Source organism: Sceloporus occidentalis, unplaced genomic scaffold, assembly GCF_023333645.1.
Source record: "Sceloporus occidentalis isolate IW3139 unplaced genomic scaffold, rSceOcc1.0.p SCAF_123, whole genome shotgun sequence".
Classification (NCBI taxonomy): Eukaryota; Metazoa; Chordata; class Lepidosauria; order Squamata; family Phrynosomatidae; genus Sceloporus; species Sceloporus occidentalis.
The window spans coordinates 2,563,530-2,707,708 of record NW_028317103.1 but is presented as its reverse complement, the minus strand read 5'-3'; the positions used below and the strand labels follow the sequence as shown (position 1 = coordinate 2,707,708).

Sequence of the window (144,179 nt, the reverse complement as noted above, 5' to 3'; positions counted from 1 at the left end):
CGGTAGTTCCTCATCTTTTAAATGCTGCAAAAGCTTTAATACCCCTTCATTGGAAGGACCCCTTGCCTCCCTCCTTCAAGTAGTGGATTGCGAAAGTGGAAAGCATTCGTACACTGGAGGAACTAGCTATGTCCTCTGATGATCAGAGTGAGAAATATAATAGAATGTGGTACTACTGATGCTCGGTCCGTGCTGGGGCTCTAGGTGAGGGCATGGTGTTTGGGGTGTTTGAAGAGGCTCTCCCTATTCATCCTCCCCCCCCTTTTTTTTTTTTTTTATTCTCTCTCTTTCCCCTACCGTTGCTCCTCACTATCCAGTTTCTTTGTTTCCTTTACTCTTCCTGTAGCCCCTTGCAGTGGCGTCTCCAGCTTTCATATAGACGCACCGGGACGTCCAAAAAGCGCCTATTAAGAAACCCCTATGGACGTCCCGGTACCTCGTTTGACAGCCTGGACTCCCCACTGACAGCAGAAGCCGGCATTGCCATGTCTCTCAGTCCCCCTCCCGTCCTGAAAGAGAAAAGCTGAAAAAAACCCGGTTAGTCATTTAAAAAATAATATTAAATAAATCATTAAAATAATAATATAAATAATACTAAAAAATGATAATGTGAGCTGTGATGTCATTGTGACATCACTGGCATGTTCAGGAGGTCCCTAGGAGGACCTCTAACCATTTATGTGTAAAAAAATATATATAAAAAATAATAAAAAAAATGGGAAAATGTTAAAAAAAATTAGTTTATTTTTCAAATTTTCGCTAGTTTTTACTAAATTTCTCATTCTAAATTTTCAGCTAATCATCCAACTATGGTATCAAACGAAAGCTCTATCTCTCCTTGAAAAAATAATATATAGTTTACATGGGTACACTATTCACAGGAAAGGAGAATAATCGCTAAACCGACATACCGCAAAAATGGCAAAATTGCTCCGGGCTTTGAGGTACCAAAAACCCCTGGGATTGAAGGGGTTAATATTAGCCCCTGCTGACAATATATATAAATATTAGACCTTGCTTCCGATATATATTAATATTAAACCCCTGCTGCGGATATATATTGATATTAGCCCCTGCTGTGGATATATACTTATATTATACCCTGCTGCCGATATACATAAAAATTATACCCTGCTGCCAATATATATTAATATTAGCCCCTAGTGCCGATATATATTATTAGTCCCTGCAGCCAATATATATATATAAATATTAGCCCCTGCAGCCAATATTTATTGATAATAGGCCCTGCAGCCAATATATATTAATATTAGCCCCTACTGCCGATTTATATAAATATTAGACCCTGCTGCCAATATGAATATAAATACTAGACTCTGCTGCCAATAAATATTAATATTAGCCCATGCTGCCAATATATGTTATTAGCTCCTGCTGCCAATATATATATATATATATATATATATATATATATGTAAATATTAGCCCCTGCTTCCGATATATATTAATATTAGACCCTGCTGACAATATATATTATTAGTCCCTGCTTCCGATATATATTAATATTAGCCCCTGTAGCCAATATATATTAATATTATACCCTGCTGCCAATATATACAAATATTAAACCCTGCTGCCAATATATTTTAAAGTGAAAAAATTGGACCCTACCCAAGCATTTCCTTGGGCCCTGCTCAATGCTCCCTTGCATGCAATCACTCCCTGCGCTACCACACCAAAAAAATATATATTTGCCACACTGCAGATCAGGGGAAGACTGTGAGACTGCACCGTGACATTGAAAGGTCCTCTCCCCCATAATCATTCCCAGAGTCCCTTTGTCCCTTCATTCACTAAACCATACCTCTCTTTTACTTACACCCTGTAGTTCAGGTATAGATCAAATAAACAACACATGGAAACAGCACGTGCAACTGAATAAGACAAAAAAAACCTGTATTTACAGGTATACATAAATAATGCATGGAAACATAGCATTGTAGGTATAAACCAACAGAAGACAAAAACCCAGCATTGCAGGTATAGATCAACTGGAAATCACATGTAAACTCTGCACTGAAGGTATAGATCAAATAAACAACACATGGAAACAGCACTGCAGGTATTGATCAACTGAATAAGACATACAAATCCTATATTTGCAGGTAAACATAAATAATGTATGGAAACATAGCAGATACAGATCAACAGTATTTGACACACTATTTGACATCCAAACAACTATAAATCATTCTTTTTTATCACATTATTAAAATCCCAAAAATCTAAAAAGTTAAAAGGCCCAAATAAATTAAGGAGATTAGACATAATCAAACATTTGCTACTGCAAACATTTTTAGATGAAAAAGTCCAGTTTTATTCAGCGCAACAAAACAGTGATAGCATTATTCTTAACAATATTCTTGAAAACGAAATATGAAACTTCAACAAAACTTTTAGCCATTAATGCAACACAACCATCCTAGCACTGCATCACCAAATGAACACCTCATCACAGATAACTAAATGCACACAGATAACAAAATGCATATAACTAAGCTGAATACCACTTGGTCTCCCTTAACAGGGAAGGACTGTGAAACCAAAGGGGAATAGTGTCCAGTATAATGAAATCAAGAATTGAGTTTCACAAACTCTGAACTCTAAGTTTGCTTTTTAATAATATATTCAGATTGAAACAGAGTAAATAACACAATACCTTTACTTTTCCTCTCACTGATTTCTAGGCCTAGAAAGTTTTGTCCTCTGAAGTGACCACAAAATCTGGATAAATAAAAATTACAAACTTCTATTTAACCCTCTACAGCAAGTAAAGTGCCAGGAAACAGATGACCAAACTCATATCAGGACAGGGTCTGCCACACGGACACCCAAACACATACACCAGGACAGGCTCTGCTGCCACATGGAGGATGGGATAACCTACTAATAGTATAAAAATGCTTTCCACATTGCTCTGTTGTTTGTGTGTATTGCCCCCTTGTGTATTTGTGCCCCCCAGCCACCCCCCTTTGTGCATTTTTGCAATACACCCTTGTGTATTGATTTATTTGATGCCCCCAGCCAGCCCCCCTCCCTTGTGTATTGATGCACCAACCCCTTGTAATGGTTAATATAATGACCTACATACCCATGTGTATTAACCCCCCTGATGTGTAATTATGTCCACAGCCACCATCTTTTTGTATTATTTAATTTTCCCAATGCAGCCCCCCCTTGTCCCTCCTTCTGTCACCTCCACTATTTATTTAAAATAAAATACTTACTTTTTTGCTGGCCTTCATTCTTCCACTGTAACACCGCTGCTCTTCTCCCTCGTGCTCTTCTCCCTGTCACGCAGTGACGAGTATCTGTTCCGTAAGAGCCCGCCCCCTTCAAAGGGGCGGGACGAAGAGCCTCAGTCAGTGATCGGCATGCCGGCAATAGTGATGGGAAGTTCGGATCATTAAAGTGAATCGGATCATTTCGATTCGTTCACTGAAATGATCCGATTCATGATCCGAATCTTCGGATCACTCAGTGTGACTCACAGGAGTTACTGTTTTCCAGTAACTCCGTGCAGGCACACTAACGATTGGCCCCGCCCCTTTCATTATGAATCCTCGCCCCTGCCTCCAGTGATGTCAATGAAGGCAGAGAGTCGTTCAAAGATTCGGATCTTACAGGCATCCGAATCTTACAGTGATCCGGATCACTGTAAGATCCGGATCTTTGAACGACTCTCTGCCTTCATTGGGATTCGAATCAGTCAGAGAATATCACCATACTGTTAGAAATAATACATTAATAATCACTGCCCCCAGGATTTACATTCCCCTTTACCTGCAACTGCACCTTAAGCTAACTTTATTAAATTAATTAAATTAACCCTCACCATTAAATTAACCCTAAACACCCCATCAACCATGTCTGCCCCTAAAATTAACCCTTAACACCCCATCAACCATGACTGCCCCTAAAATTAACCCTTAACACCCCATTAAGCATAACTGTCCCCAAATTAACACTAAAGACCCCATTAAGCATAACTGCCCCCAAATTAACCCTAAACACCCCATTAAGCATAACTGCCCCCAAATTAACCCTAAACACCCCATTAAGCATAACTTATGGTTGATGGGGTATAAGGGTTAATTTTATGCTGATGACTGAGGGTTAATTTAATTAATTTAATAAAGTTAACTGTAGGTTGACTTATAGGTAAAGGGGGGCAAACTCAGGGGAATCTAAATCCTGGGGGCAGTGTGAACATTATTAATGTATTTATTTATAAAAGTATGGTATCAGTAATATTCTCTGAATGATTCGAATCTCTGTAAGATTCGGATCCTTGTAAGATCCGGATCCCTGTAAGATTCGAATCATTTGAATCTTCGGATCATTCGACTCTTCGGATCATTCGACTCTTCGGATCATTCGAGTCTTCGGATCATTCGAATCTTCGGATCATTCGACTCTTGGGATCATTCGAATCTTTGAACGACTCTCTGACTCTATGAGTCATCGTTCCTCTGTGAATTAATGAGCTGTAACCTGACCCCAGAGTCTGTGTCTGAGTGCTCTGCAGATGACTCACAGCTCTAGGATCAGGTTACATCTGAATGATTCACAGACTGAACCGCTACAAATGAATCGTTTAGTCTACTGAACCGATTCATCCGGATCACTAAAAAGAATCGGATCAAATGAACGATTCGTTCATGATCCGGACATCACTAGCCGGCAATCCGTTAAGCGGCCAGCGGAGGCGGTTTTACAGCCGCTTTGAAAGAAACTGTCAGCCGCATCGGCTGCAATTGGAGCTAGGTGTGCCGGCACACCGGGAAATGTCCCGGTTTCCCGGTGGTGGGCCGTGAAATGACCCATTAGTATAGCGTGTCGATTGGGGGGGCACACTGGGGGGCACAGCATAATATAGGGGGGCAATGGCCCCCTCTGGCCCCCCCTGCCGACGCCACTGGCCCTTGTCGTGTCCTCTTTGTTCCTCGCTTGTGATGACAGTTCTGCTGGTCGGCCCCTGCCACACTGCTGCCAGTTAAGGGTTGTACTTTGATTGCGGATGTATGCACGTACTACTGTCGTTATGTATTTGCATTTTTTTTATTTTTTTTTTTGTACTTCCTGTGCTCATATGTGACTGTATTATATTCTGCCATTCCGGCTGCGTCGGGACTTATGTTCCTCGCTTGAGATGTCAATTATGCTGGTCAGCTCATTCCACACTGCTGTCAGTCGAGGGTTGTACTTTGATTACGGATGCGCTTACGTGCTACTGTCGTTTTGTATTTGCATTGTTTTCTGTACCTCCTGTGATCTCTTATATGACTGTACTACATTCTGCCAGTCCCGCTGCGTCGGGAATCCCGTTTTCCTTCCTCTTCTCTCTTTTGGTGTATTGTTCTTCCCCTCTACCCCTTTCCCCACCTCCTGTTATAATTGTAAAACCCAATAAAAATATATTACCAAAAAAAAGAATAATAGTTTCTTTTCAAATTTTCGCTAGTTTTTACTAAATTCCTTATCCTAAGTTTTCAGCTAATTATCTAACTATGGTATCAAAAGAAAGCCCTTTCTCTCCTTGAAAAGACAATATACAATTTACACGGGTACACTATTCCCAGAAAAAGGGAATAACGCTGAACCGACATACCACAAAAATTGCCCCTGGACTTGAGGTACCAAAAACCCGTGGGACTGAAGGGGTTAAAGCTTCACATTCTAACCCACAGACTACATACTGTAAAATATAACTTCTTAAAACGAACTGGAGTTTTCTCAAGATGGTACATTTCTAAACTCTTCTATGCTGTCCCAGGTATGTTTGTGTGTGCGTGAGGGGTGTGTGCTAAATGAGAGTTGTGTGATTAGGCTCTTTGAAATCGCCAATACAGTTTCTAACAACAACATCAACAATGCAATGATTCAGAGGGCTGAGGAGAGACCCGGTGGGAAGTGTGGTTACCATGGTTCAGGGCATCTATCTTTAATCACTGCTAATCAATCTTTAAAAACAGTTTTACTATGTTCATTTTTAGAATTGCAGAAGCATTTGTTATATGTACTGAACTCAATTTTAAAATGGCACACACTGCAGCCCCCCTCCAAGAAATTTCTCAGAAAAAAATATGAAAAATATTTCAAGTAAAAAGTACTGTTATGATAATGCACATAGCATCTGTGCTTTACAGTGAAGGCATACAAGATTCCATGGTGTTCCTGGAATTACCTCAAGTACTGGCTGTACAGCAATATAGTCACATTGCTAATTCTTCAGTGTAGGTTGTTTTGCATTCAAATAAATCTGTTAACGTGTGTTTTCCTAAACCTCTAAGGCTCAGAACCAGTTCTGTTCTCATCAGTGACGTACGAATGTTTATTTCACAATTTGTAAACTGTATGAAACTGTAAAACTAGAATCTTAAAAAAAAACCAAAAACATTTACTGAACAGATATGGTACAGCATAGCAGCCCGACAGCCGCCTAATGCGGGCCCGCAGCTTACTGCTATGGACACCGCCTGGACACGGTGTGAGGAAAATCAGTAAGCGAGCTCCACAATGGTAAGCTACGGGCCTGTGTTAGGCAGTCGTCGGGTCGCCTAGACATCTGCTCGGCCGGCCCACTGGGCACCCCTGTGATGAGTGGTACCTGGGGCAGATACCCCCCTGCCCCCCTTAAGTATGCTACTGGTTTTCATGGCACTTTATATATTTTTGTGTCGGTCTGGTTATCATAGAAAATAATGAATTAAGACTCATGATGGGGCACATGCTGGAGTGGTTCCAGGGAGGGAGCCCACTTGGCGACCCTGGTTTTCTTCATGTCATCTGGAGACTGGGATTTGGTAACTGTGGTCATTGAACTCTTGTTTACCTATATCTCAGACCACACTGGGTCGCTCTGGGACTCCAGGATTGCAGCCGCTTCATCTGGATCACCCCCAAATCAGTAACTTAGCGATATGCAGGTGTTGCTGACTATGGTGACCGGTCTGTGGCAGAAGGCTGTCCAGGCAGGGTATTGTCTGTCTTAATGTACTCATGCTCTTATAAAGATGTGTGTGCATAAGTCAGTGTTCTGGTAATAAGCTCAATACTGGTTCTATCTGGTGTTTGGGGTTCATTATTTTAATATATTTGTTTAAATTGGATAGGCCTAGTTTGAATACATGTTTTGTGAAATATTACATTTTGTGATCCTTAAAAAACACTAGGTTATTTAGAGACCATATAGTAGATCTTTGTTAGTTAGTCACTTTCTAAGTTTATAGTGTGATTTCTTGTCAGCACATGTTCTTACAGTGATGTGCTGAACCCTGCGTTTTTGCAGGCTTAGCAAATTCTCCCTTATGAAGCTCATTTGACTTTAAGTTGTCTAAGTCACCTTTAGAGCTATCAATAACATTGAGTACATATGTTAATCCTGCTGACCTGCGGACTCTTGGCAAAGCCTTTAACTTGTAACTAAAAAATATTTTTGTTCACAGACCGTAAATCTCATATCTGAACTCTCACCCGAAGATACATTGCTATTAGTAATTCGCTTTTCTAAAAATGAAAAAATGATCTTCTAGTAATCAAAATTGGCACCACAGCCTATTTAAATACTTTACTCAAAGCTATTTAAAAAGGCTAATAAATGCAAGTAGCACCCATTTTGATTAGTATAATAAAAATCAGATGATATGTAAAGTAATAGACAAATTTATTTTTGACCCAATAGTTTTCAGACAACAAATGCTGTGAATTCAGCCGCAAATTGGCATGGATGTGTACGTGTGTGTTATCTTGTGTAATTGGGTGCGTGTGTGAGTATGGATGTGTAATTGGGTGTGAGTATGTATAAGTGTGTTTATATAAGTTGTATGTTGAAAGGTACAGACAAGTTGTTTGGGGGCAATGATGGCACACACTAGCTCTTGAAGTTGCTGGGCCCTGGGGCAATTTTCACACCAGGCCACTTGGTTTCTAGTTACACCCCTGATAATAGACCTTTAATAATGTGTTATTGGGTTGTATTCTTCACTTATTAAGAGAAGTTTTAGATTTGGATCAGCAAAAAAATATTTTTTTAAAAACGAGATGTGAAGTAGTTGTGAATTATATACATACAAACAAAAAATATCCTCTTTACTCAACTGCATTATAACTGTAGTTAATTTTTCTAAATGTGTTCCCTGGTTTGTGTGATCAGGGTACAGATCATGCATCTTACTCTTCCTTCAGACATTTCAATAAACATGCACGTGTATGACAAGAGGTGATAAGAACCACCAGTAGTCTGTGCCAATCACTAAGGTGTTTAACGTTTCAACTGTATGCCTCTCATGATCTCATTGGTACGCACCCGCTTGAATATAAGCCTTTGTAACATGTCTTTGAACTAACACCTTTCATTTATAATATATTCTGTTAAATGCGTTCAATCAATTAGAATTTGTTTTTAAATATTCATCACAAAGCCATGATCATGAAACTCTGATTTGATGTTTCATTTAGTTATTGAGATAACACGCAAAATGAACAGATGCATTCTTAACTTTGGGTTATCAGTTATTAAAATTGGATCCTAAGTGCTTCCCATGTATGTAGGTAGTGTGTACCGTGCATTGTGAACCCGATACCATTTAACCCACCAAATAACGACACAGAGACTGAAATTGGATAAAGCAGGCCACAGCACAATTTTATTATAAACCATAAAACACTGTGTTGGCCCAAAACACCATAAACCAATAACAAGAATATACAATAACCGATAAATAATAAATACAAATATACATAACACATTACCATAACATATTCAAACATAACCAACACAGGAATCGAATTAACCCCGTCCTTGCCGGCCTCTCACACTGCACAATCCAGACCACAGGTACTCACCTGCCCCCTCGTCCAAACAAAGATGACAGCTACCTTTTGCTGTCCCACCACCAATGCTAACCACCAGCCGTCCACAAGCTCGGTGGGCACGTCCAATAAAACACCAGAGGTTAGGGGAGGATTGAGCCTTCCATTACACCATCATCCAAACTCCATCACTTACCAAAACCAGACCGGCAAGGACACACAAACCGCCACTAATCCCGCTGTTTAAACCCCTTAAATCAGCGGGGGCCCCCACCAGCACACGCCATGGCCTGACCGATAGCCTCCTGCAGAGCCAAATTGAAAAGATCCAAACCGATGTCATTCAAATGAACACCATCACTCCGAAACAAATTAGCCGCGTCCCTCTCAAACACCCTATGCCGAACCGTCACGCCATTAACGCTAGCCACAAACTTGGAAATCCAACGATTAAATTTAACCCGCGACCGCTCCAGGGCCCGCTGGTTAGTCGCCACCCACCAAAAATTCCGAGACACCACCTCGGACCATACCAACCGGACATCAGGAAACAAAACCCGAAGCCTAGCGAGGTCCCGAAGAACTGTATCCGCCAGAGACCTGACCGGGACTACCCCAAGATCATTCCCCCCGAGGTGAATCACCAGGACCGAGGGAGGACCCAACAACAGAGACAATCGAACCAGCTCAGGGAGGAGATGAACCCACCGCATCCCCCGCTTCCCGAACCACCGCACCTCAACCGCAAGAGGAGAGAACCCCAACTGCTCCCCGTTCGGGCGAACTGCCGCCCGCCTCCTGGCCCAGAAGATGAAGGAATGTCCAACGAGCCAGACTTGAGGGAGAACCACACCTACAAAAAACATAGAACATTAAACAGGCATATCCAAACGAACATACGACCTAAAACGACCCGATCGCCAGCGCCCAATACGTTGCACTGAGGAATCAGGCAAACCAACCCGGGTAGCCTCCGTGGCGGCACCAATCCGAAAGAATGGCACCCAAAAGACCCGGCAGGAACACCCAAGACTGACAGCGACTTCCGAAAAACGCAGACAAACTGGAAATGGGATCAAAACGACCCGTCCTGATGCACCAACAGCGGACCCCCCACCGCCGGGCGTACCAGGAGAAACTCGTGAACCGACTACACTGGGCAAATAGGGGAGGCCGCAATGGCATCCAAACGAACGCAAGACCCCCTACCCAGGACATCCGTCTTTGAGCGCCGAATGCGAAAGCTCAGACCACCAGCCCCCAATTCCACATCCTCCGCCAAAACACCCCCAGGAACACGCTTACTAGGGTTAACCAACTCCCCTATCCGCATAGCCCCGAAAAAGGCTAAGCTGAAAGCTGCCCTGAACAACCGAACTTCGAATTCCGAAACGCAAACAGAACCCAACACCCCACACAACCTAACCAGCAACTCAGCCGAAACCGGCCTCTGAGTATCCCTCGTAACAACCCTCTTTCGCCATCCCCTCAAGGCCTGGCGAACAAGGAAATCCTTAGTAAAATCAGCGATACCCATCAACTTACACAAAAAACTAAGCCCTGACAGGCGAGCTGAAGCCGCAGACGGGGACACCCCGGTCGAATCCCACTGACACAGGAGGGAAAGCAAGCCACGAACCCGAGCAGCGTGAGTCGGGAAACCCCCACAGTCACTCTCAAAGACCGCCCACTCGTCCCACACTTTTCCATACCTCCCCCAGGTGGACCTGGAAACCGAACCTCGAATCCACTCCGTCACTCGTCCAACCCAAGGGACCACAGGTCCACTGGACACGGGACCCCTTCTTCGTCCGCGAACGGTGCCGTAGCTCGAAACTCTGCCCACTGAAATCGAGAAAGAGCATCAGCCGTCACGTTTTTGACACCGGGTATATGCACTGCCCTACAGGTCACATTCAGACCCAAACACCGCAACACCAGCCGACGCAAAAGGCGAACCACCGGAGGAGAGGAAGCCGTCAAAGTATTGATAGCCTGAACAACCCCCAGGTTGTCACAATGAAACAGCACCCGCCGATCACGGAGAACATCACCCCATACTTCCACCGCCACCAAAATGGGAAAAAGCTCCAGGAACGCCAAGTTCCGGGTGAGCCCCGACTCCCTCCACGAGACCGGCCATTCCTCAGCACACCAGTGCACACCCAGGATAGCCCCAAAACCCACCGACCCTGCCGCATCCGTGTAAAGATGCAGCTGGGAATTAGAAACCTGGGGCGCCTGCCAATACGACCGACCATTGTAGGCATCCAAAAAAGACCCCCAGACAGCCAAGTTGTCTCGCAGCGGGCGAGTAAGCCGGATAAAATGGCGAGGCCGAACAACACCCGCCGTCGCCGCAGCCAGCCGCCGGCTAAAAACCCGACCCATCGGCAAAATGTGACAAGCGAAGTTCAACTTCCCCAACAGCGATTGCAACTGACAAAGCTGAACCTTCCGCATCCCCCGCACCCTGGCAACAAACCCCTTCAAGTCAACCAGCTTATTAACAGGCAGGCGGCACTCCATCGCCACAGAATCGATCTCGATTCCAAGGAAACTCAGACAGGTGGACGGCCCCTCCGTCTTGTTGGCCGCAAGAGGAACTCCAAAACGACGCATCACGGCCTGCACAGTGTGCAGGAGACGAAGACAATCCCCTGAATCCCCCGACCCGATACACAAGAAATCGTCCAGATAATGCAGGATAGAAGCCAAATCCGCCTCCTCCCGAACAACCCACTCCAAAAACGTGCTAAAACATTCGAAATAGGAGCAGGATATAGAACAACCCATCGGGAGGCACATATCAACGTAAAAACTACCCTTGAACTGACAACCCAACAAATGATGGCAAGCCGGGTGAACCGGGAGAAGGCGAAACGCCGCCTCAATATCCGTCTTAGCCAACAGGGCGCCACGACCCGCCGCCCGTACCATGTCAACCGCCTTATCAAACGATGCGTAAACAACCCGAACCATTTCAGCCGAAATGCCGTCATTAACTGAACTACCACGGGGGTACGATAAGTGATGAATCAAACGAAACTTACCAGGATCCTTCTTAGGGACCACCCCTAGCGGAGACACCCGCAAATTCGCCAAAGGCTGCACGGCGAAAGGGCCCGCCATGCGCCCTAACTCAACTTCCTTACGCAACTTGTCCCTAACAACATCAGGAAATTCCGCAACAGAGCGCAAATTCCGAAAATTAACCGAACTAGGGGCATCCACAAAGGGAATCCAAAACCCCTCCGAAAACCCCCGCAATAAAATGTCAGCAGCCCGCCAGTCCCTATACCGGCTTAGCCACGGGCGCATCGCGGCGACGTCCACTGGCGTTGTCGCCCTTCGTTCCCACATCTGCGCGCTCGCCCCCCTTAGCCCGCTTGAAGCAGCGGGAGTGGGGATGGGCCCCGCCGCAGCAGGAGCACTCATGCTTGAACCGACAGGACGTTCCAAACTTACACTGCCCGTCGTTGAACTGGTAACAGCACCCCGGCCGCCGCTGACCGGCTGGAGAGGGCGTGGCACCAGATACCCCCCGGCCCCCCCAAGAAACGACGAGAAACCACCCTGGTGCGTGGCCGGCCGAGTTATAATGGCCAGCCACAGACCAATGTCCATCTGATCCCAACCGATAGACGGCCGGACCGCCAAGCGTTGGCGGAACTGCTCATCGTACCGCCACCAGCCCAGACCCCCATAAGTCCGACACGCACTCCAGATGAGATCTTGATACGCAAAAAGTGCCGAACATTTCTCAGGGCACTTTTCGCCTATCACACTAGCCAAGATAGAAAAGGCGCGGATCCAATTCCCAAAGGTCTTTGGAATCCGCCGATACCGAAACTTCTCCTTTTCCTTCTCCTTCTCCTCCGCCGCAGGGGGAGGAGCTTCCTCCAGCAGCAGAAGGGAGAAAATCTCCAGGAACTCCCCTTTCCAGATCTTCTCCTTAATCTCCTGTTTCAAGTGCAGCCCAAGCGGGCCCGACCAACACATGTAGGCCGCCCCACGAGCCACGTCCGCCACCCCTAAAGCCGCACCCACAACCGGCGCCGAGCCAATTACTGCAGCAGGGGCTGGGTATATGCACTGCCCTACAGGTCACATTCAGACCCAAACACCGCAACACCAGCCGACGCAAAAGGCGAACCACCGGAGGAGAGGAAGCCGTCAAAGTATTGATAGCCTGAACAACCACCGGGCCCGACGGCCCGGCACCAACAGACCCCGCCACAGCAGGCGCAGAAAGGGAAACCGAACCTAACGACCCCGCGCCACCCCCAGGCCGCTCCCACACGGACCTAACCTGACTATCCAGCCCCGACCCCGACGGACCAGCACCCCCATCGCGCTCCCACGCATCCAAAAAACCCTGCAGACCTGAAAGAAAAGCACCCATAGAAGAGCCCGAGCGACCCTCCACCCCGGCTCCCAAGAGGCCCACAGAATGAGAAGGCAACTCACCGCCAAGCGACCGGCAGACCTCCTGCGGCGCCGTAGCTGAAGCCTTATTGATAGAAGGTCCCTGAAGTCCTGGTCCCAGCAGCGGCGAAGCATCCTGCAGCAGCCCACCAGACACAGCCTGTGTAGAGGAAGGGGGTGAGATTACAGATCCTGGAACAGTACCCGCAGTACCAGAAACCGCCACCAGGGGGGCGAAACTTGGCAAGCCACCAGCAGGCGCTGTAATGAAAGGGGGGAGGGGGGTAGCGAAAGCCTCCTCATCAGAGGAGCCGTACAGCAGCTGGGAAGACCCCACCATCCCTTCCCCCTGAGGAGGTAAGCGGGCCGAGGGCCCTAGAGAGAGGGCCAGGTCGTCCCCGAAGGACCCCCCTGCCTCCTCCGAGACATCCCCCCCCGCAGGACCCCCAGCCGCCCCCCGTGTAGCCCCGCCGGGCCTACCCTCCCTCCATGCCAAGCCTAGTAAAAAAATTACCAGATAATAATTATTTTTATGAAAAGACCAAAACTCCTTAGTAAATGTATTTAGGTATCGTTATACAACACATGGTAGGGTAGGAACCCATCAAAAATGGCTACATGTACAAATGTAAAAAAACACAATGCAGGAAATACAGTTTCAACCTTTTTTCATTGCTGGTGCACCTGCTCCTGTGAACACTTTCATCATCGTCCGAATCTGATGGAAGCTGAAGTCCAATAAAGCTCTTTTTTATGAATAAATTGTTATAAAATTGTGTGTTTGTTTTTTATTTATTTTTATGGAGAGTATTGACAGGTGGGGGTGCACAGAGAAAAGCTAGCACCTGATGCCATAACATTAACACACACTGAAACACACATTTTAACACTCACACTAAAACATACTCACACCATCATACCCTTACCTTGCCCAGAGCTTTTCATTACATCTTCTAACATTATGTTATCTTAACATGCTCCTGTCGCCCAGATTGGCACTTTATGAAGAATTTGGATTGGCTCCTGGGTTATTGACATCCAGCCCACCTGGCTCGAGGGGGGGGGGTGTCTTGTTATAGCACATTTTCTGATCCCTACACTTATTTTAACTACTGATGGTATCGTAGCAAGCGGCCATATTATACTGCCTGCTCAATGCACTGAGACAAGTAGTCTCAAGTAAATGTGGTGGACTTCCAGCACAGGGTATCAGTGATGGTTCTAGTAGACTGCCTCGGTTAAGACTGGTCATCTGAACTAACTGATTTTGAGTTTGTATATGTGTGTACTGGTATATGTAAATGTGTGTATGTGTAGCTACCCCTAAGGCTGGAGTTATTGTGGCATATTACATATTAAGTATACATGTACATGTAGGGAAAATGTGTACCTGCATATCATACCATAGATTTTTCTGTAAAATATAACTACATAAAGTTGTACATTGTGGATTGTTATTTGCAGCAGAATGTATCTTCCCTCAGGGTCTAGGCTACTGTGTATGGTATGAGGTAAAGATGTGTACAAGTACAAAGTATAAGTACAGAACCTCCCCCGGGTTAGCCCCCCCATATTAAGAATTTTTACAAAAGATCATTGCATTTGTTAGATCTTTGTTAGATCAGGTTTGATCAACTGTTTTTTTCGTTAGATCTACTCTAAAATAGGCAATATTAACAATCTTTTTCAGGGGGGCTAACCTGTACAAAATTTCAACAAAAAGTTACTGATTATGATAGCTCTGCGTTAGATCAGACAAAATTTTTGTTATATCTAGTCTAATTACTGAGATATTGCATATTTAATGAGGGGGGGCTGGCCCCCCTCAACTGAAATTTGGAAACATTTTTATGGATTTTGGTAGATATTCGTTAGATCCGGTTAGATCAACAGTTTTTTTTGTTAGATCTATCACGCAGGAGCAGGTATTCACAATGCTATTTTGTGTGCGGGGGATGGGTATGCAAACGAGTTGGCCCCCCCTCAACTGAAATTTGGATTTTTTTTAATGGATTTTGGTAGATATTCGTTAGATTATTTTGATCGTATCATCTTATTTACTATAAAAAAAATAAAAAAAACATGGTGAAAAATTGAAAAAAAACCAAATTTTTTTGAAAAATCTTTTACTCACCTAAAAAAGCAAGTAAAAAAACTAGCTAAATAGATTCTACTACTTGTCCTGAGTTTAGAAATACCCAATGTTTTTATGTTTTTTTGCTGTTTTTTGTAAGTTATAGGGCAATTTTTAACAAATCCGGTCATTCTGCCACCATCTCCTCTTTGGAATATCTTTGAAGCCGGTTAACTCAATTTAACCCATTCAAACCATATATTTTTGAAAACTAGACCCCAGGGTATTCCAAATGCTGTTATTTTAACCCTTTCCATGCACCAATTATAGAACTACACTTTGTCAAACTTTGTAATAGTAATTTTTTTATTTTTTTTTTTCACACAAATTGTACTTTAGTTATAGATATACAGGTCCTGGTATATGTCACTGTCAAACAACCCCCCAATATGTGTTCAGGAACATCTCCTGAGTACAGCGATACCCCACATGCATGGGTTTGTCAGATTGTTTGGCTGGTAAAAGGCTACTTTTGGGGCATGCGTAATCCAGGTGGTCATTTGGTCATTCTGCCTCCATCTCCTCTTTGGAATATCTTTGAAGCGGGTTAACTCAATTTAACCCATTCAAACCATATATTTTTGAAAACTAGACACCCCAGGGTATTCCAAATGCTGTTATTTTAACCCTTTCCATGCACCAATTATAGAACTACACTTTCTCAAACTTTGTAATAGTAATTTTTTTTATTTTTTTTTCACACAAATTGTACTTTAGTTATAGATATACAGGTTCTGGTATATGTCACTGTCAAACAACACCCCAATGTGTGTTCAGGAACATCTCCTGAGTGCAGTGATACCCGACATGCATGGGTTTGTCAGGTTGTTTGAGATTTAAAATGCCACATTTGGGAAGCCACTCCAATTTACCCCATCAGCCATTTTTTTTTATATATTAGACACCCCTTGGGTATTTGAAGTGCTTTTATTTTAACTCTTTGTTGAGATTTTTGAGAAATTTTAGCACTTGCTCAGAATAATAAACTTTATTTTTTTATTTTATTTTTTTAATACTTTTTTTATATTTTTTTTACACATTTTGCTGGTACTGGATGGTTCATCAAGTGACATCACTGCATAATTATTTTTAAATGTTAGCACTTTTTTATTTTATTTTTTTTTTCCATTTTTTTTTAAATATTTTACTAATCACATAGTGATTAGAAAGCTGGGTTCCATTGACTTGCTTGGTTGAATACAGTACCTGTATTCAACCTGCAAGTGGAGCCAGAGTTCTCTAGAGGGTCTGGAGACCGTCGAGCGAACTCTTTCTTCTTTATTGTTTTTTTTCCCGGGCCGCCGCCATCTTGCTGATGGCGAAGATCACCGGCAGCTGCGGCTGTGACCGCTCTCCGGAGCGATCACAGCCCATCCAAAGGTAAGTGTTTGGTGTCGCTGGATGCCTCCTGATCGAGGCATTCCAGCGACACCATTTAAGTTTAGGAGGCGATCGTTGATCGCCTCCTAAACGCTTTTAAAACGATAATGTATGTTTACAATGATAATGTAATTTACAATGTATGGCGGCTGTTGACGCCCCAGGGAGGGGCCAGACATGGCCCCCGATGCCGATCTCGGCGTTACTGAATGCCTCGACATCGAGGCATTACAGTAATGCCGTTTAAGCAAAGAAAGTGATCGTTGATCACTTTCTAAGCTTATTTAATGTTTTGACGGTTCAGGACCGTCAAAGGTCATTTAGTGACCTTCTTGTCATGACAGTCCTGAACCGGCAAAGGTCGCGAAGGGGTTAAACATAGTATATAGTAGCATATATGTCCATCGTTAAAATATCCTGCACATTTTTTTCTTTCCTATTTTTTCTGTCTCCTTTTCTCCCTCTTTTTTTCTTCCCTTAACCTTCTTTCCTTTATCTCTCCATCTGTCTTTTTACTCCCTCTTTATTATTTCTTCTCTCCGTATATTTTATGTTCAATCTGCTTTTCCTTTTCTCTCTTTCACATCACAACTTGCTTCCTTACACCTATCACATCTCACTCCGATCACACCCAGTAATCCACCTCATGCCCATCACACATCACACCCAGCTATCACACCTCATGCCCATTACACCCAGCCATCATGCCCATCACACCACACACTCATCACAACTAACACCAATCACACACAAATCCCAATTATCAAGAGAATATTGAAACAGAACATGGGATTGTTTTCAAAGGACACTCAGAACTTAAACTCCTTCACTGTTGTACAGATAAAATGGGCATCATCCTGGGATAATTTCATCAAGAGCACCAAATGTTAAAGACTTACTTAAAATTAAATCTAATGTTAAATATATGGCGTCATACACGGAAATCAGGGATTCTAGAGAAATTGTAGCGGGTGTAACAGTTATTTGTTTCAAACTACTAGGTTTTATCAGTACAAAAATGTAAAATAAAAAACTCAGCTACATGTTAACTCTAATCAAGAAATGTATGTACTTGCATGCCCATTTGGGCTTCAGTATGTGGAAATAGCAAAGAAGTTTTAAGAGGAGGATTTACGAGCATATCAATAATATAAAATTAGGCTTGATGACACATCCAAAACATTTTCAATTGATACTTGGTTCTAAGTCCTAAGACCTTAATAGAAAGAGCAACTATTAATTGATAAGGAAGGAATATACTTAAGCTACTGAAGGAAGCAAAATTAATATTTGTACTGAGAACGGTAAATAACAAAGGTCTCAATAATGGAGTGGAATGAAAAGCTTTTTAGATAACTGAATTAATAATTGTTAGGGCTATTAATATATGTTTTGAAAATTATGGATGGAAATATTTGTTGCCATTTGTTTTTTTGTAACATTTTTATTGAGGCACAGTTTTACACCAATATCATAGCACGTAGTTCATAAATAGGTATTACAAAAATGATACAAAACTATTATAACTGGAATTACAGATAGGCATGGATTTTTTAAACTGGCTTTACCTCTTCCAGGGTCCCAGGAAAGTTCAACTGCTTGCTGCAGCTACATTAAAGTAACTTTAAAAAGCTGTGTATTCAACAAAGAACCGATGAAAATGGGGATAAAACAAACTCTTTTTAAAGATAACTCAAAGGCTTGGCATCTGGTACACATAAAAAGGTAACACTGAAACAGATAATGAGACAGATTGAGCATAACACATGGCTAATCAAATAAACTAACCAATGGACAGCTCCCCCAGGGATAATGTTATCAATGGGAGATGTGTCTACCTCTGCCTACCATGTTACTCTACAGGTAAGGGCAACCGCTAAGAGCCGTGCTAATTCTCTCCTTGTAATTCTACAGAGATTTCTTTTCTTTTGTTTTTGATTTATAACCCATGCATAACTATATGTATTTCTTTATGTGTTTTTTATACATTTCCTCAATTGCAACATTGCAACCAATGCTTTTGCGTCACTTTTTTTTTAACTTTTTCACACTATTTATCATACTGCTTTTTATAAGGGAATACCCAAACCTCTATTCACCCTCTTAAACGAAACCAGTATAATATTGCTTGCACCATGTGGCATTAAACTGAATCTGTCAGCACAGAGCAAGCAATGCTGTGTATTTTGCTGACAAAGGGTAGACTACTTTGCCCTTTCCTTGTGATCCTTGCTGTGATCGGAAAACAGAGTTTAACCCACATTGTCCCCACTTTGTCCCAGGAGCATCACTTTTCATAAGGTTTAATTTATGTTTGCTTTTTATTAATGTTATCTAATACTGTATTTTAAAGTGATATAATCTAATACTTTTCTTACTGTTCCAATAGATGTTTGTGCTTTAGTTGGCAGTGGTCCCTTATATGGTGATTATGGTCTATTGTCATTTGTAGACATATCAAAGAAGAATTCATACTAAAATATTTGGCGAGTACTATGCAAAAATTACAGTGAAATTACAGTGAAAATCTGTATCTCCAAGCCTCCTCTTTGGCCCAAAAATTCTTGTTACTGAATCAATGTAACGGTTTCTATACATGCACACAGTTTGCCAAGCCAGGGCTAGAGCTGTCAATAAGTATATCAAATGCTAGGAGATGTGTTCAAACATGTCTCCTGTACAGAAAATAGCAAGAAGTGGGTAATCAAATGCATATGGGGAGATGTTGCAGAAGCCCCCATGCATTTCCAAAGGGAGACCATGTACATTTAAAGAGATGTTTTGACTATGGTTATCATGCATTAAAGTGCATATTGCTGGATCATCCCATGGTTGATTCATAGTTCCAAGTAATGGATTCCTATTACAATAGTTACCCCCAGAGTTATCATTATACCTTCATAGCCCAGGTACTTAAAGACATTTGAAAGGTTGATGCGAATCTACTACATATACCAAACAGCTGCAATTCCAATACTACAAAATTGTGACACACACGGTAATTATTAGTAGGCATCATGGGGGTGATTTAGACTGGTGTTGTAATTGACTGGCAAGTTATAACAATAAAAGCCAACAGAATTTGCAGGTTAGTGCCAAACACACTACGCTGCAGAGTTTTGTGAAGGAAAATGCTTTTAGACTTTATTTTCCAACCTGCCCCCCAGTTATGCACATCTGCCCCAGAAATGCCTTCTACCCCCCTATATGCCACTGTGCCCCATGATATGCCTTTTAACTCACTAAATGCCACTGTGCCCCATGATATGCCTTTTAACCCTATATGCCACTGTGCCACTTATAATCGAGCAAATACGGTACATTACTTTATGATTCTTTTATAAACACAATGCCTTATTTGCAGCAAGCGGCATTTTAATGTTATTTTCTTCAGAACAAGAAGGGCTTTTCTACCATTAGCTAGATAATATCATTAAATAGGGTGAACAATTAAAAAAAATACTTTTTCTGACTTTTATTTAAAATAAAATAAAAAGCTAATGAAAAAAAACTGCTACATAGATTCTTATGTTAGTCCTGAGTTTAGAAGAAATACCCGCTGTTTTTGGGAAGTTATAGGGCAATAAATACATTTCTCTCAAATCTGGTCATACTGCCCCCATGTCCTACATGGGATATCTTTAAACCCAGTCAGTTCAATTCACCTCAATGTATGTTCAGCAATATCTCCTGAGTACAGTGATACCACCCATGCATGGGTTCGACAGATTGTTTGGAGGTAAAAGCAACATATGGGACATGCACAATTCAATTTTTCAACTTGGAATTTTGACATGGTGAAAATTCTGCCCCATGTCCTATTTGGCACATATTCAAAGTGTTCAGTTTCATTTACCCCCATCAAACCATATATATGTTTAAAAACTTAACACCTCAGGGTATTTCAAATGATGGTATATTAACCCTTTCCATGCACTACTTCTACTCCCAGCCTTTGTCAAACTTTGTGGTAGTAATTTATTTTTATGTTTTTCACACAAACTGTACTTTAGGTATGCATTTACAGCTTCTAGTATATGTCACTGTCAAAAAACACACAAATATGAGTTCAGCAACATCTCCTGAGTACAGTAATACCACCAATGCATGGGTTTGTCAGGTTGTTTGGGGGCTAACATTAGGGATATGTGCAATTAAGTTTTTCAACTTGGTATTTTGATATGCGATCATTCTTTAAAACCAGCCAATTTAATTTAAACCCATCAAACCATATATGTTTGAAAAATAGACACTGCGGGTATTTCAAATACTGGTATTGTACCCCCTTCCAAGCACTAATTCTACTACCAGTTGTTGCCAAAGTTTGTGGTAGTATTTTTTGTGTGTTTTTTCACACACACATTGTAATCCAGGTATGAATTTACTGCTGAAATATATCACTGTCAAACAACACCCCAATATGTTCTATTTGGTGTGTTTGCCACCTCACTTGAATCATGAGGGGGGGGGACAATAACATGTATAAAACACTATATATTTAAGAATTCAGGGTGGAAATAGGGTGACTCAGATGTGAAGGGAGTTTCCCTAGGATTAGCTTGGGTAGCAGTAAACTATACAGTAATTAATGTGCTGTGCATGCATGGATCAGGCTGACATTGGAGGCAGGTATCTGAAACATTAAAAGAATTAAGCATTGAACAAAGGGACTTACTATGCTAAACACTGAGCTAATAACAATAGTCTTTTTCACCAAATAGGTGGACCATAAACGTAGCTTCATAACGTATATGGATTACAAATTCAAACTGGATATCTGTTTCTTCTGGTTACTGTTTTTTTTAAGATACAACTAAAATGATTTAGAGATACCCAAATCAATGAAAATGTTTGACTTTCCATGTGTGCATTTTTCTTTATATTACTCATTATTTGCTTTCCTTTATAAAAATGGTTTCCTGGCTCCCTCTTGGGGTTTTCTAAACATATTGATGATCATTGAGACAGAAACACATGGTTACTGAATGCAGGATTCAGTTCTCTGGTGGAGTTGTATAGCGCTCTGGGTAGAGCTTAATAAATTGATTGGGTTTTTTTGGACAATATCAGATGTTTCATATTGACTGCTACAGCACCATTTTGGAACATGCCATACTTTTATTATAAACAGTTTATATTTTTTTCTCTAGTACCTTCCATAAATATGATACTACAGGAAAAGTGATTATTGAGAATGTATCCTGGAGCTTCACCCCAATTGAATGAACAGTTTAGTTTTCAAAGTAAAATACAAAGTTAGCCTGTTAGTGTTTTTGTGACTTTAAACCAGACATTAAAAATATACTACTCCACCCTCCAAACAGGAAGAATGATGCACTAGAACACTTATGCTTAACACAATGATATTACAACCCCTTACTCCATTAAAAATGTAACTGTTTTTAATCATGAGTACAATTTGTGTTGAACCTGTGTTGTGTTGAATCAAAATGCTTCCTAATAAATCATACTTTCAAGTAAGTATGAAAGCAAAAAGATGTAAAAAGCCAGAAAGATACATATAATTATAATGTAGTTTCTTGTCACATCCTTGTTTCCTGTGTGTTTAAAACGCACTAAAGGTTTAATGAAGCTGTTTGTTGGTACAGTTGAAGAAATACATTAAACTGTAGATTATCATGTGTTGCTCAAGTTTCAGAGAACTATAAAACAAACAAGTTACTGTAGACAGTGACACTGTTCATGTAAAATATGGTGCATACCAAAACAAATGCTCACACAGTACAAAACTGTTAGTGGTTTGTATAGCTTGTGGAGGACATTATGATCTCACTGGTATTTACTGCTAACTAACAACAAGACTCTAAATAAAAATGTAATACCTGCCTTGAGCAACGATGTCAACCGCTTATTGTTTAAACTGAAGAAAAAAATTAACCTTTTTCTTACATCGAAGTCAGAAAATAAACCAAAGCACAACATTGGTAGGCAGTAATATATTAGTTTTAGTAATTGTGCTATTTCATATTACCAGGAAATAATACATCTTAATAAAGATTTCTTTTATTTTCATAACAGCAAGGCAAAATGTCACTTCCTAAAGCAGCTTTCCTTAAAATGACTAAAAGTGTAATGGCCCATATAGCACCACGACCATAGATGCATGTTAAAATACTTTGTAATGCTTTAATTTGTATTTTCTTCTTATCCCCCAGCAGCAGAATTATGTCCCCTCTGTTGTTCACCAGAGGAAGCAGCAGCCAATCAATGGCAAAACAAGTGCTTCCAGTGAAATCAATTGGATTGCATTATGTGCATGCACTGGACACCTTGGAAGTTAGAAGTATTGTGTAAGCCAGGGCTGAGGATGGCTGCTGGAGACTATGCACACTACAGTTCAATACAGTACAGGGCAATTGCCTGTTGCCAGGCCTTCCCTGATTTTAAGTGTATTTGCCAACTGCTTAAATTATATAAACAAGACAAAAAGAATTCTGACAGCAGAGAAAATGTTTAGGGTATGCATAAGTTTCCAAGACAGTTCTAATAGTGCTCTTCTAATAGCTAAAACTTGCTATCAAAAGTGGAAACACACAAATAATCTTTCTATAGTCAAATCAGTATCATTCTAATGGAAATACCCACTTTAGTTTTCTTCACTTTATTAGATGCCAAAATCCCAATAATTACATGCGGTGATGTACTGGAGGAATGGGGGAAAGGCTGTTCCTATGGTGTGTGCTGAGGCTCTGCCATACTCCACTGGGAAAGAAAGGTGTACAAACACTTCTCTTAGTCCGCACATCTGTCTTCATTATTCTGCCCTGGTGTAGTACGATTCTTCCAGTCGGGGAGAATGTGTGCACCTAGGAACCTAAGTGTAGAAAAGTTTCTCTTTCTCCGTGGATCCATCTGCATTATTCCTGCCTGGTGTATTACTTCTGCTTCCAGTGGTGACACCAGTACACCAGGCCGGGATAACGCTGCATAGAGCTGGGACAAGTGGGCTACCAGAGAAGACAGAAGAAACAGAGAAAAAGAACAGGAGTGAAGGAGAAGCAGAGAAAGCAAGGAGCCATTGACAAATCGAGTGAGAGGGTGAAAATTCTGAGCGCTTTGCTCCATTAATAATTTAAATTTGTACGAATCTGAATGTACAATTATAGCTAAAACATGCTTTTTGTCTCTTATGTAATTGTATTCAATATCCAATAAATCATCCAAAGCAACCATGCTATACATTTTTTTATATCCAAACTGAATGTAAACAAAAGAACAATAAGAAAGCCAGTAAGAAAAAGGTAGAAGTCAAAGGAAAATAAAATAATAAAATGGGTTATGGATGATACACAGGATTAACAAGTCAGAGGGTCCGGATCTATTAAGAAGAAAAAAACTTAAGTCCGAACCAAAGCTGTCAACTTATCCAAGTCTATATTGTCCATAATGTTCTGGCAGACCTTCAAAATGGGGGGTGAACATTTAAGAATGAAACAAATGTAAATAGGTTTAGAATCAAGGTCTGAATCATTGTTTTCATTTTTAAGTAGCCACGTAAACAGCCAATTCAATCAATATAGGGTTACAGGAGATATTTATTTTTGTTTCCCTGGATGTGAACAATGAAATCATGAAGACAAGGTTTAGTGGGGTAAAACCTATATAAAAAAGGGAAGAGCCTGTGACTAGCTTGAAAGAGCAGGACCTTGTCGTCCTTTTGTATCTGTTACTCATTGAGTTTCAATTATTTTAATGAATATCCTGGCGCTTTATAAATAAATAAATGTAAAGCGCGGTAATGCCTTGGGTTTCCGCCATCTCAAATAATTAGTTACTTTATCGCACAAAATATTATATTAGCCAAATCGTTAATACGCTCCCATGTTACTGAAACGGTTATGTCACTCTCTCAAACGATGCATTTCAGGTCTTCGTACTGTTAAGAAACAATACACAAAAATCCGTGTGTATACCATACTTATAGAAATTAAAATACGTGTTAACACATTTTCCAGATTGGGAACTTTTACGTACAGGAATCAATATACACACTAATATCGAAGAAGGAACCCGTCCGCAATCTGTGCAACAAAACACCAATGGCGGGAGAACGATAACGAGGATGTGACGTACTTTGCCTTAGCTGGCCCGTTCACCGCAGGCTTCTGTACGTCATTTCCAGCTACCAGAGTCCGCTGGCTGCAGTCATTAAACACGGCGAACGTGGAGGCAGGACTATGTGCTCACGTTGAATGCAGGAAGCTCTGGACGCCAGCCTGCAATCAGCCTTAACAGTAGGAAGTGCGGCTGGACTCGCTGGCACGGAGCCGTATAATACAGCCACGAGCGCCGGCTGGGCTGAATCCCGTGCATGCACCGGGGACCGGGTTTATAGGAGTGAGCGGCAAATTTGAATTGCCCGTGGGTTGCAGGGTCTTAACCCCCCTCGCTTACAGTCGGTGGCGCTGGGCCCTAGCGCTGCAAGTTTCTGCAATCCCGACCCTACTGCACCATCCAGAAGGCTGCGTAAGGTTTGGAAAATGAATCGCGATGCATACGTTTCAGAAGTCGCTCTGCGTAATCTGATTTGAACATAATGCACGGATCTCCTGAGCGTGCAAAATGCGCAAAACGGAGAATGCACCCGGAGAAAACCTGGACTGCGAAGCCGATGAGTTTTCAGATGAGGCCAATGCCGAAAGCCTCTATGCCACCTCTCCGCCCAACAATCCCCGACAGATGAAACGTATGTCAACGAAACACCAGCGAAATAGCGCGGGGAGGGTGGTCAGCCGCTCCATGTTCAAAGGTCAGTGAGTGCCTTCCAAAATGTTTACCTTGCGCACGGGTCCAGCAGTATAGTCTTGTCTTATGTAAATATCACGTTAACGGACTTACAGATGCACGTTAAGTCAGATACAGTATAAAATATATATATTTTTTTTTTCCGGCGGGAGGGGGATGCTGTCATAGCGCACCTTATAATTTGCAGTGGGTGGTGAGGAGTGGCGTCAAGCAACCGTCATCTAATATGAATGTAGGACCAGGATAGATAACAAAGGCTCTCTTAACATACCTTTTTGGTAGCGTAAATGTCCGTGTCCGACTTCCCTGTGCACACGGCAGGTCTGTGGCCGTCATGTAGCTGTCAAACATCGGACAGTTGGTTGACAGAACTAGTTGCCATGTCATTGTATTGAGTATCATTATGGATAATATGAAAATTATATTTGTATCCCTGACACCACCATGAAAGTACTCTGTACCGTACTACGCATTCTTCTAAAACAAATATTAAAATATATATATATATATATATACATATTTAAAAAAAAAAAAGAAGAATTTGCCTTAAGTTGAATCTCTCAGGGTGCAGGGTAAGCTGCAGCATTGGGGTTTTAAAACCCCAATGCTGCAACTTACCCGGCACATCCCACTGGTCTCCCTCCCTGTTCAATTAGTTAAATGTCCGTACGAGCGACCAATAAAGTGGTACTAGTTTAACCCCTTCAGTACCGGGACGTACCTGGTACTTCCTGGTTAACAGTCACCGGTAGACCGGGACGTACCAGGTACGTCTCCTCCAAAAAACGCCCCCACATCACCACAATCGCGGTGATCGTGGGGGCGCTGCTGCTGCTGTCTGCCCAGGACTCCTGGGCAGACAGCACAGCCTGTCTAAGCCCGCCCCCAAGCCCACGATCACTCCCACGGAGTGATTTTGTAGGCAGAAACTGCGATTGCAGAAAAATCTGCAATCGCGGTTTCAGCTGCCACAGGCAGCTTCATGGAAGGGGGTGGGGGTGTTGAATGGGTCCCCACACAAGTGTGGGGACCTGATCCAACACCCCCTTGCTGCCTGATCGCTCCATGAGAGCGTCAGTGCAGCGTTAACCCCTTCAATGCCTCGATTGCGGCATTGAAGGGGTTAATTCCCGTTTTGTAGGGGGCTCTGCTGCTGGTGGTCTGCCTGGAAGCAGGCCAGGCAGACCAGCAACAGCAAAAACGACCCCCCAGAAGTCCTCTGATCACCCCTACAATCTCCAGTCTATTGGAGATTGTGTCCCAGCTGCCAGAGGCAGCTTCAGGGACAGGGAGACAGGGTTCTTTGGTCTCCACATGAGTGTGGAGACCAGACCCCCCCCACCCTTCCTCAGTTAACCCCTACCCCCCCTCTACCTCAATTAACCCCTTCAATGCTGCGATTGTGTATGACCCCCATCGCAGCATTGCAGGGGTTAATATTAGTCCCCACAAGCTTGTGGGGACTAAATATCAGTCAATGCTGTGCTTCAATGGAGAGTAAAAAAAAAAAAAATGTAAAAAATAATAATAATAATTTAAAAAAAACAAACATTTTTTTAAAAAAAATTAATAAAGTAATAATAATAAATAAAAAAAATAACAGCACTGACCTGAAAGTCCAGGGTGCTTCCAGGTCAAATGCTGGGCTGGGCTGATCAGATCGCTCCTGGCCAATAGGTGTGATCGGATCATTATGGCAGCCCACGGATGACCCTGCTCTACAAAGAGAGAGGGGTCATCTAGGGTAATTATGAAAAACACAAATTATTAATAAATTAAATAATCATAATTATTACCTGATCACTTGGTGACATTTTAAGTCGCTGATTATTGATCGGTCTCCCTGATTGATGTCAGCGGCCTAAACCTGTCACTTACAAGTAATCTGATGAAAAAAATATTTTAAAAAAAATGTAAATGCACATGTTCCAGTTTTGCCCTCATAGCTTCCTCAAAAAATGCATGAACCATGCATGTGAGGTCTTATTGGAATCAGGGGATCTTGGTGAACAAAATCTTCCACTGTTGCACTTATGGTGTGCAAGAAATTCAGTGCAACATTGAAATGTATGCGTTAAAAAAGCAGTAAAATAATTTCCCTGTGAAGTTTGGCAGATATCAGTGAAGAAATGGCTAGCTGAAAACTGTCAAAACTACCCTATTTGAACACCTTGACTCGTCTACTGTTCATAAATATATACTTTTATGGGGTACTTTACAGTGGGGGGGCTTCCAAAATGTCCCAAATGGGATATGGGCCCAGTAAACCAATTCCTGAAAACTTGCGCATGTTCCAGCTATGGCCTCGTGGCTTCCTCAAAAAATGCATGAACCACGCATGTGAGGCCGTGTTGGAACCGGGGGATGTTGGTGAACAAAATGTGGTGCTTTCTTCCACTGTTGCACATATGCTGTGCAAGAAATAAATTTTAACATTGAAATGTATTTGTTAAAAACGCAATAAAATAAATTTTCCGTGAACTTTGGCAGACATCAGTGAAGAAATGGCTAGCTGAAAACTGTCAAAACTACCCTAGTTGAACACCTTGACTTGTCTACTGTTCATAAATATATACTTTTATGGGGTAATTTACAGTGGGGGGCTTCCAAAATGTCCCAAATGGGATATGGGCCCAGGAAACCAATTTCTGAAAATTCCAAATGTGAAAACGAAAATGCGCATGTTCCAGTTTTGCCCTCATAGCTTCCTCAAAAAATGCATGAACCATGCATGTGAGGCCTTGTTGGAACCGGGGGATGTTGGTGAACACAATTGGTGTTTTTTTTCTGCAGTTGCACATATTCTATACAAAATATAATATAAAATCTAAAGCAACATTGCAACATATGCAAAAAAAACAAAAAAATATAAAAATACCTCAAAATTTGGCAGCAATTGGCGATAAAATCCCTGTTTGAAAAGTGTCAAAATGACCCTAGTTGTACACCTTGACTTATCTACTTTTCATAAACATATAATTTTGGGGGGATAATCAGTATTTGTGACAACTATTGCAGTTATTAGACTACCATGCCAAATTTGAAAAAAATTACATTTCAAAAACGTGATGCATGCCTTGCAATATTTGCCCTATACTGGTCAAAATAGATAAAAATCCTGGCCATGTTGGGTGGTTTCCAAATCAGGACAACTTAATGAATATATTTGGGATAATTTTTTCCCATCGGTTCAATGTGTGTACAATTTGTATGTATACAAAACTGTAAAAAAATGCGTTTTTTTCCATTTTTTCCCCACTTTTTCCAGTTTATTTCAAATAAAACAATGTACTACCCAGCTTAATATGGTTTCAAATGAAAGCCCTACTTGTGCTGAAAAAAACAATATATGATTTGTGTGGGTGCACCAATTGATAAGAGAGAAATTACAGTTGAAGAAAGACATGGCAAAAACACAAAAGCGGCTCCGGTCCTTTAGCGACACGTTAGTATCAAAATCCCGGTCCTGAAGGGGTTAAAGAGCCAGTTGACTGACAGCCTCGCCAAAGAAGAATGCACATTAAAGTACTTTGAGTACTACGATGTTAACTTTCTTTTTTTATTTATTATAGTGGTAACAATTTATGGAGCTCCTCTTTCAGTACAGATATTAAGTGGAATGACAGTACTAGAATCAACAGACTAAGCCAAACAAATACATTTGGTAAAGAGGGCCCTATTCACAAGCTTGTATTTTTCATTTGTAGGGTAGTATATAATCTGAAATGCATTTGCAAAAGGATAGTTAATACTAAATTTTTCCTTCAAAAATAGTTGTGGTTTTCTATAGTTCAGGTTATTTACAGCACTCTTTGTCCTGTAACAGACAAGAAAAACATTGCTTTGTAATAAAAAAACAAAAACCCATAAAATCCTGGGTATAATATGAACAATTTAAAGAGTCCAGAAAAGGGGGTACTTTTTTTTTTATATATGTGTTTTAAATTTGCTGCCTGATCTCTCCATTTAGACATTGAAAATCAGATACTTCCAGGCCACTTGCTGTTGGTTGCACTTTGCACCAGATGACCCCTTTCTTCATTGTGAATCGGAGAGAGAGCGAGTGGTTATCAAGAGTATAAGATAAACACTCACACATTATTAATAAAAATAAATACTTCTTGCATATCAGATTACTATCTGATCACTGATTAGTGACATTTTATGTTGCTGATTATTCACTGTATTAACTGATCAATGCCAGTGGGCTTTAAGTTGTCACAAGTGATCTGGTTAGATTTTTTATTTTACAATATTTATTTTAAATAGCCTTTAACCTAATAAACTACTATCTGATCAATGAGTAGTGACTTTTTAGGTGACCTAATCTGCTGGGTGCATTTTATGCACAAGTACTTTATTTCTTTATACCTGTAATACAAGGCGCGTATTATATCCAAGATATTATGGAAATCTTGTGCATCAGTAGCCTCAAGTGATTGGAGGATGTCTTGCATTTTTCAGTGGCATGCCCCAGCCTTGTTTTATAGGAGCCCCTGGGGGGTCCCTGTTTGAAGATTTCCATTTTTGTAATTTCTTCATTTATTATTATTACTACAATGGTTTGCAGGGATGGAGGGTGTTAACAAACTTTGCATACTTCAAGTGAGGGCACTTATTTCTCTCTTATGTCCTTCCCTGCCACTCACACTCTACCAGAAGATGTGGTGGTCATGTTCAATTTCCATTACTTGCTTCCTGGGTTCAGCCTGGTGAAATGGGCTTTATACATAGTCTGGGTGATATAGGCATTGCAGCATAATGACTTTTTTTGTCTTCTATATATTTTCTATATATATTGTGCATTGTTTGTATGCAACAAATGGGTAGTAGAAGCATTATTAAACACTCATCTACAGACACCAGACAAGCCAGAATGCTTGTTGTCCCCTCAAATCTCATGGTGCTGACACAACCACAAGGGATTCTGTGTAGGCGCATGCAAATAAATTATCGCATTTTGCCTCTATATCCACTTTATACATGGATCCGTTAAAAGTAATTGCCCGCTGTACAACAAATGGAAATATATGTTCACCGTTTTAAAACAGTATGGTGAATGTGAATTTACTTGGTGTCTTTGGACAGGTTAGATACAAGCTGAAGTAAGTCATTCATATTTGAAAACATCTGGGCAAAGTGGCACTCTTCCATAGTGTTGGAATGTTAATTTGAAATTGTAATAAATATTACGAAGCTGCTGCAAACAAGGCTTGAGGAAAGTCTGATGTAATGGAAGGCATTCATTAACTGCAGGAACTAGTCCAAAGTGCTAACATACTAGCTTGCCCTTTTGATCCATTAGTGACATTATGGAAAAAAATGCAGGCATTTCCGTGCACAGCATTCCTGACCTCTCCAAAAAGGACTGGAAGTTTAGAACACATTTAAGCCACTGGTGACAGTTCAAATGATTTGGGTAATTGTTCTGTTTGATATTTTTGGACTTATTTTGCAGTTACAAAATCTTTGGAATTACTAATCGGCGTGGGAGGTGAACAAAGAGATCTCATATTGAAGCAAGTTCTGTCTCTTAAACTCTGTACTGCCAAACATATGCAAAAATGGAGTAAGGGGTGTATAAAAATATCTCTATGTAGTGCAACTTCAACACAATAAGTAATCCGATATCGCAAAATGCAGATTGTATGTTTGCCAAGTACATTGGGCAGAAATAAGATGACACACATATAGAAAAAAAGCAACTGACAAAAACTTGATTTAAAACAAAACACAACAAAGGGCATATTATGCTACTAATTTGCAGCAGTCAAGGCCAGAGGATTAACTCTTGAGTCCTATTGCGTTAGGCCAGGGCTTGACAAATTTGTTGTGAATCTAGGCGCCAGGTAAAAAAGTTAGGAGCCAGGATTTTTTTAAACTAACAGTTGGTTAGGAGTGATCGGATCATCATCAGCCCACTTACTAAACTCACAGCGTTTGACCTGGAAGCACCCTGGACTTTCAGGTCAGTGCTGGTTTTTTTTTTATTATGAATTTTTTTTTTTTTTAACTCTTTCGATGCTGATGTTCCATTGGAGCACAGCATTGACTGATATTTAGTCCCCACAAGCTTGTGGGGAAAAATGTTAACCCCTGCAATGCCACGAATGTGTCATACACAAGTGTGGCATTGAAGGGGTTAACGCTGCACTGTCGCTCTCATGGAGCGATCAGGCAGCAGGGGGGTGTTGGGGCTGGTGTCCACACTCATGAGGAGCCCAAAGAACCTTCTACCCTGTCCCTGAAGCTGCCTCTGGCAGCTGGGACTCAATTGCTGGTCTATAGACCAGCCATTGCAGGGAGGGGAGTCTTTGATGACTGCTGTAGGCTTCCATGCCTACAGGTATCATCAAAGGGCTTGTGGGGCTCGTTTTTGCTGTTGCTGGTCTGCCTGGGCTTCCAGGCAGACCACCAGCAGCAGAGCCCCGTACAAAACGGGAATTAACCCCTAAATGCCGCGATTGCGTCATTGAAGGGGTTAACGCTGCACTGTCGCTCTCATGGAGCGATCAGGCAGCAGGGGGGTGTTGGGTCAGGTCCCCACACTTGTGTGGGCAACCAATCAACACACAACCCCCTTCCCTGAAGCTGCCTGTGGCAGCTGATAACACGATTGCTGGTTTTGCAGCAACCGCGGTTTCAGCCTACAGGATCACTCCGTGGGAGTGATCTCAGGCTCGGGGGCGGGCTCTGAGTGGCTGTGCTGTCTGCCCAGACTCCTGGGCAGACAGCAGCAGAAGCGCCCCCGTGTGGTTACTCAGCCTCTTACATCCACATTTTTTTATGGATGTAAGAGGCTGACAAAACCTAGGCGCCAGGACAAAATTCTCTGTCGCCATGGCGACCTGGCGCCTGGGATTTGTCGAGCCTTGCGTTAGGCATTGGTAGGGTTAAATGGACAGCCAGGTCTCCCTTCTGCTAGCTGGTGAAAAAATATGTCCCCAAGCTGAGTGATCAAATGTAATTTAAATGCAGGGTTTAAATGCCCAAACATGCCTGAAAAATAAGTACACAGTGCTCAATAAGAACTTTATCTGCAAAGGGGAAAGCCTTCTAGTAATGTCATGGTGTCACAAGGGCTTTCCTCCTTGCTGAACACATTTACTTTTTTTTTTCTTGTGGTTTTTTTTGTGGTGTGTTTATCACAAATTTAATGACAAAATAACTGCATGAAAAGTGTCAATCACCTGTGCTGAATACCTTGAATCTAATACTTTTCCTAAATGTATACCTTTGTGGAGGTTCATGCCAGAGCTTGTAAACCATTCCAAATGGGACTTGGGCCCTATAAAGCAATCAGAGGAAAAACTTTTTTTTTTTTTTTAATTGTATATTTCTAGGCATATGATGTGTGTTCAAACTCAGGACAGGTATACTTATATAGATTTTTCTTTTTCCTTTTTCTTGAAGTACGCAAGCTTTGCACAATTTGTTCCAGTTAAAAACACAAAGGGGGGGGTAAAAGCTGTTTTTGAAGTGTTCATTTTGATAAGGAAGAACAAGATGGTGTATCCCTTTAATCATTTGACTGATTTTTTTTTTTCTTCTACATTTTATAGAAAAGATGAGTACGCCAAATCAGACACCGCACAAGGAAGCCAGCAAAATAGCTGAAAATGTAGAAGATCACAGCTACAGGCAAGAGAAGAAGAACAGAGCAACGCTCAGGACAACAGAGAGGGATCACAAGAAAAATGTGCAATGTTCATTTGTACTGGACCCAGGCAGTGCTTCTTTGCCAAAAAAATCAATTCCAGATGTTGATCTTAATAAACCTTACCTCAGCCTTGGCTGCAGCAGTGCCAAGCTACCTGTGTCTGTGCCTGTTCCAATAGCAAGAACTACCCGTCAGACCTCTCGTACTGACTGCCCAGCTGACCGCCTCAAATTCTTTGAAACTCTGAGACTTCTGTTAAAACTCACATCTGTCTCTAAAAAAAAGGAAAGGGAACAGAGATGTCAAGATAATAACTCATCCATGTGGTTTAATCGTTCAAATGAACTTTTTTGGCTCGAACTTCAAGCATGGCATGCTGGCCGCAGTATTAATGACCAAGACTTGTACCTGTATACAGCCCGCCAAGCCATCCCAGACATCATTAATGAGATTCTAACATTCAAAGTGAATTATGGGAGATTGTCTTCTGTTAACAATGGAGGCAACTTGAATGGGACATTGTCAGATAGTCAGTTTATGGTCTGCCATGACACTGTTGGTGTGGGCTACTCAAGCTATCATGACCACATCCAGAAACAGAGAACCTCTTTTGAGCAGGTAAAACAGATAATGGAGTTACTGGAATACATTGAAGCACTTTATCCATCTTTGCATGCTCTCCAAAAGGACTATGAGAAATATGCTGCAAAGGACTTTCAGGCACGAGTGCAGGCACTCTGCTTGTGGCTCAATATAACAAAGGACCTTAATCATAAACTTAGAATTATGGGAACTGTTCTAGGTATCACAAACCTTTCTGATATTGGCTGGCCAGTGTTTGAAATCTCTTCACCACGTCCATCAAACTGTCCAGTTGACGAAGATAATGATATAGAGAATGAGAGTGGTCTGAACGAAGGAATATCTGAGACTTTTATAGAGGAGAGTGAGGGAGACGAACAAATAGACAGTGTGTTGGATGCTAGTCAAGATGTTGTAGACAAGCTCAACCACAAGATAAAGGTTCGTTTGAAGAAAGAGGACCAATACTCACAAAAGTTGGACAGGTTTGCCTCTGAGGATGATTCCTGCTGGGCAAATCAGGAATGCAATCATGAGTCTGGATGTAATAGGCATTGTTTAACATCCATATACAGACCCTTTGTCGATAAAGCTTTAAAGCAGATGGGTCTCCGGAAACTCATTTTAAGACTTCATAAACTAATGCATGGTTCCCTTCAGAGAGCTCGAACAGCATTGATAAAGTCTGATCTTAAAAGAGAGGTACGTACAATCTTAATGTATTATCTGAGGTGATCTTGAAACGGACTTAATATACCCACTGCAACTGCTTCCGAGACCTGAAATTACTTTTTTATGTGCTTGGTAGGTTATATGCCTTTCATAAACAGATTGAAACATTAAATGGTTTTAATCTTATCTGTGCCAAATTTGTTTTTTAAAATGAGCCAAAGATGTGTATTAAAAACCCACCTTAGGTGAAATACCCTGTGGTGTGATGTCTCCCTTTTCTGTCTATTATTGTCGGAACCATTGTTACCATTGGTTCATATTTTGTTAGACCCTGTAACAAAGAGTTCCCTTTTTATAACTTTGCATACCTCACTAAAATAAGTATTTTAGGGAACTGTTTTATTTATACAGCCTGTGATAAATGGTGGCATGGCTTACCTCACATTGAGTTCTGGTTAATGAAAGTATATGGAGGAATGGCCTTCGTGGCATTGTCATAATAGGTGAACTCAGTGTGTTGATTGAGCAGGTAAAGTCCTCTGAATTAACACATGGATACAGGCTTATTGTGACAATGTCTAATAAAAACATTTTGTCCCTTCTTACCTAAACTACTGTATATTAACCCCTTTGTGGCAATAGCTGCTTTAATATTTCTCATATTTTTTAATATGGGCTCATGGTTAGCTGTGTGGGTTCAGTAAATGAGAAAAATCACAAGTTATATAGTTTTTGGGGACAAGAAGGGCTTTCTTTAGACATTATTTTGATTGTATCATATAATTTTCTATAAAAAGTATAAAATATGGTGAAAAATTTAGATTTTTTCCAATGACTTTTATTTAAAAATTAATTCATTTAAATTAATTAAAAAAAAAAAAAACAACCAAACCTGCTAAATAGATTCTACTATTTGTCCTGAGTTTAGAAATACCCAATATTTTTTTGTTTTTTTTGCAAGTTTATAGGGCAATATAGAGTTTTGCGATAAACCATTTTTCCCAAATCTGGTAATTTTGCCTTCATGTCCTATCTGGGACACCTTTTTTGAAGCGGGCCAATGCAATTTATCCCATCAAACCATATATGTTTTGAAAACTAGACACCCCAGGGTGTTTTTAGCTACTGGTAGTTTAACCCTCTCTAGGCACCAATTCTAGTAACAATCTTTGTGGTAGCAATTGTTGTGTTCCCCCCACACATTTTACTTCAGGTATGGATTTATAGCTCCTAATAAATGTCAATGTCAATTAGGGCTGCAACTAACGATTATTTTAATAATCTATTAGTTGGCCGATTATTTTTTCAATTAATCGGATAAAAAAAATTTAAATTTTTTTCAATTTAAAATAATGTAATAAAAAACGTACAATTTACACTTTCATCTCTTTATCACAATGGCCTCTCTCTATTCACCTTCTTATTTTACTGACATAATAAAAGCTACAAGAACCCAAACACGGTGTTTCTCAAACTAGGTTTTAATACAAAGTTATTAGTAAATATTAATTCATATGTTAATTATTTTTCATATTTAATAAAAACTATGAGAAAAAAGCCTTGTTTAAACTGCCCCCGGTTATGCACATCTGACCCCCTCTGCCCCCATATATGCCTTATACCTCTTATATGCCAGTGATATGCAACTGAGCCCCCTGATATACCTTTTACCCCCAGATGTTTTATGCCCCCCTGATATGCCTAATATCGATATGCCTTATAACCCCTATATGCTCTGAAATTCATAATACCCCCCATACACCACTATAACTCACCCATACACCACTCTGGCTCCTCCCCCTCCCATACACCACTCTGGCTCCTCTCCCCTCCCATACACCACTCTGGATCCTCCCCCCTCCCATACACCACTCTGCCTCCTCCCCCATACATCACTTTGGCTCCTCCCCCTCCCATACACCACTCTGCCTCCTCCCCCTCCCATACATCACTTTGCCCCCTCCCATACACCACTCTGCCTCCTCCCCTTCCCATACATCACTTTGGCTCCTCCCGCTCCCATACATCACTTTGCCTCCTCCCCCCTCCCATACTCCACTTTGCCTCCTGTCAGCCACGGAGGTTCGCAAGACACCAGGGACCTGGGTAGAGAGGCAGAGTGCCGTATGGGAGGGGGAGGAGCCAGAGTGGTCTATGGGAGGGTGGCTCCCATACACCCCTCTGAGTCCACCCCCTCCCATACACCTCTCTACCCGGCTCCGTTACTGACAGGACCTTTCGCTGCAGCTTCATAGAAGCCTCAGCGTAAGTGAAGGTGAGTAACGGAGGCTGTCTGTGCGATGCAGACCCCCACCGGCAGACAGAGAGGATGATTCTCTGTCAGCCGGTGGGGGTCTAAACTATGCGCACAGACAGCCTCCGTTACTGCCCTTCACTTACGCTGAGGCTTCTATGAAGTCAGTAACGGAGCCGGGTAGAGAGGCAGAGTGATGTATGGGAGGGGGAGGAGTCAGAGGGGTGTATGGGAGGGGGGAGAGAGACGGAAGTGAGAGACCGGCCGACAGTGAGGGGAATCCAGGTCCCCTGCAGCGTTGCGGGGGATCTGGATTCTAGTGTTATAATCCGATCTCTGTTTGAGGTCGGATTATAGTTTTTATAATAATAAAAATCGATTCGATTAATCGATAATGAAAATCGTTGACAACGATTTTCATTATCGATTATCGATTTTATCGATTAGTTGTTTCAGCCCTAATGTCAAACATCCCAATTTGTGTTCAGCAACATCTCCTGAGTGCTGTGATTTCCCCTTAATACATAGGTTTGTTTGGGGGGGCTAAAAGGTCGCAAATGGGAAGTGTGCATTTTTCAAATTGAAAATTCTGCCCACACATCCTATAAGGGAGATATTTGAAGCCGCTCAGTTTAATTTGCCCCCTAAAAATCGTATATTTTGAGAACTAGACACCCCAGGGTATTTCAAATGCTGGTATTTTAAGTCTTTTCATGCACGCATTTTATCACCGGCCCCTTTATCAAAGTTTGCTGGAGTATTTTTGTTTCTTGTGTGCTCTCCCACCCTCCACATTCTACAATGGGCATGAATTTAAATCTCCTGGTGTAAGCCACAGCCAAACACCCCAATGTGTTCAGCAACATCTCCTTGAGTACTATAATAACCCCCATGATAAAATGCCACATTTGGAACGTGTACATTTTTCAAATTGGGATTTTGATATGTGGTCATCCTGCCCCGTGTGTTATTTGGGACATCATTGAAGCTGGCCAGTTCAGTTTACCCCGTCAAACCATATATTTTGAAAACTAGACCCCCCCCCCCCCCCCTGGATATTTCAGTTGCCGGTATTTTAACCCTTTCCTTGCACTCATTTTACCACCAGCCTTTGTCAAAATTTGTGGTGGTATTTTTTTTTTCTCCACACATTGTAATTCAGGTATGAATTTACCGCTTATGTCACTGTCACACAATATGTGTTGAGCAACATCTGTTGAGTACCGTGATACCCCACATGCATGGGTTTGTTAGATTATTTGGAAGGTAAAAAGCCACCTTTGCGAGGTGTTTGTTTTCTAGAATTTGGACATCTGGTCATTCTGTGCCCATGTCCTATTTTTGGGACATTTTTGAACCCGGCCAAAGGGAAATTATTCTAGAATTGGTGCCGGAATAATTAGAATTTTAATGAGGAGGCTTCCTATTTTTGCATATCTTCCTTTACTCTCACCAATGGCAGCAAAGAAAGAGTTAACGTATAAAGTGAAAACAACCAATAAAAAAACAGTACACAGGTGGTATTTAAACCCTTAGAAATTCCCCTTCTTCCTCTTTCATCCGCATTTCAAGCCGCAATGTAGAAAAAGAGAAAACATAACAGGACCAAATCCCAGCAATAGGCGGCAGAGGCCAAGGAAAACAATCTCACATACACATAATGCATCAGAAGACAAATAAGTGAAATAACACAATCAATGCATGAGGTAAGCCCAAACCATCACACTTCATACTCGCCCAGAGGAGTGATACACCTACAGGGAGGGAAGAAAGGGAAAACACTCGCCTCCTGTCTTTATTAAAATTATAATTCTGGCACCAAGGCTAGAATAATTTCCAAATTTAAGGCAAGACAGGAGGCTTCCTATTTTGCAGTTTTAACGCCTGATACCAACGCCACAGCTGCAGAAGGCACAGAGTGGAAATAAAAGGAGTGAAAAGTGGAGGCACGGGACCAATCCCCGGCCTGCAGAATGTCCCCCAGAGCCAGCAGGGCACAGGAGTCCGCAACCCCCCCTAACTTAGTGGGCACCAAATGACACCTTGACGCCGGCCAAAGAAAGAAATCACCGAACCCATCTGGCTAACGTGGGAGATGAGACTGCCCAGAATGGCTTCACATAGGAAATAAGCAACTGGGAAGCAGAGGCTGGCCGAAGTGCGCGAAAGGTAAATCCAGGACCATGGCTACATCCCACAGGGAATTTCAGCGAGGCGCCGGAGGTCTAGACAGGCGGATACACCGTAACAGACAGCACACCATGGGTGCCCTCCCCACCGGAGAAACCGCAGAAAAACAAGTCGGACAAAAAATTAAGGATGTAGTCTAAAGGGGCCGAATGGGGATCCACTTGTTGACCCACGCACCAAGCAGACCAGCTTCTCCAAGCTGCCTGGTAAGACTTTTTGGTACCTGGAGCCCAGGACTCTGAGCAGGGACTGAGCCACCTCCGATAGGCCCGAGCCTGAACGGGGTCCACCAATATCGTCCACGCTACCAACAGTAAGCGGCTTTCTAAGATGAGCAGATGCGCCTAACCCTCCGGACCTGTAAGGAGAAATTTAAGAGACGGAAGTGCCAGAGGGTCCCGGATCGATAACTCCAGCGGGGCTGGAAACCACGGCTGCGAGTGCCAAAGCGGGGTCACCAGAACTAGAGACGCCCCCTGCTCAACACAAGTGATGGATTACCCTCAGGATGAGGGCAAAAGGAGGAAAGGAGTAAGCACCCGACCTCTGCAAAAATAGAATTCGCTGGCTTGGACAGCTCGGACTTGAGCCTGTTGATGATGAAACCAAGCTGGTGAAGAGTCTGAACCACGAAATCAGTTTGGCAGCTAGAAAAGAGCAGAATGTCGTCGAGGTAGATGATGCATCTGATGCCCCTGGACCGAAAAAGCACCATCACCGGGTTTAGGAGCTTCGTAAAGCACCAGGGGGCAAAACTGAAACCGAAAGGCAGAGTCAAGAATTGCCAAATTTGCCTGCCCCAACGAAACTGTAGGAACCACCTGTGATCCGGGTGAATCGTGACGGAGAGGTAATCGTCCTTGAGGTCCAACCTGGTGAACCAGTCGCCCTCCGACTTAAGGTCTCGTAAGAGAGGAAATGAGGATACACAACCGGACAGAATTCCCCAGACCGTTTCCGGACTAGAAATATGGAGCTGAGGAAGCAGATAGGACCCTTCGCCCGCTGGATAGCACTCTCTTGTAGCGTAGGGAGCGAAGCTCCAATTCCAATCCCGATCGGCAGAACATCTGTGCACCGGAAGAGGCCTCTGTACCTGATGGGGGGGGGGGGGTTGGACGAAGTCTATCTGAAAACCCTGGACCGTTTGGAGGATCCAAGGGTCTGACGTAATCCACACCCAGTTGTGGAAGAAATTTCAGATCCTGCCCACGACCTGTGGAGGAAAAGAAAGACAAGAAACATCCAGACTTACTGATTCCGGAGCATGCTCTGGGGAAAACTGAAGCGCCTCTGCCTCTACTCCCTCCTCTTGGGACGAACTGCTACTGGAAAGGAGCCCTGTAAGACGTCTGAGCCTGAGGGAAGCCCCAGTAGCCTTGAAACGAGGATTGCGGTCGTCCAGCCCTGCTAGAAAAACAAAGGCCCATCTGGAAGACTTTCCTGGTGGATAGTTTAGCCTTGTTTCAAGAAGTCATCAAGGACACGTGACGATTCAACTTCTTAGCGAATACGTCGCCAAATAGCAAGCCATTAGCAGCCGCACCCAAATCTTTGGTGCCTAGTTCTGCTAGGCGGGGATCCATGCGGAGCATGTCCCCCAGAGCCAGCAGGGCACAGGAATCCACAACACCCCCCCCTCGTATCTATGACAACGTTCCCATTTACCAGGAGGCAGACTACCCGGAGGGCCGAGTCCCGGATAAGCTTGGGATCAAGGGGTGCAGCTTGCAGGAAAGCCCTGTGTGACCGGTCCCACCAAATCCAGGAGTTTGTCCTGGGCGGACTTAAGTCCCTGTTCTAGCCCCTTTCTTGGGTCCCTTTTTATTTAGGGAAAGTAAATCGACCACATTGGGGCCAAACTCTGGGGTAACAGCTACTTTGTCCGGGATGCTGAGATTGGGGCATTGTGCCCTAAGTTTATTGCCCACCTCTTTAGGAAAGGGCTTTGCGCAGCTACTTGTGCAAATAGAGCGCAATGTGCTCCGGAGGCGCACACTCTGTGGCGCATAGTGGTTGGGCCAAACAAAGTGGAACCAGTCAGGTCATGGACTGGGAGGTCCGTAGAGGTGGAAGCTGAGTGAGGTGTATGGGACGCACCCATAGCATGTTGGGGATCGGCTGGGTGGGGCTCATCTACCAAACACTCACAAGACCAGATTGAGTGAGGCCTCTGACTCTGAAAAGGTCCCTCATCACAGGCCTGGTGGAGCCCGGAGGGTAGAGGGGTGTCAGAGTTCTTGGCACATGCCCTTACCATCGGAAGCTCTGTTGCTTTTCCAAGGGCGCTTAGAGCTGGAAGCCTCCTCATCCGATTTCTCAGTCTGACTCAGAGAAAATTGGCAGGCCCAGAGGGTGTAGGAGGCTGCCCCTGAGGCATATTAGCGGCCACAGAGCTGGAGAATTTTGACTCCAACCATGCCATAAAGGCATCTTGGGGTTAGGAGTGCTATCCTGAGACATGATATTCCTGGAGATAATACAAACAAAGGGACAGGTAAGGATAACAGGGGCTCACCCTGAACAGGCATCCAAATTCAACAGGGGCTCACCCTGGAAGGATAGGCACTTAGTACTAGGATACTGTTTATAGAGAAAAATCCTTGGAGCAAGGGGTTGATACAGAGCAGGGGCTCACCCTGTAGCCACGAACGATAAAGCGCAAAAATACAGGGGCTCATCCTGCAAACAGGAGCTCTAAGAAGGCAGGAGGAATCAACCAGCAATGAAGCAGTAGAAACAGATGTGGAGTCTATAAAAGCACAGTCCATAACTGCAGCAACTAAAATGGTGTCCAGATCTTGGAAATTGCACGCCCCAACCAAGATGTCCGCCGCTAGCAGAAAGAATGCTAACGAGGGGACATCGAGATGGCCGCTGCACCAAGAAATAGAACACCAAGATGGCGACGAGATCTCGCGAAGCGAGAGTTATTTAAAGAAACCAAAAATGGTGGCCGGAGAAGATATAAAAACGGCACGGAAAGGTAAAAGAAAACACCGAAAACGGCAAACAATTGAAAAATGAAGGGAGAAAACAGGGAGGGAAAATATTGTATACAGACCCCAGGGAGGAAAAAAGGGCCGAATGGGCCCCAAAAGCGGTAAACAACCAACTCGCGGGATGAAACCAAAAAGGTCACAAATTAAAGAAAATAAATAAATAAATAGAAAAGTAAATAACGGTAAAATAAATCTGAATATATATATCCACAGAAACAATGACAATTCTTACAGAAATAGATCTGACCTATAGCTACGGTGAGCAGCAAAGAAAGAGGTTTATATACCACCTGTGTACTGTGTTTTTTTTTTATTTTTATTGGTTGTCTTCACTTTATACGTTAACTCTTTGCTGCTGTTGGTGAGAGTAAAGGAAGAAATGCAAAAATAGGAAACCTCCTGTCTCACCAATTTTATTTACCCCATCAAATCATAAATTTGAAAACCCCCATGGGCTTTTAACATGCCAGTATTTTAACTCTTTCGATCCGATAATTTTTGTGACGATATATCGCTAATTTTAGGACTTGCTCATAAAAATTAACGTGTGGATTGTCATTTTAAACACCATGAGTGTTCCCATTCATTTTGGATATACATTATTGCCGCAATGGGAGACTGCACCAGGGTCCTGTGTATTGGTGTGCCGTGGGATTCTCTACAGTATTATTTGTGTGTGTATCTCAGTATATATAATATAAATATTATATTTTTTTTTACATTTTGTTGGAACTGGAAAGTTCACCTGATTACATCACAAAATGCCACCATCTTGCGAGAGGCAAAATCTCTTGCAGTGGTGCTTGCGACCGCTCTCTGGGGCGTTCACAGTGCGTCCTGGGGGTGGGTTTTCGGTGCTGCTGAATGCCTCGCTATTAAGGCATTTCAGTGACACCATTGATCGCCTCCTAAACTCTTAAACCAGGCGTCTGTCGCTATGCAATGGTATGGTGGACGCTGACCTATTTACACTGAAGAAAAACATTGTCCATGGGACACTTTAAAAAAATCTTGCTTGCATTTGTAGCAGTTTTTCAGTTTACTCACTGCTTCTGTGTTTTCAGTCATGTTACAGCATAAAAAAGTTTATTTAATTCTTCCCTTGGCAGCTTTCAGAATTTCCAGACCTCATATTGTGTTCAGACTATCTGCCTGACCTCTTGAGGCAAACATCTAGCTCCACACAGGATGAATATACCGGCGATCTTGTATCATGGGAAGAGTTAAAGTCCATGGATTTGCCATCCTTCGAGCCTGCATTCTTGGTACTTTGTCGGGTCCTCTTGAATGTTATTCATGAATGTCTCAAATTGAGACTGGAGCAGAGACCAGCTGGGGAACCATCACTCCTAAGTATTAAGCAGGTGATTATTAAATACTTGTATGTTGTGCTTTATGCAACATCATTTTATATCATTATTTAGGTGCAGTTCTAACTAGAAAGAAAAACATTTAAAGTCCCCCTCCCCCACATGCATCTCGCATGCATATGTCTTATCACTAATACAGCATGGGTCTTCACTGATTGTGTTTCACTGAGCAGAAGTGCACAGACATTGGGAGTTCATGTACACTTGTAATTGGGGGGGGGGGGAGTCCTTTCCTAAGATCATATGAATGGACAAAGACTTGAGTTAATTGACAAAACTCCTTTTGGGTTTCCAACTTCAAAACTATTGATCGTTATTGTGCATTTTATTTTGCTTTTGTTTTTAGTTAGTGTCATATTTAAGGAGTATATGGACAGCACTTTTGACAGACGTGTTCAAATGAGCAGACGGCAAGGATTAATGTTAAGCTCACTTGTTATTCTTTTCCACACAGTTAGTACGAGAGTGCAAGGAAGTCTTGAAGGGTGGACTTTTGATGAAGCAATATTATCAGTTCATGTTACGGGAAGTATTAAACGACTTGCAGAAACTTGACTCCAATATTGATGCATTTGAGGAAGATCTACACAAGATGTTAATGGTAAGAGAAAAAATATTGTGTAGCCCACATTTTATAATCAGTTATGATCTCAAATTTAAATCTAGTAGTTTTGTTTGTACTGTTATGACGTTGTGGAGCGACTTAATGTTAGTTGCTGGTGAATCTTGCACCGTAAATAAAGTGAACGTTGTAAAATTGGAATGACGTGCTTAATAACGTCAGACAATTTAGTGTGAAATTCCTGTGCTAATTTGCTATGATATAACCCTCTTTCTCCTCTGGGAAGGGAAGTAAAATTTCCAGAAATTTGGAAGCCATGGAAGAAAACTTCCAACCCCCCCCACGGAAAAAAAAATCTTTATTTTCAGAAAAACTGAAAAGTGGAGTTGTTTTACAAATTTAAAGTTATTTTGTTACACTGGGAACATTGAATGCAGTGTATATAAAAAGTATCATGGTTGAAATAAAAGTACATCGTATTCAGTAAATAATGAACTAAATTTCCTTTTTAAAACTTTTTTGTTGCAAATAAAAAAAACAATGTGTATATGTTAACATTTCAACTATACATGAGAACAGTTAACCCCCCTTTCCCTCAAATGGAACAAAATAAAGGAAGAAACCATCGACACAAAAAAACAATCTTTTCTAATCCTCCTACGTGAATTGTAAAAAGATATTCCACACTCCATTTGGTTTCAATTTTTCCGGCAAAAAAAAGCAAAAAATGGCTTAGGATTTCCCCACTTTTCTTTTTTCCTTTTTTTTTTTTTCTGCTTTTTTTTTTTTTGACTCCTGACTTTGCCATCTCAACCTCCTGGGATAAGTCAAATTACCTTCATCCACAGTTATGGTATACAATGGTGAATACACATGCTTCTACTAGTTCTTTGAAAATAAATCTGGAAGCAGTGGTGTACTCAAGTGTTGTCCCAACAAGATGTGAGTTCTAAACCGATTTAATAGCTTTATTAATCTTATAGTTTTTAAAATATTTTGCAATATTCACATGTGCCTTGTTTGATTGCTCACTTTGTATTTTTTTTTTTTTTTTTTTTTTTGGAAGTACGCTTTTGTAATTGGTAAAAAAACTGGAAACTGCATAGTTACAGAATTTCTACATGAGTTTTAATATACCGTATTTGTTCGATTATAAGACGACCCCCCAAAATCTGAATATTTAATTTAGGAAAAAAGCCTGAATTCAACGACCCTATAGGAAAAACGTTTTACTAGTAAATATTCGTGTAAACCATTTTTTCATATTTGATAAAAGCTATGATTGAGAAAAATATTTTTTTATTTGCCAATCTGCCCCCAGCCTTGCCACTCTGCCTCCCTGATATGCTTTTTAACCCCCTATATGCTACTTTGCCTCCAGAAATGCCTTTTAACCCCCTTTATGGCACTCTCAAGATTATAAGACGAGCATTTGCTCTGAAAAACAACTTGTTTTTTATAATTGAGCAAATACGGCAGTTTGAAGGTTTACACGTTTTTGCAAGATTGTGATTTGAGCTATTGTCGGTCTTCATGTTTTTTTCCCTTTGGTGCTAGCATTTAAAATCTAATGCTGCTAAGTAGAATTCTTCAAATAACACCAAAGCACAGTGTGTTCCTTTTTATATTTAGGGTATGAGATATATTTTGGAGCAACTCCAGTGTGACACCCTCAAATAACCTCAGTTTTTCTAAGATGGTAAAACTTCAAAGCAAACAATATATGAATCTAACCATGCTAGCCACATTTTGCTTGCACGTTGTGAGAAACATGTATTAAACTGGAGATCTATTCATAGTAATGAACGCTTGTGAGCAAATCAAAGGTCATCCTCAGACAAAACAATGTACTACCAGACACAAGACCAAACCACAAAGTGTAAGTGTTCTAGTCACATACTATGTGTGGATCCAATATCATAAACTCAGTGTGTATGTGTGATTCCTGTATAAAATGTTTTTATTAAAAAAAGATTAAAGTTTGCATACAAATTCTCTTATATACAACTCTCAACCCAAACCACAATATGAGCAGGGCTTGAAAAACCCCAGGCAAAATGCAATGACGCCTAGGGTTTTGCACGTCATGCTCCGGCAGTAGGGATAATGTACTAACTGCAAGACTTGTCGCTTTGTATGCCTGATTCCAAGAAGGGGGGGGGGGGGTGTTCAGCATGGTCACATAATGCACTCTGTGTGAGCTGCATGAATGATAATCCTTCACAGGGTAAGGGTTTTGTGTGTGTGGCTTTCAAGGTGTGTTGGTGTCAGTGTCTGAATATGTAAGTGTGGCTTCAGGCTGTTTCCTTGGTGTCTTATCAGCTTTAACCCATCTTTACTGAAAGTATTTAGCACCTAGAAACCTAAGGCCTTTTTTGCCTTTTTTTACATTTTCTGTAGCAAAAATTCTCCTGTTTAATGTTACATGCACCCATGCAAATTATATATTGCTCTTTGAAGGGTAGATAGAACTTTCACTTAATACAATTTTTTAGATGTATAGTATTTTTGTACTATTCCTTTAATTGTCCCCAAATTTCCTCAGTTGAGTGAAATACCACAAAATCTTTTGTGTCATATCTAAAATGTATCAGTTACTTAATTTGTGAGGCCCACGTGTCATTTGGGACAGTTTAGCAGCCCACCAGCTCAATACACCCCACAGTAGTATATATTTTGGGAGAGAAGACAAGCAATTGTATTTAACTTGGCATATTTGGACACTTATCATGCAATGCTTGGCAATCAGAGCTGTAACATTAATTTTCATTGCTTTTTTTTCACCAAGCTTTCTATATTAAGTTCAGTTGCATCTCTAGATTACGGAAGTACCCCACATGGATATGGTTTGCGTATATTTTTTTAAATCTACATGAAAAATCCCATGACATGCTCATTTTACTGCGCAACAGCATACAGTAATTAAAGGGTTAAGGTGATATTATACAGACAGTTTAGAAAAAGATACGTTTTCACAAGTATGCCATCCTTTTTGTTTTGTTATGCGGCTGCTTTTGTTGGCCACAGCTCTCATCGCCCTTATTACCTTAGCTAAGTGAGTCATCAGCACATTTCTAAAAAAAATAAATTAATGTTCTGGGTATAGGGTATTTTTTTTTCTTATTTGATTTGATTTTACATGGATGGTCATGGTTGTGCCACACTACTTGATCCGCTGCATAACATTTTTTCTTGGTATTGGCACGCTCCTCATCCATACATTGATCTCTCATTTAAAAAACAAAACAAAAAACTTTTCTGTGCTTGTTGATCAGCCTTTGACCGATCAGCAGCACCAACAACAAATGTAGTGTTGAGTTCATCCATCCATCCATTCATGAAGGAAGTATCCCGTGATCACATCATCACACAAGACTTCTGACCTGAGGTCGGTAAATGCCTGTTCACTCCCTTGCACCGGGAACCAGCGGGTAGCAGTCTACACAGGTGTGCACACTGCAACCTTTTTTCATGATGGTATGTGCCGTCAGTATAGGTTTTTGGGCATGTTTTCTTCATGACGGCATACAACAGCATACACTGTTTTAAGGGGTTAATTACCATTGCTTGAATTTCTTTTTCTCCAAATTGAGATTTTCCGATAATTTAATACATTTATCCTAATTAATGGATTAATGGTTTCACTAATTTATCAATTGTTTAACTGGATTATTAATGTTTGCCAAATATTTACTATATTGATCATTACTTTTTTGTACTATATATTTTGTGAGTTCTTTATTAATTTGTGACAGATTTAGGGGACTTATGGTGGGGCATCGCTTGAGAAGAGAGACGAGAGTCATACCAAAATTACTACCACAAACTTTGGCAAAAGGCTGGTGGTAGAATCTCATGCATGGAAAGGGTTAAAATACTAGCATTTGAAATACTTTGTGGTGTCTAGTTTTCAAAAATACATGGTTTGATGGGGTAAATTGAATTGATCAGCTTTAAAGATGTCCCAAATAGCACATGGGGCAGAATAACAAGAAATGGTTTTGAAATAGCAAAACACTACTTGTACTTATTGCCCTATAACTTGTAGAAAAAAAGCAAAAAAAAAAACATTGGGGATTTCTGAACTCAGGACAAATGGTAGAATCTATTTAGTACGGTGAAACCCTGTCGGGTTGTTTGGGAGGAAAAACGCCACATTTAGGAAATGTGCATTTTTTTATTTTTTTTTAACTGCCCCCGTGTCTTTGAAGCCGGTTAATTCAGTTTACCCCATCAAACCATATATATTTGAAAACTAGGCACCCCTAAGTATTTCAAATGACAGTATTTTAACCCTTTCCATGCATGAGATTCTACCCACCAGCCTTTGCCAAAGTTTGCGGCAGTAATTGGTCCCCCCCCCCCCACAAAAATTGTACTTCGGGTATAAATTTATAGCTCCAGGTGTACGTGGCTATACCCAATATGTGTTCAGCAACATCTCCCGAGTACAATGATACCACCATGCATGGGTTTGTCTGGTGGTTGGGGGTTAAAAAGCCACATTTGCGAAGTGCGCTCCCCCCACCCCCCATTTTGGTCATCTTTTTGCCAGCCGCTCCAATCAAACCATTTTTATTTTTTTAAATTAGACACCCCTTGGGTATTTGAAATGCTTTTACTTTAAATCTTTCCATGTCAAGATTTTTGGGAAGATATAGTGCTAATTTTAGCACTTGCTCATAATAATAAGCTTACATTTTTGCTGGAACTGGATGGTTCCTCTGATGTATAATTATATTTAAACGTTACCACTTTTTTTATTTTATTTTATTAAATATTTTACTAACCACCTTGTCATTAGAAAGCTGGGCTCTATTGACTTGCATGGTTGAATGCAGTACCTGCAATTGGAGCCAGAGTTCTGTAGAGGGTCTGGAAACCCTCTGGTGAACTTTCCAACTTTATTTTTTTAGAGGACGTGCCGCCATCTTGCAAGTGGCAAAATCACTCACAGTGGCGCTTGTGACCATTGAAGTTTAGGACGGGATCGTCAATCGCCTCCTAAACTCTTTTAAGACGGGTGTCCGTCATGGCGCCCCGAGGAGGGGCCAGACATGGTTCCTAATGCTGATCTCGGTGTTGCTGCATGCCTCGACATCGAGGCAATACAGCAACACCGATTAAGCTAAGATCACTTTCTAAGCTTGTTTTAATGAAATGACGTGTCAGGCCCATTATAGGTCATTAAGTGACCGTTTTTGCGTGATGTGCCTGACCCGTCAATGGACCTTAAGGAGTTAATCCTGTCATAAATACGTCTGAAATAAGCAATATATTGTACACGTTTTAGTTTTTTGGAAAAGCATCTTTTGCTGTTAGTATCACTTTACACATTATGGTACACTTTGCCTGGTAAACCCCTCTTGCAGGAGATGCTTATTGAGTTCAGCACTTGTTTATGCATAATGAAGCTGGTGTGTTCAAATGAACAGTTCATCTAATGGTTTGCAGAATACACTTGAGGCTTTTTTTTCTTTAAAAACTCCTTTTGTCTGACATTTAAAGTGCTTTCCCTTTCTTCTAGGTGTATTTTGATTATATGAGGAGTTGGATTCAAATGTTGCAGCATTTGCCTCAAGCCTCTCACAGTCTAAAAAACCTACTGGAGGAGGAATGGAATTTCACCAAGGAAATCACTCCATACATTCGAGGTGGTGAAGCTCAGGCGGGCAAACTTTTTTGGTAAAAACAGGGTTTTTTTTTTTTTTGTTTTAAAAGTTAAAAATTCAACTTTTCCTGGAAACGAAACAGTTGTCAGTTCTCAACAACGCAACAACGAATCGATAATGAAAATCGTTGCCAACTAATTTCATTATTGCTTAGTTGAATCAATTTTATCGAATATAAAATGAGGTCAGATAATACGTGGCCTTCCGGTGCTCCACCGTAGAAGCCCAGGCGGAAGTACCGGCCAGCAGCGGCGGAGGTTTTGTGCGCGCATTGTGCAGCGTTAGCCGGCTGCCAGAGAGGTGGATCCCCCACAGCACTTCAGGGGACCTGGATCTCCCTCTCTGGCAGCCGGTGGGCGTCTGTGCGATGCGCGCAGACAACCTCCACTACTGCCGGCCCTTCTGTTGGGGCTTCTATGATGGAGCACCGGCACCACGCGATTTTCCAGTGCTTAGTTATAGAAGCAACAGTGCCGGCCAGCAGCAGAGGTTTGTCTGTGCGGATCGCGCAGACGTTCACCGGCTACCCCTACTAGACACCAAGGAATCTGGAGCGGGGGTTGGAGTGTGTCATATCAGGGGTTATAAGGCATATCAGGGGCACAGTGGCATATCCGTGGTATTTTTCTCGGTTTTTTTTTCCTGCTGTTTTGTTTTTAACATCCAGTTTGTTCATTAAATTCTTTAAAATAAACAAATTTACCTTTATTTTTTTTATCCGATTAATCAAAAAAATAATTGGCCAACTAATCGATTATGAAAATAATCGTTAGTTGCAGCCCTATAAGACTTATTATGTTGGTGTTTGGCTTTGACATATACTAGGAGCTGTACATTTATACCTCATATAGATTTTGTGTTTGATAAAGGCTAATGGTAAAATGTGTGCATGGGAAAGGGTAAAATACCAGCATACTGGGGTGTCCAATTTACCCCCATCAAATCATATTTTTGAAAACTATACTGACCGGCTTCAAAGATCTTGCAGCTAGGATATGTGGGCAGAGTTTTCAACATGTTACAATTCCAATTTGAAAAATTATCACTTCTCAATGTGTGGCCTTTTAGTCCCCAAACAACTAGACGTAACCATGCATTACTGTACTCAGGAGATGTTACATATCAGGGGGTGTTTGACAGTGACATATTCCAGGAGTGGTAAATTCATACCTATAATAAAAGGTGTGTGGAGAAAAAACTCCATAAAATTACTACCACAAAGTTTGACAAAAACTGGTAGTAGAATTAGTGCATGGAAAGCGTTAAAATAGCATTTGAAATATCCTGGGGTGTCTAGTTTTCAAACGTATATGGTTTGATGGGGATAACTTGAACTTACCAGCTTCAAAGATGTCCCAAATGGCACACAGGGGCAGAATGACCATATTTGGGGAAAAATGCTTTTCAAATAGCAATATGCTACCTGTACTTATTGACCTATTCCATGCACAAAAACATAAAAACATTGGGTATTTCTAAACATAGGTGAAATAGTAGAATCTACCATATTTGCCCAATTTATAAGACAAGGTTTTTTCCAGAGCAAATGCTCTGAAATATACCCCTCGTCTTATAATCGAGGTTGTCTTCTAATTAGACCTCAAATGAGGTTTGACTATGAGACTAAGATCCAGATCCCCAGCAGCACTGCACAGGACCTGGATCCTCCTGTCTGGTAACCTCTGCTGCTGCCGCCGAACTCACACCGGACGTCTATCACCGAGCGCCGGCAAAAGTCCCGGCAGCAGCGGAACTTGTCTACGCGCATTGTGCATACCTTCCCCTGCTGCCAGCCGGCGAACCTCCGCTCAATGAACGCAGACAACCCCCGCTACTGCTTGTACTTCCGCCGTAGCTTCTATGGCGCAGCACCAACATCACATGACCTTCCGGTGCTCATAGAATTTCCGGCGGAACACCCGCTGCCCCCACCAGACACCAGGGAGTCAGAAGCACTGGTAAGTCGGGCAGGGAAAGCTTAAGGCTTTTCTGGAGGCAGAGTGCCCCATGATATGCCTTTTAACCCCCTATATGCCACTCTGCCTTCAGAAATGCCTTTAACCCCCCTATATGCCACTCTGGAGGTAGAGTGGCATATAAGAGGGTATAAGGCATATCAGGGAGACAGAGTGGGAAGCCTGGGGGCAGATGTGCATAAATGGGGGCCAGGTTGGCAAATAAAAGGAAAAAAAAACAAAAACAAACATTTTCTCAATCATAGCTTTTATTAAATAGGAAAAAATTGTTTACAAGAATTAATATTTACTTGTAAAACTTTTTTCCTATTTGTCTTATATTCAGGCTTTTTTTTTCTAAATTAATAAGATTTTGGGGGGTCATCTTATAATCGAATAAAATAACTAGCAGATTTTTGTAGATGAGTGAAGTTTTTCAAGTAAAAGTCACTTGTTTTTTCTCCAATTTTCCAACATATTTTATACTTTTTTTTTTTTTATAGTAAATTATATGATCTGATCAAAATGACATCTAAAAAAAAAAATATAACTTGTGTGGGTACAGTAAACGAGAGAGAACAAAGTTAGAGCTAACCGTGAGTTCCGCAGAAATGTTAGAACAACTAATGTCACGAAGGGTACAAAAAATCAGACATTGCACCAAAGGGGTTAATGTACTTTTTTGTTTTGTTTTTAAGTAGTCACAACAGTGACCACTGCTGCCTTTTATACAGACGTTCAGGCAGTGTGTGCAGTGGACTGCGTTTTAAATGTTGCACATTGATATCTGCTAATGCTTACCAGGATATAATTGTACATATTGTATTTAAGGGCATGCTACAGCAAGTGTTTTTTATTTTTTATTTTTTTCCCTCTATTAAGGCATACTTACTTATGTGTGCATTCTTTGTTGGTGGGCCGCCAAAGGGGCATACAGACTTTTTCCTGTGTTAAATGCTTTTTTGTTTTTTTTGTTCAGTGACATAGCAGGAACGTTGCTCAAATCCACTGGGAATTTCCTTGATTCCGGTCTGCAGGACAGCTGTGAGGAATTTTGGGCCAGCACTGATGATGGCAGCGTCTCTGATGAAATCAGGTAATTCTTTTTGAAGATTTTTTTTCTATTCTGTTGCACTGCCGCATTTGTGAGAATGTGAAGATATTCTATAGTTCATATCACATATTCGTACCATATTCGTATCAAAGTTTTGTTTAAGCGTAGCAGCATCTTGAAAACCCTGCCTTAAGTTGATTAGTTGGATTTGAGCTGAAGGAAATATCTGTGGGCTGAAGATACATGCTCATATTGCTGCTTTGCAAATACATGTACGATTGTCCTTTTAAGATAGCAGTTCTGTAACTCTGTTCCTACCTTTGCTGCAGGAGATCCGTGATTGAAACCAGCCGAGCCTTGAAAGAGCTGTTTCATGAAGCAAGGGAAAGAGCATCTAAAGCTCTTGGCTTTGCAAAGATGTTACGAAAGGTAATCTTGCATACTTCATTGCATTTTTGGTCTGTTAAATCATTATTTCATATATATATATATTTTCTTTTTAGGATCTCGAAATAGCAGCAGAATTTACTTTTTCAGTGCCAGTGCAAGATCTTCTAACTTCCTTAAAAGCAAAGGATTATACAAAGGTATGCATTATAAACACAGGTTTCCAAACTGGTTTAAAAAAGCAAAATATGAGTAAGTTTTAAAACCTAGTCATGGGACCAGTCTGATGTGCAGTCTTCTAGCGCAATTTAGACCTAAGTCTGAGTGTGAATAAAGAATACGGTATTTGCTCGATTATTAGACAAGCTTTTTTCAGAGCAAATGCTCTAAAATAAATAAATAAGTAAAAAAATACCCCTTCGATGTAGTCTTATAATCAGACCTCAAATAGTGGTTTGACTATAAGACTAAGATCCAGATCCCTCGCAGAGCTTCAGGGGACCTGGATCCTCCTGTCTGGCAGCCGGTAAACGTCTACACAATGCGCGCATACAGTCTCCGCTGCTGCCAGGGCTTCCCTGACGGAGTGCCGGTGTGACACGACCTTCCTGTGCTCCACCATAGAAGTATCAGCCAGCAGGTGGTGCTGCAGGGGACCTGGGTCCTTCTCTCTGGCAGACGGTGAACTTGTGTGCGATGCGCGCAGACGACCTTCGCTGCTACTGACCCGCCGGGGCTTCGGTGACGGAGCCCTGGCGTGACGTGACCTTCCGGTGCTCAGTCATAGAAGCCTCGGCGGAAGTCCGGGGTAGCAGTGGCGGTTGGGTCCACCGGCTGCCCCTAATTGACACCAGGAAGTCTGGAGCATGGGGGACAAGTCTAGGGATGCATCGGTAAGTCGGGGGACGGGCTTATAGGGGGTATAGGCATGTGAGAATGGGGCAGATTGGCCAAAAGGGGGAATAAGGCATATCTTGGGGGCAGAGTAGCAAGCCATGGGGCAGATGTGCGTAACTAGGGGGGAGGTTGGCAAATAATGGAAAAATAAAAAAAATGCATTTTTCTCAATCATAGTTTTTTTTTTTTTAAATATGAAAAAATAGTTTGCATGTGAATTAATATTTACTAATAAAACTTTTTCCTTATAGTGTAGTCTTATTACGGCTTTTTCTTTTTTTTCGAAATATTCAAATTTGGGGGGGGTCTTCTTTTAATCGAGCAAATACGGTAGTTTTTCTCTGCTAAGCCCCTAAAAAAAAGAATTACATGTAGCAGTTATGAATCTACTAATCTTGACTAGCAAAACTAAGCATATCTGGTAACTGGTGTTATAATATATGACTAAAAGTATGCAGAAACCCTGCTAGTTATTGAGATCAGGTGTTTTAGCCAATGGCTAAAGGTGTCTAAAATCAAGCACATAGGCAGCCATCTCCATAGACAAACATTGGCGGTAGAATAGGTCATACTGAAGAGAGCGTTATGAAATGGGCTTCCATGGCCTAGTAGCTGTACATAAGCCAAAGATCACTGTGTAATGCCATGCATGGTGTGTAAAACTGGAAGTCTGATAGATGAATAGGAGTTTGACAAATGCCAGGAGAACACTAACTACCGGAATGCATAGTGTCTACTGTAAAGTTTGGTGTAGGAATAACTTAAGTGGCCAGCACAGAGCCTTGAACTTAACGCTTTATGAACACCTTTGGGATAAACCACATTAGTATCTGACCCACAACTGCTGTTTTGGATGGATGGGCTCAAATTCCCTCAGACACATCCTTGGAGGGGAAGGGCAACTCCATATTTAATACCCATAGTTTTGGAATGGGATGTCCAGCAAACTCACATAGGTATGGTGGTCATGTGTTCTCTTACTTGTCATGTACCTTGCCTGCATATGGCAGGCTTGCTACTTTTTGGTTAAGTAAAGGCAAATAGCTACACTCTAGCAACTAATTTGCATATAAGCGGATCAAATTTGATCATTGTATCTTAGAGCATTTTTAAGTGATGCGTGGAAGCCCTCTCTTCTATCAACTCTTAGAAGCATGTTCTAGGCAGTGGCGTAACTACAAGGGGCACAGCCATCGCAATTGCAATGGGGCCCACCTTTCTAGGGGGCATGGGCTACCCCTACCACCACTTGTGCCTGTCTGCCTACCACTTCAAGGGCTTTTCTGACCTGGACCGCAAAGTGCAAAGGGCACTTTCTAAACAATTCTGAACAGTCATATTATGGCAACAAAACCAAAGCTGCAGAAGAGATAAGGGGGGGAAAGGGTGTGAATGTATGTGAGCATGTATGCCTGTGTATAAGTGGATGTGAGCATGCATGTGTGTGCCATAGTTTTATGGTGGGGGGCAAGGGGCAATGATGGAACAGGCAGCTTGTTTGGCAAAGGTGGCACTGTAAGACATGTTGCTTGGTGAAGTTGGGGGGCCTGGGGCAATTTTCTCACTTGGGTCCAGCTGTTTCTAGTTATGCTCTTGGTTCTAGGTAATGTGTGTTTGTGGAGCAACCAAACTATATGATTTGTTCCTGTTAATTACCACGCTTCAAGAGATACTTTCACATTCCACATTTTGTTTTTCTATTTTTGTTTGATTTCTCGTTTAAGACATTTTGACAGTTTGTAAAAATATTTTTCATATCAAAGACCATATAAAAGACAGAGTGTAAATGATGTGTATTGTTTCCGAACTTTTTGTCTAAAATTATGTCTGCCTTACCAGTAGTTCAAGCACCTGCTGTACTTTTCTGTACTAGTAATCCTTAAAACCATGTTCCTCGATTAAAGTGTGTACGTTTTTAGCTTTTTAAGGCTTTCTTGTATCTGTGTTCTGAATATTTTATATACATTGTACATCTTCTGAATGAGAAATATACATACATATTCAGTGCCCTCCACAAATATTGGCTTCCTTGATAAATATTAGTGAAGAAGCCTGGGAACAATTTTTGTGTTTTACCCCTTAAGGACAGAGCTCATTTTTTTGGTATTTGGCATTTTCTGACAATTTCTGTAAACATTTTTGTGCTGCTAGTGTTTAGCTGTAATTTTCTTCCCTCATTTAGTGAACCCACAGAATTTGTATGTATGTATATATTTTTTTCCAGGACGAGAAAGGGTTTCATTATTTTGATAATCTAATTTACTATAAAAAGTTTTTTTAAAACATGATGAAAAAATGAAAATCACTTTTTTTTTTCTTTTAAATGAAAAGTCTTTTACTCATCTACAGCAGTTAATGAAAAAACCTACTAAATATAGTCTAGTCTATTTGTTCTGAGTTTAGAAATACACAATGTTTTTCTTTTTCTTTTTGCAAGTAATAGAGCAATAAACATTGTTTCGGTGACGCTGCACGTATATTTTAGCTCCATGGACACGGTTAAAAGGAACAGATGTAGCTTTTATTCTATTGCTATCATGGCTGAGAAACTGAGGTACCTCAGGTGGAGACCTCTAGAAAAGTCCTCTTCCAGGACTATACAAATAGCATGCTCCTTGTGCAATAATCCTTTGAGTGACTCCAAGTCCAAGGTCTGCTCTTCCTCTTCCTGATTCAGAAGATGTTTGGAGTAAATTTTTTTTGAATTTCAGTCTACGCGTCGGTGTACATTTTGAGCTCTTCGGAAACAAGATTCCTCCGGCTATAGCTATACTACTCTCTTCTGGGCAGTGTAGAAAATTAGACCGTGGCTCTCTTTCATCTTTGAGCCTTAAGGTCTATCTAATAAAGCCTTTTCTTCAGAAGAAATAAAGCTGGACATATTCTTTTTTCCAGCAGAAGAGATGGAGAAACTCCTCTTGGCTCTAAGAGTGGCAGTTGTGATGCAAAAAGAAGCAGAGGACAAGAAGTCTGGTACATCTTGTAAATTACCAGTGACCTTCAAACACCTGGTTTTGGCAACTGAGTCACTGCAAGAAAAGACCTTCCATCTTCAGAAGGGTTAAACATCTTTATCCGTTCGTTCTTTGGAGGACCTCAGCCCCTAAGGTTGATGCTGCCATTACAAAAGCCACCCGAAAAAACGCTGTTCCACTGGAGGATGCCCTGTACCGTGACTGGGTACTTCCGCCAAACTGCGCCCCCGCCTGCCAGGACACCAGTAGTTAACCCCTTCAGCGCTGTGGCTAGCCGTAGCTTAGCGTATTTAGCTCGTGCAATGTCCTGAAAATCAGTGAGTTATTACAGCAGCCCAACCCAAGTATTGAATAGATGGCACCAATGTTGAGGTGACAACAGGACTCTGTTTATTGAAGACACACCAGAATTTAAACAATACAAGGGGTAATGTACATACAATATACACAGCAAACAACACATAGTATTTGCACTCAGCCCAGTATTGTACTCTGTGGGGAAGATGGTAAACACGGCGGTTCCCCGACTTCTGACTGAAACCGGCTGGGTATCAGATCTTGGTGCAAATGCTAGCCAAGGAGGTCTCTGTCCTGTAAGTCCTTACCCGATGGAGAGTAACACACCACTCACAAAACCCACTCCCAGAAAGCAGGTGCTCCAAATCTGCCTCTGAGCTCCACAGTCACTGGCAATTGGGGAAATGTGTCACTCTGTACGAGGGGTAAGAAGTAGTCCCAGTGGACCCCCCTGTACCCACCTCCCCAAAAACAGGGCACATAGTTAGTCTGTAGGAAGGAGGCTAGCCCTCAGGCCCCTCCAGGAGTCCATGGTGCGGAGGCTTTTGTGACAGGATTCTGCTCACTTTTCTGATCCTATGGATAGGAAGACGTTTTAAATCGGCTGTTGTGTGGATTCTGTCCTAGTATTGCCACACATTCTGTACCTTGCTCTGTGAAGTTGTTTGCAAACAAGCAGAACAACATCGGTTCTTAAGACCTGGGAATGAAGGCATTAGTTGGTCACTTACTCATATATCTTTTATATATGTGGACTTTTTATGTAACTTCGCCATTGTCTATTCGTATGATGGCCAGGACTTTCAGTTTTAGTTGGTTGTGGCTCACAGAGAGTTAAGGCCTCTGCATTTTAGAAAAGGCTGTGTAAAATTCTGATTCTGGGAAAGGATTTATTTGGCAAAGATCTAGATACGTACGCAGATCTTCCAGATCCTACAATGACAAGCCGGAAGGGATAGTTAAGATAATGAAATATGGAACAAAACCCAATATTTAATCAAAAGATTTGTAATCTTAGGGCTTCTCCTACAATATTAATATGAAAATGTTTTATCTCTAATCCTGAATTCTTGTAGATCATGTAGAAATGTATAATTCATAATGAGATTATTATACCCCAATTATAGTTACTCAAATTATAATTGTGAAAACAAAAATATAGAAATTATCAGGTATTAGTTACTGGTTTAACCCCTTCGTGACAAAGGCTGATTTTACTTTTTGTACCCTTCGTGACAATGGCCGTTTTAACATTTCTGCGCTGCTCGTGTTTAGCTGTAATTTTCTTCTTTCCCGTTTACTGAACCCACACACATTAGATATTGTTTTTTTCAGGACAAGAAGGGCTTTCTTTAGATGACATTGTTTTGATTGTATCGTATTATTTACTATTAAAAAAAGTATAAAATATGGTGAAAAATTTAGAAAAAAATGACTGTTTCTAACTTTTAGTTGAAAAATCTTTTACTCATCTATAAAAGGTAATAAAAAAACCAGCTAAATAGATTCTACTATTTGTCCTGAGTTTAGAAATACCCAATGTTTTTATGTTTTTTTGCTTTTTTCTGCACGTTATGGAGCAATAAGTACAGGTACCGTTTTGCTATTTCAAAGCCATTTTTTCCAAATCTGGTAATTCTTCCCCCCATGTGCCATTTCGGGTATCTTTGAAGCCGGCCAATGCAATTTACCCCATCAAGTCATATATTTTTGAAAACTAGACAGCCCAGGGTATTCCAAATGCTGGTATTTTAACCCTTTCCAAGCACTTATTCTACCATCAGCCTTTGTCAAACTTTATGGTAGTAATTTTTTTGCATTTGTTTTTTCACACACATTTTACTTTAGGTATAAATAAACAGGTTCTGGTATATGTCACTATCAAAAAACACCCCAATATGTGTTTAGCAACATCTCCTGAGTACAGCGATACCTCACATGAATGATTTTGCCTGGCTGTTTGGGGGCAAAAGGGCCACATTTGGGGCATGCACATTTTTCAATGTTGCACTTTGGCATTTGGGGATCCACTGCCCATGCCCTATTTGGTACATCTTTGAGCCGGGCCATTTCAGTGTGCCCAATAAAGCTATATATTTTTGAAAACTAGACACCCCAGGGTATTTCAAATGCTAGTATTTTAACTCTTTCCATGCACCATATCTACCACCAGTCTTTGTCAAACTTTGTGATAGTCATTTTTTTCCATTTGTTTTGTCACACACATTTTACTTCAGGTATGAATTAAAAAGTTCTCGTATATGTCACTATCACAAAACACCCCAATATGTGTTCAGCAACATCTCCTGAGCGCAGTGATACCCCACATGAATGATTTTGCCTGGCTGTTCGGGGGCAAAAGAGCCACATTTGGGGCATGCACGTTTTTCAATGTTGAACTTTGGCATTTGGGGATCCACTGCCCGTGCCCTATTTGGTACATCTTTGAGCCGGGCCATTTCAGTATGCCCAACAAAACCATATATTTTTGAAAACTAGACACCCCAGGGTATTTTAAATGCTGGTATTTTAACTCTTTGCATGCACACATTTTACCACCAGCATTTTTTTAAAGTTTGCAGTAGTATTTTTGTGTGTGTATTTTTCCCACACACACCTACTTTATGTATGAATTTACAGCTCCTGGTATATGCCGCTGTCACACGACACCCCAATATGTGTTCAGCAACATCTCCTGAGTACAGTGATACCCCACATGCATGGGTTTGTCATTTTTGGGGGGAACTAAAAGGCCACATTTGGTACGTGTGCATTTTTCTAATTGGAAATTAGATGTGTGGCCATCCTTCCCCCCGTGTTAATTGGGACCTTGTTGAACCCGGCCAATTCAATTTACCCCATCAAATCATACATTTGGGGCATTGGGCATTTAATATGCCAGTATTTTAACTCTTTCCATGCGAGAATTGTTTTAAGCTAATATGCTAATTTTAGGACTTGCTCACAAAAATATATTTTTTATATATTTTTTTTTTTGCCTTTTTTTTTATTTTTTTAACATTTTTTTTCAACTTGAAGGTTCCCCTGATAGTGACATCAGTGGGAAATTATTTTTACATTTTACTGTTTTTTTACTATTTTTTTTCTAATTATTATTAATTTTATTTTATTTTTAATTTATTTTTTCTAATCACACTGTGATTAGAAAGCTGAGCTCCATTGACTTGCATGGTTGAATGCAGTACCTATATTCAACATGCAAGTGGAGCCAGAGTTCTCTAGAGGGTCTGGAGACCGTCTAGCGAACTTTTTAGACTTTGTTTCTTCATTGAATTTTCCCGGACCGCCGCCATCTTGCAGATGGCGAAGATCACCGGCAGCTGCGGCTGTGACCGCTCTCCGGAGCGGTCACAGCCCATCCAAAGGTAAGTGTTTGGTGTCGCTGGATGCCTCCTGATCGAGGCATTCCAGCGACACCATTTAAGTTTAGGAGGCGATCGTTGATCGCCTCCTAAACGCTTTTAAAACGGGCGTCCGCCGCCATACAAAGTATGGCGGATGTTGACGCCCCGGGGTCGAGGCATTACAGCAACGCCGTTTCGGTGCAGAAAGCGAAAATAGATCGCTTTCTGCACCCGTTTAATGACGTGCCGGTCCTGGCACGTCATTTGTCGTTATCGACATGAATTTCCGTGACGTGCCCGGACCGGCAATTGTCATCAAGGGGTTAAGGATTTAACACAAACAATGATGCAACAAGTAAAACATAGCACATGGCATTAGGATCCTAGGTTCTTTACAATACTACCTTATATAAACAACATGTGTACCTAAAGTTAAAAAGGTGTATACTATGTGTAACTACAACTATATTAACTCCCATTAACAGAACTCACAGCAATATTTATAGGAAATGAATGCACCTTTTATGAATATAATTGATTACTGGTTACAACAATACTTCTGGGCTACTTTGCATCAACAAATAGCTATACAATTTTCATAGATAACAAATATACACCTTAACTGTCTTTCAATAAAGTCTCTATTACTTTTTAAAATTTTATACTATTTCTAGTAGTAGTATCCAATTTTTCGACCATTGGCACCAAGGCAGTTGACTTTCCCAATCCAGTCCGTAACAACAAAAGGCAAGAACTCATTAATTGGTGGGGTAAAAAAATCACTATCTCACTGTACTAGTTTTTGCAACATTACTAATAACAAAATTAAAAAATAAACTGAAAAGTACTCAAATTACTTAAATTTAGAAACTTCTGTATCTGCAATTGTGCAACTTTTACAGAATATCAGCAAGATTTTCAATAGATGAAGGTTTCTTAATGCCAATAAGTGAATACCCTGCAGTTACAAGATTTAATCCTTGTGCATCATTGCCATAATTTGGCTTATAAAATACGCGTCTCATTATATTCAGTAAAAAAATATATTCCCTGCAAAAAAGACGTTTATTATTAGTGGTAACCAGTCTGAGATTCACATTCCACGTTTTAAATCCTTTCCTAAGATAAACAGTTTGTATTCATCAAACTCCTCCTTGTTGGCGTAGGTGGGCCATAAATGTAATTAGGACACGCCTGATAAGGTGTATCTTTTCACCAAGATATAAGAAAAATATAACTATTAATGTGATCTTAGAAAACAAGATCTGATTACATTTTGTTTTTCTTTTGTGTGACATACAATATGCTTAAAAATGATATACATGAAATATCTGACAAGCCATATGCTCATAGAAGTCGCTTCTCCAACTGTAAGACAAAAGAGGATGCCAGACCTCCTTCCAGACTGCAAGTCACTGGGTGTAAAGCATTATCTAACAATAGAATACTCTCGCTGACTTTCTAAAAAATCTATGGTGACCTCCCAAAACATATTTGGTTTCCAATCTTCCTCCAGGTGTCCTGGGACATTACTTGGGACCTACAAATAAAGTTTGTACTAGTTCCTGTTTCAAAATCCTCGGGTGCCTGCCAACTCATTATAGACCAGTTTTCTGAACAAATGTACCCTACTTTTACAGTTCAAGATGGAGATGTTTAAATTGGCACTGTATGTGCTCTATTAAAGGAACTTGCATATTCCTATTACACTCAACCATCAAAGATTTTTGTGCCCGACTGTGCCAAATATAGTAAACCCCACTTTTCTTGTTTTAGGTACTTATTGCAACCCTAGAAAACTTGCATGTGTTTGTTCCTGATAATGTCTCCAAGGGGAAGGCTGTTATTCTACAGTTACTTAGTGCTGCTGCTGGCATAGATTGTTCTAAAGACTGTGAGGATGTGGCATATGATGCATTTCTGCTCATGACCAAGCATTCTGGCAAAGACCTGGATAACGAAGACAACTGGAGTTTCTGGAATGGGCAGACCGTGAAAATTGTACCCCCTGTAGAAATGGCTGACACTCTAAGGAGTATGCAGGTATGTACTGTAGACACCTATGGGAAATGTATTCTACTACATTAAAATAGTTGCTGCACATAATTCATATATTGAGGTTTTCTAATATATAACGTTTGTATTTACTTGTATTCAATTGAAATGGTTTGAAATCAGATTAGATTTACTGTATATTGTTCCCTAAAATATGAAGCATGTGTTATCATGCTTTCCTGCAGACTTTAATAAAGCATGTTAGCAGGTCTTGAAAAGTGGTATTTAATCTAGGGCTGCAACCAACGATTATTTTCATAATCGATTAGTTGGCCAATTATTTTTTCGATTAATGGTTTAAAAAAAATGTAAATTTTTCATTTATTTAAAATAATTTAATAAAGTAACGTAGGACGTAAAAAAAACAAACAGCAGAATAAAAAAAACTGATAAAAATGCATTTCTTGTTTTTATTTCCCAACCTGCTCCCCCCCCAAGTTATGCACATTTGAGCCCAGGCTTGCCGCACTGCCTGCCAGATATGCCACATACCCCCAGACATGCCACGTTGCCCTCCGCACATATGCCTTATATACCCTACATGCCATGTATACCCTATATGCCTTATACCCCCAGATATGTCACTCCGTCCTCCCAAGGTATGCCCCCCTGATATGCCATAGTGCCCTCATAGATTTGCAGACTCGTTCAGACACAATACTTTTATAAATAAATACAGGGTTAATCTTCACTGCCCCCAGGATTTAGATTCCCCTCAATTAATTAAATTAACCCTCAGTCCTCAGCATTAAATTAACCCTGAAGAGAAGACCCCATTAACCATAACTGCCCCTAAATTAACCCTAAACACCCCCTCAACCACAATTAACCCTAAACACCCCACTAACTATAACTGCCCCTAAATTAACCCTAAACTTTCAGCAGTCCAAATATACATTTTATACTCGCCTGTTAGATGAGTTCTTGAGCCATTTGGACAGTATAGGAAATGGGCGGGGCCAATCGGCACTTTGGCCCGCCCGTTTCTTTTTCCCTGTCCCTCCCTGCAGTCACTGCTGATTGACCCCGCCCCTTTCTCCCTGTCCCTCCTTGCAGCCAATCGGCAGTGACTGCAGGGAGGGACTGGAAGAAGGAAGTGGGTGGGCCAATCGGCAGTGACTGCAGGGAGGAACTGTAAGTAGGAGCTGCAGCTGTGAGTCAGACTGAACGGATTATAAAACAAGGGATATTTTTCTGAGCATTTGCTGTGAAAAAACCCTTATTTTATAATCGATAAAAATAGATTCAACTAATCGATAATGAAATTCGTTGGCAACGATTTTCATTATCGATTAGTTGTTGCAGCCCTAATTTAATCCATTAAGAAAACTTAGTGTGTTTTGAATGTGTAATGTTAAAATAGCTTAGTTATACTACATGCTCATCTGTCAGCATTGCTTGAATGAGACCTTGGCAGTTGTATGCTTTGTCTTGGGTCCATAAGCCTTCCAGTCGTTTTACGTTTTATTTTTTTTTAAATTACTTTTTGAATACTGTGTGATACTATAGGCCAGACCTTCTATCACTTTCTATCGAAAAAGTCGGGTATTAGATGGCACTTGGCTATCATGTGCGTTAAAGATGGTTGTAGTGTACCTTTTCAATGTCTTGTAAGATTTCTCCAGATGTTATAGAGGGCTGCTGGTACTACCACCTAATTCAGCATTCATCTAAATCCTTAGGTTGACAACATATTGCTTGTGGTTTTGCACTCAGCCCACCTGATGATTCACAGAAAGGCTTTTCAGCACTCATTTGAAGGACTTTTATCTCTGCGTCTTGAGCAGACATCAAGTCATCCTGTTATTGCAGAATCTTTGCATCAGCTCAAGGTAAAACAGGCGCAAGATTATTAATTGCAAATCGCACAAACCGCTTCTACTATTTTCTATTTGTTTGTCAATTTATATATAAATATATTATTATATAAGTATAATTAAGTACTATAAATTTGTGTGTGATATCTAGATATATAAAAACTTACATTTTGATTGTATGTATAGATTGTATATGTTTTGGTTCTGATTTAGAGTGATGCTTTGCAACTCTGCAATAAGATAAGCAGTGCTATTGATAGAGTCGATCAGATGTACACCTCTGAATTTGACACTGAAGTTGATGAGCCAGAATCTGCAACTCTGCACCAGTATTATCGAGAAGCAATGATCCAAGGTTACAACTTTGGGTTTGAGGTAAGGATCTTACAAATTGTAATAGCTAGTGATTTTATTAAACTAGATGTTGACACCACTTCATCAAACCTTTGTACGTCTATTAAAACGTAAATACATAATTGTACTGCCCTTGATTTCTGCTCAGATATTAACCAGTTTTCTAGGAGTTAAGGGGTTTGGTAATCTCAGCATTCAGTTAATGGTAAATAACCATGTATTGTGTGGGTTATGACCAGCCTGAGAGCAGGAAGGCCAGGGCTCCCTGCCTGGCCACAGATAAGAGATGCCCCCAGGGGACCCCAACCCATGCTAGGCCGACGCTGAGTGTGTGTGTGTGTGTGTGTGTGTGTGTATATATGTATGTGTATATATATATATATACGATGGTGGTACTGTGTGTGTTACTCTATGGCCTAAGCATATATGTCTTCATGTAGTGCTAGCGTGTGTGTGTGTGTATGGGGTTAACATGTTTGTATGTGTTTCTGAAAGATGTTTGTGAGCAAAACATTAAAACCTTACTGTAAGTAAGTTTGGTGTTGGTGTGTATGTGTGTTAGCATGTGAGTTTGTGTTCAGTGAATGGTGTTAGACTGCCAGGCATGAACCTAGGGTAGTGGCCACTAACTCTAGGCTTGCCCATGTTCTTATAGGATATGGTTATGGGTGCGATGGGAGGGGTATGGGGGACCATTCAATGAGCAAGTACTGGGCACCAAGATTTCTGATGGTGTGTGCATGGTAAATTTAGAACTAAAGTTCCAAGAAAACAGAATATACAAATTTGTACATCTATATAATATGTACTCCTTCACTGTCCTATAAACTGTGCCAGACCATAACAATGCAAATATTTAAAATCATTATACTGGGGAAAAGTGCCTTATTGATAAATCTTTGTCTTAAAGTACCATAAAGAAGTGGTTCGGCTCATGTCTGGGGAATTTAGACGGAAAATTGGTGACAAATACATTACCTTTGCCAGAAAATGGATGAATTATGTCCTAACGAAATGTGAAAGTGGCCGTGGCACCAGACCAAGGTAAAACATGAGATTGCATTTTTACATGCATATATATGTTTGTACATAAGAGTATATCTGTATATGCTGCATCAGAGTATGCCTTTCCTTTTAGTATGGAGAAAGTATAATATTGTGCAGATATTATATCGCTTATATATTTGCAGGATTTTGGAAGTTGCTTTCATGAGTACAGGTGTAGTTTTGTTTTTGTGTGTGTATTGTACAAACTGTAATCTGATGTGTGAATAATGCCTAGTCCCCAAGAACTGCATCTAATACTTTTCCCAACCCAAACATTTTACAATTATATGTCTAATATATATATGTGTGTGTGTGTAATTACACACATTAAGCAATCTTATATGTAGACCTCTGTTCTTCTGAAGGCCTGACTCGCAATCAACATTCTAATTCAATGGGGTTAACTTGTCAAGCCATGTCTTTATAGACCTTGTTTTGTGCGCTAGGGCACAGACATGCTGGAACAGAAAAGGACCGTCTCAAAAATTGGTGCCTCTAACTTGGAAGCATGTACCATATTTCCCCATGTATAAGACGCTCCCATGTATAAGATGCACCTTAATTTTGGGCCCCGAAAATTACACTACTATAATGCCCAGGTTCCAGGATGAGTGTGATGTTGAGTGGAAATCTGGGTATGCCTGGGCATGACAGGAGTGATGTTGCTGTTAGCAATCATGTATATTTAATTTAGCAATCACACTCCTATCATGCACAAAAACCTTACTGTAGGCCATTTGGATTCCGCTAAGTAGTGTTTTCCTGGCATCTGGCAAATTTCAGATTTTCAAATGTTGAGGTTTTGCCCATCACTCCTGAAAACATGTTTCTACGTCTCCAGAGTCCAGTGGAGCAGTGTGGCATTTGGCACTGTGCATAGTAATGTAACTTTTGCGTGTGCTATGAAAAACATGGAAACCCATTTAATGAAACTGCAGAAAGACAGTGCTGTTTTGATATTTGTATTGGCATTTGCCGTTTATATATGGTTGTAATTTGTCATAATAATAATAATTACTGGTATTTTATGTGGTTGTGATAAACACTGTGCCAATAAAATTAACTGAATTATGGCAATATGGTGGCCTTAACAGTATTATTAAATTTGTCTGTCTGTGGTTTTTGTTTTTTTTATCCCCTCTTTTGACTTATTGGTGCAGGCTTTTACCCACTGAGTTTCAGGTGTGCATGCCATTAACCTAAGAGGCAAGGCCAATCAATGGCCTCTGCAGAGAGTTTAATTCACTTAGTATACTTTAGGTATCAAATAGTCTGGTTTTTTTTTCCACTTTGCATATCATTTTTTTGGGGGATTTTTTTCTTGTATACCACAATTCTAAGATGATCCAATTACCTTTTTTCTGTTGTTTTAGATGGGCAACTCAAGGTTTTGACTATCTTCAAGCGATTGAGCCTGTATTCATATCGGCATTACCTGAAGATGACTTTCTGGTAATGACTATGCTTTTAAATGTTGTACAATTAGTTTATGCATTTGTTGAAATTAAAAAAAGTTTAATGATTTCAAAAAGTGTGCTTCTCTACTAGTGTCCCCAAGTTTTTCTAAATCTGGTAAAGATACTGAGGTGTATTAAAGTTAAGCAAGCTTGACTACTAGTGTAGTAAAAAACAAAGTGCGTGACTATTTTGCGGAGATTTAAAATAAGATTTGAAATAAGATGCAGACCCCCACCGGCTGACAGAGAGGATGATTCTCTGTCAGCCGGTGGGGGTCTGCACGATGCGCACAGCCAGCCTCCGTTACTGCCCTTCAATTACGCAGAGGCTGCAGTGAAAGTGCCTGTCAGTAACGAGTCGGGAGAGAGGCAGAGTGATGTATGGGAGGGGGGAGGAGTCAGAGGGGTGTATGGGTGAGAGATGGAAGTGAGAGACCGGCCGACAGTGAGGGGAATCCAGGTCCCCTGCAGCGTTGCGGGGGATCTGGATTCTAGTATTATAATCCGATCTCTGTTTGAGGTCGGATTATATAAGGAGAGGAGTTTTTCAGAGCATTTGCTCTGAAAAAAACCTTTTTATAATCGATAAAAATCGATTCGATTAATCGATAATGAAAATTGTTGACAACGATTTTCATTATCGATTTTATCGATAGGTTGTTTCAGCCCTAGTAAAGTTTAATGTTTCCAAGAAAGTTTATTTTAATGAAGATGTGATACCAAGCTAATATCACTTATGTCTCGATTTATACCAAATATACTTTACCTAAATGTTTCCAGCATACACATTTAATTTTTGATTTTTCATATCATCAATTTAACCCCTTCAATCCCAGGGGTTTTTGGTACCTCAAAGCCCAGAGCAATTTTGCCATTTTTGGGGTATGTCGGTTTAGCGATGATTCTCTTTTCCTGTGAATAGTGTACCCATGTAAACTATATATTGTTTTTTCAAGGAGAGATAGAGCTTTCGTTTGATACCATAGTTGGATGATTAGCTGAAAATTTACAATGAGAAATTTAGTAAAAACTAGCGAAGATTAGAAAAATAAACTAATTTTTTTTTACATTTTCCCTCTGAATCCTCACAAAATTAGGTAAAGTGATGGAAAATCCCCTCCAAGTTTATCAATTCAGCTGTCCTGATTTCAGAAATACCTAATTTATATAGATTTTCCAGACTTTCCCAGCACCAGGGAGCATACTATTAGGTGTACAATTTTGTATAATTTTTATGCCTATGGCTTAACGGGTTTGGGGGTTGTGAACGGGGGCAGGAGGGTTATACTGGCTAGATGTTATGCTAGGGCAATGGGATGTAAGGTTTTTTTTTTAAGAATTTTTTTTTTTTATCTTTTTTTATATATATTTTTTTTATTATTTTTTATTAATTTTTTTTACATTTTTTTTATTTTTTATATATTTTTTTTTAAACAGTAATGGTTAGAGGTCCTCCTAGGGACCTCCTGAACATACCAGTGATGTCACAGTGACATCACAGCTCATATTATAATTTTTTTTCGTATTATTTATATTATTATTTTAATGATTTTTTTAATATTTTTAAATGGACTAACGTTTTTTTTTTTTCTGCTTTTCTGTTACAGGCCAGGAGGGGGAGTGAGAGAGATGGTTTCTCACTCCCCTCCCCGCGATCCCCCTGCACCGATCACACTGTGATCTCTATGCAGGTCCTCACAGACCTGCATAGAGATCGCAGCGTCTCTGTGCCTCATCGGAGGGCAGGATATCCCCGCAGGGGATATCCTGTCCTCCGATGACCTTCCGGGTTACGTCAGCAGTGACGTAACCCGGAAGGGAATGCCCGATCGCGCGTTTGCAACTGCGCGATCGCGCAGTTTACCGGTAACAGCTTACCGGCTTTCATGCCGGAAGCTGTTGCGGGAGATCGGACAGCAGAAAGCCGGCAAAGCCGGCTTCTGCTGTCAGTGGGGAGTCCAGGCTGTCAAACGACAGCCTGGTCTCCCGTGCAGCGGCAGGGATGTGTCCCTGACGCTGCACGAAGGGCTGGACGTACCAGGACGTCCATAGGGGTTTCTTTGTGGGCGTTTTTTGGACGTCCCGGTACGTCTATAGGGGATTGAAGGGGTTAAAGATACTTGATAAGTGGGGCCTTCAATTTAATGTTTTAGTAACTGTTCTAGGTTAAAGGGGCAATCCTAATACAGCCTTTCTTTTGCATGGTCCAACTATTTTTGTCACTGATTGACTGCTTGCCTCCAATTTCCCCTTTGCCAGCGCTGAAGAGGAGTGCATTAGGCACTAGGAGACATCTCCTTTGAGGCAGTTTACTGGGCTGTGTGGGGGGAAAAAAGACAATTGCAAATGCACGGTGCGATTCTGCAGCATCTCCTCCCCAACATACATAACTGACGGCATGAAAATGTAAAGGGACAATGCAGCTATAGTATGTATTAAAGCACATACGATGGCTGGAGTGCCACTTTAACCGAAGAATGTGAACGTTATCTGAAGCTATGATCATTTGTATATTCCTTCTCCAACTTCTCAATTTTGTATTGCTATATTTTAGAATTTGCAAGCGCTCATGAATGAGTGTATTGGTCATGTCATTGGGAAACCCCATAGCCCAGTAACAGGCTTGTACTTGGGTAAGTAAACGTCAAAATCGAAAGTTTTATATATGAATTCTGGTGTATATGTATGTGTGTAATATCTGTATGCATATATAATTTGTTTATATTAAGTATTCTTTGTTATATACAGTAGGGTAACACTTATATTAACCTTGATTTATAGTTCGTGCAGATAATTAGAAATCTCATATAAAATTATAGAAACCAAAGATATAATGTGCACACAAAGCAAAATTGATATATTCAGCCCAGTCTTTGAATCTAGTTCTGATTTTCAGTGTTTCTTATTGGCAACATGACATTTAATTTAGTTGCATTTTTTTATTAACTCGATGTTCACAATTTCTCCTTATGCTGTGGCACCTTTTGTAATTTATGGGTGAAATTCTTCAATCACCACATAGTAGAAGTGCATTCCTGTTTTTTCTCATGTGTCCCTCCACTTATACAGTAGCAAGAAAAAGTAAATGAACCCTTGGATTGAATAACCGGTCAAACCTCCTTTGGCAACAATTACCTCAAACAAGCACTTTTGGTACTGCAGAGCTGCCCAAGGTTTAGGGGAAATTTTAGACCATTCTTCCTTACAGAACTACTTTTTAGGATGTCTGGTGTGAACGACTCTCTTGAGGTCATTCCGAAGCATCTCTAATGAGTTAATGTCAGGGCTCTGATTTGGCTACTCAAAAAGGCGGATTGTCTTTTTTTGTTGCCATTCTATAATAGATTTACTTCAATATTTAGGGTCAATGTCGTGCTACATCACCCAACTTCTACTGAGCTTCATGTGGAGGACTGTCCGTCAGTGGTGATCTGGCCTTTGCACCTCTGTCCCGAGCTCTCTGTCTTATAAAGTGTGTATTTGCTCCAAGGGGTCCATGTATAAAATAGAGAGAGAGGCAGAAAGGTGATTATTGTTAACCTAATTTGCACACTCCTACCCAGAATCCCTTGCAGTGGTTGCACTACAAGGTTTCTGTGGGAACAGGAAGTCTCTGGGCTTGTCTGGTGGTTGCAAATTAGTGTTTAATAATGCCTCTGCTACCTGCTTGAAATTACTTTGTAATCCTTTCCAGCTTTATGCATATCCGTAATGCTTGATTGTAGGTCTGAGATTTTTATTTTGTGAGGCATTGTTCACATCAGCAGATGCTTCTTGAAAATGGCAAACTTAAAATGTTTTGAGGGTTTTTTATGTCAAAGTATCTCAACACACCCTCAATCCCGTTTCAGCAACTGGACTCCAGGTTTGCTGACTCCAGTGAGCTTTTGTTGAAGTCGTTATGTGTATGTGTGTGTATATATAATATATATATGTGTGTGATCATTTCAAATGTTGCTGTTTTTTTTACTTTAGCTACTTATCGCAACAGTCCCCGTCCTGTTAAGGTACCGCGATGTCACAGTGACCCACCAAACCCAAACCTTGTTACTCCCACACCAGAAGGCTTTAGGTACTACTTTTTATTTCTGTGATGTGTTAATTGCACCTTATGTTAAAATTATTTGCTAGCATGATTAAAATTGTGTGGTGGCATTTGTTTCCTAGGCTGCCATATTATGGAATGCTAGCTTGCCGATTTAGATATAAATTACTGAACGTTAATTGGAATGCAATCACGTATTTATTCTTTACATCTTCAGATGATTCATAGGTCTATTTGTTTAATATTCAATCAATTTCAGGCAAAAAAAGCACCTTAACACCAGTTTTGTTGTAGTACATAAAAGTATTCTTATGATTTGTTGTACAGTAAAGCAACTTTGGATAAACCAGGGCTTGACAAATTTGTTGTGAATCTAGGCGCCAGGTAAAAAAGTTAGGAGCCAGGATTTTTTTTAAACTAACAGTTGGTCAGGAGTGATCTAATCATCATCAGCCCACTTGCTAAACTCACAGCATTTGACCTGGAAGCACCCTGGACTTTCAGGTCAGTGCTGTTTTTTTTTCTGTTGGTTTTTTTTGATAAAATATATTTTAACGCTTTCAATGCTGATGTTCCATTGGAGCACAGCATTGACTGATATTTAGTCCCCACAAGCTTGTGGGGACAAATATTAACCCCTGCAATGCCACGAATGTGTAATACACAATTGTGGAATTGAAGGGGTAAATGCTGCACTGTTGCTCTCATGGAGCGATCAGGCAGCAGGGGGGTGTTGGGCTGGTCTCCACACTCATGTGGAGACCAAAGAACCCTCTCCCCCTGGCCCTGAAGCTGCCTCTGGCAGCTGGGATGCAATTGCTGGTCTATAGACCAGCCATTGCAGGGGGGGGTCTCTGATGACTGCTGTAGGCTTCCATGCCTACAGGAATCATCAAAGGGCTTGTGGGGGCTCATTTTTGCTGTTGCTGGTCTGCCTCCAGGCAGACCACCAGCAGCAGAGCCCCGTACAAATCGTGAATTAACCCCTAAAATGCCGCAATCACGGCATTGAAGGGGTTAACGCTGCACTTTTGCTCTCATTGAGCGATCAGGCAGCAGAGGGATGTTGTGTCAGGTCCCCACACTTGTGTGGGGACCCAATCAACACTCAGCCCCCTTTCCTGAAGCTGCCTGTGGGAGACTCCTGGGCAGACAGCAGCAGCGGCCCCCCCTGGTGACGCGGGGGCATTTTTTTTGTGGATGTAAGAGGCTGACAAACACCTAGTGTCAGGAACCAATATTTCGCTGCCTGAACCATGGCTTTTTTAATACCTGTGGTGTTTACATCTGCTTAGACTATATTACCCTTATTTGCTGGCCCTGTTATATACATGAAATACACTGCATTACCTGGATTTCTGTTTGTGGTGTCTTTGTTTGCATAATCATGCACCGTGGGTTACATACTGAACCCCAAGTATCCCCTGCGCATGGGCTCCTACCCGACCTGATCACCCGAGTCCTGACAGAATACAAAGGCCATTACAAGGAGTCAGCGGGGTTACTTTCAGTCATCAAAATGATAGGAGAATGCTTGCTTGAACTGTGCAAATCATTAATGCAAATCTGGGACTCCAACTCCAATCACTCTCATGAAGACCATTCACCTACACCTGCTACATCACCTGAGAAATCCAACAAGCCTGTTACCAGTGTTAAAAAGGAATCTTGCTTTTACTGTGGCAAAAAGGGACACTGGATCACCCAATGTCCTCTGAAACCTCCTAAACCCTCTGTACCGATTGAGCAGTCTACGTCACAACCACAGAGCTCTGCTAAAAGGGGAAGTAGCTTTATTCCCCAGGATAGTGAACCCATGGAGTATATACCAACCCTGGTGATTCCTGGTGCTTCTCAAACTCCGGTGGATGTCCAGCTGAAGCCTGATTGTTCTGTGATGGAATGCAGCGTCTGTGATCCTACAGTCTGTGGCAGTGTGGGTTGCTCCCATATGGATGAACTTCCTATTGCTTTCTGTTCAGCCGTGATTGCAACTCCTATCACTGCTACCTCAGCAAAGTGTGATACACCAGAGACTACCATAGCCCCTAGTATCACCTCTGGACTGATAGCAAAGATACATGACCCTATTCCATCTCTGAGGAAGAAGGGGCCTTCCATCAGTGCTTCCCATACCAAGCCTGCTTCTCCCGTTTTGACCCAGTGCAGTTCTGGTACTACCCCCCTGCTCCCAGTAGTGCCCTGGGTACAGGGCAGCTATGTGACCCCTGGTACATGGAAAGAGAAAGCACTGAATCATACCTTCTCATCAACTTCTTCAGCATCCAGTCCTAATTTGACCTACGATTGCACCACAGATAACCTTTCCTTTGATTGTGTTATTACCTCTAATGGCAATATAATCAGAAAGGAAGACCTGGAGATCTGTGAACAAGCTTTACCGAAAAAGAAGAAGAAGAAGAAGAAATCACGTTAAGTACACCCTTCTGCTCAGTTTATTAAAGGTGTACAGATTTTGTTCAGTCTGTTCGCGTTCAGTGACCGCTCCTTGGGGAGGGGGTACTGTCAGGAACCAATATTTCGCTGCCTGAACCATGGCTTTTTTAATACCTGTGGTGTTTACATCTGCTTAGACTATATTACCCTTATTTGCTGGCCCTGTTATATACATGAAATACACTGCATTACCTGGATTTCTGTTTGTGGTGTCTTTGTTTGCATAATCATGCACCGTGGGTTACATACTGAACCCCAAGTATCCCCTGCGCATGGGCTCCTACCCGACCTGATCACCCGAGTCCTGACACCTAGGCGCCAGGACAAAATTCTGAGTCGCCATGGCGACCTGGTGCCTGGGATTTGTCGAGCCCTGGGATAAACAATGTTTGTGTGCCCGTACAAAGCATTCCAGTTTGTTCTTAATAACCTTAATAGTACTTGGGTTGACTACTTTCGTAGTTAATGAATTACAGCCTCACAGATGCCTTTCTTTAAGATGGGACCATAGCTTGTCTAATAAGTTGCTTATTGTTATCTGCTCTGTCCATGGGTGAACTATTCTTGCTGCAAAGGCTTTGCACTGGCATCAAATGTATTAGGATGATATCGCCCCCATTCCCTTTAACTATTATTTTTTTAATTTCTTCATCAATTGGGCATAATCTTCAAAATTATAAATGTAATATAAATTACATGTAATATTTTTGTCATTCATTTACAAATTGTAAACCAAAGAACCTAGAAAAATAACTTCTACTAATTGCTTTAGCTAAGCTATAAAAAGATGAGTTATATAGCTGTACTCAGGTCTACTATGGATGTTAGTCACTGTAATGTACACTATATTGGCAAAAGTATTGGGAGGCCTGACAAATTATACCAACAGGGAATTTTATGACACTGCATCCCACTTTGCAGCTATAACAGCTTTCAGTCTTCTAGGAAAGCTTTCCACATGATTTTGGAGCGTTTCTGTGGAAATTCTAGCCCGTTCATCCGATAGAGCATTTGTGAACTCAGGCACTGATGTTGAACAAGATGGCCTGGCTAGCAATCTCTGTTCCAGTTCATCACAAATGTGTTCAATAGGGTTAAGGTCAGGAGTTTGTGCGAGCCAGTGAAGGTCTTCCACACCATGCCTTTATGGACCTTGCTTTGTGCACGGGGCCACAGTCAAGCTGGAATAGAAAATGGGCCTTCCCCAAACTGTTTAAACAAAGTTGAAAGCATAGTATTGTCCAAAATGTCTTGGTATGCTGAAACATTAAGATTTTCCTTCATTGGATGTAAGGGGCCTAACCCAACCCCTAAAAAACCATTATCCCTCCTCCACCAAACTTCACAGTTTGCAAAATGCAGTCAGGCAGGTAATGTTCTTCTGGCATCACTCCATATAACACATTTTCACTGCTCCTGAGTCCAGTGGCTTTATACTACTCAATCCAACGCTTGGCATTGTACTTGGTGATTTGAGGCTTTAATGCATGTGCACGTCTATGGAAACAAATTCCATTAAGCTCCTGTTGCACAGTTTTTGTGCTGATGTTAATGCCAGTGGAACTCTTCAGCTATGGAATCATCAGAGCATTGGTGACACTCTGTGACCCTGCTCTGTGAATTCACGTGGTCTTCTGCTTCATGGCTGAGTTGCTGCTGTTCCTAAATGCTTCCACTTTCCAATAATTGACCATGGAATATCTAGTGTACCCACGCAAGTTATATGGTTTTTTTTTTCGGGACAAGAAGGGCTTTCTTCAGATACCTTTTTTTTTTTTTGATAATTGTATCTAGTTTTCCATAAAAAAATAATAAAATATGATAAAAAATTGAAAAAAACCCAACACATTTTCTGACTTTTACCCGAAAAATCTTTTACCCAAAAAAGCTAATGAATAAACCTTCTAAATAGATTCTATTTGTCCTACTACCTGTACTTCAGGTATACATTTATAGCTCCAGGTATACATCACTATCAAACACCCCAATGTGTGTTCAGCAACATCTCCAGAGTACAGTAATATCACCCATGCATGGGTTTGTCTGGTGTTTGGGGTTAAAAGGCCACATTTGGGAAGTGCACCCCCACCCCCCCCATTTTGGTCAGTCTGTGCTTATGGCCCTATCTTTGAGCCCGGCCACTCCAATTTTCCCCATCAAACCATTTTTTTAAATTAGACACCTCTTCGGTATTTGAAATGCTTTTACTTTAAATCTTTCCATGTCAAGATTTTTGGGAAGATACAGCACTAATTTTAGCACTTGCTCATACTTTTTTTACATTTCGCTTGAACTGGATGGTTCCTCTGATGCATAATAAGTTTAAAATGTTACCATTTATATTTTTTTAAGCTTTATTTATTTTCCCCCTCTGGCAAACTTTTCCAACTTTTTTTCCAACTTACTTTTTACAGGTTATGGAAAGACATGGAAAGATTTAAAGTAAAAGCATTTCAAATACCGAAGGGGTGTCTAATTTAAAAAAATGGTTTGATGGGGAAAATTGGAGTGGCCGGGCTCAAAGATAGGGCCATAAGCACAGACTGACCAAAATGGGGGGGGGTGGGGGTGCACTTCCCAAATGTGGCCTTTTAACCCCAAACACCAGACAAACCCATGCATGGGTGATATTACTGTACTCTGGAGATGTTGCTGAACACACATTGGGGTGTTTGATAGTGATGTATACCTGGAGCTATAAATGTATACCTGAAGTACAGGTAGTAGGACAAATAGAATCTATTTAGAAGGTTTATTCATTAGCTTTTTTGGGTAAAAGATTTTTCGGGTAAAAGTCAGAAAATGTGTTGGGTTTTTTTCAATTTTTTATCATATTTTATTATTTTTTTATGGAAAACTAGATACAATTATCAAAAAAAAAAAGGTATCTGAAGAAAGCCCTTCTTGATACCTAAATGAGTGAAGAGAAAATTACATCTAAACACGAACACCGCAAAAGTGTTAAAACAGCCTCGGTCCCAATGGTACAAAGGTAAAACACAGCCTGGTCCTTAAGGGGTTAAAGAGTGTAAGTCTAATTTGCATTCTTTTTTTGAGGTAGCCCAGGGCATTAAACTGTGCACAGAGGCAAACTACATATAAATATAAAGTCCATATTCTCCAATAGCACATCCTTTTCCTTTCATAAACTGTTTCTTGACGTGTCTGTTCTCATCGTAGCATTCGTACTATCTCTTGTGATTCAAGAAACCATTCCAGCACCTCTGCTGGTCATCCCACTCCACTTGGCAGCGACTTGGCACAGCAAAAAACCTTCAGCAATGCAAGTGATACCAGGTAGTGCCACAATTAGATCACTGCATCTGCTAGTATTTGACAATTCCATGTAGGCAGTGTGTTAATATTGGGAAAACAAGGCAGAGCAGCAAAAATGTAGAATGTGGGTTGTAAAAATAGTAGTGAACAACTCGGTGTGAAATGTGAGCTGTAAAAAAAAAAATAAAAAAAAATAAAAAAAGGAAAAAATGAAATATGCCAAATGAGCGTTCTCTTGTAATTACTGTGAATTTCCTTTTTTCTAGAAAGTGATCCCATCTGATTCTTGTTAAAGATGTAGATATTAAACTTGCAAAGCACAGCTTGATTACCATTCTATGCAAATAGTTGTTGGCAGAAACTAAAATTATGATCAAATGACATCCAAAACTGATCATTTAAAATTGCAGCATCTTCTGTTTAGATATGTGAAGCATGCACAAGACTTGTCTCCCAATTGTATTCCGACCAGTAAGATATATTTATCACAAAATGGTTTAGTATTTAAATAGTTTTTTTTACGTGTATATTTTTTTACTTGTTAAACAAGCTATAAGAAACGTTGTGTAGAAATGTTTGTTCTTATTCACATTTCTATGCTTCCTTGCTTTACCTTAGCTGTGTTTTTATTCTAACCTGTAAAAAGTAAGTTCTATACTGTAAACAAGTTGTGTCCTAACATGGTTTCCTCTTACAATTCCTATAGAATTTTGGAATTTCCCTTATGTAATGCAATAAATGAAAACTGTTAAAGCGCACATTAGTTTAAGAAAAATCACAAAACTCAGGTGCTTATTCATTTGTTGGGAATCATCCTTTGGCCATCTCACACACTGTCATGGCAGCTTGTGCCCCCTGTTCTATGAAATCAATTACATTTTTCCTGTGTTTTAGTTCTATTGTATTAATAAATAGCTTAGATATTTAATTAGCTCACGACTGTTGTAGATTGAAGTAATGACCTTTAAATGAATGTCTGTTTTTTAATGTAAATCCTGCCCCCTCCAGAGGTTCCAGTGTTCCTGAAAATGATCGCTTGTCCTCCATCGCATCAGAACTGCAGTTCAGATCCCTTAGTCGGCACTCCAGCCCAACTGAGGACAAAGAAGGTAAAATCCAACCTAAATTTCCATTGCTGCAGTTTTTTTGATTACTAGATTGTTAAACTGCATCATTTTGAAGGATGCTGATAGATCTATCTATCCTATTATGTTTTCTTACCTTTTGCATACAAAGATACATAAAGTAACAAGACAAAACATAAATGTCCAGGATTCCTACTTCATGTCTAATAGCAAATTCATTTTGTTTCCTTGCTTGAGCCCATCCTCTAGCTTATAACTGCTTATTAAAGGATGCTGCGCACCTGCCCTTCAAGTTACTAGGTATAGGTTCGGGCTTGATTGCATTAATTCTCTAAACAACCACAAGGCTTTTTTGTCAAACGTATAAACTGACCTCTGGGCTTAGTGTACAAACCCCAAAGAGTGAATACTGCCAGTTTCACTCATTCATAAGTTTTTCTTGTGTAGCTTTCTCATTTGAGGCTATGCCAGTGACACTACGTATTGTTTTGAAACTGGCAAACCACTTGAAACAATCACAAGTAGCTAGAAACCGATGAACTCTTTGACTATATTAATACTGCAAATGTTACTTGTGTTTAAGAGCCTACGTATCCAAAGGCAGAGTCAGGTGGATCAGTCAGACGAAGTTGGGAGCTTCAGACTTTCATCAGCCAGGCTAGAGGTACAAACATGAACTATTACTATGGCATTGCTGGGCTTGAAAACCTATGCCTATGTAGCTACATTGGAAACAGTGAATGGTCACAATTGTTCATTTTAAAGGACACTTCTGTTAACTTTTAGCTTAAAGTTTTTAAACTAATTTCTAGGCTTATCCTGACTGATAAAACTACTGTCTGGTTTAAGAAAGTAACACATTTCCATGTATATATTACATAAACTAAATGGTTTTGTTAGCAAAGGTTAATCTTCATTTAATATTGGCATATAATTATTGGAACCAATAATAGAATATCCAAGAATTCACAGTATCTATTCTATATATGGTTAAATAAGTACCCCAAGCAAAAGCAAAAGTTCCTACACACATGTACAAATGCAGTTGTGCTCAAACGTTTACATACCCTGGCAGAAATTGCGAAAAAGCATTGATTTCAAAATATGACTGATCATGCAAAACAGTCTTTTATTCAAGGATAGTGATCATATGAAGCTATTTATTATGACATAGTTGTTTGGCTCTTTTTAAATCATAATGATAACATATCACCCAGGTGGTCCTGATCAAAAGTTTACATACCCTTGAATGTTTGGCCTTGTTACAGACACACAAGGTGACACACACAGGTTAAAATGGCAATTAAAGGTTAATGTCTAAATTGCAATTAGTGTCTGTGTATAAATAGTCAATGAGTTTGTTAGCTCTCACGTGGATGCACTGAGCAGGCTAGATACTGAGCCATGGGGAGCAGAAAATAACCGTCAACAAGGTAAAGGAACTTTATAAAGATGGAAAAGCATTTAAAAAGATATCCAAATCCTTGAAAATGCCAGTCAGTACTGTTCAACCACTTATTAAGAAGAGGAACATTTGGGGATCTCTTGATACCAAGTCAATGTGAGGTGTAACAAGAGAGATTTTAGCCACAACTGACAGAAGAATTGTTCAGGATACAAAGAAAAACCCTCAGGAGAAATACAGGTTGCTCTGGAAAAAGACGGTGTGGCTGTTTCAAGGAACACAATACGATACGTGGAGAATTATGAGCGGCACAGTCGAGTTGCCACGACAAAACCTTTACTGAGCCAATGCCACAAAATAGACCGGTTACAATATGCCTGACAACACCTTGTCATGCCTCACAGCTTCTGGCACACTGTAACTTGAGTGACAAGACCAAAATAGAGCTTTATGATCACAACCACAAGCGCTATCCCACCTCCCAAAATTTGAGGTCTCATAGACAACTATTTCAAAAGACTGCACACTGTCATTAATGCTAAAGAGGGCAATCCACAGTATGAAGAACCGAGGCTGCAGTCTTTTGAACATGGGTCATTTTTTTGGTTTTTTTCTTGTTTTGTTTTATGATTGTTCCATTATGTTATAACCTACAGTTGAATATGAATCCCGTAAGAAATAAAAGAAATGTTTTGCCTGCTCACTCATGTTTTCTTTAAAAATGGTACATATATTGCCAATTCTCCAAGGGTATGCAGACTTTTAAGCATGACTGTATATATTAGCAATTGCTATTTACAAGCACATAACATGCATTTTTGTAGCTGGATCCACAGATGTTTTTCTATATTTATAGATCATTTTAGGTTGTATGTACTCTAAGACAAAGCATACATATCATATACAAGGCATGCTGTGTTGTAATTGTAACACTATTGCAATGTTAAAAAATGGCAACAAGCTTAGATTGTGTAACGTTACTATGTTAAATACAATTCTTCTTTTTCTGTGGTTAGATGTTTTTTTTCCTTTGTATCGTAAAATGTTTTTTGTGGCATGTTCCCTGAATACTTAGTTTGTATGTGTATGTATAGCCAATATTGTGAGACCTTTTATGAATTGCCTAAAATCGTTTCATACGTATGTTTAATCAATTTTGGTTTCAACTTAGATTGTCGTCTTACAGACAGTTCGGCCAGGTCAAAGCCAATGGATGCTATTCAGAAGTCTGTCATGTTATTTGAAGATCAGAGATATCGCAAGATGAGAAAGAAAAATATAATTGGCCAAGTCTGTGACACCCCTAAGTCTTATGACAACTTTATGCATGTAGGGTTGAGGAAAGTAACCTTTAAGTGGCAGAGGGGGAATAAAATAGGTAAGATTACATTTTAATATATGTTGAGACTTGTTACTTTCTCTGCAGTGTGTGTGTGTGTATGTGTATATATATGTATATATAGATATATATAATTATTGTGTGTGTATTGTGCATTTTAAACTAAAACCAATCGGCAAAAGCAGAAATTTATGTTTCACAAGATATAACTTGGGACTGTGTTGCTTTGAGTCTAGCAGAGCATAGAAAACCACAAATCTAACAAACGCAAAATATTTCAAATGAAATTTAAATCGTTAAATCAGACAGTTTCTAAAAAATGATCACACAATGCCTACTTGCTAACTTAACTGATCAGTTAATTATCAACACTATTTGGGGATTTTTTTTTTTGTAATCGTTTATGTATCAACGTCCCAATTGTTTTACAATTTTGCTGCTCAAACCACAGGATAGGGACTGCTAATGCTGTACACATGGCGGTGGTGGTCACAATTACCATTTTTAGTAAATTGCTTCCTAAACAAAACATACTTAGCATATTAGAAATATTACTATATAATTGAAAAAAAGAGATTATCTTGTCTATGAATCCAAATAGTTTAATCCTTAAATCCCAGGGGTTTTTGGAGCAATTTTGCCATTTTTGTGCTGTCGGTTCAGCGATTATTATCTTTTCCTGTGAATAGTGTACCCATCTAAACTATATATTGTTTTTTCAAGGAGAGATATAGCTTTCTTTTGATACCATAGTTAGATGATTAGCTGAAAATTTAGGATGAGAAATTTAGTAAAAACTAGCGAAAATGAGAAAAAAAAAAAACCCCTATTTTTTTTTATTTTTTAAACGTTTCCCTCTGAATCCTCACAAAATTAGGTAAAGTGATGGAAAATCCTCTACAAGTTTTATCAGTTCCGGTGTCCTGATTTCAGAAATACCTAATTTATATAGATTTTCCATACTTTCCCAGCACTAAACATGGTTTCTCGCTCTCCTCCCTGCGATTTCCCCCTGCACCGATCACACTGTGATCTCTGCGAGTCCCCACAGACTTGCATAGAGATCACAGCGTCTGTGCCTCATCGGAGGTCAGGATATCCCCTGCAGGGTCTGTAAAGTTTTCCGGCTTTCGTACCGGAAGCTGTTACATCAGATCGGACAGCAGAAAGCCATAGGGGACTGACGGGGGTTAAAGGGACTGTACCTGACAATCCCAATAAGGAATGCATATTAAAGTAGTCTGCAAGTACTTTAATATTTAGAAATGGGGGGAGCACTTATTTAAGGTAGCCTCTGCCCTCCTTAGTGGTCAATGGCCAGAAGCTATTGCCATTGATATCAGTGGGACCCCTTTAGGCACATACACATGGGATTCTACATTAGGTGGTCAAGTTTATTATATCAAAATCCAGCAGACTCAGGCTTCTGCTGCTTTACAGTTTTTTGCAAAGAAGCTCAAAGCATCACTCCTGGAGCTCATAAATGCAGTCCTATACAAAAACTTTAATGTACAGGGCACTTCATATTTTTAATTTTTTTTTTTGAACAGGTCTAGTGCTGCAACATCCTGTGAACCTTCTAAGTTTTCAAAATATACAACAATGTAAAGAGGGTGATATCTATTATACCAACACGTTATTGTGTATGATTATGAAATTAAAATGTGATTCTATTTGGTGCTGAATATACTCGGATATCCTTGTAACGCTAAGAAATCATAAAGAAAAAATGTGTGATTCTCCTTAAATGGTTCAATGCATGATCTGCCACCTCCCTAAAGAAGGGGGGGTTTGTTGAGCAATCCCACATTAGGAATCTGTATAACCAAGATTTTAGGCCCCTCTGACGTAGTTACATAGTACATAAGGTTGAAAAAATACCTAAGTCCATCAAGTTCAACCCTTCTACCTAACCTTCCTACTCTTGATCCAAAAGAAGGCAAAAAACCCTAATTAAGCTACTTCGAATTCTGCCATCAGGGGAAAAAATTCCTTCTGGACTCCAAGAGGCAATTGGATTTCTCCTTGGATCAAGAAACTCAAACATATTAATTCTATTTATAGCCCTGTATGTCATGCCTTTCTTAAAAAAGAAAAAAATATCCAGCCCCCTTGTGAAGGTGTGTCATCGGCAAAAACTGTGACATGGCTCTTAATGCAGCTTGGGAGATGATTTATAAATAAATTAAAAAGAGGAGGACCCAGGACAGACCACTGAGGCACTCCACTTAATACCTGCGTACAGTCTGAGAAACATCCATTCACAACAACTCTCTGCATTCTATCTTTTAGCCAATTTCTGACCCAAATAGACATTTTCCCCTAAGCTATTTCTGTTAATTTGTAGAGTAGCCTTTTATGTGGAACCGTATCAAATGCCTTAGCAAAGTCCAGATAAATCATATCTACAGCCACACCCAGATCTATATTTTTACTAACTTCTTCATAGAATGCTAATAGGTTGGTTTGACAAGACCTGTCTTTCACAAATCCCTGTTGACTTCTACTAATTGGATTATGGATCAAGATATGATCTTGAATGTATACCTTTGGCAACCCTTCAAATATTTTCCCCACTACCGATGTTAAGCTTACTGGCCTGTAATTGCCCGGTTGAGATTTTGACCCCCTTTTAAATATGGGCATCAGCCTTGCACCAATCTAATGGAACAATGCCTGAACTGAAAGAATCCCTAAAGATCAGTAATAATGGTTGGGCCAGAATTAGGCTTGGCTCCTCTAGTACCCTTGGGTGTATACCATCCAGTCCAGGGGCCTTGTCTACCTTAAAAGTATTTGATTGCTTGAGCACTTTTTCTTGCGTCAGCCAATCCCATGTTTGCTGTAATGGTTTCTTAAAATTAGCCAGCAGGGGCTCCGTCATTCCTTGGTATAAACAAAAGAAGAAAAAAAAAAAAAAAGTATTTAAGATGTCGGCTTTCTCTCTGTCCTCACTAACCAAGTTAGACCAATATTCTCTACCTTCAACTTTTTTCCATTTACATACTTATGAGCAAGTATGTGTGATTAAGGGAATGAATGAGTATCTGTAAATGAACGAGTATGAGTGTGTGTGTGTGGGGGGGGGGGGATGGCATGGCATAGGGAGCCTGTAATCACACTATCATGCCCCGGTTCTAGCATGTGCTGGCTGCCTGGGCATGATAGGAGTGTGATTGCTGTTAGACATCATATATATACACAGCAACACTGGGTGCAGAAAGCAAACGTAGATCACTTTCTGCACCTGTTTGAAGTCATGACGGTCCCTGGCCATCAATTGTCAATAAGGGGTTAAAATATCCCATTCCTATTTGCAGCCTTTTCAATTTGAAATAGCAGCTGATTTTCCCCTTCATTACTAATGTTTGGTGGCTTTTAGCATACACCCACAAGTATTGTGCTACTCTTTTTACTATCTAGGCTTATCTCCACCCACAGTGTCTCCACATTACTACTGTCATCATGCACAGCTTCCTTAATACCGGGTTTAGTTTAGGGTTTGCATATAAACAAATCGCTCCCCCTTTTCTATTTACTCTATCCCTTCTAAAAAGCGAGTAATCTTGTAAATTAACTGACCAGTCATGCGTATCATCCCGCCACGTTTCCATGATACCGATCAAGTTGTACTGTTCATCATGGGTTACTACCCATTTTTGGTTTATTAGTTGACAAATATTTCTTGACTGCAGGTTTTGTGCTATGTAGCTCCATATTGTCTATGCTAACCCCACCACTGCTCTCAACCCCTTTTTTCTCATAGCTTAGACCCCCTTCCTAGTCTACTCTAGCTAGCACTTCTTTATCCTCCCCAAGAACCTAGTTTAAAAGATCCTCGATTCCTCTAGCCATCCTCACCCCTAGCACTGCACCCCCCTCCTCATTGAGGTGCAGTCCATCCCTGCTGTAGAGTCTGTAGCCTACTGCAAAGTCTGCCGAGTTCTCCAAAAAACCAAATCCCTCTTTCTTACACCACACTCTTAGCCACACATTGATCTCCCTAAGCTCCCGCTGTCTCCCTGATGTTACCTTGGAGGTCCTTTGCCTTTCTGACCCCACCGGCCCTTAACTTTGTTGTTTGTACCAACAGAGTGGCATACAGGGGTATAAGGTATTTCTGGAGGCAGAGTGGCATATAGGGGGTTAAAAGGCATTTCTGGGGGCAGAGTGGCATATAGGAGGGTATAAGGCATATATGGAAGGCAGAGTGGCATATAGGGGCATGGGGTATAAGGCATTTCTGGGGGCAGAGTGGCAAGCCTGGGGGCAGAAGTGCATAACTGGGGGGCAGGTTGGCAAATAAAAACAAAAAAATATATATTTTTCTCAATCATAGCTTTTATTAAATATGAAAAAATAGTTTACATGAATTTTTACTAGTATACCTTTTTTCCTATAGAGTAGTCTTATATTCAGGCGTTTTTTTTCTGAATTAATACTCAGATTGTGGGGGGTCATCTTATAAACTTTTTACCATAGGGTAGTCTCATATTCAAGCATATCTTTTTTTCCTAAATTAATATTGTGGGAGGTCATCATATAATCAGGGTTGTCTTATAACGAGCAAATATGGTATTTGAATTTCAATACATTTCATTTTCATTTGCTGTCTGATTTGCAGGTGAAGGTCAATATGGCAAAGTTTACACCTGCATTAGTGTGGATACAGGAGAGCTCATGGCAATGAAAGAAGTAAGTACTTGGATAATTTTTGTAAGAAGAACATGACTTATTCAGTATCTTCCTTATGTTTAGCCAACCAGTTGCATATCTTATCTGAACCCTGTATTGCACACTCACTAAAATGATCACTTAAAAGAGAGAAGCCTGCTGATTTCCTTTTGTTTTTCCCTTTGACTCTGATTTCTGTTTACTTTTAATTTACTAAGTTGCTGTCTATCATCGTTGATCATGAACAGTTTAGTTAATATGGAACGCAGGAGTCAGGGAGTAAAACAGTGCAAGCTTTTTAGACCTATGACATGCATCCTGAAGGAAGTGATGACAGTAACTGGCCCAAAAGGCTGGTGCAAATAGGATGCCATACTTATGGATGTGTATTTATTAGAGAGTTTTTCTTTACAATAGTTATGGATAGAACTCCTTATACATGCCTACACTGAAATTTCTTGTACCGTGAACTACATGGGCTGCATGTCCAATTTACATGTATGAAAAACCACATAAGTTGCATACGTACACTAATGAAGGCATATGTGTAAGTAGTATTTAGTTAGCAATTTATGGGGGAATGAGGGCTAAGCCTTTATTTTTTTGATCCATGAATGGCTTAATGTGTCCTAATAAAAAAAAAAAAAGTGTATGTATGTATGTGGATGTATAGACACTCACTGGCCACTTTATTAAGTGCACCTGTTCAATTGCTTCTTAACACAAATAGCTAATCATCCAATCACATGGCAACTCAGTGCATTTAGGCTTGTAGACGTGGTGAAGTTCAAACTGAGCATCAGAATGGGGAAGAAAAGGGAATTTAAGTGACTTTGAAAGTGGCATGGGTATTGGTGCCAGACTGGCTGGTCTGAGCATTTCAGAAACTGCTGAACTACTGGGATTTTCACACGGTACCATCTCTAGGGTTCACAGAGAATGGTCCAAAAAAGAGAAAATATCCAGTGAGTGGCAGTTGTGTTGACGAAAATGCCTTGTTGATGTCACAGGAGAATGGGCAGACTGGTTTGAGATGACAGAAAGGCAACAGTAACTCAAATAACTCGTTACAACCAAGGTATGCAGAATACAATCTCTGAACGCACAACACTTTGCACAGGCTCACCACAGTTGGACAACGGAAGACTGGAATAACATTGCCTCATCTGATGAGTCTCGATTCCAGCTGCGACATTCAGATGGAGGGTCAGACTTTGGCCTAAACAACATGAAAGCGTGGATCCATCCTGCCTTGTATCAATGGTTTATGCTGGTGGTGTAATGGTGTGGGGGACACTTTCTTGGTACACTTTGAGCCCCTTAGGTAGGCTTTCGCATTTAAACAATGCTCAGTTGGTACTGAGTATTGTTTCTGACCATGCCCATTCCTTTATGACCAGTGTACCCATCTTCTGATGGCTACTTCCACCAGGATAATGCACCATGTCACAAAGCTCACATCTCAAACTGGTTTCTTGAACATGACAATGTGTGTTCACTGTACTCCAATGGCCTCCACAGTCACCAGATCTCAATAGAGCACCGTTGGGATGTGGTGAAATGGGAGATTCGTATCATGGCTGTGCAGCTGACAAATCTGCAGCAACTGCGTAATGCCATCGTGTCCATGTGGCCTAAAATCTCTGAGGGATGTTTCCAGAACCTTGTAGAAAGTATGCCACAAGGTCCAACCCGGTACTAGCAAGGTGTATCTAATAAAGTGGACAGTGTGTGTGTGTGTGTGTGTGTGTGTGTGTGTGTGTATATATGTGTGTGTGTGTGTGTATATATATGTGTGTATATATATATATATATATCTCCTTCCCATTTCCCTAAAGCCATACTGAAATTGCATATAGTACTTGAGGATTGTCTAGAGGGAATTGCTTCTGCTCCAAAGATTTTAAAATCTCCGGTTTCAGAGCTGGAATTGCTTATTGTGTCATAAGATCTAGAATCTGAGGGTCCCTACGTGGTCATAAAACCTAATACCCACATCATGTCACCAGTAAATATATCCTTCGGTTGATATTTTTTTTTTTTATTATTATTTCTGGAAAGTTTGCCATAAAAATGTTACCCAGTGTCCATTAATTTTAGCCTTTGAAATGTCTTGTCTTAGCCGGTTGTTTGTCTAAAACTGGAATTTTATAGTGAAAAATGCTTCACAATTGTTTTATTTTTTTAAATACACCTTGGATGGGCAGATTTTTAGAGTACTTGTCTCCAACTTATGACCTTTTGTGGTAATGATTGGCCGTCTTCCATTAAAAACCTCTGGACAATATTTCAAAAGTTCTATTTCGGGACAGTTAGCACAAACATTCAAGGTAACAGCTCTAGATTTTGAAATTTAATCTAATATTGCTTTTTGTTAATGTCATGTTTGTCAAAATATATAGTTTTGAGTATTGTAATTGAGAATCTTGCCCCTCTGTCTCAGTTTCTACAAAGTGAATAACACTTATTGTGAACCAAACATTTGGAATTTATCCTTCTCTACCATTTTTTTAATTTCAATTATTTTGACTACTAAAGGGTTCTTTTATCTCAGCATGCTTTTTCAGAACGCCTGCTGCAAGCTTTAGATTTCATTTTTGTGTCGCCAGATAATGATTTTGCCCTCTTTTTGCTAGATCCGATTTCAGCCAAATGACCACAAGACAATCAAGGAAACTGCAGATGAATTGAAAATATTTGAAGGCCTTAAACACCCCAATCTTGTTCGTTACTTTGGAGTGGAGCTTCACAGAGTAAGATCATTTTTTATGCATATAACCAGTATCTTATCTGGGATTACATCTTAATAAAAGCTTTTATATATATATTATATTATATTATATTCTAAATATTTTTTTTAAACTAGTCCAGTCGTTTCCTTATTTAAGGAATATATACCGTATTTTCCCAAGTATAGGACGCTCCCTTGTATAAGACGCACCCCAATTTTTGGGGGCCAAAATTTTAAAAAATTATATAGTTATTGTACTGGCTGCCTGGGCATGATATGAGTGTGATTGATGTTGTCTGCTAGCAACTGCACTCCTATCATGCTCAGGCAGCCAGTACATGCACATCACTTTCAGCCTCCCTGTGCCCCCTACACACAGATCCATGCTAACATACCACACACACTCCCCAACCTTACCTGAACTGCAGATCTTCTGCTGCCGCTCGCCTTTATTACAAATTTATTGTGTACAAAATAAACTTAAAGAAATTGCCACCTTAAATAAAACATTACATGAAGGGGTTTATTTTCTTCCTGACCTGATCAGATTCCTTGTGTGGTATGCGGTACCCTAAAATGTAATGTAACCTTCATTTTGATGAGCTATCATATCCAAACCCAACTATATATAGACTTATTGTTATTACAGGAGGAAATGTACATTTTTATGGAGTATTGTGACGAAGGTACCTTGGAGGAAGTGTCCAGACTTGGCCTCCAGGAACATGTTATTCGGCTTTACACAAAGCAGATTACAATTGCAATAAATGTTCTACATGAACATGGGATTGTTCATAGAGATATCAAAGGTACCTTTTTATTACTAATGCTTTCTTTGTCATGGAATTGGAAAAAAAAAGTGTTTAAAACAGTTTTTAAAGGGGTTGTAGTACAGTTTTAAGAAGTTGCTAGTAAACCTATGTAGAGGTTAGTAGTAACCTCGTAACCACTGAAGTCTCTTGATAGAAATGTCACAAAAACAATGCAACATAATCAGCTGTTATTTTATACATGTTGGTTAATTTGGTCTGTAGTGTGTCACTTATGTTGGATGTCAGTTGCCTTTCTTAAACAAATCTTACCAATGCACAGGAGCAAATATATTTTTGACTTCATCTGGACTAATAAAATTGGGAGACTTTGGATGTTCAGTGAAACTTAAAAACAACACACAGACCATGCCAGGAGAAATAAATAGCACACTGGGAACAGCAGGTAAGAACGTCTATATAAGCTTGGGACTTTTGCATTTTTACTTTTGTTCTTTAATCATAATTCCTTTTTAATTTTTTGTGTACAGATAGTCCAACATTTAATATGTATAATACATTAAAATGAAAATATTAAATATTATTTTTGGTCATTTCCCTATGATTATCCAGTGCAAATACCTGCAATCTCAGTGCTTTTTGGCAGCATCCACCCCCCCATGGCTAAAACCGAGCTTAGGAAGCGATCAGCAATCTCTTCCTAAGCGTAATCGGTGTTGCTGACATGCCTCAATATCGAGGCATTCAGCAACACAACCCCTACCTCGATCGCCGTGTGATTGCTCTGTTGCCCCTTTTCATCCTTCTTCAATGCAGATTAATCAGAATTTTATAATGCGTGTGTTCTGCCAAAATAAACTGCATTATGTATGCAAGTATGTGGGTGCATGAATGTGAGTGTGAGTATGTGTTTGTGAAAATATATATATACGTCTTAGTGCTAGGAAATTGTCATATCTTGGCGCTCAAACTTGGCGTGCCGGAACTGAGGGAATGGTGATGCAGAGGGCTTTCTGGCACTGACCTATAGTCTTTTTCAGTTTTATGTACTGTGATATAATATGCACCCCACTTTTCATTGTGTATGTATACGTCTTTCTTTTTCTTAGCATATATGGCTCCAGAAGTGATCACAAGAGCTAAAGGAGAGGGTCATGGTCGTGCAGCAGACATCTGGAGTCTTGGTTGTGTATTAATAGAAATGGTTACTGGAAAGGTAATAATTTATATTTATATAAGATTGTGGTGGAAACCAATTAAGAGCAGTCAGTTTCCAGTGACTGTGTATGTTGTGTTTGACTGCAATGTACTTGCCATTGGTGTAATTTGTTTATTTTTGTAATGTTTATTTTGAAAGATAATTAATATACATATTTAATTGTAACAGAGACCTTGGCATGAATATGAGCACAACTTCCAGATTATGTACAAAGTGGGAATGGGACACAAACCACCCATCCCAGATCGAATAAGCCCGGAAGGAAAAGACTTCCTTTCTCACTGCCTGGAAAGTGATCCAAAGAAGAGGTGGACCGCTAGCCAGCTACTGGACCATCCATTTGTCAAGGTATGTAAAACAAACATTACTATCTGCTAATGGCAACAGCTCTTCGGACCAATAGTTTACATAATTAAAAACTAAATACTAATTAAACACAGCTGGCATTTCTGCTTGCAATTGATATCTGCATTTCAGTCTGTTGTGAGCTGTTGAGGCCAGCACCCTGGCTGGCATTAATTACTATTTACTTTAGCCTAACTCTGTTTAAAAACAGAGCTCTCAACATAGAGGAAATTATCCTTTAGTGAATAAACACCAATGTGGTCTTAGTCTGCAAAGTTTACAACTTTTGAAAATTGCAGTAATCAACCTTTAGCAGTACCACTAAACTTCAATTGAGGTCCAATAATGGAAACAACTGTATGCAAGGACCGTGAATATATCAATGTGTAATATAAATTGGCAAACTACATACTGTATTTGCTTGATTATAAGACAAGGTTTTTTCCAGAGCAAATGCTGTGAAAAATACCCCTCGTCTTATATTCAGACCTCAAAGAGGTGTGACTATGAGACTAAGATCCAGATCCCCCGCAGCGCTGCAGGGGACCTGGATCCTCCTGTCTTATGCCCCCCCAACTTACATAGGGCACATAGGGGGTCAAAAGGCATATCACGGGGCACAGTGGCATGTAGAGGGTTAAAAAGGCATATCATGGGGGACAGTGGAATTTAGAGGGTTAAAAGGCATATCGTGGGGCACAGTGGCATATATGGAGTATAAGGCATTTCTGGGGCAGATGTGCACAACTGGGGGGCAGGTTAGAAAATAAAAGGAAAGAAAAACCAAATATTTTTCTCAATCATAGCTTTTATTAAAAAAAATAAAAAATAGTTCATAGTTTACATGAATTAACATTTACTGGTAAAACTTTTTTCCTATAGGGTCGTCATATATTCAGGCTTTCTTTTTTTCATAAATTACAATTCAGATTTTGGGTCCTCTTATAATCAGGGTCTTATAATCGAGCAAATACGGTAGTATCTCTGTGTAAACCTGCAAAAACATTGTAAAAGTCGCTTCCAATTGTAACTGTGCCCTAACTTATTTATGGTTCCAAAGTTCTTATACACTAACCTGAACAGTCCACTTACAAAACCATATAAAGTGTCTAATATCTATAGCTTTCAACCCTTCTGGGACCTCGATAGAACTCCAGTAAATATCTTTCCAGCAATCAAGAAAATATATTGCTATATTTCCAATCTGTAGTACGAACTATTGCCTTATGGCAATATGACACATGCAGAACTAAAGTCCCCTCACCAGCTCTTACTCATATTACTCTGGATGAGCCACCTGGTGTCAGAGATCAGGGGTCATACATTCCCCTTCCACCTTCTTCTTGCAGTTTACTGTACATACTCAGGTCAAACTCTGTGACTCCACTAATTATTCTGTCTGCCTTCTTGCTGAGATTGTGCAGTTGCATGTAACTGTACAAAGAGTGGACAATGCCAATTGCGCATTATCTGGGAAAGGTACCTTGCAATTGAAATAATTGTGCTCCCACCCCATGCTTTTCACCAGTAGCTTTAACATACCATTGGAGCAAGAAGGCAGATGTGGTGATTAGTGAAGTTGTGGAATTTGACTGGCATATATGCACAATAACCTGGAAGAAGGTGGCTGGCCAGGAGTAAAGGGGTAGGAGCCGTAGAGCTGAATTTAGTTCTACGTGTGTCATAATGATAGGAATATTGTAAAGGCTTCAAACATTCCCATTCCCAAATTGGTAGCAAAAACCAAGTAGAATTATAAGATGTAACTTGAAGGATTCTTAAAATTGAAAGATACTGTTGCAATTTCTTTGCTGTTTTTCAAATATGTTCTAATTTAAACTATTTTGGCCTGTGCATTTTTACTAAAAATGTGCATTTTCCACTAACAAAAGTACTCAGTTTTGTTACAGTTTGCAATATAAACAGGAGGCGCTGTAAGTATTAATCGACAATTTGATAGTGGCCATGAAGTCAAGAAGGAGTTTTTTTGCCGCCTTTTGGATCAAGTGTACAGTACTGGGCACCAGTGTACAAGAAAGATATAGTGGAGCTGGAGAGGGTTCAAAGACGGGCAACCAGAGTAATAAGGGGAATGGGAGGACTACAGTACCCAGAAAGATTATCAGAATTAGGGCTATTTAGTTTGGAAAAAAGACGGCTTAGGGGGGATTTAATAACTATGTATAATTATATAAGGGGACAGTACAGAGATCACTCCCAGGACCTATTTATACCCAGGACTGTATCTATAACAAGGGGACATCCTCTACGGTTGGAGGAAAGAAGGTTTCTACACCAGCACAGACGGGGGTTCTTTACAGTAAGAGCGGTGAGATTATGGAACTCTCTGCCAGAGGAAGTGGTTATGGCAAACTCAATAAAAGAGTTTAAAAGGAGCCTGGACGTGTTTCTTGAAAGCAATAATATTACAAGTTATTGATATTAGATTAATAGGGACAGAACGTTGATCCAGGGATTTATTCTGATTGCCATATTTGGAGTCGGGAAGGAATTTTCCCCCTGGTATGGGGCAATTGGCATCTGCTTCATAAGGGTTTTTTTGCCTTCCTCTGGATCAACACAGTAGGGACACAATATGTATATAGGTTGAACTTGATGGACTTTGGTCTTTTTTCAACCTTATGAACTATGTTACTATGTTACTAAGTATAGGAAGGTTAGGTAGAAGGGTTGAACTTGATGCACTTAGGTCTTTTTTCAACATTATGTACTAATAGATTAGGGAAGGCGGCCTCTGCCTTGTAGAGCATATAATCTTAGTTCTAGGGGGTTTGCAGACACAAATTGCACTTTTTTTCTGATAGTACATATCAAATCATGGATTTTAAGTTACTGTGGTGTTTTGGGTATCTTTAGGTAAGGGACAAAGACTAATCATACATGAGGTACAATGTGTCATGTTTTCCACTAACCTCTTAGATATATCCCAAGCAGAAGTTTTCTAATTTTTATGTTTAACAACTTACTCGTCTTAAGCAGCAAATAAATGACTTTGTGGTGACTTTTTTTTTTCTCCATCATTTGGGCAGGTTTGCACAGATGAAGAATAAATCTGTTTGCACAGATGAAGACTTAAATTTGTTTGCAAAATGTAGCGAACTGTTTTCAACAAGTCATCTCTTAATCACTACTGTATGTAATATTTACATAAAGACTACACTGAGGCACACAGTGAAACATTATATATTACTATGACTAAAGACTGAACAGGTGACAGAAGTCACTCCTCTCCTGCTGCTGCTCTTGTATGTTATCCATGTGACAGTATCCTGCACATTTTCTAAAGAAGCTGCATGTATCAGTGAAGTGCCATTACTACTGTACATGGAAAATTGCTTCATTTTCATTTATATTGCTTTTTATTTCTCATGTCATTGAGAACTGTAATAAATAGTACTGTTTTGAACTGTCAGGTTCAGATGTAAGTTGTATTATTATAAAGCAACCTGACCTGCAATTTGTAAATGTTTAAATATGTCCTGTTTGAGTGCACTGTGAACATGTTATTTTTGGGTAAGCTTCGGATTTGTTATGCAAAAAAGCTAATGAAATAGGAAGTTTTCATAATAAATGTTTTATTTTAGGATGTCTGTGGGGTGTTTATTTGAATGTGTCATCTGAACAGGACTTTGGCAGTCTTAAAATAGAAGCCATAAAGATCTTTTGAAATGATTTTTCAAAAGTTTTTTTTCTTTTCTTCAATACCTTCACTTTGCAATACATCGTAAATGGCTGACCCCAGGGAGCTTCTGCCGAGTTGGTTAGTTTAAATCTGTGAGATTTCTCCTATGCCTCCACATTTAATTTTGCATTATACGGTGTCTTGTAGGGAAACGGTAACAGAAATTTTTTTTTGGCTAAATCATGCTGTTATGGTGGCTTGTGAGATGTAGAAATTTTAGGAACCAATGTTTGGTTTTTCCATTAATTCCAAATAGTTGAACAGCACCATCCAGTGGATAATTAAGGGTATGACAGTCCTGCTAGATTGCTACTACTTTGTCCGCTTGTATCAAATTTGCTCTCCTTTCCCGTGTTCCTATGTGAGTGATGTGTTAATACATTCTATAAATAAAAATGTTATTACATTCTAACATAACATTGTGACCACTGACAGGTGAATTGAATAACTGATATTCTTGTAATCATGGCACCTGTCAGTGGGTGGGATATATAAGGCAGCAAGTGAGCGTTTCGTCCTCAAAGTTGATGTGTAAGAAGCAGGAAAAATGTGCTCCCCTTCTGCAGTGGTCAGTACCTATCATAAGTGGCCAAAGTATGGAAAAGTGTGGCCAGCCAGCCACTTAATTAGTCATGTTGCATAATGCACTATAGATTTAGTCACATGGTTTATATTAATATCCATGGTTCCAAAAGAAGTAGTGAACTTATTGTATATACACTATATAGACAAAAGTATTGGGACACCTGGCCACTACACAGCAGGGACTTTTATGGGATTGCCTTCTTAATACCTACATAAATATGCGGTTGGTCCCCCATCTCTATGCAAGTTTGTGGGGACTTGCATAGAGATCACTGTGTAATTGGTGCGAGAAACCATGTAGCTCACTCTTCTCACATGCTGCAACACAAATCAGCAAAATAAGTGTTGTTGGTTTTTTTTTTTTTAACATTAAAAAAAATCACTAAAATACAATAAAATAATTTTAAAAAAAGTGAGCTAAGTGATGTCATTGTGAGGTCCTCTAATATACTACACTGATTTTTTTTAAAAATAAATGTAAAAAATTATAAAAAAATATAATAAAGAAAAAACACAACATGTAAAAGGTATAACCCTGTGATGACAGTGATTGGTGGCTAAATAGCTTCATGAAGAATGCCCAAATACCCCTGATACGATAGTCTGCGTTTCAAAAATATATACTTTTGTGGCTACTTTTGGTTTATTTGTTTAAAATTAAAGTTGCAATCCCATCATACCTAATGTAAAAATTCTACAGCTTTGTAAAGAATAATGTAAACCTTATAGTATGTTTCCTATAAGTGCTGGGAAATTCTATATACATTTTAGGTGTTTCTGAAATCGGGACACCTGAATTGATAAACTTGGAGTGGATTTTTCATTACTTTACCTAATTTTGAGGATTCAGAAAGGAAAATATAAAAAGTTAGGGTTTTCTTTTTCTAATTTGATAGTTTTTACTAAATTCCTCATCCTAAATTTTCAGCTAATTATCTAACAGGAAAGGGGAATAATCGCTGAACCGACATACCGCGCAAATGGCAAAATTGCTCCGGGCCTTAAGGTACCAAAAACCCCTGGGACTGAAGGGGTCGATAAAAACGAGAAAAATGCATTTATTTTTATTTCCTTTTTTTTTTTTTTTGCCAACCTGGTCCCCAGTTATGCCTTATAACCCCCATATGCCACTCTACCCCAATATATGCCTTATACCCCCTATATGCCACTGCCCCTGAGGCCTTATACCACCCTATATGCCACTCTGCCCCAGATATGCCTTATACCACCCTGCCACCAAACTTACCAGTGCATCGCGAGACTTGTCCCCCGTGCTTCAGACTCTCTGTTGTCTAGTGGGCGCAGCCGGTGGATGTCTGAGCGATGCACGTAGACAACCTCTGCTGCTACCCGGGCTTCTATGACTGAGCATGGAAGGTCATGTACTCTATCATAGAAGCCCCAGTGCAAGTGCTGGGCGGAAGCGGAGGTTGTCTGTGCGCATATTGCAGACGTTCACCAGCCGCCAGAAAGGAGGATGCAGGTCCCCTGCAGCACTTCGTTCTTTAACCCTTTGATCTTTTCTTCAAATACACAAAATTACTCTGCTCTCATTGATATCAAACAAATGCAAACACAACTCAGGTACTCCTTTGTCAATGCTATCTCCCATTGCCACGATAACAGATCTGAGTCTTCTTTAAGGCTGGAGAATACATGTCAAGGGATCTGAGAACATTCCTTCATACAAAATCTATCCAGATCCTTTAAATTTCGCGGTGAACACTCTTCAGTTCACCCTCAAAGGTTTTTTTATGAGGTTCAATTCAGTAGACTGGAATGGGCATGGTAGGACATTGATTTTGTGGTCAGTAAACAATGTTTGTGTTTATTTTGATGTATCTTTTGGATCATTGTCCTGCTGGAAGATCCAACCATGGCCCATTTTAAGCTGGCAGAGGCAGTCAGGTGCTCATTTAATATCTCTCGATATCAGATCCATGATGCCATGTATATTAAAACAAACTGTCCAGGTTCTCTGACAGAACAGCCCCAAAACATTTTGCCTCTTGCAAGATGGCGGCATCCTTTAAAAAAATAAAAAAAATTAATAAATAAACAAGATTCCAAGTGAGCCTCTCCAGACCCTCCTGAGAACTCTGCATTCCTCCTGAGGTAAAGCATTCAAACATGCAAATCAATGGAGCACAGCATTCCTCACTGCAATGTGATTTGTAAAATAAAAAAACTATTTTCCTTCCAGTTCCAACAAAATGTATGCTTTTCCATGGGTTCAAGTCAGGTGACGGTCAGACTCTTCCAGGACTACTTCTGCAACCAAGCCTTGGTGTATTTTGGTATGCTTGGGATCAGATCTCCTGTTGAACTGTCCAATGACGCCCAAGCTTCGGCTTTCTCACAGATGGCATGTTTTCTCCTAGAATTTCCTGGGGGTTCAAGTTGCATTTTCAGTCGAATTTGGGGAAACCACTTGAAACATCCGTTGTGTTGAGCTATTTCAATTGCTTTGGTTTACTTTGTTCATTGCAAACAGCTGAAAGTCTCTAAATGTTTGACAAACCATCATCATGAAGAACATTACCATCTGAATCTCCCAAAAGGACTTATATATATGAAATTAGAAAGGGTTTCTTGTGTTTTCTATTTTATGGATTGTTTTGCCGATTTGTAACATATATTTTTGTACCCAGCAGTGTGAAACCTTTTTTCTGATTAAATGTTCTATTAATCATCTCTGGTCTTTGTTCTCTAATAGACACCAGTATATAAAATAATGGTGGTAGCAGCAAATTGTTTACTGGGATGATAGTGTAGGAGGGATTACAGGGGTTAATTTGATAGTTGCTGAAGATTGTAACCGATAACAGGTATCGTTAACCCTTTCACTCCCACTCTCCTGTCAGCTGGCCTTATAGCCCTCGCTCGTGACACTTGTTGTATTAACATTTAGAGCGATTACAGTATGTAATCAGTGGTCCACTCTAGATTTGGTAACATGCCTGACAAGCGTAGCGTCTTTGAAAAAAATATTTACTGTGTAGGGTTAAAGTTTTAAATCTAAGAAATTTGATAGATACTTAAACACTTGCCTCTAATTGCCTTTTTTTCCCCCCGAATTCTAGGAAAGATTATCTGAAATTCAAAATGTATTCCTATCTCTTAAAAGTCTCCCTGACTCCTGTAAATAACTGATCTTGTCTAATAAAACTAAACCCACCCATCTGTTTTATGACAATATTGGGGGTTTCTTAAAGTCCTTTCAGTGAAATTATTATAATCGATTTTCTAATCTTTGAGTTTTTGTTAGGCCATTAATGATCTAATGCTCGAATAAAGCTTTTTGTGCTTAATTACACAAGGAGTTGGTTTTCCTTCTAACCTCCATACAGTGGGAGGCTGGCTCGTTTTATACAATGAGGAAAGCCACCCCCGCCCCCAGCAGAAAAAGTCTCACGGTCTACCACCAGGCTGTGGTAATAAATGCACGTTTCTGGCTTCATTTTACCTGCATTGCTTCTTGCAAGTGACAGACTTTATGGTTGCCACTTTAACATTTTGCTCTTTATTTTTGTTATATCTGCTTTTAAATTCATTCATATTCAAGTTTTTGATGATTATGGGAAAAATCTATACATATATTTTTTTGTTTTTTTTTGTGTGCTGGTTCCAATTTTTTTTTTTCTTTCTATATGTGATTTTACTGAGTAGGTGATGGTGGCAAGGGATTTCAAAGTCCACTAGATTGCACAGCTCGCTCCTATATCTTTATCTTTTCCGTTTAGACCCCATAATGTACAGAATTAGCAAACTGTGTATACATAAGTAAAAAAAAAGTTCCTTGTACTTCTAAATATGCACTTGTTTTAAGATTTCTCATGTTTAGTATACAGTGGATATTTTGTGTGCATATATTAAAATACATTTAAATTGTACTTTACCAATAATAAAAAGGTTTTTGAATTGAAATGATAAAATATAGTAAATATAATAACACAAAACAGCCCAACAATGCAGATTAGAAATCACGCTACTGGGATGTTGTATTTATTAATTGTTGTATTTATTAATTGTCTAAGAGAATACCACATAAAAGTGCAACATCTTGTTCTGTCCAGTGTTGTAGGCCAAGGATCCAGTGAATAGTAATTGTCGGTTTTTTTTTAAAAACAACCCTCTGATATCACAGAATGATATGAATTTTTAAAGACCAGTGCTTCATGGCATTGTAAAAAACTGTGCCAACTCTGAAAAGACAATATCCATAGTGTGTTCCATTTTTAGTCCAAGAAGTCTCTTACGCTGCTAAGTCTGTTTCCTCTTGTTTTCATGATTGCCATATGCTGAGCCCCTTTCTATCTCAGTGACTCCTATCATCCGACGTACAACCACGGAAACTGCAAAGATAAGTAAATGCAAGTTAGAATGAGAACATATATATATATATATATATATACACACACACACACACACAGACACACATTCATATACAATTAGCAGTAACACCTGCTTAATAAAATTAAAATAAAACCTTAATAAAATTATTGCAAAATACCAACTAGATTTTTGGGGGGAGGCCACTCTTTTACATAAGTTACGTAAGGTTATGTTTACAAACCGGTGTGGAATCACATCTTTAAAGTGGTCATGATAGCAATCTGTGGAATGGACCAATCCGCATCATTGCATTGGTTGCTATGATACAAAGAAAAGCATTCGCTTTTCAAGCTGTCTGACATATCACGCTCATATTTTCTAAATAGCAAAGTCTATCCTCAAAACAAGTAAATACCGTATTTGCTCCATTATAAGACGACCCTGATTATAAGATGACCCCCCAAATCTGAATATTAATTTAGGAAAAAAAGAAAAAGCCTGAATATAAGACGACCCTATAGGAAAAAAGTTTTACCAGTAAATGTTAATTCATCTAAACTATTTTTTTTTTTTAAATAAAAGCTATGATTGAGAAAAATATTTTGGTTTTATTTCCTTATATTTTCCAACCTGCCCCCCAGTTATGCACATCTGCCCCAGAAATGCCTTATACCCCCCTATATGCCACTGTGCCCCATGATATGCCTTTTAACCCTCTATGTGCCACTCTGCCTCCAGAAATGCCTTATACCCCTATATGCCACTCTGGCATTTAGAGGGTTAAAGGCATATTATGGGGAAGAGTGGCATATAGGGAGGTTTAAGGCATTCAGGAGGCAGAGTGGCGTATAGAGGGTTAAAAAGGCATTTCTGGAGGCAGAGTGGCATTAAGGGGGTTAAAAGGCATTTCACAGAGCACTCTGCCTCCAGAAATGCCTTATGCCCCCCATTTAACACTCCCCCGCCCCCCCAAAAAACTTACCGGTGCTTCTGACTTCCCTGTCATGTAGCCGGGGAAGCGTGTAGATCCCACGCACTTACGCTGCAGCCGGAAGGAGGCGTGGCTAGCAGCAGGGGTTGTCCGTGTCCATCGCTCAGACCTTCCCCGACTGTCAGAGATCAGAGTTCCCCGCACCGGCACGGGGAACTCTGATCTCTGACAGCCGGGGAAGGTCTGCGCGATAGATGCAGACAACCCCCGCTGCAGCGGAAGTTGCCTACGCGAATCGCGTAGACATCTACACGCTGCCCCAGCTACACACCGGGGACTCAGAAGTAACGCTAAGTGGGACGGGGGGGGGTGAGACAGGAGGATCCAGGTCCCCTGCAGCTGCGGGGGGATCTAGATCTTAGTCGTCTCATAGTCAGACCTATTTGAGGTCTGATTATACGACGACCCCGATTATAAGACGAGGGGTATTTTTTTGAAAACAAACTGGTCTTAGAATCGAGCAAATACGGTAGTTAACAGACATACAGTAAAAATTAACCCTTGAGTGACAACTGATGTGACGACAATTGATGTGGCACATCATGGGGTTAAGCAAGCGTAGAATGCAATCAATTGCTTTGTTTGCATTGCAGCAACACCATATTGAATATATGCCTTTAAATGATGGCGGCACCTGACGTACTTAGGAGGCGATCAACAATGTCAGAAAAATTGGGCACCTCCCAAATGTAACCTTTTAGCCCTCAAACAAATCCATGCATGGGTGGTACCCCTGTATTCATTAGATGTTGCTGAGCACATTGGGGTGTTTGGCAGCAACATATACCAGGAGCTCTAAATTCATACCTATAATAAAATGTGAGGGGGGGGGGCAAAACAATTACTACCACAAAGTTTGACAAAGGCTGCTATTTCATTTTGAAAACATATATGGTTTGATGGTGTAAACTGAACTGACCGGCTTCAAATATGCCCTAAATAGGACATCCGGTCACTATGAACAGATTTGAAAAAAATGGTATTAGAATAGTGGAATAGTAAAAAGCTGCTTGTATTTATTGCACTATAACTTGCAAAAAAGAAAAACTTTGGGCATTTCTAGTTAGGACAAATATTAGAATTTATTTAGCAGTTTTTTTTCCCTTAGCTTTGTAGATGAGTAAAAGATTTTTCAGGTAAAAGTCAGAAAAACAGTTTAATTTTTCCACCATATTTCACTTTTTTAAAGTAATAAAATTATATTATATATTTCATCATAAAATTGGCCTTCCTTGTCTCCTGATTACAGTCATAACCCACATACATATTTTTTTTATAACATGATCACTGACAGGTGAAGTGAATAACACTGACAGTCGTTATCATGGCCCCTCTCAGTGGCTGGGATATATTAGGCAGCAAGTGAACATTTCATACTCAAGGTTGATGTGTTAGAAGCAGGAAAAATGGGCAAGCATAAGGATCTGAGTGAGTTTGACAAGGGCCAAATTGTGATGGCTAGATGACTCAAAACTGCGGGGTGTACCTGGTCTGCAGCTGTCAGTACCTATCAATATATATCTTATTATATATTTTTCTTAATCCACATTGATAAATATTGGTGACAAGACTAGGCATTCTTCATGGCCTTTAAGTCCTGCTTCCAAGGGCTACATATACCGTATTTATTGGTGTATAACACTGGCGCTTTGCTCCAAAACAGAGGAGGCGAAATGCAGGTGTGTGTTATACGTAGATGTGTGTAATACGCCGATAAATATGGTACCTATCATCACCCAGTACCCTGCTGCTGCTCCTCTCTCACCTTCCTTACTTTTTTCTAATACATGGGGAGGGGACGGGAGGGTCAGTCTTGTCACTGGATGTGTCTGTCTGCCAGTGCCTAGCCAATGCCCTGCGCCTCAATGCCCTTCCTTACTCTTGTGGATCAATCATTGCTCATTTCTAATATAAGGGGGGATCAATCTGTCTGCTACTGCTTGCCCTGTGCCCTGCTCTGCCTCTGTTGCTGCAGCTCAATTTCCTTCCTTACTGAGGGATAAATGGTTTTCTAATTTTAGGGGAAATTCAGTGTCCTGTACGGATATGTACCAGTGTCAACCTACTCCCAGTGCCCTGCTACTACTGCTGCCGCTATATCACCTTTTTTACTCAGAGGGATCAATTAATCAAACTGGTCCAATTTTTGGAGAAATTGAGTCCCATAGCATGCTGCTAGATGTGTGTATCCATTGATACAGTGCTACCGTTGCTGGCGGTGATCCTATAGTGCAAAACTGAGTGTGTCAAAGACATCCTCCTTTGAGAACGCCCCGGAAAGTTGTTGTTTGAGCTGAACAGCCGGGAAACGAAATTCGTTGCCCGAAAATCAGATTTGGATTGCAGTGCACAAGTCTATTATCACAATTTGGACAATCCTCCAATCGGAGGTTATGTCCGTGGAAATGTGGATGAGGAAAGACGCCGGAAGACAGAACATGCAAGAGAAAAAGCGGAGCTATGAGACATGGCGCCACGCAGAGAGTAAGAGAGAACTGGATAAGAGAGTCAGTGAAAGAGCCCACAAATTTCAAATATAAATTCTGAGCGTTTGTTTTTGTTCTCTTTGTGGGGGCAGGGTCTTGTTGTTTTTGTACAAATTGAGGAAATATGCAAATGTTGTTAAATGTGCAATTCCTATGAATTCGAATGCACACGTGTAACAAAAAATTGTCCAGAACTTCAAATTAAATATATAAAAAGATGATATAAATCTATGTAACTCGGGTATAAAAGTGATTGACAGAATGAGACAGCATTCACCTAGGTTGAATGATTATATAACTACAGACACAATCTTAATCCGCCAACAGTTCATACAGAATACAATTGTTTATGAGAGTTACACTGCATCAGAACATTTTTGAGGACACATACATATTTTAAATATTACCGACCAGTGATGTCCAGCACTTGTGTACATGTAAGATGTATGCACTCACAGAGGGGAATCAGCAACCGCATTATCCGTTCCACATACCACGGGTTAGCACTTTAGATGAGCTGTTCAGCAACATTAAAATGGCCAGTGTGGTTATTAATGTAAAAATGTCCCTACTACAATTAGGGTCTTTTGCATATTTAAAATAGACATAATTTAAAGCTGGGGAATACAGTTTGCCTAATATATATAATTTTTTTTTAAACCCTGTATGTAGGATGCAAACTGCTTGTGTTATTTATTTATATGTATATGACAATGAATAATAACACAAGCAGCTTGCATCCTACAGACAGGATTGGAATGGTCATGTTGCTTTTTAGCATTTTCTTTAGATTCCTTTTAACTTACATTACATTTTAACTTACCAATTACCATCAATAGTGCAAAAATAGCCAGCGTCATATATGATCCACTGCTGAGCATGTTAACCAAAACTTTGAATAAGGGATATGATAAGACCACGGCCCAAAATAGCCAGTTTAGGAGACTCCATGGCCTGCGAGGTGGAACAACAGCAGTGCCAGGATAAACTCCAGTCCTGTAATACTCCTCTTGAAAAGCATCCTAAAATGATTAAAATCAATTTTCAATATGAAAGCTGTAGGATAAACATGATGATTTAAGAGAAAGTCTCTTTTTTTACTACAACTAGTTAACATTTCTTTTTATTTCATTAAAGAAAACTATTTGCTCATGAAGCTTTGCTGACACAGTGGACCCATACTCTTATTTTCAATATGGTATCAACAAACATCTATAAATTACACTAAATATATTAAAGGCGCACAGCACCTGTTACATTTTTCATGATGTGGACTGTGGCGGAGACAGCTGGGGGATTTTTACTATTTTAACCACTTCTTAAAATCCATCATGGAAGACACTTACTTTTTCCTGGTACAGCTTGTGTAGCCAAATGGCACATTCCTGCTCATCTTCTGGTATTTGTTCTAGTGGAATTCGCCTGCAATGGTTAAGAAAAGATTAAGAGATGTACATTTAAAATGCGCTAGTAACAACACCTGTGATAATTAACTATTAGAGGTTTTATGTAATATCCCAAGACCTCCTTAAGATATAGGTAGTTAGCAACATATTCTGGCCTAGGCAGAGTCTGCCTAGCCAAAACAGTCTCCCACACATTGTGTCCCCTTGTGAGGCAGAGCACCAGGCTAAAAGGTCATGTCCTGGCATCCAACACATAGTCCTAGAATGTGTAAGATAAAGTTTCATTTATCACGTCACACTATGCAGCATTTTGAATCTGAAAGTTTCATATGAATGAACTATTCTTTTATCCTATGTTCGTAGGTGAGAATAAAAAAAATGGTATCAGTGTACGTTCATCATATGCTCTTTTCTCATCCACATAACACATTTTCACTTTTTCAGTTTCACTGTCAGTTGTCGTTATTACATAAACAGCAGGGTGAAAAAGTATTTGACTTCTATGCAAGATTTCTGCATTGTTACATATTTTTTAAAGGTTGATTTTTGGTCAGAGTAAGAAAAACATTGTTTAACATCTTTAAAAAACAGATGTTAATGTAAAACAGTCTTAGAAGGGTTACAAGGTCATTTATAAGGCTCTGTGGGAATGATAGGAATGTTATTACAGCCTCCCTATGCCATGCTATCCCCCCACACTTACACATCCATGCTATCACACACTCATTCATTCACTCATTTCCAAACATTCATTCACTCACAGATACTCATTCATTCCCTCAAGCACGCATACTTGCTCATACACCCTTCCCCACCCCCTTACCTGAACTACAGATCTCTCAATACCAGACTTCCGCAGGTGCCCTGCTGCTTCCCCCTGTGTTGCTCACACTCTGTGCGAACAACTTCTCTTGTCCCGCCCAGCGGAAGAAGGAACGTGACTCTGCTGGGTTCCTGCTTCTCCTGGCCAGTACAAGGGACATTGCTCACACACTGTGCGACCAACGCACAGGTAAGCAGGGCCCCTGAGGACGATTATTTATGGACGTTTTTTTTTTTCTGCGTTTTGCAGATAATGCCCTTTTTGGCCGATCTATTTCAGCCACCTATATATCGGTGCATCCCTACTGTTTATAATCTTTTTTGGGCATTGGGAAACTCCAGGTACTAACTGTGATTTATCTACATATAGAGGAGACAATAAACTATGTTAGGCAAGATAGCACCTTGATAGCATGAAGATTGAGATGAAGCTGAGCGTAAAGATGCGTATAAAGCATGTACAATGCTGTTGGTAAACTAGTATATTTTTGTGTTTCATTTAGGTTTTTGGTTGAGTCAATTTGTGTTTTCTTTCACCAAGGTTTGTAATGAGAACAACTGTTGCAGTGGGGAAACAACTAGTAGTGCAAAGTCAGAATGCTCATGGAAAAGGTATGCATGATGGTAAAAAAGTGGAATGGCCTTTTGATAGAGGTTAATACGGTAAATGAACTTAAACATACATACAGGCCTTCTGCCTATTTATGCAAGACAAGACCAAGGGCCAAATAAAGTAGGAAATTTATTGAGGGAAAAACCAGCAGACTAGATGGGCTAAATCTTTCTTATCTGGTGTCAAATTCTTTTTAACTGGGTCATAAATGTGGCATACAGTATATAATGCTCTACTTAAGGATAGACTACGCTATCACTGAGTAAGATCATGCAGTGTTTTCGCAGCATTATGTTAACTATTCTTGCTATATGACACAAGTTAAGCCTATAAAAGCTGTTTGTCAGCACTGGGCTGTGCAACTTAATCAAGGGTAGTTTAGTATATTAGTCACAAATATCAGTTTTATGATATAGACAATTAAGCTGTTCTGAATTTTTTTAACATTATAGTTCCCTTTCTGACCTGAGTCTTTACATATTGATGCTGTCAACCGAGAATTGACATTAGACACTATTAATGACTTTTGTTCTATGCCCCCCGTCTTAAAAATATTACATATTTTAAATTACTCACCTTACATACAGATCTGCGTGGTATTTTTTTCCATTTAAAACTCCAAGCAAAGTTGGATTTTCATTATTTCTAAAATTAAGGGTTGAATCATATACAGCAGAAACTGAAAACAAAGAATTTGGGGGTTTTTTTAGAGATATTTTGGGTTGAACACAGATAACTAAACATGAATTATATTTTATTTATAATTATTAGATGTTAACTTACCAATATGATGCTGCATATATTGAATAGTATCCAATACAGGAGAATGGTAAATAATAATGAATCTGGTCAGGCTCAAAATAATAGTAAGTATGCAGAGAGGTTCACAAAATAAAGTGGATTAGTTATTATTCAATTATTTAAAAAGGAGAAATGCTTCAAGATTAATCAATAGAAGAACCAATATCAGCAAGGGTCTTCTACAAAAAGACCTTGACTAGTCCTGTATAATGCACATATTTCTTCATCCACTGAATTATGCATTTTACAGGACCAGCTCAGCTCTTCTCGCTTTAGAAACTTGCTAGTGTTTGCCCCTCATAATGAACTAGGAAGTTAAAACAGCAACTCGTCCAATAAGTGTCTCTTTCCAATTACTGCTATCAATAGTAGTCATTATTATTAAAGTACACTTGGGAAAAAAAATCAACTAAGACTTTGCTTCTTTAACTCTACAAAACACTTATATTATACCTTCTCATAAAACCCTTTTATATCACAAACAGACTTCATGCATTACCACTGTGAAGGTACCCAGGAGCTTGTACCGGACCCGTTTAGGGCCTTGTTTCCTGTGCTTTATCACTGGTTATCCTTCTGCTAAATTCCAGGTTGAACACACCTGCAGCTGGAAGAGTTAAATATTCTGCTTTGCAATGACTCCCTTCAAGGAGCCAGATAGTACTTGGTTAAGTGGGAAAAAAGGTACTGACACTGGACAGCTTATATGGGGAACTTACAGGCGGAAGAGGAGATGACATATAACAGGAGACAAGTGAACAAGTGATAATATGATTAACAACTCACGCAATGCTACAATAGTTATGGACACAGCCTGCTTTATATCAGAGCTGGACTGGGAATGAAAAGCAGCTGTGGAAATATTTGCCCATATATTTTGTTGCATGGTTGAGCTTATGTGCCCACATCCCACACTAGGGGCATAACTAGAAACCACAGGGCCCTGTAGGGTAAATTGCCCCAGGGTACCCCAACTTCACAAGAAACATGTCCCACAGTGCCACTTTTGCCCCCAAACACTTATAAATTCATTCACTCATTTACTCACTAACTCACTCATGTATTACTTGTAACATAGCCCCGCAGCGATGCTCGCACACTGTGTAAATATACTCCCCCCCTGGAAAGCAGGTAAGCTGCGGGCCTATGCTACACGGCCCCAGTGCTGCTCGGCCGGCCCACAAGGCTTCCAGGCAGACCAGCAGCAGAGCCCTCGTACAAAATGGGTATTAACCCTTAAAATGCTGTGGCATTGAAGGGACTAATGCTGCACTGTCGGTCTCATGGAGAGATCAGGCAGCAGTAGGGTGACCACATTTTTTTCTGCCATTCAGGGACACACTATGAAGCAGATGAGATCCCACACACAGGTGTATATATTTATACACTGATTCACATATGCACACAGTCACATACACATATATATTATATATATATCTCACATACACACGGATTCACATATACTATTATATATTAATTATTAAGAAGTCTTGGAAACCATGTTGATTTCAGATTTAATAATATACATACACTCATTACAGACATGAGTATATATAGAATGTTAACCCCTCTGATACCAGGCATGAGTACATTCAGAGAATTAACTCCTTTTTTACCAGACATTACACACACAGTGATAAACAGACAAACACAGTGACAAACACGGTCACACTCAGACTCCTCATTCTGGGACTGTCCTGGACAATCCGGGACATGTGGTTACCTTAGGCAGCAGGGGAATGTTGTGGAGACCCTGAAGCTGCCTGTGGCAGCTGAAAACACAATCCAGTTATTGCATTTTGAGCCTGCAGAATCGCTCCCGTGGGAGTGATCAAAGGCTCGGGGGGGGCTTGGGGCGGCTATACTGGTCTGCCCAAGCAGGGGCATTTTTTTGCATGACGCACCAGGTATGTCACAGAACTGATGAGCCCACTTGGACATGGCGTACCTGGTAAGTCACCAGACGCGAAGGGGTTAAGCTATTTGTTTTGATACAATAGCTTGTGGTACTTTCCGTAAGAACCACATAGATAAAATACCACCATCATTTGAAATACCCTGGGGTGTCTAGTTTTCAAAAATGTATGGTTTGATGGGGATAAATTGAATTGGCTGGCTTCAAAAATGTCCCAAATAGAACAATAATAGAAAAATACTAGACTAAAAAATGTGCACCTCCCAAATGTGCCTTTCACGGTAACCCCCTGAGGCTGAGGAAACATGGTGGTATGTTTTGAGTTTGGGAAGGGGGCACTGGTGGGTACCTGGGGAGACTCCTTCCCTGCCTGCCCAGTCCCCTCTTATGTCTAAGATGAGCACAGGGTGAACATTACATTACATTTATTTATAAAGCACCGGCCGATTCCGCAGCGCTGTGAACAGGACTGTTGGTCTGCTGGAGCCAGACTCCCATGAACTAGCTGGCAATGGGGGTCTACAAGCCAGGACCTAGCCGCAAAAGGAACCACGGCGATGCCTGCCGACAACTGGAACTGTGTTGCTACGGCCACCCTTTGTTCCACCACGTCGCTCATGGTTACAGAGAGGGAGCTTATTTGCGAACCCTGGTTTTAATACCAATCTTTAGAACCGAGGGTTTACTCAGCTGCGGCTACAGAACTCAGTGCGGGCTATTCCTAGGGAAGTTTCCGACGCTGTCGCTCAGGGGTCCTGACGTCCGATCATATCGCTTTTTAGACCATAACATATTCGGACCCTGACTCTCCATTGGTGCCCAGGGATTGACGTCACTCCATCGGGATCACCCCCGAAATAGTGACTCTTTGTCAGATGGCCATTACTGGCCATAGAACTGTATGACGGTGCCAAGCTGTCTGGTGGTTGATGAGATTATACCCCTAATCCTATCATGTGTTGTGAATAATTATCTGAGTTGTCTTCAATAAACTGAGTTCGGTTTTAACCCCTACACTAAGCTTAGGCTAGTGCTTGGGGGGGGGGGATATAAAGGGTTAACCCCTCGAGCAGTTGAGCATTCACAGCAAGGAAGATTTCTACGGCGGAGCTACTCAGTCTGAGTACGAGTCTCCTTCACAGTGGTCTTTAACCCCTCCCCCCAAGAAAACTTGACACACCTATGTATGGATGGCATATTTGGCAGTGATATATTCCAAGAGCTATAAATTCATACCTAAAGTACAATGTGTGTAAAACCAAAAAAATTACTACCACGAACTTTGACAAAGGCTAGTGGTAGAAATAGTGGGAAGAGTTTTTCTTCAATTAAAATCCACAGTTTGGGGGCAGATCATCTTATAAATCGAGCAAATACAGTACATATATTTGGAGGTTTTTTTTCCCGGTTATAGTTTGAGGGTTTATGTACTGGTGTCCTATAATTATTTTGCTAAAGGAAAATAAGTCTAAATGACATTATACAGAAGGCAGAGATAAAGCGTAAATGTAATGTCTATGTGTTTGCACATACCAATAAATTCAGTTAGATTAATAATCAGGAAATGGAAGCTGCATCACACCACTCAGACACTACGAATTAAGGTCTGAGAGGTCAACAATGCACCAGTCAACCATATCAGGAGTGCTACATAATGCTTGTAGGAGACTATGCAAGACAGAAGCCATCTGACAACATGTCTGGAGTTTGCTAGAAGGCATGAGTGCATCACAGCTTTATGTGGTTGTGATTTAGTGGGCAATCTTTTTTTTTTTCTTTTTTAAATTGAAGGAAGAACACAAAAGGTACAAAAGCATAGAAAAATATTGGAGGGGGAAAAAGGGGGAGGGAATTTACCAGGACAATAATCCCAAGTAGAAGCCAAAACAGGAAAGGAAGCCTTCAGGAACAAAAAATGAATGAATGTCCTAGACTATAACCTCATAGTAAATCCCACTAAGAAGCACTATTTGACAACTGCCCACAAATGATGTCCAAACTGAAGAACCTGGAACAACTCTGCCATGAAGAATCGGTCAAAAATCACCCCGACACCGTGTGCAAAGCTGGTACAAAAAAAAAAGCTGTTTATGCAGCAAAATGTGGCTAATGGATTCTAATAGGATTTTCCAGGATTTGTACATTAATATTCCGTTATTCAATTGGTTTCGTTAACATGGATGATCATAGTCAATCCAGTACTTGGAAACATCTGCCCTTTAACCTATTAAGCGTTACTTGTATAGCAAACAAACAGCAGCTTCAGGATTTTGGGATTGTTCAACTACCTAACACTGTATAACACTGTTCTTGTGTAGATTCATCAAATAATTCCCTTTGTCTGAGAAATAGCCCATGTTACAAATAAACCAATTAAATCTGGAAAAGAAAAAGTTTTCAAGTGGCTTTCCTTACCTACATTTCTCAAACTTTTCACAGTAATGGCAAATCCTTTCGTTCTTGGGAGTAGGTGGTGCTTCAGTTTTGGAAGACCCTTGGCTTCTGCCACTTGCATGCTGATTAAATGTTTTTTCTCTGTAAAACGTGTACCCTCACAATGGATTAGAAACTGAAATGTGAATAAAATATATATATATATATTTGTTTTAATAAAATTGGTCAAAATTTGCCAAATGTTATAAAAGGATGTTAGAACAAAGTTATAAAAAGGATGGAACTTTTACAGAAAATTGGTGTGGGACGCATAAAAAAAAAATGATGCTATAAGAAGAATATTAAATATTAAAATCTGTAAATTTGGCATGACAGTCTAGCTTGTGTGTGTTGGCCAAAATATAGCACTGAAGAATCCAGTTTATTTAAAGTATATATCTGTAGTTTAGGATTTGAGCACTGGCAATGTGTTGGCTGTCAGTCACCTGTACCACTTCTTCCATGGTCCATTTTAAATGTAATAGAGACTTGTGAGCCAGCTAATATTGTTAGTGGTGTGAAAAAAAATTATGGCGCTCAATTTTTGGCAGTTAATCCAGTCTCATGCTATGGAGAACCCTAGCTCCTCACTGATCTGACAAAAATGGCATTAGATCTGTTTATAAAAGGAAAAAAGTCTCTTTTTATCAAAAAGGTTTTCTGAAGCTGTACACACCAGATCATAAGGTCCATATCCACTTGGTGATGCTATTGGAGGCTTATTTTTTTAACACATCCCATCCAAAATGTTGAATGAAACTTTACAAACTATGCAAAGCAGTACAGTACCTTGTCATTTTTCATATAGGAAAGGAAGGATAGACACCAGAATTATTCCAGCTGACCAGCTTTTAAGGCACATATGGCAAAATATTTTGCCATGCTAAATAAAGGGTTTTCACCAGCAGTGACTAACTGCTGGCCCTTTACACAGACAATAAAGAAGCATATGCCCGGTCTACTATACTCTATATACTATACAGAAAAACACTGTCAACCAGGAAAGGAGGGAATGCAGTAAGCAAACCTCACTGCATCCTCAAACACAACAAATATGTGGGAGGGATGGATTTTGCCAACCTGCTGAAAACTCAAACAAAATGCTACCAAAATGCTTCCATCTATTTGACCCATATTTCTGTGTAAAATGTGATTTTTTTTCCTATTTGATCAGCCCCTTGGCCAGCCTTTTCCTAGCAGGATTTCCCCCAACTGCCTTTAAAACCAATCCCTAGTTTTAAGAAGTTCCAAAATAATTTTTTTCAAAATGGCAAAGTTCCATGGCAAAACAGTGGAAGGACAGAGTCCAGATACCCAAGGGATTTTCTTCACAGAAACCAATTTAAATTATTTTCACTTACCCAAAAATGTTCGGGGTAATCGCTAAGATTATATAAAGCTTGCATAACTGATTTTCTATCTTCTTCCCATTTTCTCTTGCAGAACACAATTTCCAGGAAGTACCACATCCAGCCAATCACTGGAACATAAGAGAGTTCCTTCTTTGCTAAAACTTTGGAACTCTAAGCAGAAACAAAAAACAAAAACACTTTATATTAAAATTACCTTTGTTTCTCAAAATTTAAATGTAGAAAAAAAAAAACTGAATATAAGACTACCCTATAGTGCTGCAGGAGACCTGGATCCTCCTCTCTTGCAGCCGGTGGATGTCTGCACGATACGTGCAGATAACCTCCGCTGCTGGCTGGCACTTCTGCCGGGACTTCTAGGACGGAGCGCCGATGTGACATGACCTTCCGGTGCTCCACCATAGAAGCCAGGGCGGAAGCAGCGGAATTTATCTACGCGGAGACATCCACATGCTGCCCTCACTTGACACCAGGGAGTTATTGGCATATTTGGCATATCAGAGAGGCGGAGTGGCATATAGAAGGTATAAGGCATATTGGGGGCCGAGTGGCATATATATGGGGGGGGTATAAGGCATATCTGGGGGGCAGAGTAGCAAGCCATGGGGCAGGTTGGCAAATAAAAGGAAATACAAATAAAACATGCATTTTTCTCAGATATAGTTTTACATGTGAATATTTACTAACAAAAAAATTTTTTTCTTTCTAAATTACTATTAAAATTTATAAAGTCTTATAATTAGGGTCGTTTTTTAATCGACTACCTCCACTGCTGCCCGGTACTTCCGCTAGAGCTTCTACGGTGGAGTACCGGAAGGTCATGTCATGCCGGCGTTTCGTCATGGAAGCCTTGGGCAGCAATGGAGGTCGTCTTATAGTAAAACCTCTATTTAAGGTCAGATTATAAAACAACCTCAAATATAAGATGTGAGGTATTTTATTCCAGCAAATACATTGCTATGCAACTTGTAAATATGAAATTTAAATGAACACCATTTTTTATTAAATATACATGTTGTTGTAGACACTTTTGCCAACGTAGACAAGTCTTGTTAATGATTTCTTTCTCATCCTTAAGTAACGAGATAACATATGTTTACCTGTCTGGATGCTAGGAAGATATTTACTCTTGTGTAAATAAGAACTTTTTACCTTAGTCTATGTTTGATGTGGATTAGTTGTACCCACTATATGCTGAGTGTTACATTTTTCTTTGTGAATGGTTTTGTAGCAGTCCCCCTGAAATAGTATTTAAACCCGCTCGCAACAATGAATAAATTGAGAAGTGACTGAGAACGAACACCTTGTGTGTGTCTGAATTATTTACTTCTCCCAGATCTGCTCTTGCCACTCTGAAGGTTCTGAAGATTTACTCAAGAGCTCCCGGGAGGCTTTCGGCTCAAGAGAGGTGTCCCCCATAAGAGGAGGGGCGAAACATTATCACAACTTTAACAATATCTTTGAATAGCCGGTTTCCAGGTAAATAATAGAAATTGCCAATTACTTAAATATTTAATTATTGCGCATATAAGCTTTTATATGGGTGTTTTTCACAATAGATTAGGTACACTGAGATGAAGCCCCTAAACATCTGCATATACACTGTAAATAAAAGCGGTGCTTCATTTGTATTGAAATGCGCAGTACTGATCTGTTCATTTTTGCATTACTTATGACGGTGGATCAACAGTGTCAGAAGTACACACAGCATCCAGTTTCTGCATAAGGAGCGAGTCTTCCATTTTCTCAATCTGTTTTAAAACAACCATATTTGCTTGATTATAAGACTATCTTTTTTTCAGAGCATTTTCCCTGGTCTTAATATTCAAGGTCGTCTTATAAATCAGACCTCAAATAGAGGTCTGACTACAAGACTAAGATCCAGATCCCCCCAGCGCTGCTGGGGACCTGGATCCTCCTCTATGGCAGCCGGTGGACATCTGCACAATGTGCGCAGACAACCTCCGCTGCCGTCGGCACTTCTGCCGGGGCTTCTATGACAGCACACTGGCGTCACATGACCTTTCGGTGCTCCGCCATAAAAGTCCAAGCGGAAGTGCCGGCAGAAGCGGCGGTTGTGTGTGCGCATCTGACTACTGTACATTTGTGATATTTCAGTGTGCACCTGCACTATTACATTATATGTGAATTTATTGATTTATTTTACTTTATATTGTGTTAGATGTCACGCACACAATAAGGTCCAACGCACCACATACAGCTCAACAGAGGACATTAAGGAATTAATGATGAAGATACGCAACTTCCTGCCCCTGCTGCATAATCTAGCACCATGTGGGCAATGGCGATACCCACCCGCAAATGTCCTTGGACAGGAAAAGAAAGCTTAAAAGCATAACACCTGCAGGTCTAGGTTTCCAGTTTGTGACCAAGCAACTGGGAAACTGGTATAGTTTACCTCCCCTAGACATAGTGTAGAGACCATAGGCAAGCCCTCTCCCTATTTAAGAAGACTGAGCTTGAAAGGAGACAGAGCCTCTCTACGGGCTGAGCTGGTGCCTTAGCTTCTCTTTAGAATCGAGGAAACGTGATGACTGTTGGGCTTCCCCTTGTGTTCCTTTTTGAAATACTGTTTTGTTTAAAGTCTGTTGCATAAGAATTATGTTTCTGTATTAACATTTTACTGTTCATCCTTTTAACCCCTTCGTGACAAAGGCTGATTTTACTTTTTGTACCCTTCGTGACAATGGCCGTTTTAACATTTCTGCGCGGCTCGTGTTTAGCTGTAATTTTCTTCTTTCCCGTTTACTGAACCCACACACATTAGATATTGTTTTTTTCAGGACAAGAAGGGCTTTCTTTAGATGACATTGTTTTGATTGTATCGTATTATTTACTATTAAAAAAAGTATAAAATATGGTGAAAAATTTAGAAAAAAAAAATGACTGTTTCTAACTTTTAGTTGAAAAATCTTTTAATCATCAATAAAAGGTAATGAAAAAACCTGCTAAATAGATTCTACTATTTGTAGAAATACCCAATGTTTTTATGGTTTTTTTTTTGCTTTTTTCTACACATTATGGGGCAATAAGTACAGTTGGCGTTTTGCTATTTCAAAGCCATTTTTTCCAAATCTGGTAATTCTTCCCCCGATGTGCCATTTCGGGTATATTTGAAGCCGGCCCACGCAATTTACCCCATCAAATCATATATCTATGAAAACTAGACAGCCCAGGGTATTCCAAATGCTAGTATTTTAACCCTTTCCAAGCACTAATTCTACCATCAGCCTTTGTCAAACTTTATGGTAGTAATTATTTTTGCATTTGTTTTTTCACACACATTTTACTTCAGGTATGAATAAACAGGTTCTGGTACAATCTATTATGGCACAATCATAAAACACCTCAATATGTGTTTAGCAACATCTCCTGAGTACAGCGATACCTCACATGAATGATTTTGCCTGGCTGTTTCGGGGCAAAAGGGCCACATTTGGGGCATGCGCATTTTCAATGTTGAACTTTGGCGTTTGGCGATCAACTGCCCATGTCCTATTTGGTACATCTTTGAGCCGGGCCATTTCAGTATGCCCAATAAAGCCATATATTTTTGAAAACTAGACACCCCAGGGTATTTCAAATGCTAGTATTTTAACTCTTTCCATGCACCATATCTACCTCCAGTCTTTGTCAAACTTTGTGGTAGTCATTTTTTTGCATATGTTTTGTCACACACATTTTTACTTCAGGTATGAATTAAAAGGTTCTCGTATATGTCACTATCACAAAACACCCCAATATGTGTTCAGCAACATCTCCTGAGTACAGCAATACCTCACATGAATGATTTTGCCTGGCTGTTTGGGGGCAAAAGGGCCACATTTGGGGCATGCGCATTTTTCAATGTTGAACTTTGGCATTTGGGGATCCACTGCCCATGCCCTATTTGGTACATCTTTGAACCGGGCCATTTCAGTGTGCACAACAAAACCATATATTTTTGAAAACTAGACACCCCAGGGTATTTTAAATGCTGATATTTTAACTCTTTGCATGCACACATTTAACCACCAGAATTCTTTCAAAGTTTGCAGTAGTATTTTTTTGTGTGTATTTTTCCCCCACACACCTATTTTATGTATGAATTTACAGCTCCTGGTGTTCAGCAACATCTCCTGAGTACAGTGATACCCCACATGCATGGGCTTGTCATTTTTGGGGGGAACTAAAAAGGCCACATTTGGTACGTGTGCATTTTTATAATTGGAAATTAGATGTGTGGCCATCCTTCCCCCCGTGTTATTTGGGACATTGTTGAACCCGGCCAATTCATTTTACCCCATCAAATCATACATTTTTTTTTAAAAGTAGACACCCCATGGGCATTTAATATGCCAGTATTTTAACTCTTTCCATGCGAGAATTGTTTTAAGCTAATATGCTAATTTTAGGACTTGCTCACAAAAATATATTTTTTATATATATATATTTTATTTTTGTTGCCTTTTTAAAAAAATGTAACATTTTTTTTCAACTTGAAGGTTCCCCTGATGGTGACATCAGTGGGAAATTATTTTTACAGTTTACTGTTTTTTTTACTATTTTTTTTCTAATTATTATTATTTTATTTAATTTATTTTTACTAATCACACTGTGATTAGAAAGCTGGGCTCCATTGACTTGCATGGTTGAATGCAGTACCTGTATTCAACCTGCAAGTGGAGCCAGAGTTCTCTAGAGGGTCTGGAGACTATCTAGCGAACTTTTTCGTCTTTATTGTTTTTTTTCCCGGGCCGCCGCCATCTTGCTGATGGTGAAGATCACCAGCAGCGGCAGCTGTGACAGCTCTCCGGAGCGGTCACAGTCCATCCAGAGGTAAGTGTTTGGTGTCGCTGGATGCCTCCTGATCGTTGATCGCCTCCTAAACGCTTTTAAAACAGGCGTCCGCCGCCATACAATGTGGCGTTGCTGAATGCCTCGAGGTCGAGGCATTACAGCAACGCCGTTTGGGTGCAGAAAGCGAAAGTAGATCGCTTTCTGCACCCGTTTAAAGGTCCTGGCACGTCAATTGTCGTTAACCACTTGATTTTCCGTGACGTGCCCGGACCGGCAATTGTCATCAAGGGGTTAAATAGATTGTTAACCTCTCATTATACTGCCTAGTATATCTTCCCTTCCCTCCCGTTACCTTTTTCCCGTTTGTATCCCACGTCCCAACCGCACAACAAAAATTACAATAAACAATGATTTACCTTAAAAAGTGCCTGTGCCCACTGCTGTAAAAATAGATTTTTTTTAAAAGAAAAAAAAAGAAAAAAATTTAAAATCAAAAATTGTGGACATAGTATTTCGCCTACACCCTCACAGAGAAAATTTTTGGAAATGTCCAAAAAAATAAATAAAAAAAATAAGATAATTAAAGAATACCAACAACTCTAATACTATCCCAAAAAACTGCCAATCACTGAACTTAAACGAAGCTTCAAAATAGGAGGTTAATTTTCATTCAGTCCAAAACAATTATTCTAACCATCATGAGCTGAAACCGCAGATCACGTGTCGTTAATATATTATGAAGGTTCCAATCAGTGAGCTTTTACTACAAGAAGGGCTTGACTGGTCCTGTATTATATGTAGTTGAGGGAGATTTCTTCATAGTTTAACCCCTTCAGTCCCCTATGGATGTACCGGTACGTCTATAAAATGCATCTCAAGAAACATCTATGGACGTACCGGTTGTTTGACAGCCTGGGCTCCCCTCTGTCAGCAGAAGCCAGCATCACTGGCTTTCTGCTTCGCGATCTCCTGTAACAGCTGCCGGCGTGAGCGCCGGAAAACTGTTACTATTTTAAATGCCTGATCGCACGATCGTCCATTCCGTTTCGGGTCGCGTCACTGCTCACGTCACCCTGAAGGTCATCAACAGGATATGCTGCTTTACAAAAATATATACTTTTGAGGGTATTTTTGGTTTATTTGTTTAAAATTAGAGTTGCAATCCATCATACCTAATGTGAAAATTCTATGGCTTTGTATAATGTATATATGTATTATAAGAATAATGTACACCTTATAGTATGTTCCCTATAGGTGCTGGGAAAGCATGGAAATTCTATATACCGTATTGGCTCGAATATAGGCCGCACTTTTTCCCCCCACTTTAAGTATTTAAAGTGGGGGTGCGGCCTATATTCGGGGTCTAGCGCCCGAGGCCCGGGACATGCAGTCCCGGGCGCCGGGCAGGCAGCGGGGTTAGGATACAGATCCCCCGCAGCGGTGCAGGGGACCTGCATCCTACTCCCCGATACGCTCAGACAGCCTCCCCTGCCAGCACTTCCCACGGGGGGGGGGGGTGCCGGCACGGGAGGTTGTCTAAGCGTTTTACCTCTGCCCCCCCCGACTTACCGGAGTAGACTCCCAGGTGTCCTGCGGGAGTCTGCTCCGGTAAGTCGGGGGGGGGGGGCAGAGGTGGACAGTGGCAGCATATTCTGGGGGGGGGGGACGGGACAGTGGCAGCATATCTCGGGGAGGGAGGAGGACAGTGGCAGCATATCTCGGGGAGGGAGGACAGTGGCAGCATGTTTTTTTGGTGCTTTTTTAAAAGAAAAAAACTTTCTTTAAAAAAGCACCAAACTTTTAGGGTGCGGCCTATATACGGGGGCGGCCTATATCCGAGCCAATACGGTAAATTAGATATTGTTGAAATCAGGACAGCTGAATTGATAAGCTTGGAGACGATTTGCCGTCACATTACCTAATTCAGAGGGGAAATTTTTCGCTAGTTTTTACTAAATTTCTCATCCTAAATTTTCAGCTAATTAACTATGGCATCAAAAGAAAGCCCTCTCTCTCTCTCCTTAAAAATAAACAATATATAGTTTACATGGGTACACTATTCGCAGGAAAGGGGTATAAACTGAACTGACATACCGCAAAAATGGCAAAATTGCTCAGGGACTTGAGGATTGGCGGGTTTAAACACTAAACACATACAATAAGAAACTTCCTGTTCTTAACTTTCACTAAAATCATACCATTCGTGCGCTAAAAGTCCTTCACTATCTTTCTGATCTCCTTAATCTCACGTAAACTGTACAATAGAAACAGAGCCCTCTTCTCTTATACCAGCAGCTCATTTTTACTCACCCCTATGGTATTAGCACTACAGGATTGTAACACATTAGTTAATGCAAAATCATATTAGCAATCCTGTCCATCATCTTTGTGATGGATTTTACACACCTTTCAATAGTGTATTCTGTAACAATGCATAATGGATTGGGTGCACTATGCAGATGTACAAGAAAACGGAAGGTAGCTAAATTTGTATCTATGCATGCTATTCTGAACGCTGAACACAGCACTGGGATTTAAGCAGAGCCGGCCTTAGGTGTTCTGGCGCCCTGTGCGGACTACTCCTCTGGCGCCCCCCCATCCCAAAAAAAGAAAGGAATAAAAACTTGTAACAAAACCCCAATCACTATATACTACGCCAAACATTGATGTGGTCTAGGCCTACCACTTAATTGTCTGGCTTAGTAGTAGGGATGCACCGAAACGAATTCTGGACTGAAACCAAAAGTGCAGCATTTACCTGGCCAAAACCGAATATGACCCCCCCAACACCATAAAAAATCTAACACTTTTATTTAAAGTAAGTAACACACCAAAATAGGAGAAAACAATTAAATAATATTTATATATATATATATATATATATATATATATAAAGTCCAAAAATAGTTACCGGCACTCCAGGGACTTTCCAAATAACCACACAAACAACTTCGGTTTTCAAGTCTATTTATATCATATATATATATGATTAACAGCAATCACATTCCTATCATGCCCAGGCATACCCAGATTCCAGGATTTACTCGCAGACTTGGCATGATAGTAGTATGATTGCCCTATCTACCCCTTCTCACTCTCTTCTGCCGTATCTACCCCTTCTCACTCCCTTCTCCCTATCTACCCCCTTTCCCCTGTCTCACTCCCTTCTCCCTTTATACGCCCTCCTAACTATCTACCCTTTCCCTCTGAAGTTCACTTACCTTTCAGGAGTCCTGCGGTGGGGGTGCAAGGCCTCTGCCTCCCAGCTCTGCCACTGTATGGAACAGTATTGAGTGATGGGAGTTATGATGTACTTTTAGAGCATAATTAGATCATGAAAAAGACATTGGAAATGGTACAGCATAACACCCATCACTCTCACACACTTACCAATCCACACATATACTAATCCACACGCATACCAATCCACACGTATACACTAATCCACACATATATACCAATCCACATTTACCAATCCACACACACTAATCCACACATATATACCAATCCACACACATACCAATCCAGACGTATACCAATCCACACGTATACACTAATCCACACATATATACCAATCCACACATATATACTAATCCACACATATATACCAATCCACACATATATACACTAATCCACACATATATACACTAATCCACACACATACCAATCCACTCTCACTGAATGCTTTCCTACCTTTCCTATTTTCTCCTTACAGCTCCTTTTCCTCCTCTTCGTTCTTCTTCTTCAGTTCTTCTGTCTTCTTCCGGGTCAGAGGGCACGGATAGCGGTGGGCGCGGCTTCAGTGCTGTGCGCCGGGATCTGACAACAAACCCCGGCGCACAGCAGCTGTTGCCGCGCGGATCACAAGGGAGCGGTATCGGAGGTCTTTAACAGACCTCCGGCTCCCTTGAGTAATGTTAAGCCGGGTTCAAGGGAGATCCTTGAACCGGTTTAAAATCACTCAAGGGAGCCGGAGGTCTGTTAAAGACCTCCGATACCGCTCCCTTGCGAGCCTGCTCCTCCAGCGGCGGACATTACTGTCCGTCTCTGGAGGGGTGCCGGGTGCCCCCCTGATGAGCGGCACCGGGTGCCGCTCGCCCCCCCCCCCCGCCACTAGGTACGCTGCTGGCGGCAGCGGTACGCTACGGTGGCGGCGGCGCCCCCTGGAGTGTGGCGCCCTGTGCGGTCGCACAGGTCGCACACCCCAAAGGCCGGCCCTGGTTAAGCATGCAAGGAGAAGGCCATCCTAAACGTAAAAACGAAGCCGATGTTTTAATGCATGCACAAAAGGGCAGATGAGAATGGCTAAATGGATTTAATCCCTATGAAATCATTGGTTTCTATATGATTAATATTGATTATTCTACTTTTTACATTGCTCCGTTTTGAGGATACCATAGTACTTCTGCATGACAGAACTAAAGCTCTGTTTCTCCGAAAGTGAATTGTATGTTTCTACAAGACAAAATAAATTAGAAAGTAATCAGTTGTAGCTTTGAAACACATTGTGATTACTGCCCGTTTTTTTTTATAATATGCTAGTACTCAAGAATCCTTGATTTTTTTGTTTTATATACAATCTTTCAATTCTGGATGGTTATTAAATAAGAAACAAACCTTTTTTTGTTAAGTCAAGATGACAGTAATAGAATGCAACCATGCAATTTTAAATGGAACTGTCCTGTAGGTTTTGCGAGAGTCGGCCTTAGGTGTTCTGGCGCCCTGTGCAGACTACTCCTCTGGTGCCCCCTCCATCCCAAAAAAAGAAAGGAAAAAAATTAGTCACAAAACTCCCCTTTCTCACTATCTACCACCTCTGCCCCTTCTCACTGCCTTTCCCACCTCTGCCACTTCTCACTATCTACCACCTCTGCCCCTTCTCACTCCCCCCCTGCCCCTTCTCACTGCCCCCCCCATCATTATCCTTACTTACTTTGTTGAGTCCTGCGGTGGGAAGCGGGAGGCGTCTGTCTTCCCGCTCTGCCTCGGTGCAGCTTCACAGCTGAGCGCCAGAATATGACATCATATTTCGCGATGGAGTCACGGAGAGTGAGGGGGCGCCAAGCGGTTGCTGAAAACTTTGCGAGCAACCGCTCGGCGCCCCTGCCCGGGACTTAAATTAAAACATTGGTTTTTTTTGTTTTCCTTTATTTAACATCCTCCATGTTAAAGTTAAAAAAACCAACAAAACAATGTTTTAATTTAAGTCCCGGCCAGGCGCCTCTGTTGCCACGGCGCCCTGTGCGGCCACACACCCCTAAGGCCCGCCCTGGGTTTTGCCATTAAGTCTGTACTTGTCAGTAAAATAGTTTGAGGTATTTAGTTTAAAATGTCATCACGTGAACATGGGCTAGCATGATCTAGTTAATTTCCAGACGTGAAAACCTCTCTCTTCTCCTACACTTGCACATGCTGCTTGAACTAAATCACCAGCGATTAAGTAACTTAACAACTTAGTAGAAATCCTAGGAATGTGTTAAAGAGGAAGTCCCAAGGAATTATTTTTTTCTGTGCGGTCTACAGCAATGTGAATTAGCATTGAAGAAAATGTAGTTTTATATCATTGTTTCAATAATCTTTTACCTGCACACCTCAAAACTGCCACTGTTGTCAGTCATGTAATACTTCATGTGAGTTTGCTTGAATACCACACCAAGCAAGTTTATAGAAATGCAAAAGGTGTCCTGCTTTTTCAACGAAAGACTTTAGTCAGTGTCTGAGCGATTCAGATTCTATTGCTTACCAGAAGGCAACAAGATAAAGGAGTCAAAGTCTTAAAAGAACAATCTAAGAATTAGAAATGAAACACTTTTTAAAAACCTATTTTTAATCTGATATTAACCCCTTAATGACAAAGCCCATACATGTACTGGCTCACAATGCATTGTTTTCAGGGACCGTCCATTGTCCTTAAGGGGTTAACAAAAATATATTTTAAAAAATTATCTTGCACACACCTATTTGTGAAGCACACAAATCCAACTTACTATGATAACTGAAATTGCCTGAAAGGGCACACTAATGACTCTTTGCTATGTCAAGTTCTAAAAGGAAGAGATTCAGAATTTTTAGATTTTCATTGGAAATTGCAGTGGTACACATAAGAGCATGCTATTTGTTTATGTTTACTAATATTTGCTTTGGTGTACATAAATTGTTCTTTATTAATATTCATTGAACACTTCAATACATGCACGTTTAAGAACAAGCAGGGTTTTTTCCCCTCATGAAAGTGAGGTAAATCTTTTCATTCTGTATCTAATTAAAATATACTGACTTCAAAAAGATCAACCCTTAGATCAATGCATTCATCTACTCTATAGGGCAGTTAGGGGATCTTTGGGTATTAATGTAAAATTTCCAAGCACTATATTTCAACGAGCAGAAGCTGCATGCAGCATATTTCACAACTTTACACTCACCAAGAACACGAACACCAGAGGCTGACATATTTATTGAACCTGAGCATCCACATTGGTAAAGAGAAGATACAAAAGCAAAGCTTCATTATTATTTTTAGGAACAGAAATAGGTTGTTAATGCTGGAGCTGAATGACATCCCTCAGGACTTCTCTCTAGAGAGCTCAATTCAAAAACATAGAATTATCTAGAAATTGGCACCTATATGTGACAGAAAATGACTGTTCTATTCTCTTTCAAAATAACAACGCAAAAAAGAAAAATGGCTAAAGATGACAGTAACAATGTGCAAAGGAACTATAGACTTAGGATTTTTTTGGGCTTCATGTTTCATTTCAAACTGACAGACCATTAATAAGTGTTATGTGACTAGCATCAATATAATTTTTTTTTTAAAAACACTGAATTTTTATATGTTGTCACATCAGAGAAGATTTGCTTCACATTCAGCAAGTTATTCCATGTCAAGCTTTTTTTTCTTAGATACAATTATCCAAGACCTCAACCTATATGGTCTGCCTCGTGCATGTGCTGGATTATATGAATTTATGTTATCACTATAAGTAAATAAATGTTATAGGAAATTGACAAAACCAACATAAAATTCTAGGTAAAAATAAATAAATAATCCAAATCTGGTGAAATTAGCATAAACATGGCATTCATTTCTAATAGCACTATATTAGTCCATTACCCCAGACCTTAAAACAGCAAGGCACAACTCCATTCCTCAAGGGCTACAAAAAGCTCAGGAATTCTTCATATCCATTGCTTGAAACACAAGTAGTTTAACCCCTTAAGGACCAGGCTGTGTTTTATCTTTTGTACCATTGGGACCGAGGCCGTTTTAACACTTTTGCGGTGTTCGTGTTTAGATGTAATTTTCTCTTCACTCATTTAGTGAACCCACACAAATTATATGTTGTTTTTTTCAGGACTTTCTTCAGATACCATTGTTTTAATCATATTATCTAATTTTCAATAAAAAATAATAATAAAATATGATGAAAAGTGTAAAAAAAATACACATTTTCTGACTTTTACCCCAAAAATCTTTTACTCATCCAAAAAAGCTAATGAAAAAACCTACTAAATATATTCTACTATTTGTCCTGAGTTTAGAAATACCCAATGTTTTTATGTTTTTTTGCTTTTTTCTGCACATTATGGAGCATTAAGTACAAGTAGCGTTTTGCTATTTCAAAACCATTTTTTCCAAATCTGGTAATTCTTCCCCCCATGTGCCATTTCGGGTATCTTTGAAGCCGGCCAATGCAATTTACCCCATCAAATCATATATTTTTGAAAACTAGACACCCCAAGGTATTTCAAATGCTAGAATTTTAACTCTTTCCATGCACTAATTCTACCACCAGTCTTTGTCAAACTTTGTGGTAGTCATTTATTTTGTGTTTTTTTATCGCTAAAATTGCTCTTCAGGTATGGATTTACAGCTCCTGGTATACATCACTTTCAAACAACACCAAGCCGGCTAATTCAATTTCCCCCATCAAACCATATATTTTTGAAAACTAGACACCCCAAGGTATTTCAAATGCTAGTATTTTAACCCTTTCCATGCATGAGATTCTACCACCAGCCTTTGCCACACTTTGTGTTAGTATTTTTTTGGTATTTTTTTCACACAAATTGTACTTTGGGTATAAATTCATAGCTCCAGGTATACGTCACTATCAAACAACACCCTAATATGTGTTCAGGAACATCTCCCGAGTTCAGTCATACCCCACATGTATGGGTTTGTCTGGTGTTTGGGGTTAAAATGCCACATTTTGGAAGTGCGCTTTTTTTCCCCATTTCGGTCAGTCTGTGTCTATGCCCTATCTTTGAGCCCGGCCACTCCAATTTATCCCATCAAACCATTCATTTTTTTAAATTAGACACCCCTTGGGTATTTGAAATGCTTTTATTTAAATTTTTCCATGTCAGGATTTTTGGGAAGATACAGCGCTAATTTTAGCACTTGCTCATAATAATAAACTTTATTTTTTTATTTTATTTATTTTACTCTTTTTGGACTTTTTTTTTAACATTTTGCTGGAACTGGATAGTTCCTCTAAAGCATAATAATTTTTAAATGTTATCATGTTTTTTTTTTACTTTTTCTTTTTTTTTTTAAATATTTTACTAATCACATAGTGATTAGAAAGCTGGGCTCCATTGACTTGTATGGTTGAATGCAGTACCTGTATTCAACCTGAAAGTGGAGCCAGAGTTCTCTAGAGGGTCTGGAGACCATCTAGCGAACTTTTTCAACTTTATTATTTTTTTTCCCGGGCCGCCGCCATCTTGCGGATGGCGAAGACTGCGTGTAGCTGCGGCTGTGACCGCTCTCCGGAGCGGTCACAGCCCGCACTGGGGTAAGTATTTGGTGTTGCTGGATGCCTCCTGATCGAGGCATTCCAGCGACACCATTGAAGTTTAGGAGGTGATAGTTGATCGCCTCCTAAACGCTTTTAAAACGGGCGTCCGCCGCCATACAATGTATGGAGGATGTTGACGCCCCGGGGAGGGGCCAGACATGGCCCATCATGCCGATCTCGGTGTTACAGCAACACCGTTTAAGCTTAGAAAGTGATTGTTGATCACTTTCTAAGCTTGTTTAAGTCTCATGACGTGTCAGGCACGTCATAGGTCGTTAAGTGACCGTTTTGCATAACGTGCCTGACCCGGCAATGGACGTTAAGGGGTTAATTAATTAGTAATCGAGCTGCCTGTGCTTAAGCTTATATATGTAAAAACCATGTCCTGTTTGCAGTCCTTGAGGACCGGAGTTGTGGAACACTGCCTTAAAACATAGCTTATGTTTACAAATCTTCCTTCACTCTAGGAGTGGAAAGATATGTTTCCTGCATGCTTTTGCAGTGTCCAATATTGTGGTGAACAGAGATCAATCAGCCAATGTCCCAATGGGATGATCACTTTTAATAGAGAAGCTTAATGTTATCAAAACCATACCCTGTCTCTAATTAAAGTTAAAGAGTTCTACAAAAGACAAATGGTTTTGGCTGGACTTCTTCAGCCTCTGTCCATACCAAAATTCCTATAATTAATATGAAGTTTGAGTGACTTAGGGGGATATTCTTCTAAAAAAAAAAAAAAAAAAAAAAGCTCTAAACATATTATGCAAACATACTAAAAATATGATGGAGCTAGATGTAGTAAACAATAAAATACTAAATAGTCTTATATACAGTTGAGTAGTAAGTTTCAATCTCTACTTAAACATCTGATACGATTTCTTAGAAATTTTAAATGCATTTTTTTGAAAATGTTCTCTAAACCCATCTACATTGCCTTTTGTCAAAACATAATTATGCAACAAAATTAATAAAACTGGTAATTGAACTCATACTCACCCCTAATACACCAAATCTCTCACAAAAGTTCCAGCCACATAGAAAGTCTATTTCAAAATTGTGATTGAGAATTACAATGGCAGTCTCTTTGCCATATTTCGGATAGCCTTCAGGATCACAATAGAGTGTGCAGTCTGTGCCTGACCACCACTCTAACAACATAACCAGTTCTGGAACAGATTAAAGAAATAAGAATAGAGAATTAAGTGTGTTTGCTTTGATTAAAATTACAAACTTCTTATATAATATTAGCATAACTATATGTTATTTTACATTGCAAATAATTACTGTGTACACTAAACAAAAAATAGTGATGTGTAAAAAGTACATATAAAGCAAGAAATCAACTCATATCCAGCCAATACTATTTAAAAGCATCTTAAGCATAAATAATGGAGATGGTCACTAGGCTAGGCAGGAAAGTGTCCAATGATGGTTCAGCAACTATGACTGTCCATAGATGTTAGGTCTGCACACTGTAGATAACAATTGAGTGAAACAGTTCCCTCTGGAGACTGGAAGAGCAGAGATTTCATAGACGACAAAGGAAGAGATTCTTTACAGTAAGGACAATAAAGGTATGGAATTCACTGCCAATGGAAGTGTGGGGTTATCAAATACATTAGATGCCTTCAAAAGGGGTCTGGATATTCTTTTAGAAAGGCATGACATAAAGGGCTATAAATAGAATTAATACTTGAGAGTTTCTTGATCCAAGGAGAAATCAAATTGTCTTTTGGAGTCAAGAAGGATTTTTTTCCCCCTGATGGCAGAATTCCAAGTAGCTTAATTAGGGGTTTTTGCCTTCTTTTGGATAAGGAGTAGAAAGATTAGGTAGAAGGGTTGAACTTGATGGACTTAGGTCTTTTTTCAACCTTATGTACTATGTAAGTATGCAACTATGAATTGCCACTACCAGACTTCTCTTCCTCTTCCATTGTGTGCCAATGTTAGACAGACACACAAGCATATCAAAAGATGCTATAATGGAAAATATCCTAATCACTCCCACCACTTCTGGCATATAGAGAGATAGCTTCTTTAGGGGTATGCAATGTGACCCATTGAGATTCCTTTTTATACAGGAATATTTAAAGTGATAAACCATCCATGAGTACAATGTGCATCATCTGTCAGTTCAGCATTTTGTCATAATTATTTTTTCTATATCCAGTAACACAATTGTGTTATGTTATTTTTTAATTGCTATTTAAGGGGGCTAGATTGTGTTGTCTGACATATTTTACCACTCCACTACATATAAGACCGACCATTAATTCAACTCACATATTTTGCATTGATCACACGCTATTAATATTTGGGAATAACAACATTTTGCTTTTGAAGCGCTGGTTACATGTTTTTATTGTTTTACTTTATTGCCTGGAGGGAGATGCCTTCAAGGGATATTTTAATTGCTTAGTCCAATCTTACTCTCCTTTTTTGACTGTGATGCCCAGATGCCCAATTATTTTCCACATGCAATGTGAAGTTTGACATGTTAAAGTAACCTTGCATGGCACACAGATATTTAAAATACAAGTGCAGTAGAGTACACAAATATATCTTACGGCTTGAGATGCAGTATGCTAGCCTGCAGTTGATCTTCCTGAATAGCTGCTTGCTTATTGGCCAAATTGGAAGAGTACAAAACTGAATGAAGTTGATTACTAGTCCAGATCCAATAAAAACATAACTGATGAACAAATGGCAAAGGAACTGAGACTTCAAAAAGGCAGCGAGGTTCATACTGATAGACCTTTCTCAAAACCATCCAGATAGTTAGAAGGAAGCCTATAGAAAGAAAGAAAAAGTATTATACATGAGAAAATCAGAGGCACATTGTTTCTTGTAAAAGCTTACCCCACCCCCAAAAAAACCCACAATACTTTACAAATCACAGATCTTGAAATGTAGCCAGGTGAAAGAGAATCAGTGCTTTAATTCATTGCTTCTGTGTTGTAATAGCTTTAGAACTGCTGTTTAAGACCTCCCTTCTTAAATACTATTATTGCAACCGAAACCAGGGTGACCACTCTAGCCCAGGTTGTCATTATCTACCTTTTACTAATATCAGGCTACAAGATGAGCAGCCAGTCTGGTCCTCAGAGTAAATATGCTCCTCTGGGAAAAATTCATTCCACCAGGCACACAGCAGAGCACACCAGTCCAGAAGCAGAAGAAACACAGGGCTATAATGTTTAACCCCTTGATGACAATTGCCGGTCCGGGCACGTCACGGAAAATCATGTCGTTAACGACAAATGACGTGCCAGGACCGTCATTTGTTAAAACGGGTAAAAAAAAAAATCGATCCGTGATCGATTTGTTTTACCCAAACGGCGTTGCTGTAATGCCTCGACCTCGAGGCATTCAGCAACGCCATGATCGGAATCAGGGGCCATGTCTGGCCCCTCCCCGGGGCGTCAACATCCGCCATACAATGTATGGCGGCGGACGCCCGTTTTAAAAGCGTTTAGGAGGCGATCAATGATCACCTCCTAAACTTAAATGGTGTCGCTGGAATGCCTCGATCAGGAGGCATCCAGCCACACCAAACACTTACCTCTTGATGGACTGTGACCGCTCTGGAGAGCGGTCACAGCCGCAGCTGCCAGTGATCTTCGCCATCAGCAAGATGGCGGCGACCCGGGAAAAAAATAATAAAGACGAAAAAGTTCGCTAGACGGTCTCCTGACCCTCTAGAGAACTCTGGCTCCACTTGCAGGTTGAATACAGGTACTGCATTCAACCATGCAAGTCAATGGAGCTCAGCTTTCTAATCACAGTGTGATTAGAAAAAAATAAATTTAAAATAAAATAAAATTAATAATCATTAGAAAAAAAATAGTAAAAAAACAGTAAAATGTAAAAATAATTTCCCTCTGATGTCACTATCAGGGGAACCTTCAAGTTGAAAAAAAATCTTAAAAATGTTTTAAAAAAGGCAAAAAAAATAAAATATATATATAAAAAATATATTTTTGTGAGCAAGTCCTAAAATTAGCACATTAGCTTAAAACAATTCTCGCATGGAAAGAGTTAAAATACTGGCATATTAAATGCCCATGGGGTGTCTACTTTTAAAAAATGTATGATTTGATGGGGTAAATTGAATTGGCCGGATTCAACAATGTCCCAAATAACACGGGGGGAAGGATGGCCACACATCTAATTTCCAATTAGAAAAATGCACACGTACCAAATGTGGCCTTTTAGTTCCCCCCAAAAATGACAAACCCATGCATGTGGGGTATCACTGTACTCAGGAGATGTTGCTGAACACATATTGGGGTGTCGTGTGACAGTGGCATATACCAGGAGCTGTAAATTCATACATAAAGTAGGTGTGTGTGGGAAAAATACACACACTAAAATACTACTGCAAACTTTGAAAAAATGCTGGTGGTAAAATGTGTGCATGCAAAGAGTTAAAATACCAGCATTTAAAATACCCTGGGGTGTCTAGTTTTCAAAAATATATGGCTTTATTGGGCACACTGAAATGGCCCGGCTCAAAGATGTACCAAATAGGGCATGGGCAGTGGATCCCCAAATGCCAAAGTTCCACATTGAAAAATGTGCACGCTCCAAATGTGGCCCTTTTGCCCCCTAACAGCCAGGCAAAATCATTCATGTGGGGTATCACTGCGCTCAGGAGATGTTGCTGAACACATATTGGGGTGTTTTGTGATAGTGACATATACGAGAACTTTTGAATTCATACCTGAAGTAAAATGTGTGTGACAAAACAAATGCAAAAAAATGACTACCACAAAGTTTGACAAAGACTGGTGGTAGATATGGTGCATGGAAAGAGTTAAAATACTAGCATTTGAAATACCCTGGGGTGTCTAGTTTTCAAAAATATATGGCTTTATTGGGCACACTGAAATGGCCCGGCTCAAAGATGTGCCAAATAGGGCATGGGCAGTGGATCCCCAAATGCCAAAGTTCAACATTGAAAATGCGCATGCCCCAAATGTGGCCCTTTTGCCCCCAAACACCCAGGCAAAATCATTCATGTGAGGTATCGCTGTACTCAGGAGATGTTGCTAAACACATATTGGGGTGTTTTATGATAGTGACATATACCAGAACCTGTTTATTCATACCTAAAGTAAAGTGTGTGAAAAAACAAATGCAAAAAAAATGACTACCATAAAGTTTGACAAAGGCTGATGGTAGAATTAGTGCTTGTAAAGGGTTAAAATACTAGCACTTGGAATACCCTGGGCTGTCTAGTTTTCAAAAATATATGACTTGATGGGGTAAATTGCATTGGCCGGCTTCAAAGATACCCGAAATGGCACATGGGGGGAAGAATTACCAGATTGTGAAAAAAAGGCTTTGAAATAGCAAAACGCTACCTGTACTTTTTGCCCCATAATGTGTAGAAAAAAGCAAAAAAACATAAAAACATTGGGTATTTTTAAACTCAGGACAAATAGTAGAATCTATTTAGCAGGTTTTTTCATTACCTTTTATAGATGAGTAAAAGATTTTTCAACTAAAAGTTAGAAAGTCATTTTTTTCTAAATTTTTCACCATATTTTATACTTTTTTTAATAGTAAATAATATGATACAATCAAAACAATGTCATCTAAAGAAAGCCCGTCTTGTCCTGAAAAAAACAATATCTAATGTGTGTGGGTTCAGTAAACGGGAAAGAAGAAAATTACAACTAAACACGAGCAGCGCAGAAATGTTAAAACGGCCATTGTCACGAAGGGTACAAAAAGTAAAATCAGCCTTTGTCACGAAGGGGTTAAAGACTAACTAGGGAGCCAATTACAAGACACAAAAAGGAATCAAGGGTACTTTTGGGTATGCTAGCAAAGTGTGTGTGTGTGTGTGTGGTGGGGGGGGGGAATGCAGACTGACCAGTGGCCTGTAATTAGATAGTCTACATGAATGTATACAGGCAGCTTGATTAACCCTTTTGCCATGTGGCTGGCTAATGCTTTGCTACAATTATATATTTGTTAAACCACAAGTTGGTACAGATTGGAAAGGTGTTTATGACATCCAAGACATAAGGGAAGGGAGCTTAGCAGCAGTTTGCACATACTTTGTAAACCTTGATAAAGCTCAACTCGGTACCAGTAGTCTCCCCGCACCATCAACCATGATCTATTCTTACTAGTATTGCTATTGTGGGGATTTTCAATCATACTAAATAGGGCTTACAAACTCTACAGTTAGACCTTCAATATATGCCCAGAATATTACTTACACTTACTGCACATTATTTACAGCCACCCTTTACCAGCATGTACTGGCTGACTTGGGATGATAGGAGTGTGATTGCCAACAGCAATAACAGTCCCATCATGCCTAGGTTCCAGCATTCACTAGGTTAGCAATCACACTTTAATTATTTTTAAAGGTGGGGGGTCATTTTCGGTTTCGGCTAAGTGAACCCTGAATTTTCGGTTTTGGTTCAGAATTTTCATTTTGGTGCATCCCTAGAATAAATAGAACTATTTCATTTTTAATTATCCTGAATTTGTAGTCACAAAACTTTCTAGGCCCAGAAATCAGTGAGAGGAAAAGTAAAGGTTTTGTGTCATTTACTTTATTTTAATTTGCATATTTTATTAAAGGCTATATTTTCTCACGGTGAAAAATGAGTGCGGCTCTCGCATGTATACAATTCTGATGAAGTGGCCCACTGCAGAAAAAACTTGGACACCCCTGGGCTAATAGATAAAAATCGATAATGACAATCGTTGTCAAAGAATTTCATTATCTTTTAGTTGAATCGATTTTATCAATTATAAAATGAGGGTTTTTTCAGAAAATACCCAGTTTTATAATCCGAGCACTGCAAGGGACCCGGATCCTCCTCTCTGACAGCCGGTGGGCGTCTGTGCGATGTGCGCAGACATCTCCGCTTCTGCCCTCCACTTCAGCCGGGGCTTCTGTTACTGACCGCCGGCATCACATGACATTCCGTTGCTCCATCATAGACGCACCGGCGGAAGTGGAGGACAGAAGTGGTGGTTGTCTGCGCAGACGCCCACCAGTTGCAAGGTAGAAGAATCCAGGTCCCCTTCAGCGCTGCGGAGGATGCTCCTATCTGGCAGCCGATGGGCGTCTGCACAATGCGCGCAGACAACCACCACTTTTGTCCTCCACTTCCGCCGGTGCTGGCCTCTTCAGCAGTCATGAGGTCGAGACGGAAATGCTTAGAGAATGTGTGGCAGTTAGCCCAGGTGGCTGCAAGTTCATCCCAGGAGGTCGAAACTGATCTTGTCGAGTGAGCTCTCAATTTGAGGGGAGGTTCCAACTCCGTAGAGGCGTAACATTCAGAAATTGCTTCTCTGATCCAACGGCCGATCGAGGCTCTAGATACCTTATTCCCTTTACAAGTACCAGAAAAGGAAATACACAGGGAGCTGGGTTTTCTCAAAGAAGTAGTTCTAGCAAGGTAAATCTGGATACATATACGAAGGTCTAAAATATGGAGCTGACATTCTTTAGAAATTTTAGGCTCAGGACAAAAGGAAGGTAACACAATATCTTGGTTCATATGAAAATGAGAAGAAAACTTTAGGAATAAACTCGGGTGGAAGTTTCAGCACCACTGCATGAGGTAGAATTCTGAGGAATGGTTCTTTCATAGACATTGCTTGCAGCTACACAATACTACGGGCAGAAGCGACGGCCACTAAGAGGACAACCTTAAGAGTGATTACCCGGGGAGAAACATCTTCCAGTGGTTCAAAGTGAGAGGAGGACAACTGCTCTAAACCCAGATTAAGATCCCATGGAGGAATCGTTGGATGGTGACAAGGTCACAATCTGGAGATTCCATTGGACAATCTTTTAATCCATGGGAGTTCGACCAGACAGGAATCTAGAAAGTTGCTGAGAGCAGCTATCTGCACCTTTAATTAAGGATGGAGTGGATGTCAGCAGGGGAAGATAGGTGGACCTTACACCAAGAGAGAAGGGTTCTCCAAAGAGCTACATTCCTATATTGGAAGTGAGAGGGTTGGATTTATTCCACATTCTTTCTTTACCACTTTGGTAATTTAATTTGTCTCTAAGAGATTTTCTTTTTTTGTTAGACAAAGTAGTATCCTATAGTCTCCTGACAGTATCTTGCAATATAATATAGTATTTGTACTCCTTACTCTTTGTAAGGTATTAGTGCCCTTTATCTGCTTTTAAGTTGCTCCATCTGTATTATTGGAGCCACACTTGTGAGTGCATTTTCATTATTTTTATTTCACATTGGAAAGTATTAGATTATAGTATTTTATTTTATAGATTTCCATTGTTACTGCCTAGTAAGTATATTCTTCCCCCTTTTTTAAGGTTGTATGTTCAGTTTTTAAATCAGTATGTATCCGCCTCTTTACAGACTATATATAAACCCAATCCTGAAGTCTCCTGGACAAAATGTATTGATTCTTTCTGATCCTACTGGACTTCCATAGAGAGCGGTGTCTGCCCGCCTGTGCCAAATCTAATCTTAACGCACTACTCACCGGCAGCTTCCATCACATTACACTGGAGGCTGCCAGTTCATATCTAGCGGTGTGGACTCTAATCCCCTTTGGACTACTACGTGAAAAGCCCTGTCTTTTGTTTTACCAGTACTTAAATTCAGTCACTGCTTGTACATCCAGCGCCTTACTGTTCCTACTGCGACATTAAACACCATTATTTTCGGAACCAACTTCACTGCTTAGCCTTCCTTAACTGCCGTTTAGTTGCTCCATCTGTATTATTGGAGCCACACTTGTGAGTGCATTTTCATTATTTTTATTTTACTTTCACATTAAAAACGTATTACACTATCATAGTATTTTATAGATTTCCGTTGTTACTGCCTAGTAAGTATATTCATCCCCCTTTTTTTAAGTATTTCTAGTTCCAATTTTTACATAACACACAATGGTGTTCTATTTTAGTTCATCCTTGAGTGGGGTTTATTCCTCTTCTCTGTTAACCATGGTTACCTGCAAGGAAACACGTGCTGTCATCATTACTTTGCACTAAAATGGTTTCACAGGTAAGCATCTTGCTGCTAGTAAGACTGCACCTAAATCAACCATTTATTGGATCATCAAGGACAGAGGTTCAATTGTTGTGAAGAAGGCCAAAGAAAGACCACAAGTGCCAGGGCCGTCTCCTAAAGTTAATTCAACTGTGGGATTGGGGTGGCACCAGTGCAGAGCTTGCTCAGGAATGGTAGCAGGCAGGTGTGAGTGCATCTGCACACATAAGGATGGGAAGACTTTTGGAGGATGGTCTGGTGTCAAGAAGGGCAGCAAAGAAGCCACTTCTCTCCAGGAAAAACATCAAGGACAGACTGGTATTCTGCAAAAGGTACAGGGCTTGGACTGCTGAGGACTGGGGTAAAGTCATTTTCTCGGATGAATCCCCTTTCAGATTGTTTGGGGCATCCTGAAAAAAAGCTTATCCGGAGAAGACAAAGTCAGTGCTACCATCAGTCCTGTGTCATGCCAACAGTAAAGCATCCTGAGACTATTAATGTGTGGGGTTGCTTCTCAGGCTAGGAAGTGGGCTCACTCACAATTTTGCCTAAGAACACAGCCATGGATAAAAAATGGCACCAACACATTCTTCAAGAGCAACGTCTCCCAACCATCCAAGTAGGGCTGCAACTAACGATTATTTTAATAATCGATTAGTTGGCCGATTATTTTTTCGATTAATCGATTAATCGGATAAAAAAAATTAATTTTTTTTCAATTTAAAATATTGTAATAAAAAACGTACAATTTACACTTTCATCTCTTTATCACAATGGCCTCTCTCTATTCACCTTCTTATTTTACTGACATAATAATAAAAGCTACAAGAACCCAAACACAGTGTTTCTCAAACTAGGTTTTAATACAAAGTTATTAGTAAATATTAATTCTTATGTTAACTATTTTTCATATTTAATTAGGGCTGCAACTAACGATTATTTTCATAATCGATTAGTTGGCCGATTATTTTTTCGATTAATCGATTAATCGGATAAAAAAATGAATGTACATTTTTCATTTATTTAAAATAATTTAATAAACAAATTATGTTAAATACAAACGCAGAATAATAAAAAAAAAAACTGATAAAATGCATTTCTTGTCTTTATTTCCCAACCAGCCCCCCCAATTTATGCACATTTGAGTACAGGCTTGCCACACTGCCTCCCAGACATGCCACTCCACGCTGCCTCCCACATATACCACTCCACGCTGCCTCCCACATATACCACTCCACCCTGCCTCCCACATATGCCACTCTGCCTCCCACATATACCACTCCACGCTGCCTCCCACATATACCACGCTGCCTCCCACATATACTACTCCACGCTGCCTCCCACATATACCACTCCACGCTGCCTCCCACATGTGCCACTCCACGCTGCCTCCCACATGTGCCACTCCACGCTGCCTCCCACATGTGCCACTCCACGCTGCCTCCCACATGTGCCACTCCACGCTGCCTCCCACATGTGCCACTCCAAGCTGCCTCCCACATATGCCACGCTGCCTCCCACATATACCACTCCACGCTGCCTCCCACATATACCACTCCACGCTGCCTCCCACATATACCACTCCACGCTGCCTCCCACATATACCACTCCACGCTGCCTCCCACATATGCCACGCTGCCTCCCACATATGCCACGCTGCCTCCCACATATACCACTCCATGCTGCCTCCCACATATACCACTCCACACTGCCTCCCACATATGCCACGCTGCCTCCCACATATACCACTCCACGCTGCCTCCCACATATGCCACTCCACGCTGCCTCCCACATGTGCCACTCCACGCTGCCTCCCACATGTGCCACTCCACGCTGCCTCCCACATGTGCCACTCCACGCTGCCTCCCACATGTGCCACTCCACGCTGCCTCCCACATGTGCCACTCCATGCTGCCTCCCACATATGCCACGCTGCCTCCCACATATACCACTCCACGCTGCCTCCCACATATTCCACTCCACTCTACCCCCACATATGCCACTGTGCCTGATACGCCTTATACCCCGATACACCACTCCATCCTCCCCAGACATGCCACACTGCCTCCCAGACATGCCACGCTGCCCTCCCCACATATGCCTTATATATCGTATATGCCTTATACCCCCAGATATGTCACTCCATCCTCCCCAGATATGCCTTATACCCCCAGATATCTCATAGTCCCCTCAGAGTCACAGACCTGTTCGCATCACACTGACACCATACTTTTATAAATAAGTACTGGGTTAATCTTCACTGCCCCCAGGATTTAGATTCCCCTTAGTCTGCCCCCCTTTACCTCTAACTGCGCCTTAAGTTAACTTTATTAAATTAACCCTCAGTCCTCATCATTAAATTAACACTAAACACCCCATTAACCATAACTACCCCTAAATTAACTCTAAATACCCCATCAAACACAACTACCCTAAATTAACCCTAAACACCCCATTAACCACAGCATCCCCTAAATTAACCCTAAAGACCCCCATCAACCACAACAGCCCCTAAATTAACCCTAAACACCCCATTAACCACAACTGCCTCAAATTAACCCCAAACACCCCATTAACCACAGCTGCTCCTATATTAACCCTAAACACCCCATTAACCATAACTGCCCCTAAATTAACCCTAAACACCCCATTAACCATAACTGCCCCTAAATTAACCCTAAACACCCCATTAACCATAGCTGCCCCTAAACACCCCATTAACCATAGCTGCCCCTAAACACCCCATTAACCATAACTTCCCCTAAATTAACCCTAAACACCCCATTAACCATAACTGCCCCTAAATTAAACCCCACCTCCCCTAACTTTCAGCAGCCCAAATATTAATTTTATACTTACAGTTAGATGAGTGTCTCAGCCATGTGGTTCTGGCCTTCTGGGAGAAGGAAGGGGGCGGGGCCAGTTGTCACAGTGATTACAGGGAGGGACTGGTAAGTAGGAGCTGCTGCTGTGAGTCACTGAAACGGTTTATATAATGAGGGGTATTTTTCAGAGCGTTTGCTCTGAAAAAACCCTCATTTTATAATCGATAAAAATCGATTCAACTAATCGATAATGAAATTCGTTGGCAACGATTTTCATTATCGATTATTATCGATTTTATCGATTAGTTGTTGCAGCCCTATATTTAATAAAAACTATGAGAAAAAAAAGCCTTGTTTAAATTTTTTTTATTTACCAAACTGCCCCCGGTTATGCACATCTGACCCCCAGCTTGCCACTCTGCCCCCATATATGCCTTATACCTCTTATATGCCAGTGATATGCAACTGAGCCCCCTGATATACCTTTTACACCCAGATATGCGTTGCGGGGGATCTAGATTCTAGTGTTATAATCCGATCTCTGTTTGAAGTCGGATTATAATTTTTATAATCGATAAAAATCGATTCGATTAATCGATAATGAAAATCGTTGACAACGATTTTCATTATCGATTATTATCGATTTTATCGATTAGTTGTTTCAGCCCTACATCCAAGAACAGTTTGGTGACGAACAATGTCTTTTTACAGGCAAAAGTGAGAACTAAGTAGCTCGGGGAACAAAACATCAAAATTTTGGGTCCATGGCCAGGAAACTCACCAGACCTTATTTCCATTGAGAACTTGTGGTCAATCCTCAAGAGGAGGGTGGACAAACAAAAACCCTGAAATTCTGACAAACTCCAAGCATTGATTATGCAAGAATGGGCTGCTATCAGCATGCGGCAGAGAAATTAATTGACGGCATGCCAGAGCGGATTACAGAGGTCTTGAAAAAGAAGGGTCAACCCTGCATATATTGACTCTTTGCATAAACTTAATGTAATTGTCAGTAAAAGCCTTGACATTTATGAAATGTTTGTTATTATACTTCGGTATATTATAACATCTGACAAAAATATCTAAAACACACTGAAGCAGCAAACTTTGTGAAGACCAATATTTGTGTCATTATCAAAACTTTTGGCCACAACGATTAAAGTTTTGGGCAGTTAAGAGTGTTTTGTGTGGGGGGTTTGTTAAAAACAAACAAACAAAAAAACACCTTACATATATAAATCATTCTGTACAAGATGAAATTTAAAAATATATATATATTCAGGGCTTTTTTTTTTGGACTGAAGAGTGACACTCTGCTTTACTGCTCCCTTACACTGTGCGCCTGCTATTGATGCAGAGAGCCAGGATATGATGTTTTATTCTGGCGCTCAGCACTGAGCACTGAGACAGAGGTCTGTAGGAATAGACCTTGCGCTCCCTATATTTTGGGCTTTGAAGGGGTGGAAAATTGTCTGCTAAGTTTTTCATAATTGTTACCTTTATTAAAATGCCAACAGGGCATTTTCGTCCACACAACTGCCGCTCACTGGATATTTTCTGTTTTTTGGACCATTCTCTGTAAATCCTATGGTTGTGTGTGAAAATCCCAGTAGATCAGCAGTTTCTGAAATACTCAGACCAGCCCTTTTGGCAACAACAACTATGCCACGTTCAAAGTCACTCAACCCCTTAAGGACCAGGCTGTGCTTTACCTTTTGTACCTTTGGGACCGAGGTTGTTTTAACACTTTTGTGGTACTCGTGTTTAGATGTAATTTTCTCCTCACTCATTTAGTGTACCCACACAAGTTTTATGTTGTTTTTTTTCATGACAAGAAGGGCTTTCTTCAGATTCCATTTTTTTATCATATTATCTAACTTCCCACAAAAAATAATAAAATATGAAGAATTGAAAAAACATTTTCTGACTTTTACTCGAAAAATCTTTTACTCATCCAAAAAAGCTAATGAAAAAAAGATTCTACTATTTGTCCTGAGTTAGAAAACCCAATGTTTTTATGTTTTTTTCTGCAAGTTATTGGGCAATGAATACAAGTAGTGTTTTGCTATTTTAAAGCCATTGTTTTTCCAAAGCTGGTCATTCTGCCCCATGTGCTATTTCAGGTATCTTTGAAGCTGGCCAATGCAATTTACCCCATTAAACCATATATTTTTGAAAACTAGACACCTCAAGGCATTTCAAATGCTGGTATTTTAAACTCTTTCCTTGCACTAATTCTACTACCACCCATTGTCAAACTTTGTGGTAGTAATTTATGTTGTGTTTTTTTTATCACTAAAATTGCGCTTCAGGTATGGATTTACAGCTCCTGGTATACATCACTATCCAACAACACCCCAATATGTGTTCAGCAACATCTCCTAGGTACAGTGATAGCCCCATGCATGGGTTTGTCAGGTTGTTTGGGAGGTAAAACTCCACATTTAGGAAGTGCGCTCCCCTCCATTTTGGTCAGTCTGTGCCTATGCCCTATCTTTGAGCCCAGCCACTCCAATTTACCCCATCAAACCATTAATTTTTTTTTAAAAATGGGTATTTAAAAAATGCTTTTACTTTAGCTCTTTCCATGTCAAGATTTTTTATTTTATTCTTTTTGGACTTTTTTTTACATTTTGCTGGAACTGAATTTTTTTTAAGCTTTTGTTTTTCCATATATTTTATTTTTGAAATATTTTACTAATCACATAGTGAAAGCTGGGCTCTATTGACTTGCATGGTTGAACGCAGTACCTATATTCAAACTGCCAGAGTTTTCTAGAGGGTCTGGAGACCTTCTGGCAAACTTTTCCAACTTTTTTTTACAGGACAGCCTCCATCTTGCAAAATCACTCACAGTGGCGTCCTGGGGTGAACGTTCGGTGTCACTAATGCCTCGTGATCGCCCATGGGGAGGGGCCAGACACGGTGTTGCTGAATGGCTCGACATTGAGGAATTACAGCAACACCGTTTAAGCAAAGAAAAAGTCATCGTAGATCACTTTCTGAGCTTGTTTAATGAAATGACATGCCTGACATGTCAATGGACGTTAAAGGAATAAATCCCCTTTCTTCCCCCTTCTGATGCTCGGTTTGAACTTTAGCAAGTTGTCTTGATCACATCTACATCCCTAAATGCATTGAGTCGCTGCCGTGCGATTGGCTGATTAGCTATTTGTGTTAACAAGCAATTGAACAGGTGTACATATACACACACACACACACACACACACAGTCGTGTGGAAAAGAAATTATACTCTTTGAATTCCATGTTTCTACATATCAGAACATATTAACAATCATCTGTTGTTTAGCAGGTTTAAAAATTAGGTTAATACAATCTCAAATGACCAACAACACATGTGTCAGGAACCAATTTTTCGCTGCCTGAACCATGGCTTTTTTATACCTGTGGCGTTTACATCTGCGACCACTAGTGGCCACCCTCCTCCCTCTGGAGCACTCAGAACTCAGGTGTGCCTTGTTACATGGGTTGAGCCCTAGTCCATACATCCAGCTGGGCCTTGTTATCTGGATTACCCTGCCTTTATGAACCTGCCCTGCCCTTCAGTCAGGGCCTTTGTATTGAAGTCTATGGACCTTCCTGCTGTGGCTCTGCACCTGTACTGTTCCTGGTTCCCTGCTTTGTGTCCTTCCAAGTGGACTCCCTGCTTTGTGTCCTTCCAAGCGGGCTGTGTGCCTTTCGTGCCCTTCCAAGCGGGCTCCCTGCCAAAACACTTATTACCGGTATTTATTTTGCCATACGTCCGGTTTCTTGCTTTGACTGTATTACCCTTATTTGCTGGTCCTGTTATATACATAAAATACACTGCATTACCTGGAATTCTGCTTGTGGTGTCTTTGTTTGCATAATCATGCACCGTGGGTTACATACTGAACCCCAAGTATCCCCTGGGCATGGGCTCCTACCCGACCTGATCACCCGTGTCCTGACAACATGACATATTACACCATGTCATGATATATATTTAACAGAAATAAAGCCAAAATGGAGAAGCCATGTGTGAAAAAAAGTATACCTTATGATTCAATAGCTTGTAGAACCATCTTTAGCAGTCACAACTGGAAGCAATAGTTTTCTGTAGGACTCTCACATTGTTGTAGTGGAATTTTGGCACACTCTTCTTTAAATGTTGCTTCAGTTCTTTAAGGTTTGCAGGCATTTATTTTATGCACAGCTCTCTTAAGGTCCTGCCACAGCACTTCAAGAGTTCATGGTTCACTTAATATCTGCAAGGTTCCCGGGTCCTGTGGCTACATAACAAGCCCAAATCATCACCACTCCACCAAGACTTCAGCTTTTATAGAGGTGGTCACACATGCTGATGATAAATTAATCATGGGCATTTGATTAGCAGCACCTGTCTGCTACTTTGTTTTCACACATGGCTTCTTCATTTTGGCTTTATTTTGGTCCTATAGGAAAAGTTTTATTAGTAAATGTTAATTCATGTAAACAATTTTTTTTAATAAAAGCTATGATTGAGAAAAAAAATTTTTTGGTTTTAAGTTTCATTTTATTTTCCAACCTGCCCCCCAGTTACGCACATCTGCCCCCAGGCTTGCCACTCTGCCTCAGAAATTCCTTACACCCCCTATATGCTACTGTGCCCCATGATATGCCAGGGAAGGTTTGCGTGATGGACGCAGACTAACCCCGCTGCTAACCGCACCTCCTTCCGGGTGCAGCAGTGTACCCGCTGCCCCGACGACACTCCAGGGAGTCAGAAGCACCAGCAGCGAAGGTTACCAGACAGGAGGATCCAGGTCCCCTGCAGCGCTGCGGGGGGTCTGGATCTTAGTCTCATAATCAGACCTCTATTTGAGGTCTGATTAGAAGATGACCCCGATTATTATTTTTTGCTCTGAAAAAAACCTCGTCTTATAATCAAGCAAATACGGTAATTAAAAAAGGGGTGCACTTTGTTTTTCATATGAAAGTATGAATGCTTTGACACCCGTTTTACCCCTGTCACTTGACATGTCTTACATGCAATTAACTTAATATCAATAGACTCAGTATTTAAACAAAAGAAAAAGGAAAACTTTTGTTAACGTCAAATTTATTTTTCAGTTCTACACACATAAGATGGGAAATACAAGTTGAAGTCTTCAAAAGTAAGATTGCTCCCTCGTGTGCTTTTGCTAATGACATCAATAGCATTGGAAGTTCATGGTTAAAGTTAGATTATGTGATATTATATTTAATTTTGGCATGTCTATGTGCTGCTGAATTTCCAGGAGATCAGTAACAGAGTTGAACAGGAGCGCTAACAGTGCTTTAAAAGTGTAAAATTAGTGTTGCCAGATGTGTGGTGCTAGGTAAACTACTGGATCTTTTATATTGCTAGTGATGCCGCTGATAAGGTGATTGATAATGTCACCATCAATAAGTTAAGTAAAGACAAGGATGCCATTATCAAAATCATACAGAGCAGCAGACTTAATTTCAAAGAATGTATATCCTGGCTTTTGTGCGTTTACCAGAGATAAATTTCCTAGTTTCCATATACACACATATTCATCTATTTTGCTCCAATAAAACATGCAGACATGACGGCTGCCTTTGATGACATAATATTTTGGAAGAGTTGCCCTGCCCAGACATCCCACTAAGCTGATACGGCACTGTTAATTAAGCCCTTCATGGTCAATGAAAATCCTTTCCTCCATATATTTTCATTAGTCAGAGTGTCTGTGTGACACTGAAAGACTGAGCCATTCTTATTGTTCACCACATGCAGTGATAAAGTGTAAGGGATTATTTCTAGTAGTTTGGGTTCTGGTAGCAAAGCTAGTATACATACAAATGGCTAATGTCCAGCCACCTAAAGAAAATACAATTACATTATGCCAAAACTGTTTCTGGAGTATTATATGGGGGACATAAGGCATTTCTGGAGGCAGAGTGGCAAATAGGGGGTTAAAAGGCATATCATGGTGCAGTGACATATAGGAGGGTATAAGGCATATCAGGGAGGCAGAGTGGCAGATGTGCATAACTGGGGGGGGGCAGGTTGGCAAATAAAAGGAAACAAAAACAAAAAAAGATTTTTCTCAATCATAGCTTTTATTAAATATGAAAAATAGTTTACATGAAATAATATTTACTAATAAAACTTATATTCAGGTTTTTTTTTCCCCCTAAAGTAATATTCAGATTTTGAGGGGTTGTCTTATAATCGAGCAAATACGGTATATTCTCCTCACAGAATTACAGCGCGCGTTCGCAGAAGTAGAAGAGGAAGGGTCCACCTTCCCACGCAATCTCCTGAAGAGCCTCCAAGGCAACTCTGCCAAATTTCTTACCGGTGAAATACAAGGGTGAAAACACATCTTACCACCCCCGTGCTTTACTTGTCGCATGTGGTGCTCATATCACCCCCCCATTGTTTTGTATTATGATGCTACTCATTAAATAAACAGTGGCCAAGGTGTTAAAATGGAACATTCCTAGGGTGCAACACAATAAGAATCAATACATTAAAAAGGGGGGAAAAAAAACATCTCCTTACAGCACGTACATACATTCTTAAATGCCTGTAGGCAACAGGGCGCTCCCTGGTCTGTCTCAGAATGGCCTTCTGTCCACCGCTCACTATTATTTTTAAATTTAGAACTAGCTACACATTACACTTTTATAGTTACTATGGTAACGATGTGAATGCAAGCATGATGGTGGGGAGGAAAGAGGGCCTCGCCTGCTCCATTGTATCAAAACAAGGGAAGATTAACACACAAAAACAATGGT

At 40.3% G+C, this 144,179-nt stretch overlaps 2 protein-coding genes across 2 annotated transcripts; one reads left to right on the top strand and one right to left on the bottom strand.

Annotated features, from left to right (window-relative positions):
- The first annotated feature begins 25,360 nt into the window (after positions 1–25,360).
- Positions 25,361–93,584, top strand: LOC149282095 (mitogen-activated protein kinase kinase kinase 4-like). The gene is made up of 26 exons (XM_089498626.1): positions 25,361–25,547; positions 33,106–34,487; positions 43,013–43,267; positions 43,728–43,874; positions 49,363–49,520; positions 52,442–52,558; positions 52,846–52,945; positions 53,020–53,103; positions 62,214–62,480; positions 64,175–64,324; positions 64,523–64,684; positions 65,574–65,707; positions 67,084–67,162; positions 69,722–69,800; positions 71,143–71,239; positions 76,850–76,966; positions 77,954–78,054; positions 78,614–78,694; positions 80,622–80,813; positions 85,399–85,469; positions 88,085–88,201; positions 88,829–88,988; positions 89,272–89,394; positions 90,059–90,165; positions 90,337–90,516; positions 93,564–93,584. The coding sequence occupies exons 1-26, from the start codon at positions 25,361–25,363 to the stop codon at positions 93,582–93,584; spliced, it is 4,668 nt and encodes a 1,555-aa protein (XP_089354752.1).
- Positions 93,585–99,064: 5,480 nt separating this feature from the next.
- On the bottom strand, positions 99,065–128,322 carry LOC149282094 (1-acyl-sn-glycerol-3-phosphate acyltransferase delta-like). The gene is made up of 8 exons (XM_089498625.1): positions 128,145–128,322; positions 126,574–126,743; positions 111,965–112,126; positions 110,586–110,739; positions 106,031–106,133; positions 103,960–104,035; positions 103,437–103,635; positions 99,065–99,156 (listed from the first exon to the last, which is right to left on the bottom strand). Exons 1-8 carry the CDS (start codon positions 128,320–128,322, stop codon positions 99,065–99,067), a joined length of 1,134 nt encoding a protein of 377 aa, XP_089354751.1.
- Positions 128,323–144,179: the final 15,857 nt, after the last annotated feature.

Coding starts and splice junctions, on each gene's coding strand:
- LOC149282094 (XM_089498625.1), bottom strand. CDS start 128,322: ATGAACCTCGCTGCCTTTTTGAAGTCTCAGTTCCTTTGCCATTTGTTC. Junction 126,744..128,144: donor AGCATACTGCATCTCAAGCC/GTAAGATATATT, acceptor AATCTGTTCCAG/AACTGGTTATGTTGTTAGAG. Junction 99,157..103,436: donor TGCACTATTGATGGTAATTG/GTAAGTTAAAAT, acceptor TTATCTTTGCAG/TTTCCGTGGTTGTACGTCGG.
- LOC149282095 (XM_089498626.1), top strand. CDS start 25,361: ATGCGCAAAACGGAGAATGCACCCGGAGAAAACCTGGACTGCGAAGCC. Junction 49,521..52,441: donor CAGGCGGGCAAACTTTTTTG/GTAAAAACAGGG, acceptor TTTTTTGTTCAG/TGACATAGCAGGAACGTTGC. Junction 62,481..64,174: donor ACACTCTAAGGAGTATGCAG/GTATGTACTGTA, acceptor CTAAATCCTTAG/GTTGACAACATATTGCTTGT.